The sequence below is a fragment of the Serinus canaria genome, chromosome 4 (assembly GCF_022539315.1).
Source record: "Serinus canaria isolate serCan28SL12 chromosome 4, serCan2020, whole genome shotgun sequence".
NCBI classification, from domain to species: domain Eukaryota; kingdom Metazoa; phylum Chordata; class Aves; order Passeriformes; family Fringillidae; genus Serinus; species Serinus canaria.
The window spans coordinates 62152862-62261178 of record NC_066317.1 but is presented as its reverse complement, the minus strand read 5'-3'; the positions used below and the strand labels follow the sequence as shown (position 1 = coordinate 62261178).

At 38.9% G+C, this 108317-nt stretch overlaps 4 protein-coding genes across 24 annotated transcripts in view; 2 read left to right on the top strand and 2 right to left on the bottom strand.

Moving 5' to 3' along the window:
* The window catches only part of ADD1 (adducin 1), a 62613-nt gene extending 45254 nt beyond the window's left edge, over positions 1-17359 (top strand). For 5 of the 18 annotated variants that reach the window (XM_050973243.1, XM_050973238.1, XM_050973241.1 and 2 more), the window contains 7 exons: positions 1-34; positions 1858-1947; positions 2719-2811; positions 8540-8696; positions 9555-9929; positions 10693-10788; positions 14884-17359. The exon at positions 1-34 is cut by the window's left edge and continues 68 nt beyond it. In XM_050973243.1, the coding sequence (XP_050829200.1) occupies positions 1-34; positions 1858-1947; positions 2719-2811; positions 8540-8696; positions 9555-9929; positions 10693-10788; positions 14884-15236 (1198 nt within the window). In that variant the 3' untranslated portion in view covers positions 15237-17359. The other 13 variants (XM_050973244.1, XM_050973242.1, XM_050973249.1 and 10 more) reach the window with 9 other exon arrangements.
* Positions 17360-17693: 334 nt separating this feature from the next.
* Positions 17694-39606, bottom strand: MFSD10 (major facilitator superfamily domain containing 10). Of its 3 annotated transcripts, none has more exons than XM_050973256.1 (13): positions 39522-39606; positions 36935-37123; positions 35697-35793; positions 32226-32329; positions 31283-31441; positions 29967-30155; positions 25426-25534; positions 24713-24824; positions 23375-23483; positions 21309-21399; positions 19761-19808; positions 18760-18849; positions 17694-18408 (listed from the first exon to the last, which is right to left on the bottom strand). In XM_050973256.1, the coding sequence occupies exons 2-13, from the start codon at positions 37103-37105 to the stop codon at positions 18302-18304; spliced, it is 1386 nt and encodes a 461-aa protein (XP_050829213.1). In that variant the 5' UTR covers positions 37106-37123; positions 39522-39606; the 3' UTR covers positions 17694-18301. The 3 variants fall into 3 exon arrangements, with proteins under 3 accessions (XP_050829213.1, XP_009097318.2, XP_018780017.2); XM_009099070.3 differs by lacking the exon at positions 39522-39606 and adding an exon at positions 39238-39381; XM_018924472.2 differs by lacking the exon at positions 39522-39606 and adding an exon at positions 39243-39379.
* Positions 39607-45141: 5535 nt separating this feature from the next.
* Positions 45142-68335, bottom strand: NOP14 (NOP14 nucleolar protein). Its single transcript, XM_009099080.4, has 18 exons — positions 67843-68335; positions 65507-65641; positions 64582-64723; positions 63889-64034; positions 63335-63472; positions 62036-62158; positions 60778-60909; positions 59342-59639; positions 57938-58068; positions 57647-57732; positions 55908-56043; positions 53964-54065; positions 53026-53179; positions 48426-48585; positions 47942-48089; positions 46891-47009; positions 45790-45945; positions 45142-45439 (listed from the first exon to the last, which is right to left on the bottom strand). The coding sequence occupies exons 1-18, from the start codon at positions 68038-68040 to the stop codon at positions 45340-45342; spliced, it is 2604 nt and encodes an 867-aa protein (XP_009097328.1). The 5' UTR covers positions 68041-68335; the 3' UTR covers positions 45142-45339.
* Positions 68336-68563: 228 nt separating this feature from the next.
* GRK4 (G protein-coupled receptor kinase 4) lies at positions 68564-107368 on the top strand. Of its 2 annotated transcripts, XM_009099093.4 has the most exons (16): positions 68564-68833; positions 79108-79194; positions 79892-80004; positions 84322-84399; positions 85439-85539; positions 86887-86979; positions 88330-88393; positions 89129-89269; positions 91516-91706; positions 94203-94240; positions 96764-96853; positions 97405-97613; positions 98417-98554; positions 99154-99291; positions 101448-101570; positions 102994-107368. In XM_009099093.4, the coding sequence occupies exons 1-16, from the start codon at positions 68782-68784 to the stop codon at positions 103045-103047; spliced, it is 1710 nt and encodes a 569-aa protein (XP_009097341.2). In that variant the 5' UTR covers positions 68564-68781; the 3' UTR covers positions 103048-107368. The 2 variants fall into 2 exon arrangements, 1 of the variants encoding a protein (XP_009097341.2); XR_007777395.1 differs by lacking the exon at positions 102994-107368 and having other exon boundaries at positions 68565-68833; positions 98417-98562.
* The last annotated feature ends 949 nt before the right edge of the window (positions 107369-108317 follow it).

The following is a 108317-nucleotide window of genomic DNA, read 5'->3' as shown; positions in this document are numbered from 1 at the left end:
CAATCCAAAGGAGGTCCAAGAAATGAGGAACAAGGTTTGTAATAGCAGTAAAATAACTTTGTTTTTTTGGTCATCACTACAATTAAGTTGTGTACTTGTAATGAACTAACTTACTTCGCTATGATTTTGGGGGCTCAGTAACACAGTTCTGGTGTTGTCCTTTCCCTTTTTAACTGAATAATGAAACAATTCCTAAGTGTCCTGAACTCCTCTTGGAAAAAGTTGGTATTTCTGTTCACCATGTGAAGACTCTTTTCTATTTTTTCTTAGACCAGTTGCTGGGTACCTCTGAAACAGCCAGTCCTGAATTTATGGTAGTAATTCTGTACCCTAAGATCATAGTTTTATATTGGTGACCTGTTTTCCTGTTTTGGTAATACCAGTTGAACTTTTGTGGCCTAGACAAAGTAGCCTATAAATCTCTCTCCATATTTCAATGTACTGTATTATAATATACTGTGATTGTTGCAGACTTCTTTTTTTTTTGTCTTTGGAACTGCAAGTTAATCTTTTTGAAATAAGCTTGCAGGTAATTTTCCTGGTTTTGAGTTTCAGATCTTCTTGTCCAGTCTACCAATAAGAAAGCACTGAATTGATTGGGGTTTTTTCACTTTATTTCTTTTATAGTATAAAATATGCTCAGGTATCTTGTTAATATTGAACTTGTTCTGGATTGTTTTGATACCTCTAACTGATGGCCACATTGTGCATGAGAATTAGCATTCTGTCAAAGAAAGGCTGTGTGCAGGGACACCAGCAGGAATCTAAAATAATTTGTATATGGCTGACAGAACTTATGCTTGGCACTGTAAAATGATAATCACCTGAAATTGGAATTACCATGAAATTTCCAAGCAGTTACTTTGTGTTTCAAACACAAATATTGCTTTATTAAAAATTTGAATGAAGTGACCGAGAAAATAAGTCTTCAAATTTTATACTTTCACAATGATGAGAAGGGTAGTAAATTAGAAAGAAGTGAAAAACGTGAGGGAGCCTTGTGCTTTCTGAGATACCAAGTATTAATAATACTTCTTGTTTGTGTATTTGAATACATATATTTTTTATAGAGTCAGTGTCCTTTTTATTTGTAAAATAGAGGTCTTTTAAGATGCATGCTTTTTCTTAATTTATCTTGGAACAAGAACCAGAATATTTTAGAAATAAGTTTTGAGTCAGTTGTTATGAATTCTTTACCACTGAAGGATATCTAATTTTAATAGATAATACCTACGTTTAGAGATCTGATTTCTGTCCCCATCTTCTGTATTGAAATAACTGGGAGGTATTTAGGATGCAGCAAAAGGGGTGTCCTTGAGAACTCCAGAGTGTCAGTTTATCCACAGAGAAATTATTTTTATGTCCTTTTGAGGATATTATCCTGACTAGATGCAAAAATGGGAAGTTGTGAAGTGTTTTACAGTAAGTTCCATAAGAAGATGATATTGTGGTGCAATATCAGTAACTAATGGCTAATGACAGAATCCTGCAACTGACTGGTCAGGTAGAACAGACAGGAAAGTACAGACGTAATATTTCTATTTCTCTTCACTTTTCCAAACTGGAGTTATCTGTTACCTGTTTTGCCATGACCTAGTACTAAAAAGCAAAGGACAACACTTTCTGTGGTACTAAAAGACTAAATTCGGAGAAATGTGAGGAAACAGGCAGGAACCTGAACATTTATGTTCAAGTGGTGTTTATAAGCTCAGCTTCATTTGACAGCCCTGTGGCCACAGCAGTTAGCACTGGTTGTTGCCTTTTGGCAAGTTCACTCACCCCTTTTTCAAACACAAAAATGTGTTCAGTTTTTCTCTGTTGTTCATGTGATGTTCATTCTGCTGCTTTCCTTTACAGATCCGAGAGCAAAATTTGCAGGATATTAAAACAGCAGGCCCGCAGTCACAGGTTCTTTCTGGGGTAGTTGTGGACAGGAGCCTTGTACAGGTGAGAGTATGCAATTCCTAAAACTATTAGCTTAATCTGTAATATCCTCTGCTTTCACCTAATATATCACTATGAAATTATTCTTTAATTGGCAGAGAGTAACTGTTTATAAGGTAAGTCTTAGAGGTAACACCATTGTCTTTGCAAGAGTGCTCAGGGTCAGAAATCTAGAGGCTTCAGCCATGTAGCCCAAGCATGTCTGTGGAGGATGCTTCTTGGTTTTTTTTGCTGAATGTAATGCATGGAATTCAGAAGGCTTATTTATATGGGTTACATTCTTGTTCAAAACTAGTTGGGCTTTGTGACAGCTTTTTGGTTGTTTGATTTCTGAGTTGATGTATCTTGAAGGATTAATACTGGGCACACCAGGCTCACTGTGGGGGCAGTAGTGTTTCATGTTAAATATGGGATTTCATGCTTCATAATATTTTATTTGAAGCGCAGTTTGGGAAAAAAGCTATTACATCAATGAAGCTTAAAAGCAGTTTATCTGGCTATACAAAAAACTATAAATCATAGCTTCAAGTAAAGTAAGAATTAGAGCTGAGATAAGTATTTTCTGATAATACTTTTTAGATTGGCAAGTCTTATCATGACCACAGCATTATTCATGTTGGGTGTCATATTGTGTGCATGTCAATTCATTGTCATATGCAGTTTCATCTAGCAGTTACTATTTCTCTGCATGTTTTTAGCAAGCACCACAATGCTTTGGTTGATGTTGTACAGCCTGGGCTTGGTTTGCTCTGTTTACTCAATTTACTGTTGCAGGATGCTCCCCTCTCAGACTGTACGGAATCTATTGAAGGGCTCGATCTCACAGAGCAGGCCTTTAGTCCCGCTAAATCTCTGTCTTTTAGAAAGGTACTGCCCTGTCATACTGCTCTAAATACTGTTGTTCACCCCTCATTTAACCTCTCCTTACCCTGACCTTTTTCCTCTGTAAGAAATTATTTGGCTAGAAAACTTTAAAAAATGAAAGTAGATGGATCTTCAAATTATGTATATGCAGTGATGCAAACAGTTACTTTACTCTGTTAAGACTGTCTTAAAGGTCTTGATCTTTGTCTGTAGAAGCTGGTGAGGAAACACTTTTGATGTTAAGGTTCTGATTAGGTCCTACATATAGAGGATTGCTTTATGCATGCTGTTAGTGTTGAATTGTTCTAATTTGAGATCAATTTAGAGTTAGCTTAATCACAGCCTGATTACATCAGTGTAATTCTGTGGATACTCTGTGTGTTATGTGACAAACATTGTCAACTCTTGATCCCAGAGCACTGGATGCCTGGCTTCCTTCATATTTCCTGCAGTTACCTACAAGAGTTGCTAAGTAATGCCCCACATGTGCAAAATCGATTGGCTTTCACACTTGTTGTCATGTTTGCTTGCATAATATCCATTAAATACAGAATAAGTTCAAGAGGTGTGGCCATGTTGGGGTGTCCAAGGGCAGTCCTTTGGGCTGCATGCTGCAAATAACGTTTCTTAGAGCACATCTAGTGTGGAAGCTCAGTGTGTAAATAAGTATCAGTGCCTCCTCTGGGTTTAGGTCATGCCTAAACACCTAATTTCAGAATAGCTTCTGCATGAAAAAAGATACAGAATACTTCAAATTACACCATTGTTTGGAAACCTTGTGGTTTTATAACTCTTTCTAAATTGTAATGAGCCAGTTTGTGTTATGGATACTTGGATCTTACTGAGAATATGATGGTCATGTTTTTCACATTGCAGTTTGTTTTGCCCATATTCTGAAAGGAAAAATAATAAAACACCATTCCTGTGTTTAAGACAAAAAGTAAAATAAAGCCCAGTTCTTTCAGGCAGTGCATGGCTTTTATTTTCCACTCAATAATACCTTCAAAGTGAAAAACTATTTTTATGATAATTATCACAGCACAGGTCTTTTTTTAATGGCAATATATTTCAAGTATAATGTTCAAACAATGACACAGCTTTTCTATAAAAGTAGTCAGATAGTTTACATGCATTTTCACAGATGGCATAGAACCAACAAAGTCATTGGTTATGTGATTTTGTCTAGCAGTGTCCTGTTAGGGTTTAGATGTCCAAATTGTTTCATTTTTTTGTGGTGTCATGAAAGTGCTTTCTGGCTGAAATAGTGTGTAAAATAAGATCACAGTGTAAATTATGGAAGTAATTATGAAATAGAAGTGGCCTATTTCGTAATCTTTATTTTAACATGGTGGATTGTGTCCCAAATGCTTAATAATTTCCTGTTTGGGAAAAAAAATAACAACCCAAGAAAAAAAAAACAAAACAAACAAAAAAACCCCAAACCAAACAACCTCCTTCTGAAAAATGTCACCTGACAGAAAATCCAATGAATCCAAAAATAACAGCAACAAAAGACAACCACCAGAGAAATTTCCTTGAAAGATTCTGCCATAAAACAATTGTGTTTTGTGGGACCAAGGAAGTGTAAGCAATCTTATGATGCCCACACAAACTTTATCTGAAAATTTCAATGAAACTGAAGAATCCTGTACATCAAGGTCTTAGGGACTTTTAAGTACCAGACAATTAGAAGTTCTCAGTTGACAAATTCTTTGACACTCAATGACAGTTCATGTACAAAGTTTCATGTAATTGCAGTAACACAATGTATTTTATTTTCAGTTAACATTGAGATTTATATCAAATACTAACGCACACTATTTTGGATTAAGAAATGCCTCCTTGTGTACAGTATGCATGTACTGCTTTGAGCTCCTGTGCCTATGGCTGCAGCAGTGAATACTCCATCTTGCCTTATTGCTTGCTTTATCCATGTTCTGAGAAGTCCTGGCCATGTTGCAACACAACCTCCTTGTGCATCATGTAATTTTATTCCTGGTCAGACTTGGTTAACCAAGCTTCTGCTGCAGTCTTGGCTGATTGACAGGGAATGTTGGTTATTCTTACCAACAACCATTCTGCAGTCTCATAAGAAAATAAATTCACGTGAATTTTCAGTAATTTTAAATGGAAGGGGAGTCACCCATTTTGGGTCTCTTCCTTTAGAATGGAAATTCTATGGCTTTGTTCTTAAAGCAGACCCTCTCAGTGCTGCCCCAGAGGTGGCACTGGGTTTCAGTGGTGACTTCTACATGAACAGTACCTCAGGAATCTTGGTGTTTTGGATAAAGGCACTGCATTATTGTCAGATTGTGTTAGGAGCAATTGTTAACTTAGACCATTATTATGAACCTCCTGTCTGATTGAAAGAATTGGCATATATAAAGTGCCAGGTTTGGTTATATATATCCCTGAGAACAAGGTGAAGTGCTTGCCTGCTAAATAATGGTCAGTTATGAATTCTTCTCTAAAAGCAGGTTACAAAATTTAGAAGTTACAAAATTACTTGATTATCTAAATTTTCATGTAGGAAGTATGAAGTCCATGTTTAATATGAAGATATGTTGCATATCTTTAGCTATAAATGGCTCTCCCTTTGTGTCTCTGGGAGTGTCTGCCCTTACAGAGTGAAAATGCATTCTCTTCATTAACATAATCTATCCAGTGTTTCTTACAGTGGTGAAAATGCTTTTGATATTTGAGTGCATAAACATGTGATCAAATTTCAGATAGTCATCTAAATACTTCTGGAATTATCATCAAAGTAATACTAGGATCAACCTAATCCCAATGAGATCACTAGAACATTAATTTTTTCATATCATCTTATGTTGACACAGAGTGTGAGTCTATGGGAATTTATTCCCTCTCTACAGGTTCTTTAATACTGGAAGTAGCTCCACTCCAGACCAGTTTTCTTGTTCAGTTCTTCTGAACATTCTTCGGAATCTCTGAATGGCATGGTCAGGTTGATAGCACTGCAAAGTCTTGTTTATTTTAGTGTCACATTTAACAACTGGAAATATATTCTGTACTGTCTTTTTAGTCCTTTATACTTATTTTCTTTCTGTCCCATGTTTCATTTTGTGTTGTGTATTTTTATTTGAATTCTTAGAAGGCTGCTCTGTGGCCTATTCTGTCAAGTAAAACATATCTGCTTGTTGATTTAGAAGTAAAGATGGTTTAGAGTAATCATACTGGTGTACAGTAACCATAATGCAGAACTTATTAACATATTGCTGTAATTTATTTCCCACATAGACACAGTACCTCTACCAGTATCACTTTCATTGGTGGCCTTTGAACAGTTTCCATATTATTGATACTGAATAAAACTGGACAAAAAAGTTTTTAAAAATAAAAGTTTTCCTTTCTGTTCTCTTGTATAATTTTTCTTCTTTTATGATCCAATGTTGTTGCCTTTGATCTTTTCAGTACTGCTTCTCTTGGGTCAAAGCTACTTAACAAGTACAAATATCGTTTGCATTGATTGTGGGTGTTTTTTGTGAAGGTTTAATTTTGATTTCTTTTTTACAGTCTAGTAAATGTGGTAGGCTTGATTTGCTGCTTTCATTCCCAGTATTTAACAAAGATAAAGTGTAGGAGACACTGAGTAGGAGAACATGGCATGCCAGTGCACCAGGCATCTGCAAACTGCCTGTCTTGCTGTTTGGCACCATTAAATCTAATGGCATTCAGTAACATTCTGTTTCATTAGAAATTGTTCTACCCAGTGATTCTGGATTTAAGTTGCAACATTCAAAGAGATTCTTAGAAATTCCAGAGATACTAATGGGTACTGTGTCTTGTTTCTCTCTTGTTCCCAGAAAACTCTAGGAGCTCTGCCTGAAATCAGTCCTTTACAAGGTCTTGCTACTTATGCTGAGTTTCAGTTAAAACTGTGGATTTACTTTGAAGTGTGGGCAAAGACAGAAAGGGAAATAAAAAATTTCCATGGGCATCAGTTTTCTGCCATCATTAAAAGCTAAGACCTGTAGTTTTAGGGCTGTTTTGAATTTTCTACAAAACAATTAGAGTTTGTACAAAGGTTGATATTTCTCTGACCCTTTCATGCATTATCTTCTGAAAAAAGCTGTTGCCTTCAAATCAATGCTTCATAGATATAGTTGAGAAAAGGCTTCTGACTGTCTACTGACATTCTGCATGTAGAATGAATTTTCCTCTTATTTTATGAAGAAATGGAAATGATCTGTAATGTTTTAGAGATATTTCTCTCCTGCAGTTCCTTTCAGGAACATTCCTTTCTTGCAGTGGAGATTTATTGTTACACTGTTTGTTCTCTGGTGTTTGTTTCCTGAAGAGCAGCATAGATTCTAACATCCATCTTACCTCCCTGGATTGCTGTAGACCAGGTTTCTGGAGATCTCTCATCAGGCTTTCAGAACTGCTCTTGTCCTCCTTCCATCCAGACATTCTTGTCTGTCACCACTTTGGTGCTGACAACGTGTCCAAAGCAGCTCTTGCCATCCAGAACAGCATTCTGTCTGTTTGCATCATCAGTTTTACTGTGGCTGTCCTGTGTTTGTCCATGAAGTGTGGACATGGGAGGGATGGAATGTTTGTCTCTCTTTAGGCACTGCATTGTTTTGAACTGTGCTTTCTAATGCTTTCTTCTAAATATTGGTACAGGCAACATTGAATATGGCAACGACTTGGGTCAATCAGTAGCCCATACCTTTTGGGTAATGGAGTTCAAATATCTTTTTTTTTCATAATGAAGACAGTTTGGGTGTCACCATGATGTGGGGCACAGGTCACACATCAGTCATTAACAAATTAGTGTCAGAGTTCTGTATATCCACTGTTAAAAACCAAATGCTTAGACTAGTTATTTGAGAGATAGAGCAGCTATTTATCTCCAGGCAAGCATTTTCTGTACCTGAGACAATGAAAATCCAGCCTTTACCAAAGGATTAGAGAAGAAAAATGAAAAACTTTAACATTTGAGAATCTCTGATGCAGCTGCTTTTGTCCACCAGAACTTACTGTACTTAGAATTGCTCGTTATATTTTTATTTGTATTACTTTTTATCTGTTTATATGACAAATGTTATAGATGTAAATATGCTAACTTGTATCTGATTACAGTTAACCTTAATTACTTTAAAATGGCTTATAATAAGCTGTTAATCTGGTATATACAGAACATATACAAGATGGCTTTTTACTATAACATCTGTTTGGCGTAATGTGGTAGCTGCAAGAAATAGCTTTTCTGTTATTAAAAAACTATAAAGCAAAACAAAAACCCAAAGCAAAATAATAATAATAATAAAAAAACCCCAAAACACAACAGAAACAAAAATACCCATGAGCTTAGTCTTGACCCTTTACGAGTATTTTGTGCCCACACTGCCATGCAGGTGGGCCTGGTATCATGTTTCTTTTGTGGTGAGAAAAAGAAACTTGATAAACTTTTGCGACTTCAAATATAATTCAGCTAGACTGTTTGGCTGCTGTTTGATTTACTGCTTAATGGTGGATATTCCCTGGTGGAGACCTGTTTTCTCCTTTATATTAACCTCCTGTGAATCACATTTTAAAAAAAAAATCTGCAATAGATTTTTTTTTTTTAATCTAAAAGAGGAAAATGTAGCATTTTCCAGATTATGTTTTTGTTTTGTTTTTGGTTGCTTCATAGCCTTTATACCTCTAAAGGTTCTGCAAGTTACTACTTGATTGCAGATGTATCTTAATTTTCTTTTGCCAGGGAGAACTGGTGACTGCATCAAAGGCAATAATTGAGAAAGAATATCAACCAAAAGTCATAGTGAGCACAACAGGACCAAATCCCTTCAATAAACTCACTGATCGAGAACTGGAAGAATATCGCAAAGAAGTAGAAAGAAAGCAGAAGGGACCAGAAGGTTGGTTTCTCTGTGTGTGTTATTTCTGCAGTAGACTGTAATACCAGCAAATTTCTTAGTAATTGGAAGGTGGGTTACCTGCAAAGGCCATGGATAAATTACCCAGCTTTTGTATGTTTGAGTTTTTCCAGTATGAATTAGAAATTTGAAAAGTATATTAGAGATAAAATGTGTGATCTAAGTGTTTTAAGTGTGTTCTGTAAAATGCATAGATCTCACTCTAAAATTGTCTTTATAAACAAACTGGGCAGTAGGGCCAGTTATTCCTGCTGGTAGGAAGTTGAAAGCTTCCATCAAAAAGGTGTTTTGGTAGTGGTTTTGTTCTGCTTTGTTTCCCTTGGCCCTAGAGCCTAGGCTAAGGTCAGGGAACGGTGGTGCTTTGTAGCAGCAAGACTGCAGGTTTTTAAGTCCTTGAAATTTGTGGATTTGAGAAATACATTGAATGAAGAAGATACAGAATAACATTGATTGTTGCTTGGAAATGTGACATCTTGTGGGGACTTCTACCAAAATGGACCTTTTCAATTATCCTAGAATTATGACAGATTTGTGCTATAAAAAGAGGCCATTGCTGCATCTGAAGTGGTTCTCCTGCTTTACTTTTGAACAATTTTAAGGGATGATACTTAGAATGCTCATCTGTTGTGAGGTTTTGAATTTGAGTGATGCAAGAATCCAAAGTGCTGTTTCTTTCACAGTATATGTTCCCTGCAGCTGCTTTTTGGGACCACAATATAGGAACACTTGTGTTTGGTTTATGAAGTACTGAGTGGGGTGGGGTGGGGGGGATGCTGTGCTGTCATGCCTGTTTAACTGCATACCTTTATTCTCTCAGTAACAATGCCACATCCTTCTTAGTTAAGGTATCAAAATATGGAGAGACTGTGTTACTGAGACAGACACCAGCTGGGGAACAGAGTGCAGTGCTTAGAAATCAGACCATCAGTGAGCAAAACACGTCAGATAAAAAATCTCTGGATTTGAAAGGGAGATCAAACACCTTTCAAGGAGCAGATCCGAAGACTTTACAGGATTGTGACGTATCATCACTGTCTAAGTCTTTAGATAACGTTCAGTTTGCTGCTGCATGGGTTTCTTGTCAGACCATGCAGCAAAGCATCCCACATCTAAATGGAGAAGAGCCAGATGGGAAGAAGTCCTCCCATAAGGAATTTCATACTGCAGTGATCAAAGCATTAAGGTCTGATCCTGACCTTTTGGCTGAGGCCTCAGGTATTACTAACATGGTACAGCTGCGCTTGCAATCCAAGGAACCACCCCTTTATCTACACCATGTGGAGATTCTGTCAGTTGACTCTCATCTGTGGGACTGATTTCACTTTAATTGTGTAGGTGAACTGGATGGAACAATGCTTTAGTGTTGTTCCTGATATATGCTGTACTCTATTAATGTTTTCCTTTGGATCTAGGGCTATTTAAAGCTGGAAGCAAGGGGAACCCTCCTTACTAATAACAAATAACTCAAACCACTGTGAAATCTGTTTGGAATCATATAATTACTGCATGTTTTTCTGATTACCTGTGCAGTCTTCTTTTCTTTCGGGATGCAATTTTGTTTACTCCAGATTTCAGCAATACAAAGCAAGCAAAAGAATGTTATCTTGTGTAGGCCTGGTAGTATATCCCCTCCTCCATATTTGCTTATATATTCCTTGTGGCTTTTCCTCACAAGTTTTCTTTATATCAGCAGCATGAACCAATTCCTAAATTATTTCATTATTCATGCCTGCTTAAAGAAAAAAAAAAAAAAGCCTCCCAAAAGAGCCACTGATCACAACAGTGACTTGAACAGTTTTGTTAATATCAAACTGTCACCTAATTTTCTTTTGCTTGTTTTGGTATTAATATCTGGGCAGAATTTTGATTCAGAAAAATGTATTGGTATCTTTTGTGCATGGAGCAAAAGGATGCTTATTTTCTTACATGCAGAGAGGTTTTATTTGCGTTTTTGATTTCCCTTTGCCTACCCCTGCAGAGCCTTCAGAAGATGGCAGGCCACAGAAAGAGAAAAGCCCCCCTGACCCCAGTTCAGCTCGCACTCCTCCCAGCACGCCGATTAAGATAGAGGAAGGTACGTTCTGCTCCCTGGGGCTGGGGGAGCCAGTAACTGCATCCTTAGTGACTGATGCATGGAGTACATGAACTAGAGCTAATACCAGTCAATGACTTCTTGTACTTCATTGTTGTACTACCTACGAGGTACTCCACTGAACTGTGAGTCTAACAGGTTTGTTTACAATAATAAAGAAGTGTGCATTAATATAAAGACAAATTTTCATCTCTTCAGATTTGCCTTGTCATCTCTTGATGTTTCTCAACTGGTTTATCTTTTTGTACATTTTCTGCGAGGTAATTGCTCTTACTAAATGAAATAGTGTCTGATGGTGAACCAGACACATATCTAGATACTTTGGTAAATCTTCTTCACTGATTGCACATTTCTTAAACATTATTGTACTTGGATTACACCTCAATAAATATTTTTCCTACTCAATTTGAATGTAAATTTGCTTATTTGCTCACCTTCTGTTATAGTTTTAACTAAAATGAGAGCAGGGCTGCTGAAGTTGATAATTCCCTAAAAAAAGGATTAAATTATAATCTTGATCAGGTGTAATCCAATTATTGTCTTGTTTCCCTTACCTTGTACATTGGATATATCACTTGTCTGTTAGTCTGCCATTCACTACTTCATCTCATTCTGTTTTCTACAAGAATGGTTGCAACCATTCTTCTAACGTAACACAATGGCTGTGATGAATGCATAGATTCTCTACTTGTGCTTTTTTCTTCTTGTGGCTGCGTTACAAACAGGAGATGGATATGCTAAAGAATACCTGTTACCATAGTAAGTATCATTCCATACTCTGACCTGCTTTTGTGCTTTGCTTCACTCTTGCATCTTTGTTTACTAAGGTTTTTTGTTTGTTTGTTTTGCTTTTTTTTAAAAAAAGCAGGTTTTTCAGTTGAGATGTTGAGTTCTTTAGTTCTCAATTCCATATAATTCCAGGCAGTTGAAGATCTCATGTTAAAGCACCCTCCCCCTTTGAGAGAGACTGAAAGTCACCTTCTGTGTTTCCATATCTGTGTGTCCGATTCCTGAGTTTAAAAAGGAATAGTCTGAAGTTGCCTGGCAGATATAGCTGAAACAGCCCTGGGAGTTTCTGCCCCAATAGTTTGCTGCTGCCCACACAGCTTGGGCCTAGTAACAAAATGGAAGAGTTCCTAATCTATTCCAGAGCAAAATCCACTGACATGGATTTAAATTTACCCAACAGACTTCTGCATGGAAATGGATATGGGACTACTCCTATGTTTTGTGTTAACTGTAGGGAATTCAAATTCCAACCAAGGAATAACAGCAAGTACTTTGTGGCAGCAACTTCTGCAGCTGTTTTGGCTAGCTCTGCAGGGCTCCTTCAGATTATACTTTAAAGGAATAAGGATGTTTGTATGTCCTGTTATATCCAAAAGTCAGTGTGTTTGTCATAGGTGTGAAAGTCAAACTATATTGTAGACACCTGTGATGTTACTGGTAAAGTTCTAAAGCATGAAAGTTCTTTTAAACAGGGAATTGTTTGACAAACTCTTCTAAATGTAAAAGTTTTCCAGGACAAACATACAAAGCTTATTTTAGAGAATAACTGGAAATTTGTATCATGACAACTTTGGTTGGGGGAGGTTCTATTGAATGACAGTGTTGTCAGTATACAACCTCTTTTCAACTTTCATTCATTATATTCTTTCTATTTAAGTATAGCTGAAGTCAGTTAAGTGTTTTTAACTCAGTTATAGACTAGTTTGTATGTTTGTCCACATTGTGAATTGTAAACACACACCAGTATTGATGTTATGCTTTAAACTCGTAAGCCACAGTGTGTGTATATATATATATGTATATAAAAATAAACGGAGAGCATAGATGTAAACGTGATTATTTTAAAAAAACTTTTAAGATGTTGAGGTGCTGCTGAATTCTTAAACTGTAAATAGGTTTTGCAGCAAGAAATATATTTTAAAGCCTTCTAGTTGTGTTATTGAAATCCATCCAGTAGAGTAGCAGGGCATTTACATGTTGTGTGCTGGCTTAATTAAATGTGGAATTTGTAAATCATCTGAATTCTGGTAAAATATTGCCCTGAGCAAACTAGATAAACGGATGTTTGCTTGATTCCAGCATCACGTTAATCTATTTTTTAGGATGATGGGATCTTGACAAATAGAGAAGGATTGCAGTCCTGGCTTAATGAGTTACAAACCCATTTATATTTATTCAATGCTCAGGCCAGCTGGCAAATGCTGTTTGAATGTCTGTAGCTTCCTATTCTTTAATTTCAAGAATCTCTAAACCCTTTTTTAAGACTTCAAAACTATCTTTTAAACTTAATTTAAAAAGTATAGAATAAACCTGACAGTCCAATATGGTGCCTATTCTAAAAACTGGGCCAACTAATGGATAGAATATTTACTTGGAAGGGACCTACAGTGACCATCTAGCCCAACTGCCTGACCCAATTCATGGCTGACCACCAGTTAAAGCTAATTGTCCTAATGCCTCTTGAACACTGACAGGCCTGGGGCCTTGACCAGCTCTCAGTAAGAAGGAAGCCTGTTTCAATGTCTGACCACCCTCTCGGTGAAGAAATGCTTCCCAAAGTCCAGTCTGAACCTCCTCTGGTGCAGCTTTGAGCTATTCCCACACATCCTGCCACTGGATCCGAGGGAGAAGAGCTCAGCAATGTTTTCAGTTAATTCCTGAAAAATCAAATCCAAAAGTAGGGTAGTGGTAGTGAAGAACTGTAACTTGTACTGTACATAACTGCTTTCTCTTTTTGCTCTGATTTAAATCTTGCCTGCATTATAACTTTTAAACTGCTAACTTGTGCATTCTGAGTGGATACTAGTGTGTGGTGCTTATTTAACCTATTAGAAGTTCATGGTGCTCTAGGCAAAACATGTTTGTTTCCTAGCAGGTATTCACAGAACAGAGCCCTCTAAAATATATCAGAGAATTATTTATCCCATCTGGCAGAAGTAAAAAGAACACTGTCATTTTTATAGGAAAAATGTTAAAGTATCAAGTATTTTCTGTAAATTCTTGTGAAAGCCTTCAGTCATTTCAAATTAAAATAAACAAGATCTTGAAAGGAGGAAAAAATAGTTGCCTTTCATTTGTGCCTCACAATGAGCACGGCCTGGATTTTGCTCTAAATTCCTCCTTATGTAACATCAGTGGGGATGGATGTGGCACAGCTCACAGGACCCTGCTGGCTGCAGTGCACGGACAGCAGTGCAGGGAACCCCACAGAGTGCTCCTTGTTCAGCCCATGCAGAGAGGAGCCCTAAACAGAACATCCTAAAGCACAGCGGTGAGTGGGGACAGTGTTGCAGTTGAGGGAGGAGTGGTTCAGTTCCCCTTTGGACATACAGCTACCACTGGACTCTCCATGCTCCCTTTTACAGGGTGAGTTTGGCTCTTGACATCACATACAGTAAGCAAAACAAGCTGTATTGCATAACCTGCTGAGCTCATTTAATTTGATAAACTACATGGATTTTACTTATAGGAATCCATAATATGTACTCATATCTTGCCAAAAAAAAGTGAAGCCTTTGTGATAGGAAATTGTATTTTGAAGCAATATTGGTTAGATCTCATGGAAGAATATTAAGAAAATCTCTTCATTGGGATTGTAAATTGGCAAACCAACAATTTAGAAATTAATAGTTTTGCATGTATAGGATCACTGCAAATCAGCAATTAGTTTTATCTCTCCAAAAGAAATAAGAACTAAAGTACTGAATTGCAAAACACTCTACTCGATGCCAGTGAAAACTGTAGGTTTAATTCCTGCTTTATTGTACAAAAATATTGTGTTGCCTGCAAATATCATAAGTAAAACGTGAGTGAGATCTGAACAGTTACTTTCTTGCTGATGCAATTCAGCTTTATCTGTTCTGTGTGAAAAAGCTTAAAAACAAACAGAACGTTGGAATATCTTATTTCTTCTGTGCCCAGAGCTGGAGAACAGCCCTATTACAAAGGCTCTCATGCAAAGTAAATATATTAGTTTCTTATAGAGCGTGCTCACCATCCACTTGCCTCGCTTGCCCTGCTCCAGGGACACTTTTGTAAACTGACTGTCACTGTCTGTCCGTCCACCAGAGACACGGCAGGACCAGACCTACAGAGATGACAGTGATGCTGCAACCTTCAAGCAAACCCTCCCAGATCTCACCCCCGATGAGCCTTCGGAAGCACTCGGCTTCCCTCCCTTAGGGAAGGAGGAAGGGAGATGTGATCATGATGTGCCCAAAAGCCAAACGGAACCACCTGCAGTGGAAAATAAAGAACCCCAGTCCCAACCCACTGAAGAGCCAGCAACACCAACAGCTGAGGAGGGGACAGCAGCTGATGCAGGTAGTGATGAATCTCCAGGGAAGTCCCCATCGAAAAAGAAAAAGAAGTTCCGCACTCCTTCCTTCCTGAAGAAGAGCAAAAAGAAGAGTGACTCCTAAAGGCCAACCCACTGCAGAAACACTGTCATATTTTAAAATCCATTAACCACTAGGATGTACCAGATTGTACTGAGTGTTTTGTCTTACTATGTAAATGAATGCCACAATTAATCCAACCAGCCCCTCAAGTTATGGCTTGATTGTTTAGGGTTATAACCAGAAACTCGTGTCCAAAAAGGTGCTAATCCTGTGTGTTCAGCAGCTGCCACAGATCTGATCCCTAGTTTGTAATCAAATGTAAATGACTTCCATGTGGAAGGCATTGATTCACTGTTTTTAATTTAAAGCCTGCACTGCTTTGCAAAAGAATATAAAAAATTCACAATTAAAAATAAAACACCCATTGCTTACCACAAGAAGTGTTCTTTCCAATATTCTGTTCCAAGTCACAGGTAAATTTCTTAAATTTTGACTTTTAGAGAGGATGCTTTTGCAGTGGTGTTCTCAAGGGGGGTGAATTCTTGAACTGACATGTAAACTTCTGCAAGCTTGTGAGTACAGGTTGTGGTTTGGCCAAGCTTTGAGGCTCTCCATTGTTTCCTCTCTTTCTCCCCTCTCACTGTTGTTACAAAATGAAGGTGTTTTTCACTTTGTTTTATTTTAGAACTGGCTGGTGAAATCAGTCTTTGTCTAGGACTGAAATGTCCGTGGTGTGTTCTGCTCATGTTGTGTGTTCAAAGAGCCCAATCTTGGCCTGTTTTTTTTTCTTTCTAGTGAATTACAGTGTAAGGGAAATCTGGCTTTGCTCGTGCCTCACTGAGTCATGTGGTGATTTGGCTGTTAGAAAAGGTTAAAAAGTAACTGAAGTAAAAGCTGCTGGTGTGGAGCATGGGCAGGTGTGTTTTGGGCCTTAGCACAGTTTTCTTCATCCTCTTAAAAATCTCTTTGTTGCACATGCAGCCTTGCTGTGCACGAACCCCATGTGCAGCCTTTTGTGTTTGTTCCTTCCCACTGACAAAAATGTAAATGCATTACACTGAGTATTTCACCTTGTTTTATAGTAATTATATTTTCACTTACAAAAGCTGGCGTTTTTTAAAATCTTTTTGTTGTTGCCAGCAGTCAAGTGCAGAAATCCCGTGTAACCTTAAAGGTGTATTTTCACCGTTTGCTATAAATGTTTGTTTAATGTGCAGCATGGCAAATCACTCTCGCCACTGAGTTCACTATTACCCAGTTATTGCCATGCTTGTGTCTCTCACTAATTATAAAAGTAGTTTAAGATCAGGCAGGTCAAGCTTGTGGAATTCTCTGGAAAGCGGGTGCCGTTCCCCGGCCCAGGGCCGGCGGGGCAGTGACCAGTTCTGGTTTTTAGAATTTGCAATTTGGGTTTAACAGCAGCAAACCCCAACACCCCGTGGGGGTGAGGGCAACACACTGACTCACAGTAAGTGTCTGTAACACAACAGAACATGGATGTAACCTTTTAGGACAATATTAAATGTTGCAATTGGTAAAACAGCAGAGAACTAATGCCTTACTACATTCATGCAGCAGAAAGCACGGAGGGCCGGGTGGGTGGAGCGGCTGGAGGCAGCTCTGGGCGGGCAGAGCAGAGCCCGCGCCGGGCTGGGAGGTGCCGATGCCTCGGGCTGGTTTCGAGCGGCGAAGGGGAACAGCTGGAAGTGGAATTGAGCTGTCAGTGTTCAAGTGAGAACAGAGGGTTCGAGGTGGCCACTGGGGCCGTGGGAAAGGTGACAGGGCCGGTGTGGGCCAGAGCAGGCGGGCACTGGGCCGGAGCCCCGGGACAGCAGCACTCAGGCAGGACTGCATGGCACGAATGGCTTTCAGCTTCTGCTCTAACATTGTATGTCCTTGTACACTAGGAAGCAAACAACACTTATTTTGCTAAATTGTGTTTTATTGCAGGGTCGTAACTAAATGACTAATTGCTGTATGTTTCAGTTCTTTACTGAAGTCCCTCCATTTATCTTGACCACATATGCAATGACTCTTAATTTCTAATTTTGTAGTTTGTTCTTTTAGTTCTTTGTATTACAATATGAAATGTAGTCATGTATGGTATGGTTACACACTTTGGGGCAGAATAAAGTCCTGTATTTTTCTTTCTTTCTTGTATCATTAAGTTCTACTCACAAATAAAACTCTTGAAAAAAAAATCATGCTCTGCTTTCAAAACTTGTACACTTTTATTCTACAGCCTCATTTGCTTAGTTTTCTTTCAGTGGTTAAAGTGTTGATTTATGATGGCTTTCCTTCTCAGACAATACTCCCAATTGGCTATGGCAGGGCTCCCGTCCCCCTTCCCAGAGATTCCCAGCCTCAGCAGTGGGCAGAGCCTGCTGGTGGTTCCTTCCCCCACCCATTAGCTGGGTCAGCGTGGCGCTGTCATCCATGGCTGCCTCTCTCAAGAATTCTGGCCCCTTTCTGCCACAGCCAGACAGGGATGTTCAGTTCAGAGGGGGTAACAACTGTAAAGAACTGATCACAGGAGTGTTCAATGTAACCCTTTATTGTAATGCAAAAAGAACAGGGCTTGGTCATCAAAAACATCCCCCAGTACTAGAAATATAAAACATGTCTCCAAATTTAATTGTATATTAAAAATAGTCCATCTGCCAAAGTACCAGTGGGGTACCAGGCAGCCTGTAGTGTGCTTCTGCTTTGGTTTGACCATCACCTTGGCAGGTGTGGATGCAGCATTTGCAGAGCTCTGGTACCACTTGTACAAAACCCCATCAGAATGGTCCTGAGGGTTTGTTCTGTGCCAGCCCAGCCCCTGAGGAGCCCTGTGTGCAACAGCACCTGGTGAGTAGGGAGGGCTCCAGGCCTGCTGCTGTTGTGCTGTCTCTGCTTCTCTGCTGCTCTTGATGCCTTTCTCAACTCTCGGTGAGGGTGTGTGTGGCTGTTTCTGTTTGGTGTTTTTCTATTTGCAAAGCTAACCCAGCTGGCTGGGAAGCCACCTTAAACATAACTGCTGTGTGTTGTTGCTGCAAATGGCCATCATGTATCTCCTTCCAGAAGATCAAAATCTTCCTGTTTGTGCAGCTGAGTCAGGTCTTGCAGAGGTCCTTGGAAGCTGGTGATGGTTTTGTGGTTCCTTCCTACTCCTCCTTTGTCTGCTGTTTTATAGACCTTAGTAGAGCCAAGGGGACAAGGAAAAAAGCTCCACAGATAGTGAAGCAAATCTCTGCCCCAGCCAGCCAGTAAACTGCAAAAGAAAGGGAATTCATCTTGTTAGTGTGCTTGTCCTTGCAAATGTGTGAATGCCCTCAAAGCTTTGTGCTCACAGAGTACCTGCACAGCTGAACAGAACTACTGACCCCTTGGTTGAGTCAGAGCTTGGAGCCAGGAGCTTGGCACATGGCTGCACTCAGGAAACAGCTTAGTATTAACATTAGCTCAAGTTCAAGCTCTGAGGCTGCTTCCCCTTTCTCTGTCCCTTTACCCTAAAATGCTCAGGGGCTCTGACCCGAAGCAAGGGGTACCTCTGCCCCTTCTGCCCCACCTGGGCTGTCAGGTGCCAAGAGGAGGAGAGGAAGGAGCACGAGGCCACACTCACCTGCAGCTGCCAGGATGGGTCCCAGGGCTCTGGCCAGGGCGCCCAGGCTCCTCAGGATGCCCATGACTCGTCCCTTCTGGCCAGCAGTGCCTGTGCAAGCAGAGCGTGACACTGTGGGTTTGGGCACGGCTGCAGCTCTGGGAGCTTTGTTCTTTGGGGCATTTCCCACTTGCATCTTCCCCTCCCCTCATTTCTCACCCAGGCCCCAGCCTGCCCTTGCCCTCCACCAAGGCCTCACAACTGCATTAACACCAGGGCCTGGCACGAGTGCTTGACCGGGACAATTTGCTGTGCATGTCCCAAAACCCCCCAAGCCTAGCCAAAACAAAAGATTCACATTGTACACAAGATTTTCTGAGAAGGCCCAGGGGTACAATAAACACAGAACTGTGGACGCAAGTTAAATAAGAGCAACATAAACATGACCTTAATGAGCAAAACCTTACTTTTCCACCTCAGCAAAGCACTGCAGTCCTGGCACCCAGCTGACCCAAAGCCATGTTATCCACAGATGGCACCAAAGCTATATCTGCTTTACAAGGTAACAGAGCAACCACTGCCAGAAGGTTCCTCAGAAGGTCTCTTCTAAGGAATCAGCAAGAAATTATTTCACTGCTGGCATGGATGGCCTTTTCAGAGAGCCCACACTGTTCCCTCCTCAGTGCTGCCTGTGACCTTTGCCCACTTCATCACCACCAGCAACGAGGTCGCTGCAGTTTCCCCACCACACTGGACTGAGCTGTGTTACACAGCACAAAATTTCAGCGTGATATTGATGGTCACTGAGCAGATCATCGCTGTTAGTGCTGAAATTACCAGCTATGAACAGGAATAAGCCATGGGCTGGCTCCCTGTGCTCCCCTGCAGAAGGGCCTGAAATGGATCCTTGTTGAGTTGAGTAAAGCATCAACTGTTCTTGTTGATGCTTTACTCAACTCAAGGTCAGTTCTGTGCAATTTGAGCCAAGTCAATACAAAGGTCAGAGCAGGAAGGACACTCACCATAGCCTGACACCACTGCTGACAAACACGGGATGACAATGGCTGCAGCTGGAAAAATCCACAGAAGAGAATGTCAGTGAACAGCAGAGCTCAGAACAGACAAGAACAGTGACAAACATGTGGCCCAAACTCTTTAGTGCTGCAGAGAAATATGCTGAGCTCTGGGCACTCAACCACCACTGAGTCACCAGGTTTAATCCAGGTCAGTGACGGGAACACCCCCCCCTCCAAGGCAACCTGCAGGAAGAGCCCAGAGCTGTGAGTGCTCCAAGCAGATGTTTCACATTAGCATCCCTCATTCTGTGAGCCCTAGGGACAGGGATGGACAGGGCAGATCAGCCAGCTGGCAGCTTTCCAAATCACTGTGCTCTTATCAGGTGGAGCAGGGAATTGCTGGTGTTCTAAACAGACAATGAGGTGACTGTACCGAGTGACACTGTCCCTGTGCAGGCAGGGCACTGGACTCAGGGAGGAGAGGCAGCTACAGCTTCTCTTGGGAAAAAAGACAGTCACATCCAAGAGGAAAAGGTTACAAAATTTTTTGGAAACAAAAGCCAAGAGCTATCTTACCTCAGTAAGAGGGCAGCTAATCACTGCCCTCTTACTGAAATAGGGGCCTTTTCTGCCAAGAAAGAAGTGCCTCAAACATATAGAGCAGCAGAAGGGAAGGGGAAGGGCAGAGCAGGAATGATCAAGGTTGCTTTCACTGCAGATGTCCCAACTGCTGGGCAGAGGGAGAGAGAAGGGGAAGAGAACTCTTCCCCCCCTCAGAGGCATTTCTAGCTGGCTTAACTGGGAAGAGATGGAGTCTGCACAGGAAGGGGCCAGGGAAGACTCAAATATGGTTAAACATAATGAACTCTCACGCCCCACCTGTAAGACACACAGCTGGCCCCAGACAAATAACAGGCTCAATAGGTACATTTTGTGGTTTACAGTTTACTCCTAAATCAAGATGTACCGTGCAAAGGAGAAGTCCACTTTTGTAGTATGGAGCTGCTTAACAATAGTTAGCAGCATTGGTAATACCTGAAATCTCTTTTTAGACATCCAATAGATGGATCCAACTTCATTCATGACTGTTTCCCTGAACAACAGCTTAGGCTGGCAGAACAAAACTTTGCAAACACTGAAAACATCTGACCCTCTTTCTGAACACCCTCAGAGTGTGCAGGTCTCCAGCCTCAGAAATAATGCAGCACCACAAAGGTCCCATGTCTCACTTTTTTTCCTGAGCTGAGCTAGTTAGTGAATACTTTGCTTTTAGGTCTGCTAAGAGGGGTTAAAAAAACCATCCTCAAGAGCTCCACAGTGAGACAGGACAACAGGAGCACTGGGGATGCTTCCAAATACCACCATGACAACTTCCTGTGATACAACCAGCATCAGAAAAAAACCCAGACACCGTTTCATCCATATTTCATAAACCCAGGTGTCAACTTTCTGTTACTTGTAGTTTGAAATTCGAAGTGCATCTTTAACAGTGTGAATAAATACATGAAGAAAAATCATTTGTGCTTAGCTTGCAGTGCCTTTTGAACAGCTCACCGAAGGAGTAGAGCAACAGTCCAGCACTCAGCATGGTCACATTTGCAGCCCATCCAATTAACAAGAACGCTGGAATCAGCAGCATTATAGCCTGCAAAAAGAATGAGTCACACGGTTAGGTTACAGCTGAGCCGCGCTTGTTAAAGCCCCACTCGAGGTGTCCTGCCAGCTCCCCTCCGGGGATGGGACAGCACACAAGTCACAAGCAGAAAGCCCTTTCTTCCCAAGTAGACACTTCAAAGTCACCTGGATGGCCACACACCAGCACAATGAACTTTTCTGCTCCCTCCCACTATCACATGATTGCACACTGCATGCAAGTTCTCTCTACACACATCTGCCCTTCTGGGGGGGGATTTCTCCTCTTGTTCTGTGTTGACCTGGACAGAAATCTGGCTTTAACTCTTCATCTCCTGAGCTGGCACAAGAGAAGAAAAAGCCTGTGTGCAGCAGGACTACAGCTCCTCTGCTTTTTCTCAGCGTTATTGGCTGATTTTACCTTCAGCTTTCAGATTTCTGTAGCCAAGAGGAAAAAAGGGGGGAGAGGGTGCATCTAAAATTCAAACCCCCAAAATAAAAAGCATTCTTCGTCTCCTCCAAGAGCTGGACTTCCATTCCCCTGTGATGTCTCCCTTACTTAGAGCTCCTGCAGAAAAGACAGATCAGATCTGCTTTGTGTGTGATAAAGGAGGGTATTCACGGCCACTGAGTGCCTCATTTTGAAGATTCAGTGATAAATGAGCTACTGTAACCACTGTGCTAAGAGAGGCCACTTTTGCCATATGGTGCAGATTCAGAGACTGCCAGAATAACTTCAGCAAAAGGGGGAATTCCCACAAAACCCACGGGCATCCCTGGAGAAGAGTGCCCCAGGGCTGGGGGTCTCTGCAGAGCAGGCACTGGTGTTCCTGAGGAGCCATCAGCCCAGCAAATGAGTGCTGAGTGACTGCAGTCCTGGTGCAGGGCTGAGGTAGGAGTATAAAAGTGAGAGGTGCAAAGGGCAGTGCAGTGCCAGCAAACACAGCAGGTTGACAGAGCACAGGGGGGAAGCTGATGTGGAGGATGAAGCAGCACAGCTGATGTTCATCCACAGGGAAACGTGACACCGGCAGCCTGACATCAATGTTTGCCTGCCAAGGACCAGGGTGGAGATTGTTTCACCAGCAGAAATCACTTTAAGAGAAGCTGAGTCAATTCACTGGAATGCAGTGGTTTGGAAATCTACCCTGCCACCACTGAAATCACACTGGCCTCAAAATAATGTAAAATACATTAATCAAGGTTCTAACAGTCCAAGCAAACCTATTGCCAAGGAGCCAAGGCAGTGCTTTGTTTGGTTCCACACACAAATGTAAAGGACACATCTACTGTCCCCACAGCTGTATAAACTGCAGGGAGCTGCTCCCTGGCATCCCAGCACAGCAGCTGCAGTATCTCTGTGAGGAAAGAGCCAAGCAAAACAAAGGAATGTACACTTCTGTCAGTGAAACCTCAGTCTGAACATTGATACATGCTTTTGTTACGTGTAATACTGATGATCACAAACCAAAGATTGGAAAGAGAATCTATTTCTCCCTGCCCAGCAGTGAAATATACTCTAGGGAAAACTTGTCAAGCACAAAGACAGCCAGACTGAAAATAATTTCCCAGAAAGAAAGTCAGAGATCAGCCCTGAAGCAGCTTTAGTAGTTTCTACTCTGCAAGAGAAATCACTGAAATAAAGCATACTCTTCACAATATTCTACCTAACTTGCACAGATGGACAATCTGTTCTCATTTCTTACTGCAATTAAATATGAAGAACACAAAGTTTCAGTAGTACTGTTGCTCATATCATAAGAAAGAGCTCTCATGTTCCAAAGTTTATTTAGACAGGTAAGTGCCCAACAACCAGTTTTGAGAAGTCATTTAGCTGGATAGATGAGACAGAAATTTCTTTTGATTGGACAAATACAGTTATAACCTCCAACTACCCTTCACTGCACTTCAGACTGAAAATTAACATATCAGATTTGTGGGGAGAGAAAGAAAAAGAAATATTGATTTTTTTTTTTTTTTTTTTTTACCCTTTTTACAGCTCTGATTTCATTTCCTGGCTTGATTCGGCGAGCATAGCCTCCCTGGATCACAGCCATTGTTATTCCAATAAAGAAAAACATCTTGCCCTGCTGCATGCTGGAAGGGAGGCAAAAGCACAGAGCACAGAGTCAGGCACGGTCAGGCACGGAGTGTCCCGCCCAGGATTCACCGCTCCCGGGCAACCCCCCCTGAGCAAGGGACACAAAAAGCCCTCGGGGCTCTCACAGCGCTGCCAGCAGCTGCCACGGCAAGCAGAGAGCAACAAGGGAAAACTCCCAGGTCTCATTGTAGAGGTGGGACAATGTTGGCAAGTGCTGCAGCCACCTCTGGACTGCTCTGGGGTAGGTGAGGGTTTCTGGGGTGGCCCACAAAGACTCAGCACATCAATGAGTGTGAATTGTGCTGTGAACATCTGTGTCATGTGCATGGGAGCTGTTTCCAAGGTGCAGCTCACGGAGGGTTTGATGGAGGTCAGCAAGGCACAGCGTGGTGGTGATCTGGTGTCACAGTGGGAAGTCTGAGACATCACTCCCTCCACCCTTCAATTTTCTTCAACTTTCCCTTTCCCCTCTCTCATTGAGTGAATTATGTGGAATTCTGCAGCTCACCGAGGGCTGCCTTGAATGCACAGGACACAGCAGAGCTCAGAGCACTACAAAACCTCTCCTTGACACACATGGATTAGTTAGACCCCAAACTGTAATGAAAGACAGACAGGGAAAGATGAGACAGCCCCCTGAGAATTACTCAAAGGGAAGGACATGCACAGGAATCAAATTGCAAGTTCACATTCCTGGCTGGAATTTTTCCTATGAGCTGGCAGAAAAAGTATTTCAAGCTGAGTTGTTGGAGGATTCTGTTCTTTCTTCTCTGGTGCTTGACTACAGGAAATCAGGCTCTGTGACATGACTGCACACCATATGCCATGCAGAATTTGCTGATGAGCAAATATCAGCACACAGATATGCCCACATCCTTCCCCCGTTTGAGCTTCAAGTTTTGTCCTGATACCCAAAAACTCTTTGAGCAAGAAAAGGTTTTACTATAGTCAATACAACTAGCACAACTATATCCATTTCAGGAGCTTAAATTTAATCTTGGGTATTTATATTCCCTAGTTTTTAGAAGCTGTACATGGGAGTATTTTCTCTCATGACAAACATTGTGCCCATATTTCATCAATTCTTCTTACAAAGCCCAAATACCATCGAACACAGGGGTGGCTTTACTAATGTCAGAAAGCCTCTCTTGAAAATACATGAAGACCTTAAATTAAAAGATTTTGGAAAATATCCTAGTCAAACATACACCATTTATTGCAATACCTGCTGAAGTGGAATCTCTGGTGAGTGAGAAAACTCAGTGTGTACTCCAAGCCAGAAAACAGAAAGAGGTACAGAAAGTAGGCCAGGCCCAAAATTTTGAGATTCTGAAGATCTGAAAAAACAAAAAAACCCAAATGAACATCAAGGGGGTGGGAGGTGGGGAGAAAAACATGGTGGTGTTTTGCAAGCAAAGGTTGACAATAAAACCACAATTGAAGAGCAGCATTTATCAACTGTACAGTGAAATGTTCTTACCTCAGATGCTCATTTTAAATATCCATACAAGATACGCCACAAAAGGAGTCCTACAGAGATGTAGAGAATCCTACATCTCCAAGTTGTGAATTGAGAAACAAAATTCTAGTCTGAAGTTCCTGGTCTGCAGCTTGAATAAGCAAACTCAAACTCACATCTCCCTTGCTCATGCCTTGCTCTATCTTTAAATCACTTCACTTACTGCAGCCAGTGGCTGAGGAAAACACAAATATCAAGTCAGAAATCTTTCAAAACACTCGCATTCAAAACCTTCTTTTGGGAATTAAAGGACCAAGGTCCAGTGGAACTTCTGATTGCCTGTTCATAAGTTATTGAGGTGGGTTTTAAAGAGTAAACAGAGTCCTACTTCTGGAATGGTTTGAGTACAGTTTTCACTTAGAGGCCAATGCCACACACAAAAGACAGAGTATTACTGTAAAAAGCCATCTGACACTTACTCTGCTCTGAAGGGGATTCCTTTCCTCGGGTGACTGCAGAGAACTGAAATAAAGCCAAAGGACTGAGCAAGTCAACTGCTGCCTGAAATCCAGATGTCACAGAAGGGACCTGATCAAAGACAGAAAGAGGTTTATTTAAAACCCTAATGCAATAACCACTGCTAAGAACTGACAGTAACCACCAAATGTGCCTCTACACCTACACAAATCATCTGAGATTAAACAAGGCACCTGGCACTGGGATTTGAGTGGGCTTCAATAACAACCCAGACTTTGTGAACTCAGAACTGGCGCCAGTGACTGAATTGAAAGGTAGAGCACTGACAGCACCTTCCACTGAGGACAGAAATTCTTCTTTGGGTTCTTACAAAGCAGAAGTGGCTCGTTCTCCAGAGCCTTCAAGGTGGCTTTATTTGGTTCACCTTTTGCAACATCACTCATGTCCAAAGAACATCTGCTGGGAGAATAATGGCACATCTGCCTGCAAGCTCACAGGCAGCTGAGGATTTGCTCTTGTGCTACAAATCTGAGACCAGTATGTGCAGCACATCAAATACTGGTCTCTTTTGGTACTGGTTGCTATTTTAGCCAGCCAGTGACACCTCCTGGGGAAGAGAAGGAAAATATAATTTTTACAGAGATTCTTTGAAAATATTTTAGAAGAATTTCCAAAGAGATTCTGCCCAGCCACAATGGGTGACTTTTTAAAGAGGAAGATTTATTTTGTAACACTTCTGGGCCTTGTACTGTGTACATCTCAACCTAATTATGTACCTAGTGGCACCCTCCCTGCTCCTTACCCACAGGCACTTATTCTTCCATCAAATGCTTATTCTTTCATCTATAGATAATTTACATTTTTATTCTGTTTTTTTTTTAATTCTAAAATACAGAAAATTAAAGAAAACACTAAAAGAAGTAATGTCTGAATGATTAGAAATCAAATTAGATTAGAATGATCAATGATTAGAAATCAAATGACTAGAAATCCTGCATTCTTAGGAAAACAATTTTTTTGAGTAGAATTTAGCATTGTCACTTTACACAACAGTCACAGGGACACTCAAGAATCCTGAATAATCACACGTAGTATTTCACACCTTCAAAGCACTGCACAGGCTTTATTTCATGAGTTTTCTTCTCTTCCCAGATAGGGAGGGAGGAAGCTGCTGTCCTTTTGAGGGCAGAGATTAAAAGTCAGATTATCAATGGAATTTAATCTCAGTGCATGACCTGAGGACTTACTACGGGCTGGATTTAATGAAGCTGTAAACAAATCAATCTTCAATATGATATTAAGGTGAGCCCTCTCTTGTTTTGATAGTCAGAGCTTCTGAGTACCCAACAGCAGAGTCTGGAGCTCATTAGTCTCACAAGAGCAACCAGTTCAATAGGCTGGGCTGGCCTGGAGCCATGAAGCTGCTGATTCACACAGAAAATACTGGGATATTTATTCTCCCTCCCACTGCATGTATTGCACACAGTACAGACACACCCAAGAAGTTTGCTCACCCTGTTGAGAAGTCTAAAAGGATTTCCTGAAGCTGGCCTGTGGCAATCCCCAGCTCCTGCATGTGTTGGTAGGATGGGGTTTGCACTCCAGCACAGAGAATCTGGGCACAAGCAAGTCCCTGCAAACATCTTTGCCAGTAACAAAAACACCCTGTAGCTTGTACCTCTTTTGAATTATTATCCATGTCAGACAGGATGCCAAGCAGCTTTGCACAAGGCTGATTTAAGTTTTGTCCAATTACAATACATTGTAATTGCACATGTTTAAAATCATAAGTGTTTTATGAAATATATACACCTATTCGATTTTTTAATGTAGGTGTGTTTGTGTGTGCACACATTTTTTCAATTTCTCCTATCTTTGCCATAGAAACAGTGGTCTAGAAATTATTTCATCTACTGATCCATAATGAAAACACTGTCCTAAACTGGCTAAAGAGTTTCACCATCCCCAAAAAAGTATACACTGCCAATTTCAGTCAGTGTCAGCAGCTGACTGAATGAAGTTGAATTTCTTCACAGGATCAAACTCTGCAACATCTAACTTGTATTTAATTTCTATGCTTATGATTCATTTTTTCATAATTGCTCAATTTTACTTCATGATCATCCCCAAAGTCACCATGAATTGCGTGCACTTTTTATAGTGTCTCTGTTCATTCTATTTTCCTCTAACAGGTCTGGAAGGCAAAGTCAGTCTATATCAGGAATGCAGCCTGGGCCTGCCAAGCTGCAGCCTCACCTTCCAAACCAGATGTGTTCAGTATGCACAGAGCACAGCTTTGTCTTTCCACAAGTCTGCTACTGATAGTGCACTGCCCTATACGCAGTCCAGAAAAAAAAGAGTTGTAAGACTCTCTCTCCACCTAGGCAGCCTTGCTTGTGGCTAGCTTAGCTAAAAACTAATTCAAAAGCTCTCAAAGGGGACAGATTCCACTAGAGACCTTCCTATTCCCTTCTCCCAGTCAGGTCACAGCAGGAGCTCTTTGGCTACCATAAGGCCAGTATGACTCTCTTGACCTGATCAACTCGTGGAACAGTTGACAAAAAGAGGAAGGAAGAGAGTAAAAATGCCGTTCTCTTTGGATGAAAACACATCCCTGTTTCCCATCCCCCTCCATTTTCCCTTCCTACTAGCTAATTTCAACATGAATCAATACTAAACACTCTGTCCTGTGAAAAGCAGACTGATAGAGAAACAAAGGTGTAATGAGAACACAGCAAACTTCAAGGAAACAGATGTCTGATCCCACTGGCACATCCTCCTGCCATTTATCATGATGATTTCCCCTCTTTTTACAGCTTTGTCCTTCCAACATATTCCACTCCTATACCTGTGGGAGCACCGGCTCCAGCTCAGCCCAGCCAAGTTCCAGAAAGGCAGCCAACATACCTGCCTTTCCTCTGTCATCCACAGGCCAAGAAAACTACTCAGAAAGTGGGAGGAATTACCAAAGAAGAGAGCAGAGGAGCCTAAGAACCGAAATTACAAATATGATGGAACACATGGATCCCATGCCCAGATGGAGGCTGACAGCACACAGGCACAAGAAGCCCCAAACCACCCCATCATGAGCAGCAAACTCTCTGTGCACTTTGTGTACTGGGACCTGGCCCTGAGCAGCACCTCATTGCAGCATCCACTGCTGTACAGGGACAGAGCCCCAAAAAGCAGTGACAGAGAGGTCCTTTCCTTTCCAAAATTCAGTGGTGTTGGCTAATACAGGACAGCTGATCAGAACTTTCAAGAGGATAATAAAAGAAGAAGGGATCTATTCAGTCATCACATGATCCCAAAAGGCACTGAAGCCATTTAATCACTCTACAGCAAAGGAGAAATTGTTTATAGAACACAGATTTGCTCTGCAGCACTTCCCTCCATCACCACATTGCCACCTTCCTGGAGTGTGCAGCTCTAACTAAGAGCAGGATTTTATCTGGAAGGTTTAGGAACAGCCAAATAGGAAAGAGGAACAGATGACACAAGGAAGTGCTGTTAACAACAAATAACATAGCTGTAGTGCTTAGGAACATAGTGTGAGCAACAGATTTCACATGGGACACAACCTGCTGGGAAACACTCAGGGAAGGTGCAAAGTTTTGCCCTGGGAGGATCATTGCAGATAAAAGTTTCCTGAACAATTCACTGTGTCAAATGGGTTTGACTATCCAGAGACCAAGCACCCTCCAAAAACTGAGTGCTGCCTAGAAACCAGGGATCACAGCAAAGACCCAATCCAGTGAAAGCCTCAAATCAAGTGCAGATACCCAGGGCTGAATTCCACCTCTCTCACTCTACAAAGGAGACTAAGAGACTAATCAGACAGTGTCCAACCACACAATATTAAATACTAATATTAATAAATGTTTGGCCCCACAAATCAAATCAGTCACTGAATTTTAGCACATGTAGGTATTTTCTATCTGTAGAAGACAGAACAGCTCAGAAAAAAGTTCAAAATATTCAAGCAAATACAATATAATAGAAAGAAAACTTTTAACATATACTGGATGAATAAAAGAAAATCCAGTCTCTGATGCATTTCCTTTTATGATTTGCTGAAATTCTTTCCCAAGGAATCCTTGTGGTCATAGTTTAAATTTCATAGTCTTCCTCCCAGGTTCACATTAGGTTTTGAGAACTTTCAACATAACAAACCAAAACCAGCAATGAATTCATGTTAATTATAAAGATCTTATATTACACTGAGCTAGGAGACCATCCCTCGAAGTGTTCAAGGTCAAGGTCGATGAGGTTTTGATCAATCTGGTCTAATGGAAGGTGTCCCGGCCTGTAGCAGGGGGGTTGGATAGGTGATCTTTAACCACCTTCCAACCCCAAATATTCTATGATTTGATGATCATACAACTGCTTTGACACCAGCATTAATAATAACCCTAATCCCAGGAATGAGCTAAATTTCTGAGACACTGGCTAAGCCTGTTCTTCACTGTTTCCAGTATTTTCAACCATTTTCAAATCCTATTTTTACAGAAAAACCAGATCTTGAGACTGATGGTCCATTTACCCGTTTTTCCTTGGGAAGTGTCTCTGGAAGAAGGAGGAAGATGAAAATGAAATCAGCCACAGCAAACACGAGTGCTGACAGTGCTGAGCGAAGGTAGAAGACTTCTCCTTTCTCTGTCTGCATGGCAAGGTAAGCACCCATCATGGGGCCCAGGGTGAAGCCCAGGGAGAAAGCAACACCAATCATGGCCTGCAGGGATAAAGTGAACACACAGAGAGAATTTTAGACACCAGTTTTTTCAGGTTCTGAAACTATTTGGATAAACCAGGTGCAGAACTCAATCGTCCTGAGGATGAAGGGAGCATGAAGCCTGCTGTTTCCAAATAACCAATTTTGTTTTCTGTCCAGTCAGGAACAGGCAATGGCCCATGGCCCATCACTGTTTGGGAATAGCTTCAGTCAGATGTTGTTTGCCTCCCAGAAAGCAGAATGAACATGCCTACTTTGCTTTGGAATAGAAAAGAATACAAGCCATCTGGATGTGAGCCATGCTGCACTAACTTACTCTCAGGGCCTAAAAATAGGCCCTGACCCATTTTATTTACTAGTGCTGTAAGGCTACCTCTCTCCACAAATAAAAATGTATTTTGGCTCCGAGGATTATGATAATTTGCTTGGAAGATTCATTAGCTATCACTGTCAAATCTAAAGCCTTCCCCTCCCAAGAAGCAGCTGTCCTCTGTAATGGCTTACAACAATCTGTTAAGAGAAGTCCGTAAGGTTTTTATAGGATAAAAGATATAACTGGTAATTCACAGGCCAGGTTCAGCCTGCAGGATGTTTCCATCTGGCCCACTCTCTTCTGGAAGTGGATATGGCAGCTGCTCATACTTCTCAGTCAGCCAAATGTCACATCCTTTACCCACTGAGCTCAGATCCTGAAGCCAGTGCAGTGTGCAAGAAGTCAGGAGCACACTGTGCTGTGCTGCTGTGCTTCCACAGCTTGGGAAGGTGAGGAAAAGGGGCTGCCCTGTATCTGGCTTCCAGCTGCCAAAATTGAGCCATAAGACCTTTTGATTTCTAAGCTATTATAATCAGAATTAAAGTTACCAGCAGGAGAAACAGTTCTAACACTGAAACAAGACAGTTTTCCCATCTCTAGAGCATCTGTGTTTCACTTGTAGATGAAAGTCACTGGAAAAAGTCCAAGAGCTCCCAGGAATATGATCTGGCACCTTTCCAGAAGCAAGGTAGAATGTAAAGTCATGTTTTCACTTGATCAGTGAATACACACCTGACGAAGACATACTGAGCACCACAAACCAATTAAAAGTTGCCTATTAACACTAAACATGTTCCCCACAAGTGCAACTCACCATGCCCTTGCTCCGTGCTTTTGGAGAGTGCAAGTCAGCAATGATGGCTGTGGAGAGGCTGACATTCCCTTTGCTTATCCCCCCTATCATCCTGGAGAGAAGAAAAACGCCAAAAGTCCGAGAGGCAGCCCAGAGTGAGTATGAGGCTATCAAACCCATCTGCAGAAGCAAGAAAGGATCCTTTATAAAACAATGCAAAGTTGATGTCATTTCTGCCCACTTCCCAGCCAAACATTTGCTTTTTTTGTTTGTTTTCAATGGCTGCTATAAACCCCATGTAACAGAATTGGATGAATAAACTGACACTGCACTATGTCTTGAACAGCAATATAAAAGAAGCAGAAACAAGTTCATACAAACTACATATAATTGGAATATTTCTAACAAAATTAGAAGAGCAAAATTCTTTGGAAGTTAAACACGTCCCGGGCACAAAACATTTATGTACATCCCACTCCATTTGTTTCCAAAGTCAAAAAAAATTCGAGTTCGAAATAAGGAGAATGTTCACATTCATAAGAAATGTATCTTGCAGTGCTATATAGAACTTCCTAACCAGCAATTCCCAGGATCTGTGGAACAGGTCATGAAGTGATCAGCCCTCATTAATCACTTAATGAACTAAAATACACAGGACAGAGCATCTGAAGTCATTCTCCCATACACAGGGGAAAAGGAGTTTTGGAAAATGACAGAAACAGATAAATATTTTGGTGTCTTCTCTGAACAGTTCTGGTTCTGGGAAGCTCAGTTTAAGCACTCACACTTGGAAGTGTCGCCAAGTGATTTGGCAAGAAAGAGTCAACAACCAGCAGATCTTGAAAATTCAATTCTAGACCTGAACTGAGAGTGTTACAATTCAGTTCCTGTGCTAAGCACGAGACCATGGTGCCTTCCACTGTGTGTTGAGATGCCATGACTAAGATCAGCATGTGACACTCACCACTGTCACCAGGATGACAGGCCTTCTGCCCCAGTGGTCTGACACTGCACCGGTGAGGGGAGAGGAGAAAAACTGCAGGAGGGAAAAGATTGAGCCAATCAGACCTAAAAAAAAAAGATAAAAAGATATGAATCATTAGGTTTGCTGCCTTCATCTTAAATACAAAGACAGCCAAGCTGCTTGAGATCTATTACACTATGTGTGATAAAAACTTGAAATTAAATGTAAAACAGCAACTATGAAGACCAGCATTGTCTCTCAGAACACCAAAATTGCATTGTTCCTTAACTGAGGCAACAAATACAGACAGACCAGATGCACAGCTTGACCAGAATAACAGGCATAAACTGGATTAATTTCTGGTTACTTCACGGGTGAGAAAGGGTTTGAAACTCACTGGTTATTATGGAATGATGATTCTCCAATGTTTCCCTGCTGACTACATACATTTTTTTGTTCTTAAAGCAGAAATAACACAGTCTTTAACAGTCGCAGTTCTTTTAAGACTTTTTTGACTGTTTGAACCTGATTCTGTCACACTTAATTAGTTTTTCTTTCCTTTTTATCATGGAAAGAAGGATTTAAGCACTGCTGTTAGTGAGGCACCCTAAGAGGTAGGAGTAATTCCAAGAGACTCCAAGAGTCCTTTGAAATCTGCCTCTAGCTTCTGTGATCTTTAATTCCTCTTTTCTCTTGCCATTTCTAACTTCATAGACTTATTAATTTATACTACACTCTCAACAAGCAGGCAAAAGTAGCTTTGCTGTCACAGCTTTTCTCTAAAGGAGAAACTGGGTTATATGTTTCAGATCATTCAGCTATCAAAGCTTTAAAAGGCAGAGGAGGGACAGACCAGAAGTTCTGCTCCCATGAACTCTGAGGGAGGCAGAATTTTGATACTGAACACCTTGTTGGGAAGAGCCGCCTGTGATAACTCACAGCTCAAAAAAACTGTGTAAAAAATCTTACAGAAGTTTACACGGGCAGTTTATGACACACTGTTCCCTTCATTGTGTTTCTAGCACTGTAAAAACATCCTTTCATGCTTAATATTTCCAAGCCAGCATGCAGCAAAACCAGGGCTGTTCCACAGGGAGGAAGGAGCTGGGAGCTGAGGGTGGCCACAGCATTGGCAGTGCCCTCACCAGCCTGGCTGCCCTACAGTCTGATGGGCTGGGCAGAGCAGGTGCTGCCAACAGGACCCACTGACAGTCCCACACAAGGTAAGGGTTCAACACATCCTTCCAGGGAGTCCAGTCTGGACCAGCAGGAGTCAGGAGCAGAGAAAGGACTGGAAACAACACTATGATGTTGGCTGGGAGACAAGACACCTCCAGTGTAAGTCTGAGGTCCATCCAAGAGATGGGGACAGAGACAGCCCTGGAGACAAAGTCTGAAATACAGGTCCAGAATCACTGGGCAGAAAATGCGTGGGTGATGACTGGTCACAGCAAAGAAGTATTGGTGCCCTCAGGGCCCTGACATGGGCAGAGAAGTTTCTGCCTTGAAGAGCCTGCAGTCTAATGAAAAATGAAAAATATGGCTGGCACTGGCAGATGATCTTGCAAGCACCTTCCCAATCCTATGCTCCTTGTGGCAGACAAGGGCAGTGAAGGAACACAGGCTGCAGGAAGGCTGCAGCAGACAGATGTGCTAACATCACAACTATAATGAAACTTTCCACACAGCACACCCAGGAGTGCAGGACACGGCAGGTAAAAGGAAAAGCAACAAGTTGGACTTGTTGCTTGGAGCTCCCACCCCTTGTCCAAACAATCTGAGATGCTGAGAAGTTGAAAGTAAGAAACTGCTGGTCAAGCCTTAGAGGAGACAGAAAGAAGATTCTGAGAGATTAAAGAAACTGTTTCCTAGCATTTAAAGCCAGTAATTTGATGAAAAAATGAGCAGAGACAGAAAAACATGCCTGCAAGGATATGGTGGGAAAGAGGAAAATGGCTTATTAACTTCCTAATGCCTGTTATACCAAATTAAACTACTTTAAATAGTAACAATACATTCACACATATTCTAATTAAGTTTTGTCTTTCATTTAGTTTATTTTAAAAGCCTTTTGCTTATCTTGGGGGAGGCCTCAGCCCACTAAAAAGAAAGGGTAGACACGTTCTAACTAAAATTATCCCAAACACCTTCCAATCGCCACAGTCTGAAATCACAGTTTTGTCTCAACTGTCTAGATGGCAAGAAGCCAGAAGAGTCTCTGATGTGTACCATGACATATTTCCCTCACTGTTCCTGTTGGAGCTCATCCACAGCAGTGTCCTAGTGAGAGGAAATGCTTATGGGTCCTGCAATCCAGTGGCTCTACTGCTTTTAACAGTCAGGGATTTAGAAGCAGCGCTGCAATACACCCGCCCAAGGGGCAAGCGAGGCTGGAACACACAAGTTTCTATTTTCTTCCTATTGATTGATCTCTGATCATATGCAGATCCATTGGGAAGGGAAAGTCACTTCTGTGACTGCCAGGGCCCAGCACAGCAGGCTCCTGACCCTCAGCTGGCAGTGTGACAACAAGGAACAGCAGGCCTGTATTTCTGTAACAATCTGTAGAATGAATTGAGTAAGAACATAGCATAATTTGGGTTAAAAAGGAGCTCTGGAGGTCCCAAACACCTGCTCATAGGGTCAGAGCAGATTGTTCAGGGCCTTACCCAATCAGGGTTTGACAATTTCTGAGGATGGACACTGCTCTGGGCAGCCTGTTCCACTGACCATCTGCACTGGATAAATGTTCCCCCCTATTTCCCACCTGAACCTCCCCTGCTTCTACTTAGACCTATTGCCTCTCCTTCTCCCACACACCTCAGTGAAGATCCTGGCTCTTCATAACCTCCCCACAGGTGTTGGAAAGCTGCCACTCACTGCAGACCAGCCAAGGACCCCAGACTCTCCACTGAACTCACCATGGTGTATGGACACTCTTCCCTGTACTGGGGATCAAAACTGAAAGCAACAATTCAGATATGGTCTATCCAGTGCAGAGTAGAGCAAGATGATCACTTCCCTTAATCCACTGATTCTGATTCTGTTCACACATCCCAGGAGCTGTTGGCACCTTTGCTGCCAGGGCTGGCTCATGCTCAGCTTGCTCACCAGGACCCCCAGGGCCACCAGTGAGTGTCCAGTCTGCAGCATTGCAAGGACTACTCTTTCCCACAGAAAGGACCTAAAATCTGTCCTTACTGAATTCCACAAGGTCCCTGTTATCCCATTCCTTCTGTCTAGGTGTCTCCAAATGACAGAGATGGGGCTGTCCAACTCTTCACTGCTGTGAGTGTGTTGAAAACAAAATCATTTATAGTCTACTCTATGTTTTCTGTGTTACTTAAACCTAGAACTAATAACAGGCAAGCATGCTTTTTGTATTTCTTGTCATTCTTCACATCAACATTGCAAATAACTTGGAAAGAACACTGATTTTTGGCTGTTAGCTTGTCTGTTCAGTTTCCCTACCTCCAAACAACACACTGTTGTATTTCCGCTCTGAAGGTATCCCAGCCATCACTGCAAACCAGTCTACCCCACGTTGCAATGACAAATAGAATCCATCCTGAAAAACAGAAACAGGAAGACAATTTATTTTCAAAGACTGCATCAGAAACTAGACACAATGTGAACTAGAGACAATGTTAGATGATTCCTTCCCTCCTCCTCCCCACGAAGGAAAATTTTCTCACTGGTCAAAAATAGCTTTAATTGTGAATTTTAACAGACAGCAGAGAGTATATGTTTGGGTGGGGGAATGTCTGAATTTGAACTTTTTCAAGCCTTCAGGCCCATTACTTGCTAAATCCTGAATTAAACAGGCATGCCCCTGAATCTTTCAATTAAAAAGGCAACATGAGACACACTCTGTCCTGCTGCACATGTTTAGCCTGGGAGAACCAGAAGCTTGCAGAAGGAAAAGGTGATGCAAAACATTCTGAGTCCCAAAAAGAGGAGGATGACTTGAAAAGAAGAGGGTCTGGAAAAGAAGGTCGAGATCTTGGCTATTGAAATACACTGGAAGTGGGAGAAGACCTTGGAGATCAGAGCCCATGGTTTGGGTTAGAGAGATGGTTGTAAGAAGGACAAAGCCTACAGCTGCAGCTGGAGTAGGGTTAGAAAGGGTCTGAGAGACAGAGGTATGGGCTACAAAAACAATTCTCCCACAACAACATGTTCCTCTTGACCAGTAATGCCACTAACACCTGAGAAAGGTAACAATGAGCACTTGCACAGCCAGGATCCAACAGGAGATTCTGCTCTGTTCCAGGAGCAGCAGCCAGCTCCCTCCTAGGAATGGAAGTTGAGATGGAACTCCACACTGGGGGAGGGAGAAAGTGACCTTGTGAAATACTCTGGTGGGGTAAAAGCTCTCATCTCTTTGATTCTTCAATAAACCCCAGCCTGCAGATCTATTCTGAACTGCCTCACCAGTGACATCAGTGTAAGACACAAAAGCATTGGTAACCACAAGGACTAGTCCTTAAGAAATACTTGCATTTTTATCAAAACAAATCTCCCATTTTAATGAAAAAATAAGGGTGAAGAGTTTTATGCAGGCTGACTAATAAATTCAATCCATGCACCATTTATATGTGCCAGGTAATTATTAATCTTCCTACAGCTGTTTGCTTTGCCCCAAGGCAGGTGATTTTCTTCCATTGCTCCCTCAACACTTTCTGTGGGCTGACTTTGTTGTTACTTACCTCAGTCTGGCTGTAATAATCAAGGATGGAAGGAAAGAGTGGCAAGATGAGAGCAAATCCCAACAAGTCGATGAAGAGGGCCAGGAAGACAATTGTAATAACACGATTATGGTTCTGCTCCTGCCTGTCATTGCTGGAGCTGCTGCTGGTTCCTCTCTCTCGCAGGGCCATGTTCCTAGTGCTCTGCTCCTAAAAAAAATTGCATTTATATCCAGTCAACAGGAAGCTTTTTGCAGACCTTTCGTAAGAGTATCTTGCTGATTCATTCCTACTTTCTACAGACTTCACAAAAATAAGTTCTGGCTATATTAAGCTACCTGGGAACAAGGCAACAAGAGCCTCAACCCTCTGGTCTTGATTATTAGTTCAGCACGAAATTTTCTCCCATCGAGAACAGGCTACAAAGGCAAAACAACAAACTCTATTATAGGAGCACTTCAAGTAGAACAGAACTAAGGAGCATTTGAAGTTTGTCAACACGTGAGTGACAATAATATGACTTCTCTACATGTTTTCAACTCAGCATTACAGTAAAATAGGTATGAAAGGGCACTCTATTGCAAATATTTACATCCAAGTAAGAGTTTATTTATGCCTTCAGTGTATATTAGAAATGACCAAAACAACAATTAAAAAAAAAAAAAAAGAGGCAAACTTCCTAACTATTGCAGGAATGCTAGGAATGCTGTCTCCAAGATAAACCCCACAGATCAACACAAGAAACAACTGAAGAAAATTTTCAAAACTTCACCTTTTATTTGTTTCTCCAGATAATAGCTGCTGACCTGGGGCATCAAATGACTAAGGCAGCATTTTTGTCAGAAATACCAGAACTATCAACTCTCTTTGATAATACTCCAAAACTCTCTTAAAGCCCTAAACAAGGATACAAGATCATATATAATTCAGTCTTTAACCAATAAAGGAGTTGGTCTCAATCCCAAAAATTAACTCATTTGCAACACAAATCAGAATCAAGGTATATGAACCATGGAACTGCAGACTTCAGAATTACAAAACATACATGGTATCTCAGTCATAAAAGAATCAAATTTACAGTCCCCTCTACTGCAAAAGTCCCTGAAAGTTTGTTGGACTGAGAATAAAAAAGGAGAATTTCATCCGAAGCCAATTAATACAAAAACATTCATTGACCTTGATGAGTCAGCACTGAAAACAGTGAGCAATTCTTAATATAAACTGAATTCCAGACCAGATATACCGTATTATATACACAAGGCACTTGCACATAGAAAATGACACTACACTAATTGAATACTTTGTCATGCTCAGCAATAAATATTATTGTAACATTTCCTTACCTATGAAGTCAGTTTAGTGGCACTGAAGCATTATTGAAGCTCAATTGCCAGGAGGTAAATAAACATGGAATAGGGGCCACCTGCAATCCATTTACTAAACTCTTGGCATAACGCTCTTAACCAAACTGGTCTGATTTAGCAGATTTATGTTCAAGATCCTTTTATTTAAAATGGCAAATCATCACCACTACAAATTATTTGCTTATCCAAATGACAAAATAGCATATGGAGCCAAAATCACCATTCCTTTAAACAAATACTCTCTGGGCCTAGGTCTATCCAGCCAACAGCTGAGGGATGGGTTCGATGGGTTCACTGAGGCAGTCTGTATCTTGTTTTTCCTCACAATTTGTTTAGTCATCCACTAAATTGTACGACCAAGCTGAACTTTATTCCAGGGTTATTTATAAAGGTAACATCCTTCACACCTTTCCCTCAGGACCATTTCTGCCGGCGTGCAGCTCGAACCCACCGATGCTTGCCCTGACCTTTCCCTCTGCTCCAGTTTTGGCGGCGTGGTTGCAATTTCCCTTACGCAATATCCCAAGGTACTGCACATTTCTGCCTTTGTGCTCCATCGGTTTGGTTGTTCAAACTTCTCCATAATTTTTTGCTAGGCAGGAAACCACAACATTTTACAGGCCCTTGGCATCCTGACAGCAAAAACAGAGCACTTCACCTCCACGGCGACATCTGCCTTGTGTGAGGCGCGCTGGGAGAGGGAGGGCTCTGCCTTTGGGGAAGTTGTTCCTCAGCACACGTGAATCCCTCACAGCCGCTGGCTCTGCCCGGCTCTCCCCAGCCCTGCCCTCGGCATTCCCTGCCTGTGGCTCTCCGCTTCTGTCTCCGTCCTCCGTCCGCACGGCCGGGGCTTGGTGCCGTGGATCCCAGGAAGGGCTCAGCAGCAAAGCCGGCCCTGCCCGAACTGAGATTTTTTTATCTGCCAGCAGACAGACTTTCACCTTTCGGGGGTTTTCTTACCTCACCTTATCGCCTTATAAAATTTCCCGGGCCCGGCTTTACCCGCTGAGCCCCGGGAGGGCTCCTCAGCCTCCCTCCCACAGCCCTGGCTCAGGTCAGGGCAGGCGCTCGCCCGGGCACGGAGACAAGCCGCAGTTCCTCAGGGCAGGGAAGGGGCGGCCCGGCAGAGATGAGGCGGAGGACGCGGGGTCGCTCCCGCCAGGCGCCCGGAGTCCCTCCCGCCGGGGGAGCCGCGCCCGGCCCTGCCCCGCCGCTCCCACCGCCCGTCCGCCCCGGGCACCTACCGCTGCTCCGGGCTGTGCGGGGGGCCCCCGCCCGCCAAAAGCCTCCCCGGGGATGCTGCGGGCGGCGGCTCCTCCCCGGCCCTCCGCGGCGCCCCGGCCGCCTTCCTGTTCCGGCGGGGATGGAGCCGCTCCCGGCGCCGCCGAGGACGGACCCGGCCCGCTCGAGCGGCTCCGCGGAGCGCTGCGGGGCTTGAGCCCGCACCCAAAGCAGCTCCGCTGTACCGAAATGAACCGCGAACCTCGCACCGCAGCCCTTCCTTCGCCCTTAAAGACAGGTCTTGAAACACTCGTTCCAAGGGGAGAGCGGCGTTCTGTTTGTTGCTACAGCAGCAAACTGCGGCGTTGATAAGGGCTGTCTGACAAAGAGAAAAAGGTAGTTGCAAAAGATGTAACTGTTCCCAAGCCAAACTTCTCCCTCAACACTAAGTTTTTTATCCCGGAGAACATGAATAGCTGTGGTATTGTAAGCGCCACCGAGCACTCTTCCCTTATCCAGGCGTCTGGTGTCCAGCTTGCAAATTAAAATGGGAGGATGTGGTTACAAGTAGATTTATGCAGATCCATCACCACAGTCCTAAACAGCTAAGAATCTGCCAGCAAAATGTATACAGCAAATTAATACGGGTATTAAAAAGACTTCTGATTCCCTCAAAGGCAATGTAGTTATCAGCACTTGGACACAGACCTTCTACTCTGTGACATCTCTCTGATGGATTGCCAGCTGATTAGACTTGGAGGAGCTTATGTAAGCATAACATCAGGATTAACATGCCAGTTAGATCAAATAGTTATCTAACTGGCTAACTCAAACAGTGAGCTGCTAATCTCATGTATACCTGAGAATTTTATGTACTTGGTTTGGTGTGAGAAATATGGTAGATCCATAGTAAGAAACCTGAATAATCACACAATTGCAGTCCATTCCAAGGCAAAATTCTTTTCTGAGGTGCTCTGGACTAAGTATGAATAATCCTTTAATATCTGAAATAAATATACATATTCTTTTCCTTGCTTATCACTGTATATAACTGATCAGGCACCATCTGAATTCAGATATATTAAAAAAAAAAACTATTGAGACATCAAATAAAACAGCTCTTCCTGCTTTTGAATCTACTGGCCTAAAGCTTTTGCAGATCACTGAGCCCAGTTGTGTTACTGCAGTCAACCATGTCATACAATCCTGCATGTAAATACATTACACTGTTTCTAGAACTAGATTGGTCATTACTCATTCCTTTCCAGTCTAAAGTCTTGCACATCTGACAGATAATAACTTAAATTTCGTTCCTAGAATACATTTATTAACATTGGCCTTTTTCTTATATCAGTCTTGTTTTTTTACTGAAGTAACGCCTCATTTACTCTTTTACTTCCCTGCTGTATTGCCAAAAAGCAGTGTTAGCCCTTATGTCAATATTTTGAAGTATTTAATGCCATACAGCATCTTCATAATTTTTTAGACTCAGTGTTCAGACTGCATGAAAGAGTTTTCTACTCCAGACCTAATTTACTGAAGGAAAAAAAACAACCAACCCCAACCTTCCCCCAAACCAAACCCTTACAAAAACCAGTCTTTTAAATAAGTAAGACTGCACAGCCAATATATTTAGGACTGAAATATACCTGTTTAGCTTAGGAGACACACCAGGAAGACCACAAGGAGCACATTCATAGAATGCTTTTGACCCCCTGAATACGCAACACCTCACAGTCTCAGAATGATGATAAAGCTGCCAAATGTTTTGTCAGAGCTTCTGTTTGACTTTTCCAAATGCCCAGAAAGCCCATGAAGAGGAAAGAAGTCCCACAATTCCTGTGGCTGACACCAACCTCAGCTCAGCAACCAAAGTGCTCCTGTCAAGCTCGGGAGCAGCCTCAGGGCCCCGCTCAGCAGAAATCTGGTGGTCAGAGAGGAAGCCTTACACAGAGCAGGGACACACCATGGTAGATGGTGACTTCTGCAAGGCACAACTGAGAATATCAAGCTGCTTACCAGCTTCAGCTGACAACCAAAAGACCAAAGTACTGAGGAAGCTTTTCATGCTGTCATAAAAAAAGGTAATTTATGCAGTTTTTAGCTGAACAGTTTTGTTCTCACTCTATTCTTTACAATATTGATATTCAAGGTAGCTATTGTCTGGGACAGCTGATGTTGATAGATAAGCTACCTGAAACTAAAGGCAAAATGGTAATTTCCTTTTTTGTGTGTGATGACTTGATTCTAGTCACAGAATAGTTTCTTTTTTTGGCTAATTAGATACAGATTTACAATTGATAATTGATGTGTCAAAAGGCCTGTTATGGCAAGTCCTGGGTTAAAAGAAACAGAGAGACAAGACAGTGCCTAGTAAGTGTGATGGTGTTCAAGAAGCTCTATGAGAATGGGTCTGCCAGCACTCAAACATGTTCAAGCCCTTTGTGGTCCAAATGACCAGACCTTCTATCACATCAGAGCAGCAACACTGGCCAGTTGCTGCTGCAATGGCAAAAGTGTCAAACCAGACTGACTATAAAGCTGAGGCAGGATTATGTAGTCTTCCTCTCCTACTCATGTAAAATACTTTGTGTTAAGCATCACAGTTAGTCCCAGGTTTGCAATATTAAATCTGACTTTAAAAATTGACAATATGATTTTGTAAAAGTGCATACAGTGGTTCTCATTCAACAAGATTTCAAACAGAATTACTTTCAGTCTGACATTCCAAAACAGTTGAGGAAGTCTATCAGCTGAGGTTTCCTCATCCTTCATTTCTGTTCATCAGCATCACAAAATATTCCTGTTCATTCTCGTGTCTCAGAAAATGTCCTGTCCCAGAAACATTACTGCTGTGTCTCTACCCTCCCTCTTTCTTTACTTCCCTTACTGAGGAACAAAAAGCAGCTGCAAATGGTATCAAAAATCAGGATCAAAGTGCCTCTGTCAGCTCCTCTGTGATTCTAATACCCTGCTGGACAAAACCTCTGAAGCTACTGCTAAAGTCAGATAAACAAATAATAGTACTTTTTAACAGTTTATTTGTGCTGCATAGACTGTGACTAAAATTCCAAGCTGAAGGTACTGATTTATAGCATAAAATAGGAAGTTAGCTCCTTCTTCATTACTTCCCTCTCAAGTCCTTCACATAAAAACATTTTGTTTTAAAGAAAAAAATTCCTACTGTGCCAAATGGAAATAAACCAGGAGGTATACTAATCTTCTGAGATTCCTTTGAGGTTTCAGAAGATAACTTTTCCAAAATCAGCAAGGCTAACTGAAAATTATTTTTTTTTTAAGTGTGAGTGGATTTCAAACATAGGAATCTTACTAATTTTTGCATGAGCCAAGTATCTTCCCCACAAGTACTTAGCATCTTGCCTATTTTAACACTTAATAGAAGTGCTTTTGCAAACCAAAAAAAGCTGCTGATAATTACATATTACTTGCATTACCATTTACACTGACCGTTAATAAAAGCCTTTTCCTTCAATGAAGTGCTTTTCTCTTTTAAGGATCAAGACTTGCCCAACTAAGACTGTATTGTCATTAGAGACTAAATGTAAAGGCTGTGTTTCAACTCACCCCTTCCTAGTTTTAGTTCTGCTTCCATTAAAAGTTTAATTAAAATACCCCTCAAACCAACCAACCAGCCAACCAACAACAACAAAAAAAAAAAACAACAAAAAAAAACCAAAAAAAACCAAAAAAACACCACCACCAAAAAACCCATATCCCAAAAAAACCCCAGAAAGCAAAGCAAACATCAAACCAAAAACCCCAGAAAACAGAACAAAGTAAACATTCTAAGCCAGTCCAAAACCACCAAACCTCAACATTAAATCAGATTAGCTGACAGCATGTAAGTTTTTCTTCATGAACAGTAGGTAGAGCATTACAATATCTCAGGTACCCATTGGCCAAAACACAGATCAGATCTAGGAACAGCATTTGAAAACTGAGGGAGCTTTGGGGGTTTGTTTTTAAAAAGAACCACGGCCCTTAGTTCATTCTTAATACAGGTCTTATTGTATGGTTTATATGTAAGTCTCTCAGATTGAAATTGAAAAGTTAATATAAAAGGGAATTTTATTTTCCTAACAGTTTTCCATGGAAACATTACAAAATTGTTCAATGCATAACAATTATCACTGAATTTACCAAATATTAAGTGAATACCTGACCAGTGAACCTAGTTCAGATTAGCACCCATCAGTAATTGTGATGCTCTTTGTCCCATTGCAATGGTTCTTTGCAAATACAGTATAAAAAGAAAGTGTTAGAAGCGTTTGCTGGCTCTTTTTGAAAAGCAGATGTTTTTCACAGTCACGTTGGGCAGTTATCAGTGATTAGACATACATGATAAATTAAGTGGAAGAAAGTTAAGGATATCACTGTTCCCTTAAGTCAGACAGTTTTGAATACAATGAGGAATTCTAATTAATCACCCTAGATTATTAAGAACTTCAGAGCTGTGCTCAATTCAAAACTTACTGAAAAGATGAATGGATGTACAGCTTTAACAAAGGACTTCTACTTAAGAGTTGATACCATTACTCAATACACAATTTAGGATGTCCTGATGCTACAGACTAATTAAAATGTTACTGTTTAAATTATATTATCATTATGAGAGCTGCCTGCAACTATTCAATGTTAAAAAAATATAATAAAATGTCCTACCAGGACCATCCTCAAGAGTCATACCACGTGCCCGAGAATTTCTTGAACTCTGTCAGGCTTTGTGCTGTGACCACTTCCTAGGGGAGATGTTTCAGATGAACTTTTTCCTAATATTCAAACTACCCCTGACACAACTTCAGGCTATTCCCTGAGTCCTGTCACTGTCAACAGGGGGGAGAGTGGTGTCTGAAGAGAAGTGCCTGCCCCTCCCCTTCCCCTCACAAGGAAGGTGTAACTGCAGTGGGGTCACTCCTTGTTCTCCTCTTCTCCAGGCTGAACAGACCAAGTGCCCTCAGCCACTCCTCACATGACATCCCCTCAAGGCCCTTCATCACCTTTGTTGCACTCCTTCGGGCACTCTCCTGTAGCTTTTATATCCTGCACTCGAGGTGAGGCTGCCCCAGCCCCGAGCAGAGCGGGACAATCCCTCCCTTGCCTGGCTGGCCATGCTGGGCCTGATGTCCCCAGAACAGGGATGTCCCTCCTGGCTGCCAGGGCACTGCTGGCTCATGTTCCACTCTCCACTGACCAGGACACCCATGGCACTGTTCTCCAGCCCCTCATTCCCCCGTCTGTCTGTACGCCCAGGATTGCTCCATCCCAGGTGCAGAATCCAGCACTTGCCCCTGTTGAACTTCACATGGTTGGTGACTGTCAAAATCTCCCTGCAGGGCCCTTCTGCCTCTGAGGGAGTCAGCAGCTCCTCCCAGTTCAGTGTCTTCAGCAAAACTACTCAGTGTAGCTTCGAGTCCTGTGTCCAAGTCCTTGATGAAGCTGTTGAAGAGAACTGGCCATGAAATGGTACCTCACTACTGACCTGTCACCAGCTTGAAGTAACAGAAGGTTTCTGATGTAGAATTTGTGTGTGTGTGTGTAGTTCAAGTTAGGGGTGTGTGATCAGGTTTTAGATTTCGAATTCTGATTATTCCTCCAAATGTTCTCATTAAAATACAACAGAAGCATGCCAAAAGTGTTATTTTTATTTTCCTTATGAAAAGTTGTGGATTTTCCTAATAAGCAGGTTCATTTTTTCAAATAGATCCAATGATGTTTTCTCCTCAAAAGGAATGCATCCAAAAAATGCAATTAAAATCTGTTGAAAAGCCATGATTGGGGTGTTTTATATGGCAGTAAGCTTCCCGCTGTAGATAGTCCCAGTTAATTCTTCCATTTTTTCCTTTTCATTGCTTTCCATTCACCTTCCTGTGTAGCAAGGCTACCAAGAAGCTCTTTTACTTTTCTTTTTCTGGCTGCATCTCTGTAAAACAAACAATCAACATATAAAATATTTCAGAAAGATTATATTAGGGAAAATAAGTATACATAGAGAATAATTATTAATTCATAAAAAGTCCCACAATTCTTTAATTTCACCAACACACCATTTAAATGAAAACATTCTGCATCCTCTTAAACTAGAGAAATGAAAGCACAAAGTTGAAAACACTTTAAATTATTCCTATTGAAAATGTTTGCTTTTCCTCAAATTGTCCCATTTTATTTAAGTTTAGTATGGTTGATGATTAATGTCAGTCTTGGCACACAGCAAAGAAATGAACACATGGCAGGACAAGCCCCAAAGTGGTGCTAAAACAAAGGCTACTTTACCTCTCCATGATTTCTGACAGCTGCATTCTAGCCAGGTATTGGTTATCTTTCCGAATCTCACGAATGGCTCCTTTAAGTTCACGTTTATGCCTCTGGATCAACTGCTTCCTTTCTTGCTCCTTCTTGCTGCCTGCCTGTTTCCTTCCAAACTCTAAGCTGAAATAAGAATGTATGTGTGAGCACAGAACACCTCAAACCCACAACTTTTTCATAGTTACGGAGAGGTTTTGTATGAAAACTAACTAAGTATTTTAATTCCTGCATATTATATGGATAAGTTGCAAAATAAGAAGTTGCCCAATGAACATACTGGAGAAACACTCACCAGACCTTCTAACTGCACTTCATTGTCATGCCAGTGACCACACTTCAGTTCCCCATATGCAGCCTGCGCTTGGAACAGACTAAAAAAATCTAGACTAGAAGAATGGAAGACATATGGAGAAAGATGGAACCTCCCCACACATCTTAAATTTTTGCAGACCTTCTCAGCAGATACATTTTACAGAAGTCAGATCAATTACCTGGGGATAAGTGTGTATGGCAGAGCAAAGCTGCCCTCTTTAATTATTAGAATAAATAAAAGTAGACACTTTGTGCCCCTGTAGATAACCAATATGGCTAAACAAATCTGCAGCCAATATAAAGCAGATTTCCTAAATCAGAACACTGTTCTATTATATAAAAAACTGAATTAGTGTTTTTCACCATCCGTATTTTACCATCATATATTTCATATACATTATGAACTACTCACTGTTATTCTTCTGACTTGAGTGCCTGACAGAGCATTCAGTAAAGCACCTGACCAGATAATAACAATCTAATCATTTTGAAATTTGTTAATTTACAATTCATTATATGGGCAAGAGTTGACTTTCAGTGCCATTTTTCCTACAAGATAATATTTGTTCTTAAAATTCCTTCCCTTTTTTTTTCTTTCCCTCCCTACCACACAAGTAGATGTCTCCTTGTGAATTATACACAAAATCTAGCAGAAAAACAGTTGTTTTGTGTCCTGCTTTCCAAATCTATTCTAGCTTGCTACAAATCTTAAGGTTTAAATGCACCTTTCCTTTGCATGCAGTGTTCTTTACTTACACTTTGACAATTTTAGGAGTATACTGTTTCAATGGCACTGGCTTCTTTTTCTCACATATCAGTGGGGTATAGTGTTTTACTTTGTTCTCCAGCTCTTTCAGAGCACTGTGATACCATTCCTGAAAATGCAGAACAAATTGTAAAAGCATATCAAAGCCACCATAAATCAAAAGCTATTGTAAACTGAATCGACAGTAATGCTCTCCCCATATATTCTTTTTCCTGGGTTAAGTCAGAGCTACTCATCAGGACACTGCTAACACTGATGTGCTGTAATCCAAGTTGGATAACTCTTAAAAGCCTTTGGAAGTCTATTGAAATGGTATCCTGAACAATAAGAAAGGTGAAACTACCAGTAGGCAGACCTAACAGAGGAAGAAGCAAGACTAAAGGCAATTTAACTCAGACTCTTCCTTTCATGGTAATTTTAACAATGACAATGACCAGTTTTTTTTTTTTTTTTTTTTTTAATTTTGATGGCAAAAAAAGGCCATTTGACTTCATCTGAGTAATAAAACTTTGTTCTCTAAGGACATTTTACGATGCTTCTTTGAGGAAAAGATAATTTTGCTACATTCAGAAGAAACAGATTAAAAATCTGAAACTCATTTCTAGAAAATCAGCAACTGTCCTAGGTAAGGTACTGACGAGGCATATTTATGTTTATTTTACCTACACAGTTATAAGTTTTACCTCCCCAGTTTGGTACATGTATTTATTTTACCAAGGTCTTACAGATTCACTACAAAAGTACAAGAGCAACTAGATATCCCTATTACTCTTACAAATTATGTCACTCACGGAATGCTACATTATTACAAGCCAAGTGCTGTTCTCTTCATTTAGATAGGCAAGACAAGATATACAAGGGAAAAATACCTTTTCTAAATAGTCTCTGTTCTTTTGTTTTTTCCACAGGAATATCAAAATGCCTGAACCTCGAAACAATTAATGCTCATACTTGTTTTTTTCTGTTTATGCACAGATGAAGATCACAGAATTTATTAATAAATCAAACATATATATTATTTAAATCCCGAGGAATACATACCTGCATTTTTTCAGGATATTCATTAACTGGTATATGTTGTGTAAGGAGTATTCTGACAGGATGCATTATTTCATGGAATGATGGTAAAGATTCATAGAGAACTGCACATTTTTTAATAAGGTCAAAACACAGGGCTAGACATGATAACCTGTTAATGCACAAAAAAATAACAATTTCAGATTCAAAACCTGCAATGGATTTTCAAGTAAAATCAACTTAATTAATTAAATTTGGACTGTTAGCAGAATCCATTAAGATTGCTTGGCAGAACCAGATACAATTGGAAATAGTTGTTAATTCAGACTAAAAATTTCTCTCTCCTAAGCAAACACCAAAAGAATACCATCAGTAACAAATCTTTATGTCAGTGCACTGAACACACCAGAACTATCCACTAGTCTTGTTTTTACTTCTAAAGAGCACTGTCACTGACATAAGACAACAGATGATCTGGTATTTTTTCTGTTCTGCACTTCTTACATACCTGGTATGATTTATCTCTGTTTTGCTGGTTTCCTTTAATCTAGTCACAATACTCAATGGCACATTTTGCTTCTCCCAACTTTTCAGATCCTCCTTATCACACACCAATAGCAATTCTAGATTTTTCCCCACTGGTGTAAATGGATGCACTACAGTATAGCCTAAAAAACCAAGAACAACAGTCATTAAACAAGATCACTTCTATGCATTCTTTCTGAAGAAAAACAGCCAACTCATTTTACATTTTTAATTGTGCTACCTTTAAAAACACTTCTGTCTGTATTAAATTTTTCTAAAACCATGGAAAACACTGGAACACAGGGACATAGGTCAGTGCTCTAATCACACTGCCCAAGTCACAGAATCCAAAGGCAGGGACTGGGACAACCAAGTACTGTCCACTGCAGAAGGTCAGGCTTGAGACTAAGGAACCTGAATGTGCTCAGCTCCCTGGGACCTTAGGCATCTGAAGGTCCTGAGTGAACTGGCAAGATTCATATTTGAAAAACTGTAGTTCCCAGTGACTGGAAAAAGGGGAAAACAATCCTTATTTTTAAAACAGGAAAGAGAAGAGAATCAGTAAACTACAAGCTGATCAGCCTTACTTCCGTGCCTAGCAAGATTGTGGATCAGATCCTCCTGGAAACCACAACAAAACACATCCAAAATACAGAGGTGCTCAGTGACAGGCAACATGGCTTCATTAAGGGCAAATTGTGACTGACAGGTTTGGTGGCCTTCTATGACAGAATTACAGTGTTGATGGGTAAGGAAAGAGCAACTGATAGCATATACCTGGATTGGTACAAAACATTTGAGACTGAGCAACATCCTTGTCTCTAAACTGGAGAGGCATGAATTTGACTCAGTAGATAAGCCATTATCTGGATGGTCACAGCCACAATTGTGGCCAATGGCTCCATGTCTGGATGGAGTTATGAGTAGGGTCCATCAGGGGTCTGTCCTAGGACCAGTGTTACTGAACATCTTGGCTGGGGACACAGACGGTGGGACTGAGTGCACCCTCAGCAAGCCTGCAGGTGACACCAGGGTGAGTGGTGTGCTTGATACTCTACAGGAAGGGGATGCAACCCAGACCTGTGAACCTCATGAAGTTCAATAAGACAAACTGGGAGGTCCTGCATGTGAGTTGGGGCAATCCCAATATGGGCAATATGAGTGGATTAGGAGCAGCTTTGTAGAGAACTCGGGGTATTGGTGGATGAGAACCTGAATTCTGAGCTGACAATGTGCCCTTACAGCCTAGAAAGCCAATGCATCCTGGGCTGCAACAAAAGCTCAGCAGGCTGAGGGAGGGGAATCTTCTCTACTTCACTGGCATGAGAACCCACTTGAAGGAATGTGTTCAGCTCTGAGGTCCCCAGAGAAGGACACAGACCTGGCTCAAGAGCATCCAGAGGAGGGTCATGAAGATGACCAGAGCACTTCCCATTTGAGGGGCTGGGGTTGTTCAGCCTAGAGAAAAGAAGGCCTTGAGGAGACCTTACAGCAACTTTCCAGTATTTAAACGAGGCCTACAGGAAAGATGGAGAGGAACTCTTATCAGGAAGAGTATTGATAAGATGAGGGGTAACAGTTTTCAACTGACACAGGGTAGATTTACACTAGATAAAAAGAAGAAACTGTTCACTATGAGAGAGGTGAGACACTGGACTACAGGCTACCTAGAGAAGTTGTGGGTACACCCCAGCCCTGGAAGTGTTCAAGACCAGATTGGATACAGCTTTGAGCAACCTGGTCTAGTGAAGGTATGTATCCCTGCCTAAGGGGTGGTTAGTATTAGATGGTCTTTGAGGTCCCTTTCAACTCAAACCCTTCTGTGATTCTTTGATTTATTCTGTGGATGGGCCAAGTTCAGACATGTAGGTACACATTTGCCCTGTGGGAAACAGGATGCACAGTTAAACTGCAGGTTTGGTCCAGGATGGAGCACTGAATATGCTTAAGAGGACAGGGCAGGTACAGGATTTCCCATGGGGTCACAAGCAGGAGGCTTTGGCCATGAGGCATGGTGGTCATGAGGCACAGTGACCTGGAGCAGGGAGAGCTGCTCCACAGCTGCAGCCACGGAGCCTCTCCTGTGAGCCCACAGCAGGGGCCCTCAGACACACTGTAAGGTCCTCTCCCACTCCAGCTGAGGGGTTTTAAAACAGGAGGAGCATGGAACACAGAATATATACTGAAGCAGGGCATATGGAAAACACTATAGAATCCCTATGCACACATCACAAGCTGATCTGTGAAACTACTTATACAGCAACATGAAAGAAGCATCTGAAGAATTTCTTGGCTAAGGGACAAAATAATTTGCATTCTCTGTGCTGGACCTTGGGGGTCTTTTTCCCATTTGTTTTCCTTATGTCCTGCAAGCTTGCAGAGGAATTGACTTCAAAACTTTTTCAAACTTAAAGTTCAGATTATTTACATACTTTACAACCTGTACATGGCTCTTCAAAGACAGGCCAGAAGACAGTATATTTAAATAAAGGTTTTCAAGGTTTAAGACCCAAAGTTGTAAGAGATCATGACACACACAGGCTTATGCAAGATCAGGAACTAAGATATGTGAGTTTTATTATCTGCTTTACTTGTGAGAGGATAGCAGATCTCATTAACAATTCAATTAGCTAAAGCTATCAACCATGACAACTACTTCCCACTCTCTCCACCTACAGCTTTTCTTTTTTAAGGTATAGTTTTTACTGTAAATCAGACTGTATTTCAGTCTCTTATGAAGCTGCATTCCATAGATATTTCTCATGTGAGAAATTTATGGATCAAGAGAATAAAACTAAAATATTAAGAGTTTACTTGCTGACTCTACTTAATGTTAAAATTGAACCCTGAGAATTTTTTTTTGTGTGACAGTGCATCAACATTCCAGAGCTCCATGTCTACTTATTTTAAAATATTCTCTGTTGATAGCTTAACCATCACAACTACCAGAAAAACTTCCATCATGAACATTTAAAAACACAATTGGATACCTTGGGAACTTCAAAACATCAACACTGACTGGAAAGTTCTCAAAGAGAAAACTGGGCCTCTTATGTTTCTTTTACTGGGGTTTTCCTCACTGCTAACAGAAATCAACACCATGCAAATTTAAGTAGTACAAAACCATTAACAGAAATACAAAGAAATATTTTAAGGTAACAATTGATCAATGATTACCACTAAAAGTTTTTCAAGTATCTTATCTAATTTTGCAGAGCCCTGTATTTTAACTTTACCAAAACTCTCTGCAGATCAAATATTCCTAATATACACAAAGGAGAGAATACTTTTAGTACTACATAACCCACCCACTCCATAACCTCTTCCCCACCTCCTTCTAAGGGTTCAGCTGTTGGTGCTCTGAGAATCCAGGGCTTAGCTCTGATGCAGCACAGCTGTGTAACCTTGGCTCACACTTCAGAGGAAACTGCTAAGCTGTGAGAAATAGCTAGGGAAAGGTCTGTGGAGTACAGCCATGCCATATAATAAGGGTGAAACTGCAGCGATAGGTTTCTTGAGAAAAGGTATCAGTAGTAGCTCAAAAATTCAAAACAGAAGGAAAAAAAAAAAAAAAAAGGCAGCATGGAAAGGCAAAAAAGTCCTGAAGGGAAAGGAAGGGAGCTGCCTACTAAAGTACTGAAACACTGACAGAATCTAAACCTTCCTCACCAGACTGATGACTATTTAGAGAACAGACTCTTAAGGATCTTATCAAGAGGTATAAGCATACTAATACATAGGGTGTAGTTCATTAAATCCCAGATCTCTTTTGAGTTTATCAAATAATTCCAATTTTCACTTGGTAAAATCCTGCCTGCAGAGTCTCCTGCTGCATTCTGTGCCCAGACAGAAATATTAACATATGAATTAGTTACTATGCTCTGACCAAACTCCTCAAAAGCAAATTATCGTCACTGAACTGAGTGACAATAAAAAGAGCTCCAGAACTAGAACAACTTTAAAGACAGAAACTAATAAAAGAAAAAAAAAAAAACTGAAGAGAGACTGGCAAAATAAAAAAAAAAATTGTTAACATAGGGATCACACTGAAAAGAAAATTTTGTTATCCCTGTTGTCTGTGCAAATTGCTAAGTTTACACACTTATTTTACTAATCCTGCTTGTGGGGAGAGCTGCCCTCTATTACAGTACTACAAATCCATGTCAAATAAGGAAAAACACCAGCTTTGTGATATACATCTCTCATTTAGGTGATATGGCTACTACCTGAAGATTAAGGGTATCTGCAGCATGATCTGCTGTCTCACTATGAGGGTACTCATCAGGAATCCATTAGGAATTCTGAATTTCAGAACAGTCCAATCACACAGTCTGTTTAGAATGACAACACTGCAAAAATACTGCACTGTGGCCAACATGAGTTCCTTTCCTTCCTGCCAACAACACGAGAGGATCTAGTTCATAGCAAGATGCCCAAGAATCAAGGTTGTGTTTAGCTGAACTTGCAGATGATTTTGGCAGTGAAATCAGTGTGAAATATTTATATTAAAAAAATTTAAAATATGAACCCCAATACTAAAATGGACTCTAAATGAAATACTCATTTACTCTAAACAAACTCACCCTGGGCCTGGCTTTTGGGTAGAGAGATGTGAAGTACTCCAAGAAGGAAATTTATGAGTTCTGGTACAAATCTTCTGGAGAGAGATATATATTCCAGGAACAAGCAGCATATAAACAACCCTTTAATAACATCTTGCAATGTTGTAATGCGACACTAAAAGAAATAAAAAGAACAAAATATTCCTAATTAAAAGTCTATACATCACAAATACAGAATCTCCCAAAAAGAGGAATTATTAACTACACTGTAAGCGTTTGAAGTCTATAAAATTACAGCCTTTGAACTTTGATGAGAACCACACTGGCTTTCCCTGGTCCTCAACTGAAGAGTATCTGCAGAACTAACAGGTTTATCAGAACTCATTTAGCCACTAGAAGGTGCTAAACCACAAACAATAAATCCTTCAGAAATGAATCAGTGAAATAGAAGGCTCTGAACAACTTGGCAGCAATTGAGCAATTAGCTCAAGACTTTTGAAACATATAAACAGGATATTAAGATAGAAAAATAAGGACATATTTTAACTCAATGTACTGCATTAGGTACATTTTCAAGGAAAACAAATAGTGCCAATTTTTAAGTAAATAACCTCTCAAGTATGAAGAAATGCAATATATGGAAAAGAAACCACTAATGAATGACTTCAGATTGTATTCAGTCTGTTCCATTAGTCCCATGTAATTTACCATAGAAGGAATTACTTTGTGACAGCTTGAAAAATTAAAGAGATATGGTTTTGTGAGTTGGACTATAGCCTGCAAGGGTGTTTTCCTCTTCACCCTTTCTTCCAATTACTATGTGTGGCTATACCAAACACAAAGCTGCCTTTGCAAATACATTTCCACTATATACATTAATAGTAACATACATATTGGAAGTCTGAGGAAGAAATAATATATGTATAATATAATCCTGAGGTACAACATCACAGACATACCTTAGTAAGTAGCTGACTCATGTACATAAAAGCAGGTGTTACAACTGGGTGCCAGAAGTCAGAAGTTGGAAACAGTAGAGATACAATTTTCAAATAAATAAGCTGATTGCACATAAAACAGAATAAGCAAAATATAGTTAAGACATTATTCCCAGGATCTTGACTTCATACATCTGTAACTTTTGAATGAATAACTGCTACACAGTAGTCAAAAATACTACAATATATATAATTTTGAGAAATCTGGTATGATATACACAACTCATTTATTGAGACAACTGTTGAAGCTAGCTGCAAAAAAGGAATATCAATTATGAGACATCCATTATAGATCTAATATTGGATTGAGGCAGCTGAAAGAAAACTAAGAAGGAACTCTGTCTCCCAACCCCCTTTACTCCATAAGAACCCCATCTGATCCCCTTCAGCTCACCACAGTCACATACTCTCACAACACAAACTCAGGAACAAGTAACCACACAGGATCTGTGACACCTTTCAACCAGTCCTCAACACAGACAATGAAGTGACCAGAGTCCTCACCAACAAACAGTTGCAGCCAAAAGAACTAAGCAGTGATTAGGTACACTTTTATTGAAGGGGACTTGAGTGACCTGCCAAGATCATATGGAAATTAAACATCAGCGGCAAGGCAATGATGAGAATTATTTAAGTGGATATTTGCACAGTACAGGAGATGGAAGTAGAGTTTCATTGCTTCTTCTCTGTTCCTTCTCAACTCTGAACAAGTACTCTCCTGAAGTGTTTTGATTACTAAATACTTTGAATTGCAGGCTAAGATAACAGAAGGCATATGAAAAGCCAATTAAGATAGATGATCTATGAAATATCCATTCAAACAAGTGCTTTGAGAATACAAAGTGATGTAATTCTACTTTAAAAGATAATGATGGCCTGCAACCTGGAAAAGTCCAGTGAAGGCAATAAAAGCCAGAACTGAGACTGGTGTTCTAAGTGTGACAGTGAAAAATTAAAAATAAAGTTAAAAGCTCTCGACAATACATTTCCTGCAAAACCCAAATATCCTGAATAAAGACTCTTCAAAACAACTCAATATATCTTAAAGCTGTAAGAACCAAGGCTTCAGTCCATTTTCCTTCAATAGTCTAATTATTCCATTAGGCAGTAGCAATTCATCAAGCCAATAGAGAACAAGTAGCTCCCTCTGAATTAGATTTACCATTTGTCTTTGAAACTTTACTACAATTTAGAAATACTCATTTTCCTATGCTCCCTTCTTGAATTCTCCAACAGCTATTTACTTAGACACTGTAAAAGGAATCTGTTCACATTTAACATGGCAAGTGAAAAGGGGCTATAACCAATAAAACAAGGAAAGAAATTCTTTCCAAGTCACTAATTTGGCCATTATCATATATAAAGTACTAGGAAATGTTGTAATTTTAGATCCATAATAATAGTCTCTTAGTTCGTTTTTTGTTTGGGTTTTGTTTTGATTGGGTGTTTTTTGTTTTTGCTTTTTTAACCCAAAAAATATTGCAGAGATATCACACTACTATGGAGCACATTTTTTAAACATTAGGACTTAACACAATTAAAGAATTCACAATGTAACTGATAGCATCACTTCTTCCTAAAACTACCAATTTAAGTTTCATCAGGAAAACAAACAGTGTTCTGCAATGAAGACTGGAGAGATAATTTTAAGATCTTTCCCCTTATTAATTCCATAGCCATACTTCTATTCTGAACAATGTGTGTATGTATTGTTTGTTTCTTAGGGGTGGGGTGTTTTTGTTGTTGTGGGGGTTTTTGTTACAACTTATCTCCAGAAAGGCAATTTAAAATATCAAAAAGCCTAGAAAGGCATAGATGCTGATAATTCACTACATAATGTCATTTTGCGCTTATTACCATTCCTACTAATGCAAAGAGATTATCCCAGCAATGTGGATTTGTTACCGTGTCTAAGCCTGGAAATGTTGCACGGCCTTTGACTTCAATTACTTCTTCCAGATCGTGTGCAGCGTCTCGAAGGATAAACCTGATACTGTCACTGGCTGCCTCAGGAAACATCTGGCAAAGATTGTACAATGGCCTATTAAGAAGAAATTTAAGTCATAATCAAGTTATGCCACTGATGTTGATAAAAAATTGATTTTTAAGCACCCATAGGAAGATTTCTTGTGTCTGTATTGTAACAATAGCAAATTGCCTGCAACAAATGTTCCCTTTTTAGAGTATAAATTATTATTGTAATACTTTAGCTTACAGAGACATGTATTTTTCATTTGGCCTTCTGAGAATCCCTGAGTTGTAGGTTCCTAAATCTTAGATGAAAATTAATTTTAGACTTGAAAATACACTCCTAAATAATTTGCTATGGTTATGATGTATCCTTCTGAATCTCCTAACTTTAGATATTACTTCAGTGAAGTATGCTGGCTTACACTAGACAGCCCACTATTCTAAACACTCTTAAGCAATATTAAACAACATGTAAGGCAGCAATGTGGTTAGCAAAATTATTACTGCAAACAAGGAAAAAAAACCCCAAACACAAAGTTAGATCAGCTCCTGGCCTATGCTTAGTGCCTACAGGCATATGCCGTCTGGAGCCTGAATCTGTTTGGTCTCCCAGCATTTTTCAGTGAAATTTGTCTGCAGAGATATTAATATATCTCAGTTCTAAAAGACAATCAAAACATATTTACCCTTTGGTATAAACCATGTGTGACAGAATCAATGGGTAAGAGCTCTTCCGAATGAATTCAACAGAGCAATGAATGCTAATACTGCACAGAACAGATTTTGGAAAACTTACTGACTTTAGAAGGAAATAAAAAAAAAAATTGCTGAAAACTACATAAAAGTAACTTGAAAGAAACCAGCCTATCCTGGAAAGTCAAGATAAGAACCACAGACCAATTTTGTTTGGAAAGGACCATTGGAGATCATCTGATGCAGCCCCCTGGTCAAAGCACAGCAAACTTCAAAGCTGGGTCAGGTTGCTCATAGCTTTGGTAAGTTTTCTCCATCTTCACAGCTTCTCTGGGAAACTAATTTTAATGTTCAGTACCTTTTCTCAGAAGATTTTTTTTCTTTAAATCTAATTGCAATTTCCCTTGTTGCAGCCCTTGCTCATTGACTCTTGTCCTTTGCTATATACCTCTGAGACAAACTTGGCTCTCTCCTCACAGCCTAACTGCCTGTCAGGTACTTGAAAACAATAATGCCAAACTGACAACTTCCTGGAAACTGTTTAGCTGGAACCTTCCATATGAGCTTACTGTAGCACTTTAATTCCATTTTCATCTAGCTCTCTGAGTGAATTTACAGAACTAAAGCCCATGGAAAAAACAGAGGTTGCAACAGAAACTGTACAGTGTCAGTGCAAAGCTTAAAATCCTTTAACAGCTGTCTAAATAACCTCCTAGAAAGGAGTTTCATGCATATATGGTATTACTTATCCACTACCCATAAAAAGCATCTTGCAGATCAAAAAATACATTCTGAGGTTTTGAAAATCTCTTGGTACAGTTAATACAGCAAGTAACACGTGAAACAAAACGTCTTGAATTACCAGCTGCCAACAAGTTCAGCAGGATATCTGAACCAAGCAACAAGCTAAATGCTTTACTCTAGGTAGCTTTTCTCTTTAAACCCTGAGGGAGCAAAAGTCCATACGATTTAATACTTACAAGACCAGTTTGTCAATTGTTCTGAGCTCTGGTAAATGTAGAGTTGCTAACTCTCCAATATATTCCAAGAGGAAGCCAAACAATTTCTGCAAGAAATATGTTAAAATTATTAAGTTTTTCTTCATTGTACATATTCTTGAACAGTGGTACAGACTTAGAAAATTAAGATGATAACGTTAATTCTACTGTTACTCACAACACAGAAGTATGTATATTTTATACTGCTCCCTAAATACTTACTAAAACTTACTCTGGAATTAGAAGTTATTTTAAACATGAAACAAAACATACTTCCAACTTTGCTTTGTTTCCCACTGCAAGGCTTGGATGATTGCATTTCTGAATCCTCTCCAGTATAATAAGCTGTTGTTCTATTGTTCTTCCAGCCAATAAAGACTTAAATGTCTCGTAGGACTCAGGAACTAGAAAATAAAAACAAAAATTGACCACACAAAAATCCCAAACTTTACATCTTTAATTCAAGTGAATGTGCAACAAATTTCCAATCTGAAAATTATATTGTTCAGAAAAAAAACCACCAGAAATGCTTTAAATAATTAACTTTTAAACACAAATAATCTATTAGCATATAGGCAACATTATTCCTATGAACATAAGTCAGAAAATAACATGTTTTTCAATGCTTAAAACTCAAGTCATCCTCTATTTACCATGTATGCTGAGCAGCACAACTATGCTGACACAAAGCAGAATTAAACCTAAACACACACTCAACCAAAAATTTACCATAATACATTTACCTTTATGTTTAATTTACACCAAATTAGCTTTTGTGTGAAGAACATTAAGAAAAGTAACAATATGGCCACAAATAGAAAATTATTTTAAAAAACCAAAAACCCAACAACCCTGGCATATATTTAGTTTTTTACAGAATTCAACATGCTAGAAGACATCCTAACTAGTTGTGGTTTTTTGTTATTTTAATATGACTGCTTTCTGGTTAAAGCAAATCCTGAATGCAATTCAAAAGGCTTTGTGTATTAAGTCATCTTCTTTGGATGGAAAAACACAAGCACTTAAGGAAGTTGTTTGAAAGGTTGTTTAATCTTGCAACAGATACTTTTGTTCGAGAAATCTACACTAGGACAATAGTTAGATGATTATGTACTTAATATGAATGGATGTTTTGTGTACTACTTGAAACATGTCTCCTCCTTCCTGCTAGGCATTGACCCAAGACCAGTAAAAATCTGAGTGTCTCTACAATAACTCAATGTCACATCACAGGGATTAAACTTCAGAATCTTGTCTCTCCAAGCATCTTCTGACAAAAATGTCAGTCCAAACACCAGAGAAACTGTAAGTATAGATCACAGAACACTGTTTTGGCTTCTCTTTGGTAAAACAGTAGCACTTTGGATTGGATAAGCTGGTTGCCTTAAGAAAGGAGCACAGGTATTTTTATTTTATTCTCCTGTTTTTATCTTCCAATTCTGATACTGCTCAGAGGCACAGAAACTGCTCTGGGACGAAACAGATCTGGTTCCTACTTCTCCAAGCACGATTAGGTTTGCTCACTAAGAAGAGCAGTTACTAGCTGCTCTTTGAATAATAGAAGGCAACTATGAAGCAAAATTTCATGAATGAATGTAAAACCTACAGGGCAGAGAAAGTGACTGGCTGTTACAAACCCCTGACAACTAAGGATCTCTGCATCAGTCCTTTGCTTACCAGCAAATGTATAGGGAAGCTCTGATTTGGCAGCTTCTCTCTTTGGATCTAATTTCTCCGCATTCTGTGATTCATTTTCATTTGCCTTGTGTTTCTTCTCTTCTTTATTCTCTGCAGCTTCTCCTTCACTCTCATGATCAGATTCAAGATCAGAATGGCCATCTGCAGCATCATCCTCCTCATCTTCACTTGCAGATTCTTCCTGACTTTCTTCTTCATTCTCATTATCTTCTTCCTCTCCTTCCTCCTCTTCTTCTTCCTCTTTCTCCTCCTCATTTTCAATATTAATTTTTCCATCCTGCCCATAGAGAAAACAAGTCAATTAAAACACTGATGAAGTGGCAGCACCTCAACACAATCACCATGCAAAGCTATCTTAAATATGCATCAAGAGAATTTGAGCCTTTCTACCCTGATCAGGCAATGAATGCCAGCAGTGCCAGACAATACAGGATATTAGGGAGAGAACATACATATAGATATTAAAAAAAGTAGGGTATTTTCAAGGGGCTGTAAGAAACTGGAAGAAGAAGAAATAGTATATGAGGAATAAAAGAAACCACACAGAAGGAAAACTAAAAGATAATACAAAAAAAGACTTCAACATCACTTACAGGAGCATTCTTCGTATAAAAATATGTTCCCTCTATGTGTTAAAACAGCATATCGGATACATATTTGGTCCGAACATGATTTTATTAATCATCAGTTTAAATTGACATGCCCAATTGGTATTTTCCCCTTCAGGGAGAACTGCAATTCCCTTGTCACTTGGGTATGAGAAGGCAGAATCAGCACACATGTGCACCACAGTCAGGTATCAGCTTTAAGGTTATGTTGCTCTGCCATCTCAATCAAAGACATGTCAGAAATCTACTCATCTTCAGACTGAAATTCAGTGGAAGCTCAATCAATACAGAGAAAATAAAAAAAAAAAACCCACAACCAAACAATAAAACCAGAAATGCCAAAGAGCATCCTCTTCAACCCAGCAGGCCAGTGGCAGATAGGACTACTTTACAGCAAGAATAAAGTTAGGAGACTTGACACTTGTAAGACCACACAGAACTCAGGATTCAGTTTTGTGCCTTCAAATACAATAAAGGTATTGATAAACCGCAGCAAATTCAGTAGAAAGTCACCAAGACTACCAGGGGCTGGGGTACCTTCTCTGTGAGGAGAGGCAGACCTGGGCTTATTTAGCCTGGATATTAAAAAAAATCTTCCTCACAGTAAGGGCAGCCAGTGCACATCTATGAGCAGCCTCCATTCTTAGAGATTTTCCAAGAACAGACTGGATCTGAGTAAACTGGTGATTTCATAGTTGACCCTGCTCTGAGCAGGAGGTTGAACTAAATGTCTCCAGAGTTCCCTTGCCAACTGTTTTCCTAATCTTCTTTACAGAGCTCTGAAAATTGATAAATTTTAAACTTTACCTTGTAAGACAATAAAAGTCTGTCATCTTTATCCAGGATAAAGCCATCAGCTAGATCATCAGCTGACATGTGGTTGGGCCTCTTTTTATTTGCCTCTTCATCTATTCCACGCATGCGACGTAATCGATCTGCCTGCGTTTCACAAGAAACACCACACACAGATGTGAGACATTTACATCAATCAGGTAACCACACCAAAAGAGATCTCTCAAATACTACAGCTAGGAAAACATAAGGAAAAAACAGTTAATTTGGATTACTCAAGAAGTTGGTGTAAAGAAAAAACCCAGCCACTTGAGAAATTATGGGCAAAAGCTGAGAATACCTTTTTTTTTTTGTAGGGAGTACAGTCTGGCAAGAGCACACAGTCAATTGGATTAGCTTATTTAAAAGGCTTTAAAACTGAGTTAACCAGAAACATTGTGTCCTCTTATTTTAAAATTTATCTCTTCAGCTAATGAGACATCATTACTAGAAAATAAAAGCTTCTAAAGTGTTTCAGGATTGTGCAGTGTTTATCTGTTTCATGTGTGTGTAACAAGCTTGTAGTGAACACAACCACATCCTAAGATTTTTGGGACACGGACTGAGCATCAAAGTCTAAGATGGTAACAGTAGAAAATAAAGAAGTATCTCTCTGTTCCGCTACTAGATACCAAGCTGCTCTGATGTAATCTGAAGGTACTGAATTCCCTACAGTCTTAAATGTGTTCTTAGTATAGCAAAAAAAAAGAAAAACAAGAGTGAAACATTTACCAAATTATTCCATCTTCCCATAAGTCTCAGTGCTCCAGGTAACAGAAATAGCATGCAACATTTCCAAGACATTCATATCCCTCTGCAAAGCAAAGCTATGCACATGCTACTACTGAAAGACTCTTGCAACAACAGAAGAGAGCAATAAACGACTTGCCCAGCGTATTCATTTAACTGCTGTGCAACATGATACTCCACTAACTTAGGAGCACCTCAACTCTGAATAATTTAAAACATTTAAAGGCAAATCAAAGTAACATTACATTTTTATTGAAGGAAGATTGACTCATTTCATAAACCTCCACAGTCACATCCTAGGCATATGGGGATTTTTTGGGTTGTTTTAATATCAGACTACAAACACAAACAGAAGATTTCCTGAATTCACCCTCTGACGAATTGCAGTTTAGTACAGCCACTTAAAATCTAAGGTCAAGGAATGAATTTAAGCAGTCACTCCCAAAAGACAGGCCCCAAACAATCTCAGCCATAAATGGTATACCTCGAGCTTCTGGAGTCGGGCCTGCTCCTCTTTGGCCAATTCTTCTTCTGTCTTCAGCCTTTCTGAAGGTTTTGCTTTCATCTCAAATCCAAGTTCTCGAACAATCATATCATATTCATCAGGCTAAAGAAATATTTATGTAATTGTTTATTATCTTAAGTTTCATTATTCTGCTTTGCAGCCATCCCTCTGCCAGACTAACAGCTAAGAAATCAGACTGTTAAGATAAAAGGAAAAGACTGCTTCCAAAGCAAGCTGCAAAAACACTCAGCTCAGAATTAAGATAAGGAATGGTAAGAATAATTGAAGAGAAATTCTCCTGGAATTTCCCCCTTCCTTACTTTAGTTATTCACAACTGAAAAACTTAAAAAGAGTATCTTAAAAAATAACTGGATTACATATTACTTTAAAAACCCTCAAAACACAGCCAGAATTAATAAATTAATAATTTACATTTCACTTTACACTGTCACATGAGATAAGCCTTTGCTAGTTCCACTACACAGAAATCTAGCTTAAAGAAAATAAAAAGGGATGCTGCTATTCAATGATCTTCAACATGCCATGGAGCAACTTAATCCCAAAAATCAATACACCAAAATATGAACTTTTGGTCCAGTATCTTCTGTTGTACTTTGAGATCAGTTTTAATGTAAGACTGAACTAGTTAACTGATGTTATAAAATCTGTATTCTACTGCAAAACAATAAATGGAAATTCATAATGTTCTGCAAGAAAATATACATTTCTAGAAGAAAAATAAAAAAGCCCATCAGAATGCCTATTCTTACATTTAAAAGTTTATTTCCCTTAGTACAGAATACAAATGATAGAAAAAGCATGAGACCATATGATATCTATTCAAAAGTAAATTACTTTCATTCCTTTTTTGAAAGGGACAGAGCCCAATTTCAACAAGGATATGTCTATTGTCAAGTACTTGTTGTTTCATCAAAGGAACACTCCAAAGGCACTCAAAATAAGTCAGTGTTCCCAACAATTGTAATTCTTCAAGAAAATTTATTTGTCCTACAAATAAGCTGTAGCCAAGAGTATTGTTCAGTCTGCAATCTGTCTCTCACTTGATAATTAAAGCAAACTAATTAAAATCAGAAATCACACAAATCCCTATATTCCTCCAACTAATCAGATTGTTCTAGAACTGTAGCACTCCTTCAACGTGAATAGCAGCAAACATTTTGTTTTATGAAGTGATAACTTGGCCTTATAATTCAGCCACTACAAGTCAAAACTACAAGTTACTAGAACCAAAGAAATCAGTCTAGTCAAAACCTCACCTTGGGTTTTTCTACTTCTTTGTCCTTCCTCTCTGACTTTGGGGTTTTGCGGGCAATAAGGGTTTGGATTTCCTTCCAGTCTTTGTCAAGTTTTTCTGTGAGTTCTAAAGCATTTTCTCTCCGGGTTTGCCTCTCTTGCTAGAAAAATAAAACAAAACCAAATGCAGCTGCTTTGTTCAGATAGATATGATGTACCATTTACAATTTAACATGAAAACACATTTAACATTCATTTAACAAATGAGTTATTTCAAATATTCAACATTTTGAAGCTGCAAACATTCGTTGTGGAAGAAGTACTATGCTGAATGGTGCAAGGGTTGCATTCAGAAAGCAGGTTGAACAGAAGGGGAGATCTGGGGATACAAAACAATGGCAGATATACAAGTTATATCTAAAATACCTACAAGGTCAGACTTTATTCAAGGAGCTTGGACTCCTCTCAGACAGCTTTCTCCTTTGTTTGCTATGCCACTGTTATTCTATTCTACAAATACAGGGACCGTAACAGCTTCTTAATCATGCTCATTTACACTTTAGGGCTAAAAACTCACCTTTTCTTGTTTAGATTTGGCTATCATCTCTTCAATGAGTTCTTTCCTAGACTTAGGTTTTTCCTCTTCTTCATCTTGCTGCTCACTTGATACTTTTTTACGAAGGAGGCCTCCACCCCCTCCAAAGTGAGCAGCAGTTAACTCAGCTAGGGGAAAAAAAAGTAGGATGTGAATCTTTCAAATCCACACATGACTGCAAGAGTGCTGCTGCTGGGACAGTATCTCCCTGTTCTTTGAGAATGGGAGCAATTTTGACTATTGAACCAATCATGCATTAGTCGCGTCCCCTTAGAAGGGCCATACCAAAAGAGATTATGTCAGACACATAATTTACACTGACAGGAGGTAGAATCATGTTTTTTCCCTGTATTTATCCAACAGGTAGGTCCAAAGATGTAAAAAAGCAACCAGAAAACTCACACTTTCGATTCAGGCCAAAGGGCTCAAAATCCAAGCACCTGTTTATGCTGAAAAGCTCACAGAGTAAAGAAGCTTGCCAGTAGTGTGTCCCAGTTAACCCCTGCTAAAAACCAGAGAGCTGGTCTGTGTGTGACTAAGAAGTAATCAAATCTGGTTGAAACATTCCAACCAAGAACATGATATTCTCTTTCACTGAGAGACAATACTGAACAAATGATGTACACATTTACCAGTAATAAAATTACCAGTGAAACACCAGATGGCACTTCTTACCTGAAAGTGTTCCTTTTTCTTCTGTGTCACTGTCACTATCAACAATATCATTTAGTTTTTCAATTTCTGCCAAAGATTGGCCATAGTGAGTCAATTCCTCATCTTCGTTAAGATTGTAGATATTCTTCTTTCCATAATTTTGCTAAGAACAGTAAAAAAACCCAATGAAATATCAAAAGATCTTTAGTTCCCAGGCAACAAAATAACACAGCTTTAGTTTCAGTGCTAGCTGAGATTCTTATTCCAGTGCTTTGCTGGAACTTAACTGGAATAAGAGCACTGTCATACCAATATTTTCATTCAAATACATTTTAAGTGAGAGAGTGTCATGTCTCTTACACTATGTACAAATGGACTAACCCAGGAAACCTAGGGAAGCTGAAGATTTATCTATGTAACGTAACATAAATTTTTAACGACTGCATTTCAGACCTAATGAAACATATTTCAACCTATAAAAATTACTCTGCTTAATTCTGGAGACTGAGTATGATGAGGCAGAAAGGATAGTACTGTACATGCAATTCATATTACAGAATGACAGCAAGTTACAGAGTTCTACTCAGCTACTGAATATATTAGATGGTGACCACCTTTTCCTAATTTAACTCCTAAAACAAAGCAGTCAAAAAAACCAACTAATCAATGAATCTGCTTATAACTAGCTTTCTTGCATGTCACTGCTCAAAGAAACCTCTCCTTCAAACAGCTGTCTGGCAAAACCAAAAAGATTTAATGAAAAAAATTCTACTTCCACAAAAATTTCCTTTTTTGTAAGTTCCAAACCTATAAAATCAAAAATAAGGCACTGTCCTGCAAAACCCTCAATTAAGGGGGCACTCCCAACCTAAAAATTCAAGTGTGCCTTGTGGGTTTGTATTTGGCTTTCTTTTGTTTGTTTTTTTCCTTTTTTTTAATCATTTACCTGTCTTTCCAGAGTGAATCGTCTGATCATCTTTTCCTCAGGAGTGATTTTGGTGTTATATTCACCAAAACGTTTATCTTTAAACACATTTGTCTTTTCTCTTTCTTTATATTCTTTCAGTAATGTTTGATTGCGCTAGAAGGAAAAAGACAAAAGGAGATAAAATTGAAAGAACAGAGAGTAACTACTTCCAAAGCCAATGTAAAAAACACTCCACAGTATCCTAGGAACATAATAATCTTTATATTGCCATCATATCATAAATAGTAATTTATCAGAATTCAATGAAAGAGAAGGAAAAATTAACACAAAGAAAAGATGGGAACCTCATAAAACACATTCAGATTAAGTTCTCTTATAAGCAGCCAAGTGAAGATAAAGTATTACACCATATCTCACCTTTATTTTATCACATACAGAACCTGTGCATTTACACTGAAGAATTCTGACGCGTCTCAAGCTTAGTAAACTAAGAATAACATATAAAGAAAGCAAAAAAAGCTAGCAGAAGTCAGCTGAACTTTTTTTGGTCATTTCATCTAAGACATAAAAGCCTCAAGTAGATCCACACATCCCTGTGTCACTATTGAGTGTGGGGAAGTCAAGCATCAGGACAGTAAAAAGAAACTTACCACATCTATACAAGATACTTACTAAGTGCTCTACTTTTGGGACAGGTAAGGAGACAGGCTAACTTTCCAATGCATAATTAATGACAAATATCTGATTTATCTTATTATGAAAGAAAACCCCAAATCCTAAAATTATGTACAACATTCTTGAAGTTTTCTAAAATCTTGACTATTAGCAACAAAATCCAAAAGCTAATTTATAATTTCATGCTGAAGATATTATATCGTTTCTAAAGCAAAAAAAAAAAAATGTTGGCTGTGATTAGGTTGAAGAAATATCCATTTTTATTTAAACCACATTAACAGATTCTTACAGAAAGATACTGTGCCATTCATATTACCAAAACCTCACAAAGTGCTGCACTAAAGGAAAAGGCTGGGTTTCCTACTCCTACTCCTTCCTACTCTGCAGCCTCACTGAGCATTCACAATTTTCATATGCTGCTGTAAATGACAATAAAACTCAGGTTTCATCTAATATTGTGCCAGTTCTACCATCTATTTACTTCTTACAGTGACCACTATACATATTTCAATGTATAATATGTACATATTTATAATGTACAATATATACACATTTATAATGTATAATATATACATGTTCATATACACTGTCTCCATAGGTGAGACACTGTATATGAACATTAATATCTCTTAATACACTGGGTATCAAAAAGCATTTCTGTGCTTTTTTTTTGTACTCAGTTATTTGATTACTTCTCCTATTGATAAACAGAAAAAATGCTTAATGCATCACCTTTCACAATACACGTAACATGATAAAATATCTCTTTGTTTTCACTACATTTGTCCTTCCAGTAAGTGCTTTAAATTCTGTTCAACAACAGCATGTATGTAACATGGCAGAGAATCTCAGGGACATACTTTCAAATTGCCCTTTTTTCAGCTTTAACTCAACCTACACAGGTTTAAACTTCTTTGCTGGTTTGTGTGAAGTGACAGACCACTAAAAACTCCTGTGTTTCACCCAAAAATAAGGTAGGCTGCTGGAATCCCAGATGCAATTTATGACACGCTCTCTCTTATGCATCACAGATTTTGGTCAGGTAGTTCCCGACGGCAAGAGAGAAAGAAAAAGAGGCATTTTGAAATTGGTACAAGGGTTGAAGATAAAAAATTTACTCTTCTTAAGTTGTATGGTCATTCTTATGACAGCAGGGAACAGATCATTACATCCCAACATACTTCTACAACACGACTATTCCACCTGTGCAAAAAGAATTACCCATTTGTTTTCCATATCAACAGTAGTTTCTTTGTCGCTACACATTTCTCACGCTATCCCGACCTTGGGGCCCTTTCAGTCTTTCACTTTTATATCAACGTTACAACATTATCAAGAAGCTGAACGTCCTGGGATGACCAGAACCTACCAACGTAATGAACACTAGTCCAGTACTTACTCGCCGACAACACGTGCCACAGTATTGTGGACCTGGGTAACTTGAGAAGAGAACCATTCCCCCCAAGCAATAAGGAAGAGCTGTACTACTGAGCCCTGGGGGTTGCACGGGCCGGAGCCATTCCCCGAGCTCTGCATCACCCCCTGAGCACTCAGAGGGGACCGGCCACTCCTGCTGTGACAACAGAGCTGGGCGCTTATTCCACCTGAGAGGGCTCCAGCCTTATCATCTCCCCACATCAAGATACCATTCTTCCTCCCTACTTCGGATGTACTCTTACCTTCTTGATGGCCTTGGACCGTGAGACACCCGGCAGCCCCACATCATTTTTAGTCTTCCTGCCCAGAATGTCAAACTTCTGCCTGTTGACTTTCACCTCAAAGGGGTTGCTCTTGACCACGGCCATCGCCGACTTCACGGAGCCCCTTGCAGTGGAGGGCACTGACACCTTTTTCTTCCGCTTCGCCGCCTTCCCCATCTCCGCTCCGGCTGCCCGTGGGGACGCGGGGGGGAGACAGCGGCTCGGCCCTCAGTGTGCGGGGCCAAGAATGGAGGTGCGGACGGGGCGAGCAAAACGGCGATGAGGGGGCGCAAAATCCCCCGAATTCCCCCTTGGCCTGACCCCTGCCTTCAGCCACAGCTCCGTGAGACCCGGAGCGGAGGAGAGAAAGGAGAAGACAGAGCAGGGCGGTCCAAGCGCACCCTTCAACCCGCCGGGCCCAGCACTACCACATGCGCACCGGCAGCTGGACACCTCTCGCGAGAACCCACCCCTAGTACCGCGATATTTACCGCTCTACTCCCCGCCTGCTTTGGGACGACACTGGGGAATGTCACGCACTACATATCCCAGCAGGCCCACAAGATATCGCGCGCGCGTATCCCCAGCGCACACCGCGCTATGCCTGCTGGGACTTGCAGTCCAGGTAACTGTGAGTGGGTGGAAGCGTAGGGGCGGTGCTGCCTGCGGCGGGCGGAGGAGCCATGGCCGGGGCGGGAGGGCGCTGCCTGCTCTCCGTCTCCGCCCTCGGGGAGGGGGAGCGCGGTGCCGGGGCGAGCAGCGGGTGATGGGGAAGAGGCGAGCGCAGTGCTGAGGTCCTCTGGGGCCGGATGAGCCGAGGCTTGGCGCCGCGGCGGTGGCGGGGCTGGAGGAGGGGGCGAAGGAGGTTGTAGGGGCGGCCCCCGCTCCGGCTGCCCTGAGGGGAAGGAGCCCCCGACCATGGAAATCGAGAACATCGTGGCCAACACGGTGCTGCTGAAAGCCCGGGAGGGTGAGAACCGCGGGGCGAGGCGAAGAAGGAGGAGAAGCGGGAGTTCGAGGCGGGGCGGGCTGAGGACGTATGTTGGGGGAGGAAAAGGGTCTGAGGTGAGGGGTAAAGGGGCCCGCGAGGAGGGGGAGAGGAAGTGATGGAGGAGAAGAGGCTGGGAGGGAGGAGAGGCTGCCGGGCAGGGGGTCTGGGCGGGGGGGGGACCCCTCGAGGTGGCGGCGGGAGCCCTCCCGGGGCGGGCAGTGAGTCCCGGGCAGTGCCCTGAGGCACCTGCCCTGCTCCTCCCGCGGGATCTGTTTGGAGTTACCGGCTTGTGGCTTTGCTTCTGAAAAAACACCCCTTCCTCCTTCCCCCTTGATTCTAATAGTGTTTTTGCCGGATGTTTTAAAAAGGTCGTTAATCTGTAAGTTCTCAGTTTGTTTATAAATATAAATGCTTATGGACATAAACGATAAAGTGACATAAATCTTCTCTGAAAAAAACTTGCACTCCATCTTGCTGAAATTCCTGCCTGTGAAAAACGTAGCTGTTGAATGTAACCTGTACTTTGCAGTCGACTATTTTGTATTATCCTAACACAAAAGTGTTTCCCATTAGATTAACACTTACGGTTTGACTCCCCAGGACACCTTGAGCTGCAGATTCCTCCCCCCAGCTAACAAACGTTTTGGGTAGACAATTAGTTTTAGTACAGCACGTGGCTGCTGTTTAAAAAAAACATCCTGAACTAAGATTGTCCTGCTGCTTTTTCTTGTATATAACTGTCCATTAAATGGCCACTCGAATGTCTCCCTAGATTACCAGTGCACTTTCTGCAGATTATATTTTTCAACTTTGAAATGTGCATATTCTTTTTGGAATGGCTCCTGCTTGTCTTAATTGTGTTGAGAAGTCCCATTAGTTAAGCTGGAGCTGTTTAAAGTGAGTAAGAGCAGCAGAATCTGCCTCTGTATGTTTTGCAAGTTTCTCCAACTCTAAATGGGTTTGGCACTTACGCCATATGTGTATCCAGTTAAATTTGCCTTAAGCAGCAAGAGAGGAAAATCAGCTTTTTGACTTTGAAGTGGGGTTTAAAAAACAGAACAGTGATCACAATTTTGGGCCATTTTCCAACCTTAGCTGAAGAGACCACCTCAAACTAGAGGACATGTTTTGGCTGGTTTCACTGATGGTAACATGTCTGTGGTGGTGCTGTCTGAATTTGGAATTTGCATTGAAGTGATCTGAGAAATGAAGGGAAAGTGGAATCTGGCTCAAAACTTTACTGTGCCCAAACCCTCACCACAAAGAGCGGAGTGGTAATCTGCAGAGGCTTTTAAGTGGATGCTTAATGTCAGGCTGCCTCTTTAGTTAAGGTTTCACTATGTTTAAAATAAATTATAGTGGTAGAACTGACCAAACAAGGTATTTTAATGAACTAAATGAAAGTCTGAGAGCTGCTGATGTGAAGATCAGTTCTACCTGATGTGAAACTCAAAAAAGTAATGGCAATAATCTGTTGCTCTCTTTGTGCCTTCAATTGGCCTGGGCTCTGTTGTGTAAGCATGCACAATAAAGGTGAATTCTGGCTTTGAAACTGTAGAACTCCATTGATCAATTGGTAGAAGGTATTTTACCTTTTCAGGTCTCAACCCCTGTGCATGGGGTACTTTTTATGTCACATTTTTCAAAACCCTCCTTGAAATGAAAGTATTTTCTATCTGTTGGATACTCTGGCTGGTCTGGGAATGTCTGGTTTACTCCATCTGTCAAGACCATTCCATAAAATCCCTGTCCCAGCTCTGTTCTTATGTGCTTTCCTTCCATTGCAAGGCTATGGGATTTGTGAAGTTAGTGTGTGAGGTAGATGTTTTAATACATTCTTTGCTAAAAGGGGCCTCACAACTGGGACAGAAGAGCAGACTTTCAAATTACTTTCCTTCCCACATTTGTATTATCACACTCTATAGTATATGGAGAGGTGGGATAGCATGGAAAAGTGCAGAATTATTTCTTGTGGAAGAAAGTAAAATCCAAAGCTAATGTACAATAGCAGCTTCACTTATTTTCATGGATAGGCTTTAGCCATGTCAGTAATCCTTCTCCTCAGTGTAGGTGAGAGAAGGTGTTCACCTGGATAACAAATCAGTTGTACAAGCAAATAAAACAACATGTAAATTACTGTGCTCTTATTCTTTGTTTGTGGTACATGTCAAAAGAAATCAGTGAGGCTTAATTATGGCATGGGTGAATCTAACTTGAGACTGTTTTCTGATGAAGATGAGAGTAGTAAAAGGTTGGACCCTTGAATACATCTTACAAAGTCTTTTAACCCCAAAGATATGTCATTTTCATTTTGTAAATATAGAAACAATAAAAGATGTGTACCTGTCCACTTCTGATGAAAGAGTTTGACAGGTGCCTAATGGGAATTTAGAAATTCCCAATAAATAACACCAAATCTTACCTGAGCACATAAACTGGATTTGTACACATAATTTCCTCTAATTTTAGGCACTCTAATACTTCTGGTTGTGAATGCTGATAGGATGTGAATATCATTTGGGTTTTATATTTGTAGGTGTGCAGAATCAACACACCTTGAAGAGCAAGGTTCATGTCTTAAATCTGATTTGATACATCGAAAGTAAATTTGATCTATGTTATTAGAGAGCAAGGAACTCAGATAAATTGAATCTCTTCTTGTTACTTTCTTCTCTTATACAATAAAAAGTAAAGTGCTCTTGCTCTCTGTTTCTAGGCTATCTACCTGCTCACTCAGTCTTACTGTTGGCTTATTTCATTAGAGGTGTGAATCTTCTAATTCAATTTGTGTGAGGGCAACATCTGTTTATAGGAGTTTACTAATTCCATTTTGCAGGTCATACAAAACCCCAGCTTCCCCCCAGCCTCAAAAGTTTAAATTTTGTCTCTAAGAGGATGTTCATAGCTTTTAATAAAACACCATTTAATAGAAGCCTGTCTCTTTTCATTAAGGACTTGTAATGTGTCTGTAGCAACTGCAACATTTCTTTATGATAAAAAGGGAAGCCATCAGGATTCCTTAGCCTCTTTTAAAGCCATTTGATAAATAATCAAATGCCAGTTCTTTGTACATGTGGGTGTTACTGATAACATAATATATGATTCTTAAATGTACCTAAAACTAGAAGATGCTGTGATGGCACAAAGTATCCTTTGGTACTCCATGGATGAAAGATTTAGGTGTTGGGAGCTGTACTGCAAGTTTTTCTTTCCTTGTCCAATTTCAGTTGACCTGCTTCTGCCAAAAGCTGGCCTGTCTCTGGAGGGGTTTACCTTCAGACAAAAACTGCAGTGCAAAATGTTTTGGGATTCCCTGTACCAGTTGCCTGAGGGTTAAGTGGCCCTCTGTGTCAATCCTGCTCTTTCCTCTTGTTATACATTTCTCTTTGAGAGAAGCATGTATGTGGGAAAAAAAAGGGGAAAACTTCCTCTTAAGGTGAACCCAATGGTGGAACAAGCACAGGTGACTCAGTAGAAAAACAAGAGATTATAAAGCAAACTCAAAGTTGAGCTTATGAGTGCTGAAGTGCAGGAACTGAGGTACAAAACCACATAAATATAAAGTGATAGTGATGTATGAACTGAGATTGCAAGTTTTCACACCAGGTAGTCCATGTTCTCCTTTCTCAGATTTGTGTGAAAGAGTAGTGTACAACAATATGTTTTCTAGTTATGTACAAGAACAGAGAAATTAACACATTCATTTTTTCCCAGCAGAAAAATACTTGAAATTAGTTTCACTTGAAGGACATTGAAGAATTTGTCCCATAAATGGAGAGAAATAATAAATATAAACAAGGTTATTCTGAAAAACAAGAGTTCCACCCCCAATTTTTATTTTATGTTCACGTTTCTCTTTATATTTTCTGTTTTTATTTCAGTCATGCTCAGTAAATCCTTTGAGTATATATAAGCCCCGAATTCATTTCAGCATCCCACACGTAGTCTGTGATGTTGGGAAGGAAAGAAATGAATCCCTGTATGTTTTGAACTGCTTAGGAGTCTTTCTTTTTTCATTGCCTAAAGTAATAGTCTTGAAAAAATAGACCCAAAGGGTAGATGCATCATTCCTTTGAAGTCAGTTGCAGTTTACCCCAGGTGAGGATTTATGCCAAGAGTATATTTTAAACATACCTGGTCCATTTGCATCCACTTTAAAATTCATTTATATTGCTGTGGCAGGAGCAGTTTGGGAATAAGAATTGGGTCTGTGTTAGGCATAGAATATCCTCTGATACTATAATTGATTTTGGCTAAATTAAGGTCATGCCTCAAATAACTTTCCCCCCAGCTCTTGGTTGTATGGTTCTAGCCTGTGGTTGCAGAATGGGTGAGGCAGTTGCCAGCTGGATCCATGAACCAGTCTAGGGTATGTGGGTTTTTGAGGTGGTTTCTTTCCTTATGTTGCTGGGTGTTTTGGGTTTGGGGTTTTCTTCCCAAAGTTGGTTTTCATATGAATCAGTAAGCTCCTGCAGATTTGATAATTGCTAGGTGCAGTCCAAGGATGGATTTAGAAGGAAGGAACCTTTCAGAAGCAGAATGTGATCACAGTGTGGCTTGTATGAATCCTGTAAGATACTTGTTTCAGAATAATTACCTTAATGATGTATTCTTCACAGAAAATGAGCAGTCCACTCAAGTAGTGAGTTTTATCTGTCTGGGCTTGAAAGCAATTGAAATAATTCTGGAAGCAAAATAAATCCTACTTTTGCTTGCAATATAAGGTAATATTTCAGTATAGTGTTGATGATACAAGGAAGATGTCCTATTTTGTGTGTGTTAGGAACATAATTCTATGGAGATTGCTCAGATCAGTTGGCTATTGAACTGAACTACATTCTTTAATTATTTTGGGGGTCGGACAAGTGGGAAAGCAAGGCACACTCATACCCAGAAAGTCCACCAGCAGCAAATACAAATTTTAACATGAGAGTGCTGAGAGTTTTTGTAGTTGCCTTCAATTGTTGTCAGTTCTTCCCTCGTTTGCCTCCTGTGTTCTATTGCACTCTTATTGCATTGTGCTTTAAATTGCTGTAAACTCATTGTGGCAGGAAACATGTCTTCCTGTGTTTGTACAGAATTATGCACAGTGCCTGCCTTTTTGTCCTTTATTTAATGAACTGTAAGGAGAATGCATGTGGGCAAGTTGGAATCTTAAATAATTACATTTACTAAATAAACACAACACGAGAGGTCTAGTAATTGATACATGCTGCTGCTTTGCTTACTTCAAATGTGGCAATTACAATAGAGGTTTCGCAATCACCTTAAAGGAATTTAATTTCTGTAATATCTGTTGCACTCTTAGTGTACTATCATGCTAAAAAATTCCTTGTTTGTTGACTGTAAAATTGCAGTGTTCGGGTGTTTTTTTCCCCTTGTAAACCCTGTTCATTGGCTGGTTAGAGACATCTCGAAATGTATACAGAGATGTTACAATGTTTCACTGCAAGAACAGATGAATAAATGTTAAGATCAGTTACATTTACTTGAGTTGATCCCAGCTTTCCATTGCACACCTAATTGGTGAAGTGCAGAGGCTGTGCAGAGGGTGTGCTCTGGCATTCCTACATGTGCACATGATCACTGGAGCTGCATAGAGAGCCCATGTGAAGAACCAGTTGTTCGAGTGGTGTTAGCTGTGGGAACAATAAATGATTGTGCACATAAACAAACGGCACAAATGTTCACGGAGAGAACTGGGCTTTTGACTGCCTGCTGTGTTACTGCCTTGACAGTCAGATGAGCCAGAGCACTCGAGTATTACCTTGCTGGAGTCCAGCTCCATGTACTTGAGTCCAGGAATGTGAGGACTATTATCTTATAAATGCTGTAACGATCTGTAATCTATAGATATCTTTTGTTTATTTATTGTACTACTTGCATTCTTGCTTCTGTTGGTGTTTAGAAGTACCTTGGCCTTTCTAATGCTGGTGAGTTAGGTGCTAACCTTCTGCCAAAACCTGAATTTTCAGCCAGGTGATTCTGAGACATTTACTGAGAACCGGCCAGATTATATTTATCTTATGTCTGGGGGGGAAACAAAAACAACAACAAAAAAACCCAACAAAAACCCTCTTTGTCCATAGAAAAACATTGCCACTCTCTTTAATGTAGTTGTTAAGCTGTGACCCTGTGACCAGGCTTGATTTGATACAAGCTTGTATTTTGTCATAATACAACTTGATAGAAGTTGTATTCTGACCTGCAGAATGGAGAAGGCTGTTGTGAACCCCCACAGCAGTATCTTATGAGCTGTCTCTAGAAGTGGAAGCATGACAGCCTTCCTCAGGTGATGGTGATGGTATGTGTGAGCTTGTCTTCTAGTTTGAACTTGGTGCTGTTCTAGTGTTATGGTCTGATCTGAGGAGCTGAGGTATTAATTCCACACTGGTTTTTGTCTTGAAGGTGGATCTTGCCCAATAAGGGCATAAAAGCAAAATTTGTTACTCAATGAGTAGTGTTTATAAATGCCTGTATAGCATAAGGTCATAGTTAAACAGGAATGTTTTGCTTTATTTTTTTTTTAGCGAAAGGTTTTAATCCATATTGTGAGTGGTTTGAAGAAAACTGTGTCTGGAACTAGGAGAAGATTTGAATTCATGTGAGTTTTAAATCTATTAGGAAACTTGCCTCTGCTGTGGGAAAGACATATTTTAAGGCAGTGTATGTACCCAGCTTATTTTCATGTGTCTCAGTGTAGATGATGTAGAGTTCCTGCATCAGTTGTTTTGTATTTTTCCTTGAACCGATTGATTTGATTTATATACTAAAGGCGTGCTGTAGGTTGTCATCTTGTTGCAGTCTTAGGCTTTTAGAGTTTATCTGGGTGTGGTCTAGTATGAATTTCTCAGCTGGTATCTGACAATCTGGTTTGTGGAATCAGTTTTGCAAGAATGAAGTTGTAGCAATCGTGCACCCCAGTGCTACAGAGCTGTGTGTGTCTCAGCCTCAGATACATGGTGCTTGCCCTGCACAGGCAGGAGAGCTGGGGCACAAAAAAATCTGTGCCAGAATCTCAGTGCCAGTGAAGAAGGATTCTGCATGACAGAATCCAAATTCATTGTCTCAAGAAAAACTGATTTAGTGATGTTCAGTGAACACTGTGCTCACTGAAATGAGAGTCAGTCTGCAGATTAGGTCTGCAAGGAACATCTCTGTGGCTCTGAGAAGTGCATCTGAGGACTCGAAACATATTCTTATTTCTTGACATAGGTTGTGGCCACAGTAGTTTCATATTTTGCAACTAGTTCTGGTTTTAGTGATGAATAAGCCAACTGCATTGCCTTACATACATTTTTAAATATTTCTCTGAAGATTAAAAAAAAAGTTCAAATAAAACATCTAAACATTTTGCCCATACCATATTCTAGTGCATTGATCTAACTGAATTAAGTATGTATGTTTTTAAGAAGCAAAAATGGGTAAAGAGTTAAGTGTTGAAATAGTAACTCTGAAAAGTAATTTGGGGAGAAGGAAAAGGTAAGGTTCTTGTGTACCTGAAAATGTAATTGAAGTCTCTCCTCACTGTAATGGTGTATTGCTGCACCCACCCTGCTCTTTGTACAAGATGAGTTTGCTTCAAGCTGGACATTGCTTTTATTCCTTCTGAAAGAGGCAAAAATCAGTAGTTCATCTGAGACACAGAGGTCAACCAGAAAGCACCTTAACTTAATGGCTTTCTGGCTCTTCTGTTGGAAAGTGAGCTCCTGGTCATTCTGGAAGAATTTTATCTGAAGTGTTTTAGAATGAGATTCAGAATAGAAGCTCTGAAATCAATATTAAGACACTTTCAAACCACAAGTGTTATAATTTGATTTGATTCTTCGTTTAAGCTGCCTCAGAAATGGAAAAGGATTTTGCAATTAGGGAATAACGTGACAAACAAATTGGCCTCCTGCCATAACTTTTACCAGAAATGGCTCTTTACATTACTGGGACCTACAGACTTTTACAGTTGCATTTGCTGTAAATAAAAGAACATTCAGTTCAGAGAAAAGTGAGAGCACATTGATTTATTTGATACTGCTAAGTCCTTGATTCTTGTGTATCATTAATAAATTATATGTAGCCTTTATTGACTTCTGTAGGATGGTGAATTCAATTGCATTCTAGCACGTGTTCTCTTTTTGTAAAATGAAGTTCATAATGGTCACATCGTAAATAACTGGCCAAATATTTGGGCAAAATACAGCCCTTTTTGTGTTGGACTTGAAGTAAAATGCACTAGCCATCCTCTCCTTTTTTGGGTTGGGATGGGTTGAGTTTTTTCTTTGACAGTGCTTCAGAACGTGGTATTCTTGATATATATCACAGTTCATTTTACAAACAGCAGTGTGATGTGAATTTGGGTTCAGTTTATCATTCTCGATCAGTACTGATTGTGTGGTGTCATGCACAATTGAGTCTTTCTGAGCAGTTTCTAACAGAAACAGTTTAACTTCTGCGGACCTTGCAGGTTAGTATTACATGGCTGAACCTGACACTTCTATCCATTGTTTTCACGATCACATAATCTATACCCAGGCCTTGTTATTCAATGTATGTGTATAGGCAATCTATGTTAATATTCCTTGATCTTCTTTGTGTTCACTTCTGTTAGAAGGGTGTTATGTTTTGTGTGATTTGATTTTCTTCAATCAAATATTCAACTTCTTTTTAAAATCAAAAATATTTTGTTGGAATAGTCACAGTTTGTTTTAATGATGCTGGTAATTACAGCCTCATTATTAGTTCTGGTACTGCTTGAAATATAAGATGAGAAGTAAATTCCGTATTTTGTGTTCTAAAACTTTATGAAAGGCAAATGACCTGCAAAGTGATTATTAGAAAATGAAGTGCAGAAGAAGTTTGCATTACTTTAGAGAGAGGATGTCAGTTCAAAGAATGTCCATAAGCCAACATTTATAGGCATTTTATTCTTTATTTTTTTATCTTTCTAGAGATTCTAGAGTTGAGAATGTTTTGTGGCAGCAGCACAGTAAGATGTCAGTATTCCTGTTAGCAAGGATAAATTTGGTATGAAACAAAAAAATTTGGTGTGAATTTGCTATGAACCAAGGTACACCAAGCTGGGACTGGTCTAACTGCATTGGTGGAATGGTTTGAGAAGCTGTATGTTTGAGCAAAGAGGGGCTTTAAAAAATACACGTTTTGTTATTGTGAAGATTTTAGTTCCTTTCACCCTAACACTTTACTTCTGAAAGAGTTTGGTACCCTTTGCTGCTTAGTTTCTATTCAGGTTACATTGGGTAACTCCCTTCCTTTTTCTCCCATTGTGGTTAACAGTGTGTATTGCTTTTGTAGGGTGAGATAGCTTCTGTGCAGATTTGCTGCTGCTCTGTCATGTGGAAATGCATCTGATCATATAGCCTAGTAACATCTTTTTAAGTCCTTTGCAGCACTAAATTACTCTTCCACAGAAATGTTTTGGATCTGAAAGTGTGTATGTGCTCCTGTCTATCTCTGCTTTTTTGATAAGTATGCATATCTTCTGTAAATTAAATTGGCCAAGGTAATGTGCTGAAACACAAATGTGTTTTCAATGTAACATGGAAAATGTAGCACAGATATATTTTTTTACAAACTGAGAAAAACATTGTGGTAGTTTTTAAAAATCAATACTAATTCAACACCAGTGCTGTGAAATCTGAAGCATTGAAAATATCTAAATTTTACAACAGCTAAGTTCTTCCTGGTATCCTTGTATGGTCTAGAGTAAATAGTGTGTATTTGAGCTATGCCCTCACTTTTATTAGTGGGATCTACTCTTACTGTTATTACTGCCCTTAAAGAGAGAATATTTATGTACAACTTTATTATTTAAAATTGTGTTTAAGGACTTTGTTCTTGGTATTTTGTTACTCAACTTTATTTTCTTCCATTCTTTACCACTGTTGAGAGATAATTCTCAAAATTTTTTTTGTTCCATCTTCGATGTTTCAGGTTTTTTTGTGATTTTCAAAATACCTAGCTATTTGTCTTTTCTCTGCACAGATGTTCTACATACACAGACAAAATGTGAAGGATTTCTCCTGGAAAAGACTTTACATGAAACATGAAAAAATGCATTAAATTTCTTCTGTATCACATTTGTTATTGGTTTGGATATCCTGATAGATGGATTTCTTTCTAGGCATGAAAAGTAGTCCGAAACATCTGTGTAGAACTGACCTAATTTTATGCTGTTAATGGTATGTTCAATTTTACTCTGACACAGTACTGTGTTTTATATTATTCGTATTTTCTTCTAGGCAAACGGAGTGGGCGTAGTAAAAAATGGAAAGAGATGCTGAAGTTGCCCCCTGTCAGTCACTGTGAGGGTATTCGGTGCTCCATCGGTGAGTGTCCCCTAGAATAAAGCCTCTCCTTGGAGAGAGAAAGATAAGAGTTTCGTGTTGGTAATGGAAAGGATTCTGTCTTGCTTCTAAATGCTAAATAGCAAAAAAAAAAAAAAAAAAAAAAAAAAAGCTTTTAAACTTGCAAAATGATGGAGAACTTATGAGAAAATAAAATTTATGAGAAGATAAAAGCGTATCACAGCTTTTTTTTTTTTTTTTTTTTTTTTTTGTTAAGGGAAACTTAAGAATAGATTTACAAAACCTTGAATTAGAAAAAAAGGATCACATTATAAATTGGTGGTAGTATATTTTACCCTTTCCTTAATGTCTTGTAATAGTTTTTTTAACCTTTTCTGTTATTATCTTGTATTCCCTCTTTCCAAGAAATCTTGTTTGCTTTGTTATTGCTGTTTCACAGTATGGTTGCTTTTTTGCATCCTAACCTAAATTAACCTCAAGCATATAATTCAGTGTGTTTTTAGTAAATGGGATAGTCAGTAGAATACAGATGTGACTGAAGAGTGTTTCACTATTCTTTGGAATCATTGTATATTTATGGTATCTTTGATAAATATGTTAAAGTAAAATCTTCATGTTTGAGTGATGTTTTTCTGAGTTCAAATGGGAGTAATGTCCCATTTGTTCTACTACAAAAATAAAAATAAATAAAGATATTTATATATTATTTTTTTCCCAGAAAGAGACTATAACCAGCTTTGTGACAAACAGCCAATAGGAAGACTTCTCTTCAGACAGTTCTGTGATTCTAGACCAGATTTAAAAAGATGCATTGAATTTCTGGATGCAGTGGTAAGTAGTGAGAAATAGATGATGGCTATCAGTAGGCAGTGCCTTATATATTCTTTTATGTAAATATTGGATTTTTGTGATGGTTCTGCTGGGATATAGTTAATTTTCTTCACTGTAGCTCATTTAGTGCTATATTTTGGATTTCAGACCAAGATAATGTTGGTAACAAAGATGTTTTAGTTCTTGCTGAACAGGGAATACACAGTGTCAAAGCCTTTGTTTTCCTCATGCTGCTCTAAAAGTGAGGAGGCTGATGGTGCAAGAAGTTGAAAGTGGACACTGCCAGGACAGCTGAGCCCAAAGAATATCCCATACCATATGGTGCTGTGCTCAGCAATAAAAGGTTGGGGAAAGAAAGAGGAAGGGGGGAAGTTACAATTTATACATGAGAATGAAGCCCTGCTTTCCTGGGAATGGCCAAATATCTCCCTACCAATGGGAAGAAATGAATTAATTTCTTACTCTGCTTTGCTTGTACCTGCAGCTTTGCTTTATCAAACTGTCTTCATTTCAAACTGCAAGATTTCTCTCTTCTGACCTTCTCGTTATTAGTGGGGGGAAGTGAGTGGGCACCCGTGTAGGGTTTAGCTGCCTGCTTGTTTAAGACACAACCATTTTATTAATTTTCTCTATACACCTCTGTTTCCTAATGCTGTGTACTTGAAAACAGTGTGAAAACATAATCTTTGCTGAATGTAAAGCTGTAACTTCTGATGTCAAAAAACCATCTCTGTTACTTAAAGGAAAATGTTTAGTGTTTTCTACGAAGTCTCTGCTATTTTGGTATGGTCTGAGCTACAGAAATGGGCATGATGAGAAAGAGAGAAACAGTTTTAGGAAGACTTTCTGCTTGGTTTCTAGAGCCTGAAAGAATGTCTGTATTATGAATATTACTTGCTATACTCAGGCTTCAAAATGTTATAAACATAGACTTAAAAATGTTGTAACTTGCATGGAAGCCCTAGGCTACATAGCATGTGCTAATTAAAATCTATGTAATGGAGATGGAAATTTAGAGAACCATCTATGGAAGGAGAAAAAACAATTTTTTTGAGACTAAGGGAAAAGGTCTTGATATATTTACATCTTGATATCTAATGCTGAAGAACAAGGGAGGAAGGAAGTGTGCCCACAGCTATATTTTGCAAAAAATCCTCAGCCCAAAACCCTCTTGGGGAGGGGGAAAGTAATGAGGAGATTAGGCAGGCACAAAACAGCCCTAAGAGGAGAGAAGAACAGCTCAGAGCTTTTGATTCTTTGTCCCTCACAGTTAATCCAAGAGCAATAAAATACAGTCTCATACTGAGATTGCTGACAAAAGAACAGGTTTTCTCAGTCCAGCCATTTTTGCTCTTGCATGCAGAGAACAAATGGCTAAAGAAGACGGAAGCACGGTAGTGCTGCTGTTTGCATGCATCCCAAACTACAATATTGGAATGCAGGATAGCTCTGGAAGAGGCAGGGTGTAAGGAACGTACATGGGATTATTGCTGTGCCTCCTATTTCACAGTATCTTCCTTCCCCCTTGGTAGTAAAAACTGAGGCACTAGATCAGCTAAAAAACACTTTGAGTGTCAAAGAGGTGGAATTGTTTATATTTGTCAAAGAATCCCTGTGCAATTGGGCTTACTCCCCAGGTGTGTTTCACTTTTGTGACTCCCAGGAGCTGTTTGAGCACCAGATTGCCGAGACTAGAATGACAGCTGGGGACTGAATGGGTTGAATGGAAATCCAGAACAGTGGAGCTTTCATTCCTGAAGTGAATATAAACCAGAGCCCTTAATAAGTGCCATGCACTGACAACTGTGGATTTGCCCTTAATGGTTACAACTTCTGTTCACATTTTAATCCTTATATCTCAGATAAGGAGTAGCAAAATCTTTGGCAGCACAAAAGAGAATGTATCTTAGGCTCTAAGGCAGGTGTCCTTGCTCTACAGATGTAATTTTCAGGTAAAACTGTCTCTAAGAAGTAACTGTTTTTCAGTAACTGAAAAATTTGAACTGTTTTGAAATATGCAACCTAAAATGTTGTGTGGATTGCAACACTTCTGTGAATTAACAAAGTATAGCATAGCTCAGATAATCTGATGTAAGGGATGGTTTCACAATTTACTTTTTCATATTTGTTAACTTCCATTTGAAAAATCAGGAGGAAGAATTATTCTTGGGAATCATTGAAACGAGATAACCTTTGGTGACTCTCATGATCTGAAACTTGCATCCTGTCTTGATCAAGGATGTGAGATATAATACCTGCTATCTCTTACAGATGGTTCCTGAGTTAACCAGATTCCCTTTTGTGGACTTCAGCACCAGATTTCAGCAAGCTTGATCTTTTAGGTGTTGGGGGGGTTTTATGGTTGGTATTCTTTGTAAGGTAACACAAGAAGCAAAAGCTGGGGCTGTGTGCTTTTTACCTTGGCTTTTGCTAAGTTTAGCTTTTTAAAATGTTAAAGAAATTCTAGACTTATTCTTTTGCAAAAAAAAATTCCCAAAATGAAATGTCATAGCCTTAAAAACCTTGCATCTTAGTTACTACAGTTTCCCAACTCCTTTACATGAACCAATGTAATTTCAGCAGTGTGATTATTTCAGGAGTCCAAAATCAAGGTAGTATCAATGCTGTGTTGTCTACCTGTACTGAATACTGAGTCTGGTAAGGTCCAGTTCTTGGGAAGGCGTGACCTAAAAGTCTGGAGTCAGCTTGGCTTTACAGAAAGAAGAGTTGTGAAATAATTGAATGTAAGTGACACAACTTAAAGAGAGGAATGAGTTATCCAATCTAGTGACTCATTTCACTAGCTAGGGACAGGGTTACTGAGATATGAAGAGGAATCAGTGACAGTTCAAACTTCCCTGTAAGTAACAGAATTATTTGGAAAGGCCACCTTTCAAACTTCCTTTTAAATTACACCATACACTTAAAACAGTATGCCTAACTGATTGTATTAAATTAGTGTTAAAGGTGCTAAGCAGACTGCTGAACTTAAGGTTGATAAACTTTTCTGACTTGCTCAGGTTGATTAGCAGTTGCAGAAGAATTCCGTATCATTTCCTTTCCACTTTTTGTTGTGGAATTGAACAGCAAAAATTATGGCTTGCATTTGGATTGGTGGATTTTAGTAGTGTGCTGAAGTGGGTGATACCATAGCGTCTCAGTAGAAAAAGATGTTGATGACTTGAGTCAGTGTTGATTAGTGGTCATTAATGGCAGAACTGGAAATCAGGAATTCCATTATTTCCAGTATTGTGTGTATGTTTGATTCTTGGACTGTCATTTTTAGTGTTCTGGTTTTCTTTATAAAGGTAAATAACTTCTGATTACATCAATTACTTGTAATCTCCAATGAGGTTTGTAATGACTGTTGTCCCAATAAGCCCAACTGTTGTTTTGTTTGATACAGTTCTCCATTCTGGAAGTCTGCCTTATATTCTTTGTTCCTAGGTGCATGCATTTACATCCTGAAATAGGACATAAGCTTTGATTGAGTTGGCCCAGCTAACAAACCTAATGTGGGTTGCTGTTTGAGATTGCTTTTTTCTGATTCATCTTTCCCCAGATTTTGGGTTGTCTTTAAATCTTTTAACTTCTGATGTCTGCTTCTAGATTATTCCATAAAATTATTAATAGTAAGTAGTTCTTGGAGTTTTTCAGTAGTAGTATCTGTGTGGTGATTTGTTGGTTGTGGGTTTTTCCATAAGTAACTACTTCTGGAGCTCTGTTCAGCTGCCAGTTGTTTATCTGCAAAATGCATGGTGTTACACAATTCTCTTTTTCTTCATCTCAATACCAGATGTTACTAAGTAAAAAACTTTCAAAATTTGTATCTAGTCAGTTTTATTTTTTCAAAGAATGATGTAGGGTTTGGTTTAGATCTCGTTTATAAGCTTGCAGAAAGTAGTTTTATCCTGGCTTTACCCAAAACTGAAGCAAAGAAGGAAGGAAAAAATGAAGGAAATGAAGGAAAAAAAGTACAGTGAAGAGAAAGCTGATTATTGTACTCTTGATTATTTTCCATCTAGATCATTCTGTCCTACAATACTACATAAATACTATTTCATTGAAATTGATCGAGTTTAACCTCTAGGATGCAGTTTCTGATTGCATTTAGACTAATTTTTAGGTTTTATATGTTTTTCAAAGATTAAATTCAATATGCTTTGTTTTTTCCTTAAGACTGTTCTTCATGCTTATAGCCTTCTGTTCCTTTTACATTAGGAGCATTGTGTTGTTCATGATAAAATTTGCCTATCATCATGTAAAGGATGCCAAGTGACTCTGAACATAATAAAATTTTCAATGTCTTTCCCCTAGGCAGAATATGAGGTATCTTCAGATGAAAAGCGCATAGACTGTGGCCTCAAAGTTTTAGAGACGTACTTCACTAATGGGGTAAATGTATTGCAAAAATTTCCTCATGTGCTTTATAAGTGTCAGATAAATAGAGAGATCTAAGTGGCTGCATTGTTTTTAGTCAATTGACTTTTCAAACTTCACTGATCCCATTTTTGTCTTTCTGAGAGGTGTTCTGCCTTCTAAAATTCTGCTCAATCAACTTGAGCAGAAACCTTGACTGATTTCTGCTTTCATATAACTACTACAATTACAATTTATTCTCCATTTAACACCTACGGAAAATTTAAAAACAAATTAACTCAGGATATTGTCATCTGAAGTCTTTTAGACTCCTGTGTGGCCTTGGTTTGTTTGCTGTAAATTTTCAGAATTGCTGCAGGTTTTCACAAAGTGAAATGGTGTTTTCTTCTGAAGCATTCTGTTACTTTCAGTTTTCTGCAGTAATCATTAATAGCTGATTTTTTACATTTATCAAGTATCTCTTTTTTGGTATCCAGTGGAAGCTTTTCTGTGGGTATATAATTAGATATTTCCTTTTTATGAATAGATGCTCCTTCTGCTTCTCTTGCTTTGGTCATCTTATACAAAAGGCCTCGAAGATGCCTTAAAAACAGATAGAATCTTAATTTGCACATCTTTTTGAGAACTTCTTTGGGACTACCTTAATTCATGTACATTTTTCAAGAAAACCCAGATTTCTTTGATATGGTTTGAAATAGTTTCCCAGCCTGTGCTTGTTTTTCCTTTTCTTTCTTTCCATCCTGCCAAGCCAAAGAGAGGACTTGCTTTTTTGATGGTAGAATTATGGAAAGAAAAAGAAATTTGACTTATTGCCAAGTTTATTCCCCCAGCTACTGAAATAGTAAATAACTGAAATAATTTTCAATGCATTGCTCTGTAACAGGAAATAAATAAAAATTTTGCTTAAATACCACTTTCTTGATTTTCTCTTTAGTCAAACTGTTCCTTTCCTTTAACTATATTAAAAATTTTAATTTATCTTTGAATACAAAACTTTGAGTTTTTCTATTGATTTTCATGCTTTCATTGTTGCTTTCCTTTCTTTTTATTAAAGTCTGCAGCGCACTTGCCAGAAATACCTCAGGAAACAGTAAATGAATGTAAAGCAAGACTGGAAAAGAGCCCTTCTAAGGATCTTTTCATGGACTGTACTAGGTAAGTTAAAAATGCCTAGTGCTTAATTTGAGAATTACAAGAGAAATTTATGAGTTTCTAAGGAAAGTGAAATATGAAGTTGTTATACCCAGAAGTACTGAGTCCCTGAAATGAGTAAGTGAAGTAAGAACCTTGGAACAGATTTATTAGAGGACTAGGTTTCCTTCAGATGTGATTTAGATGTTTGACTTTTGCAGAGCTTTTTCTTTATTGCTGCTTTTGCATAAAATCACACTGTTGTCTGACACCAAGAATTCTGTAAGATAAATGGTATTTCTCTTTACTGTATTCTTACTTTTTTGAGAGACTCTCTTTCATTATGAAGGTACTCAGGACAATATGAAGTTATAAGTTGAAGCTTCAAAGGTTTCTGAACAACTTTAGACATTTAAGGTTCTTGAAAACAGGTTTAACTGAAGCCAATACTTATGTGCCATTAAGATGGCTGATTAGAGGATTACTTGTGATAGTTAACACAAAACAGTGCAACTTGGTTTTGTTCTGCAGTCATGAAGTGATATTTCACACAGTAGTAGCAGGGGAGGCTTGTCTTGGAGGGATGGTACATGTTTCTGAGTGTTACATGTCTTTCTAAAGCCTTTATGTTTCTAATATTTCTGGTTCTTCAAGGCATGCTTGATCATGTCTGAAGGATGACTACAGGTTTTGTCACTGCTTGGGTCATCTCCCTGGCAACAGAAATAAGCATGCTTTGTAACAAGCTGAGATTATAAGATTGAAAGAGCTGTGTGAGAACACCTCATAAAACATGTCTCAAATGGAGTGTCTCATGTAGGTCATCCCGTTTCCCCTGTCCAATAAATACCTGACTACAGTTTGAATGACTTCTTTCCCTCCCCACCTCCATCTTGGTGTGTTTCTTTTAAGGTACTTGGTGTTCAAGGTTTGAATATGGCATTTAGTACTTCCATTTCAAACCCTAGAAAAAAAAAATATTTACCAGTCTCCGAGGAATGCATGAAGCCTTGTAGATACTTTCAGAGTTCATTTATGCAGGGTCATACATGCATAAAAAGCTGCTGAGAAGCTGATGTTTAAGTGGGTTTGAAGACAGTGAAAATGCAGAAGTCAAAGTGTCTGGTTCCTATAAGTAGCAGTAGTTTGGCCTTCACAAGTGTTTTGATAGGAGCAGCTTTCTGTGACTGATACTCACTTTGTGAGACATTTAGGTTAAAACCATTGTAGAGCACACTGGCTCTGATGTTTTTCTGCCTACAGCTTCATTGATATGTTTAAATATATGTCTGTAGATTGATAAGACCTCTTGCTTCAACAGCCTTTTATAGAATAAGATGGATTTTATTTCTCTGTTTATTTTCCTGCTAGAATTGTCCATGAATACTTAAGCAAAAGACCTTTTGAAGCTTACCAGGAGAGTGTGTATTTTTCCCGTTTCTTACAGTGGAAATGGCTGGAAAAGTAAGTTTATTTATAATGTTTGTGTTATAATTTTAGCTTTGCTTTGTGGCAAATTTTGATTTTTATGCTGGAAATGCTGTAGAGCTGAATGCTAAATGAGACTGCCTGTTGAAGAAATTAGGATCTGAAAGCCAGGTTGTAAAGGTTGATGTTGATGGGCTGCAGGAGAACCAATACTCCAATGGAACTGTCTGTCTGTAGCCTTTAAGTGATAAATCTTAAGTCTTTAGGTGGTATTGGGTAAATGCAAATTCAGAAATATTTGGCTGTCAAGTGTGCAGTGGAATACCAGTCTTTCTTGGGAATACTATCATCCTTTAGTTTCAAACTTGGTCTAATGAGTGGTTAATAAACAGATTAAACTAGTGTTATAACCCACTGGGTAATTGGATAACTACTAGGTTTTTTAGGGTGATACAGATACAGATCTAGTAATTACGAGCTCGCAAGATTAACAAATATGTATCAGAATGTAGTACATTCTAATCAATTCTAGGTGAATGTCCAGACTCTTTCAGAAGGTTGAAATTGTTACAAATTAATTCAAATTCAGCCTCCTATGATCGCACATTTAAACAGTAAGGTGCTTGAGCACTGATTTTGTTGTAAATTCCAATTATCCGATGTCTTTATTTTTCTGAATTCGTTGCAAAAGCCAGTAAGAGAACAAGGGATGCCACTCAAATTTTCTACTAAATGAACCTCCACTGTTGTCCTGAGAACAGAGCTTCAGTAACAGTGAGTGATCATTTAAAGCAAACACAGGAAAACCCAGTACCTTGTAATAGCCCTGCTCAGACGCAATTAGGAGAGTTTTAGCATAGAGGGATCAACAGCTCTACTGCCTCCAGTTATCTGTTCCTTCTCTGCATCAGTACCCTAACAATTTGGCTCTTGAACTGCCCTTGCATACCACAACTCTTTCTTTAGTAAAAAGCAAAGTGGAATCAGCAATGGTTTACCTTTTAAATGCCACATTGTAAGCATGATCCCATTGAAATGCAGTCTGCATGTCAGAGAGTCAATAAAGGGAGGCAGCAGGAGGTGATAATGGCCTGTGCTGAGAGCATGTAGGCTCTGACTGTGGGCAGCACAGGGCCGACCTGCCCAGCCTTTCTTCCTGCTATCGGCAGTGCCTGGTGACCAGATGAGGGAGCCCACGTTTCTTAGCAGAGCACCCCTTTCATTTGAAATTCAGCTTATTATAGTACTTCTACATGAGGTTAAGGCAACATCTGTTCAGAAATATGTCAGAACAGAGAGGAGAAAATGAAGACAGGCCTCGGGGTGGGGAGGAATTGCTAACATTTGTAATTCCTGTTGCAGTAATTGTTTCTTTCTGTTAATCAGGCAGCCAGTAACCAAACACACGTTTAGGCATTATCGAGTACTAGGCAAAGGTGGATTTGGAGAGGTGAGTACAGAAGTATCTTTCTGCAAGGCAGTTCTTAAGGAATCAGAAAAAAAGGGGAGTCTGTTTAACTCTTGTCTCTATCAATCTACATTTGACTCATCATCTGGCAAGCTGTTGTCAATACAAACTGTTTTAATGTGTTAAAGCACTGTAGGTCATGCACAAAGCTGCAGAAAACTTGGAGTGACTGATAACAGTCTCTTCTATTTAGAAATTTCATTTGGAAATGAGAATTTAGTTGCAATTTGCTAATTATGTAGAATATTCATGAACCTAATTTAAAATCTCTAGATTTTAATAATTCTGTTTATAATTTATTGATATGCCTCTGTACATATTTTAACCAGAGCCCTATATGGAAGGAGAGTGCAACTAAATTACCATTTTCTTTCTCCTCTTTGATTGTGATGTGAATATTTGCCCTCAACACATACTAGGACACTTTGCACTGTTACTGTAGTCACTTGTTTCACTAACACAGGATCCACAGTTTTGCTAAACTATTCAATCCGGAAAGAAATGTGTTTGCCTCTGTATAATCACTTTTTCTACTTCTCTTACAGTTTTTTGAACCTTTAAAGTTGTTTCATGAGCAAAGGCTCAGTATTGATGCCTACAGACCATAATTTTTGGCCGCATTAAAGAGTTTGAAAAGAAAATTAAATTTAATCTTCTTTAAAATAAAAATTCTGAAAAGCCTCAAGCATCTCTGACATACCATCCTTCTTTTTGTAGGTGTGTGCCTGTCAAGTACGGGCAACAGGAAAAATGTATGCTTGCAAAAAGCTAGAAAAAAAGAGAATAAAGAAGAGGAAAGGCGAATCAATGGCTCTAAATGAAAAAAGGATTCTAGAAAAAGTGAATAGTAGGTTTGTAGTAAGTATCTACTTTGAATCTATTTTCAGAAATTTATCTCGTTTTGCTTACTTCATTTCAGTCTCTTTCTGGAGCTTGTGGGCACAAATCTCTTTTTAAAATTGATTTAAGGAGTGCATGAGAGGAATGATTGATACACTAGTAAATATGTTTAGTGTGTGATTGGGAATAGTTCAATGCACAAGGATTATTTTTGGTCCACCTGCTTTATTTCTGACAGCCAGAACATTGTTTCAGCATGCTGATGCCACCGAATCTTTGTCCTCTGCTTAATAGTTGAGTTTTATATCCTGAGGTATTTTCATAGCAGTTGTTACTCTGTTGCTGATATATTTTAAGAAAAACATGACATTTTAATAGTTTATTGATTCAGGTTATATTGCTTTGCTGTGTACCAGGGCTTAAAGTGGTATCTTGAATATCAAACAATTAACTTTTTAATGGAACTTCCATGTAATGGAAATCTTAGTTTTAACTCCTAAACAGGATACTATTATGTAAATTATGCTCTGTTAGTAGCTCAAGTTACTAAGCAGTGAAAGAAGTTAAAATGTTCAAAGATACACCAAGTAAAACTTTCCCCAGGTAATGTCTACTTTTTAATTGAAAAGTCATTTAAATGTTAATTTCAAATACATTTTGCTTTGGTTTGAAATCTGTTTACTTATAAATTTTGTATTGTGTTCAGAGGATTTTAAAGTACCTGTTTTAGAGGATAGTGAAAGTTATTTATAAATATATGTGTATAAAATATGTATGTATGTATTTTCTGATAAGTTTTATGTATTTAAAAACCCACTGTAGAATACTGCCAGCTACAAGAAAAATTAAGAACTTGCTGGCCAGACGCATTAATATTTAAACTATGCTAATGTGATTTTTGCACAAGGCTTCTGGGCTTAAATTGATTGAAACTAAATCCAGAGAGTACCTGAATTTATCCATAAATTACTAAAACAGTTAAATTTCTATTTTTGAGTAACTTTTTTTTCAGCATATGTAAACACTGTAAATCAATAATTGATCCAAGTTGAATTTGAAATTGCTTTATAAAATTGAGCATGAGTTATTTTCCTCTTGCTATCCAATGGTGGTTTTTATGCAACAGAGAAGATCTAGGTCTAGCATTTGCAGTAATACTGGTTTTGAAGTGGGCAGATAAATTGTCATGCCTCTGTCACAAGTACAGTCATAAATAGCTGGACACATCAGTTAAAACCACCAAATGGGAATCTATGCCTTGAGTAGCTGATTTCTGTATTTATTTAGTTTTATTATTTACTATTGTATTTACACTTCTGAAGGAAGAGTTTGGATCTATTACTGAATTAAAACAATTATTTACTTGTATTGCATTTAAAATAAATTTTTTGAGTTTAAAAAAAAAACCACCCTACTGATTTTTTTTACCTCACTAGTTTACCTAATGTAAGCTAAGTATATGTTTAAATTCCATTGCTCTTAGTACAAGTTAGGTAATTTTGAAGATCCTACCAGATGATCATCTGTATAGCATAACTTTTCCTATTGAAAATGAATTTGTAACTTAAGCAGTTAAATTTTGTGTTATATTACATTGTGTTAAATGGGGAGGGTTTTAATTCACAAGTCTACTTAAAAAAATTACATGCACTTTAAAAACTTTTACCTGAAACCTGAAAAAAATGTGGTGCTTTGTCCTTGCCTACCAACTCCACATTTCAAGTACAGTGAGAAGAAAGATTGTGAGGGGTTGTACTGCGTCTTTACTGTTGGCAAGTTCTAAATGAGGGAAATATGCAGTTACTTGTGTGGGAGGCAGGGGTAGGAATAGAAACCACACATTTGATTTAAAATAATTTGAGTTCCTCTAGGGCAGTTTTGAGTCTCGTAGCTCAGGAAGATGGTTTGGCAGTGCATAATTCATGAGATATTAATGAAATAAGGAATATGCTCATGCTATCTGGACAAAGAGTAATACAGGTAACATGCAGCAGAGGGGCATCTTCAAGAACTGTATTTTCTAGGTATCTGATAGATCTGCCACTAAGCTTTTGTGTTGTGTGTCTGGTTTGTGTACACAGCAAATTAGTCTGAATTCCTTTGTGTCTTCCAGTACTCTGCAAGAGTGATTTTCCACTTGTGTGTTTTGTTCTTTTTGCCTTGAAAAAGGATTCATAAGTTGATTGTATTGGAAAAGAGATCTGTGAATTGTTCTGGGGTTTATGAATTTTTAATGGTTGTGTTCTCACCCTGCCCATTTTTAGGTTAGTTTATCCTATACATATGAGACAAAAGATGCCCTGTGTTTAGTGTTAACCATAATGAATGGAGGGGATCTGAAGTTTCACATCTATAACATGGGAAATCCTGGCTTTGATGAAGAAAGGGCTATTTTCTATGCTGCAGAACTGTGCTGTGGTCTGGAGGATTTGCAAAGGGAGAGAATTGTTTACAGGTGAGTGTCATCTACAGCTGCTTGTACATTTCCACGTCTCTTCAGCATTGATCATATTAATTGTTTCCTACTAAAACAAATTTGTTTTATAATTTTGTAGGAAAAGAATAAAAAATTTTGTTTAGTTGTCCTTTTCATGGCATATCCCTAGAAATATATCTCTTATGACCTCTTGCTGTCTATTTAGGTCTTGATGCTTGATATATTTTAAAACAGTGTAAAGTTTATTCAAGGTTTGCTTGTGAAATGAAATTAAACTATGATTTACAAAAAAAATAAATTTATAATTTTAATACATCAGTTTTAGAAGTATGGCATTGTATTCCTGCCCACTCTAAAGTAATTCACAGAGGGCTCTTGAAGTCCCTGGCTGCATTGCATGTTACACTCACAAAGGTAACAGGATAGTCATAGCCCATGTGCAAAGCTTCTTCTTCTGTTTTAATTTCAGATTCCTCCAATAAATTTATTATTGCCTTTGAATTAATGAAACCATCAGAAGCTTTATGCATTGCAATTGAGATTGTATGATTTTAATGCTCTGTTTTGTCTTTGTATATCCATCATTTAACCCCTGGTATGCATTAATGTTACAGAACAAGCAAAACAAACTTAGTTGTGGACCAAGAATGCTTTCTTTATACTTCTGCTCTGTAACACCAAGAATCACACACACAGACACACACAGAGGGAAGTGGCAGAACCAGAGGGAATTGGGCTTATGCTGGTGGTTGGATGTGGTTCCCTAGAGAATTTGGCCAATCTTGCAATATTACACAGTGTGTTTTGGCATACACATAGGAGGGAAGCAGGGGTGAGACATTTCATCAGCTACAAGTACATAATTTTACACTGTTCAAATGAAAACAAAATGGATTGTTTAAAATACAAAATAATAATAACAAAAAAAAAAAAACCCAAACAAAACAAAAGACCCCAAACCACAGCCCTGTGTTTAGGCCCAACTTGTTAGCTGTTTGCCCACAAGACAACCTTCAAACACTTATGTCAAATGCTAGTGTTCTTCAGTTTTTTTACCTCTGATCTCTCCTGATTTCTCTGCTATTGTAATCTTATATTTAATGTGCATTCATTAACACTATGGGGATTGTTGAGACTTAAAAAGTATGAGAAGCAGAGCATCTTTAGGACTTTTGTATACAGTCAATCTCATAAGATAATGAAACTTTACCGTGAATACACATATTGCAGAACATCAATTAACCAATATCTGGGGGAAAAAACCCTACTTAGATTTCCTGGTGAACAGTTGTCTCTCATTTAGAATGTCAACTCTAGAGTCATTCTTCCTAAAATTTTTCTTTTATGTTATTCAGATTCTTCTTTTGTCACAACTGTATGTATATATGTATACATACATATTGTTTTTAAGAATCTATTCCAATAACTGATTCTTTAGCCAGCTGCTGGGTTTTATGTGTCTATTTCTGGCTTATGTTTATGGTGGAATAAATCTTAGAGACCATCTCAGTCCACATGCTTACTGATGCATACCACAAACATACACATATAACAATAACCATTAAAAAATTAAAAATTAACAATATATATTTTAACTATCTATAATGCAGCATTATAAATAATAATGTACATTATAAATTTTATACAAATTTTCATGCCTATAAATATGTATGTATATCCTCAGGAGAATCTGCTAGGGGATAAATCCTAGAACAACTTCTGAGTCAGCTTCAATTACTCCCGAGATTTTCCTTGAGCAGGGGAAAATTCAAACATTCCATTCAATATTTTATTTTGTTCTCAAAGTAAAAATGCACAAGGTGCAAAATTGCAATACTGAATTTATTGCCCTTTTAGTATTTCCTGAGTCTTGCTATCATTTAATAGTTAAAAATTGTTGTTTGTGAAACTTTGATGTTTACAGAAAGGTAATAGGAAACTTGTAGAAAGTGATTGCAAAGAATCTTAACTAGGTGAAGTGTCTTGGAAGCTTTAGAAGTTGCATCACCAAGTTAAAGAAATTGAGTTTGAATGAATCATATTAAGCCTGTGCTTAGTCTTGGGATTACTCTTTGTTGATATTCTGATGCCCAGAGGTGAAATATAGCAAGGGGTCAGCATCAAACTGCAGCAAACACTTCTGTTTTTTCACTGGGGAGTTGTAAAGCTGATACTCCTCGGGAGAAATGTTTTTCACTTATGAGCACAGATTTGGGTGTAAATGCTGGTTCTTTATATCAGGTTTTTAGTGTTGTGTTGCCTTTGTTAATGTAAATTAAGTAGTTATGTTAATGGAAATTAAAGAGGATTAAAGAGGTCAGGGACAGTGGATCTAGTTCTCTGGTTAAACTATTTGTATTATAGGCCATCAACTTCACAGCTTTTTTTTGTTTATAGGTGGAACTGGAAAAATTGCTTCAGTCAGAACCAGGAAGTCTTCTGTTGAATGTGTTGCACTTGAGGGCTAATAGTTTTGTCTTTGTTTAATTCACTTTTCTGTTGCTTAATTTGTAGAGACTTGAAGCCTGAGAATATACTTCTTGATGACTGTGGTAAGTAAAAATTAAAACAACCATTTTGAAATCAGGAATTATATCTCATATACCAAGCCAGAAATGTAAGGGATTTCTTTATAGTAAAAGAGACCTCATTGATGAATCTTAATTTAGCAAAAAAAATACTGCCTTGCTTTTTACAAAGCAGGGGAAAACTTTGGGGGTCAACCATGATTATGTAAAAAGGGTCAATTTTCTACCTTCAAATGGCTACTTTTTCCCTTTTGCTCCTCATTTTCCCCCTCCTCTTGATTTAATATCAATAAAATTTCTATATGGATTTGTTTTGTTTGTCTTTTCTTCAGCTGTGGAAACATGATTTGTTAGATATGGTGGGGGGGGGGTAAAATTTTACTTAGTAAACCAGAATGTTTAGATAGTTGGAAGAAATCTGAAGTATTTCTGTGATAACATTTTGACTTAAAAGAGGTCTGATGGTCTCTGATGCATATGTGGCTGGAAGGAATCAAGGAAGTACAAACAATATGAAGAAATGTTTGTAGTCTTTTGTTTGTCAAAAGCCAGATTAATTCTCTTTAATGACTTTGTGTGCAAGTCATTACCAGAATCTTTTGAATTGACTGTGGAACATATGCAGGAATTCTCTTCTAAGCTGTGGATTAATATTGCAAGTTTGTTCTTGTAACTGCTGAGCATTTTAGTTGAGGAAAAACTGTTTTTGAAGTCATTAGCACAATATTTTTTTTAAAGTCAGCATGTTATGACTGATAAATTTCAAAAAAGATGATGCTTGAGAGAATCACTTTCCAAGAGCTAAAGCTTTGCTAGACATCAAATGCATTCTTTAATTTTTCTCTCCAGCAATGTCTTAGAAAAGCTGAAGGCTTCTTTGAGGAAAAATGTAGCCTTGCAGGACTGCACTAGAATGCTTCCTCTCTGCCTGGGATATTTTGATCTAGTTCCAGAGAGCACTGGAGACTAATTAGAAAATTGCATCAGGAGCTCAGATCTTGCATTTAAAAAGGGGTTCATCAGATGTCAGGGAGTAGAAGAGCATCTGAATGTATTTAAAATAGCATTTGCTGCTCCAGAGCATTACCTTTTTTCCAACCAGTATATAAAATGGAACTTGACTTTCCCTATCTCTGTCTCTCTCTCTCTCTCTCCCCTGATTATCTAACACATGTACATAAAAAATTAATATGCTGTAAACTAATATTGATGCTTTAGAGGTTTTTGAATGCCACAGCATATATGCACAAAGGTTGATTGGGCATTAGAAAGGGCTACCCAGAGAGGTGATGCAGTGTCCATGCTTGGAGGCTTTCTAAATGAGTATTTAAAAAACCTGAGACACCCTGGGCTGCGTGCTTGCTCAGAAGGTTTTTCTAGAGACCTTCTGAAGTCCCTTCCAGCCTGAATCATTCTGTGATTCTGTGGTGTTTCTGTAAACAGCAGTATCCCTCTCCTTGTAACCAGTATTAGAAATAAGTGTGGGGTTTGCTTTTTTTTTTCTTTTTGGCAATGAATCAATCTACAAAATTGTTTTAAAATTGAATTGAAAATGTGATTGTCCTTTCTTCTGTCTAGACTTTTACATTTTTATTGAGAAAGTACCTTATGTGTTTTTACATTAAAATGTCAATACAATTCTTGCCTTGAAATGTCTTGAATGTGCTTGAAACAGTTCAGGAGTCTATCCAACAAAGAATGGGAATATCCATGAGAATGTAAGGGCGAGTGGGGTGGATTCATTCCCATTGTCCTGCTTGGACTGGTTCCTCACTGAGCAGAGCATGACAAACCAGTCTATTGCCAGATGCTTTCTGTTAGAGGTACAGCTCTAAAGGCCATGTGTGATAGGGGAAGGTCAGCTTGAGACATTTGGCTGATAAAATGCAGTAGAAACTGTTATCCACTTAGGAGTGATTCATGAGAAGAGGAAATCCCAGAATTGAACTGACATGTTACCATATGAATAATTCTGAGTAGGTTATTAACTGGGCTGCTCTTGGTTTGGAGTGGGAGTGGAGATATCAATTCCAAGTACTAATGTTTGGCATTATTGGGGTACTTCATTACTGGAAAACAAGCACTCTCAGTACAGGCTACAGTTTTGTCACATTTGGAATAAATTAAGTTAATTTTGAAGTTTTACTAAGGAGTCAGAAAGCTAAGTGCTTGTGGTGGGTATGCAGAATGGAAAACCACAAGTGTCTGATGCATAGATGCAGAATCTGAAATGAGCATTTCTGTTTGTCCAAGAATAGTAGCCTATGCCAAAGCCAGGAATTAGAGTTCTTAAGAGCAAATTATTTTTGTATGACCTTCAGAAAATCAGTTATATCTGTGCCTCTCTTTCTACACATTTTTAAGGAGGAGCTGAATAAAACACTCTTTCCAAGTTAAGTGAAATAAACTTAAGGCTATATGAATCTTTTGATACTTTGCAGTGGGGTTTTTTATGAGGTATGCAATAGAATTTTTTTTTTTAAGTGATAATACTTAATTATTTTGCTTCAATTATTAGCTGACTGTCATTTATTTTAACATAAATAGGACATATCAGGATTTCAGATCTTGGATTAGCTGTGCAGATTCCAGAAGGTGAAACTGTCCGAGGACGTGTTGGGACTGTTGGTTACATGGGTATGTAAAGCATCCTTTGCTAATTACATTTTACCAGAAAATTTGCTTCTGTGAATTTAAGAACCGTATTGGACCTGGATTAGTTACTAGACATGTTATGGGAAGAAGAAAGGTTATAATATGCATTTGTAGATGTTATTAATTATAAGCCTACTGATAAACTTGAAAAATTAACTGAAAATTCCAGCTTTAGGCAGAACTTTAAGGAAGCACCTAATTTTTTTCTGAGATTCAAAGAGATTTATGGTCACAGGTAAACAGAGAAATTACTGTGACAATACATTTCTTTCCATGCTTTGGAAAACTTAATTCTCAAGTTGTTTTTTTTTTTTCATTCTCTAAAGAATACTGAGCATTCAAGAAATTAAGTTTTTGTCTTGAATATAAACAGAGTTCTCACTGTAGAAATTAAAGTTTCTTTAAAGTACAGAGGAGTCACACAAACATGCCTGCACAGGGCCCAAAGAGAATATCTAAGAGTTTTTCCAATACACACAATTAGTCAATTTAAAGTGAAATGATGTGGGTGTGTGTTTGTTTTTGTTTTGTAGCTCCAGAAGTGCTCAAAAATGAGAAGTATACATTCAGTCCGGATTGGTGGGGCCTTGGCTGTTTGATTTATGAGATGATTGAAGGACAGTCTCCATTCAGGAAGCATAAGGAAAGAGTTAAACGTGATGAGATTGACCGGAGAGTAAAGGAAGACCAGGAAACATACTCAGACAAGTTTTCAGAGGAGGCAAAATCCATCTGCAGGATGGTGGGTGAAGAGACATAGAGGTTTGAAAATTAAATTTCTAATCCTTTTAAAGAGACCAACTACTTTATTTTAAAATCTTAAAAAACTTTCAGAACTGGATTTCCTAAACCTTTCTTTAGTTCACATGAAAGTTTGTGATTGTTCATGAGCTGTTCAGTTATCAAACTTGAAGAATTCAGAACTTTTCTCAAGATGAAGGAAAGCTGCATAAATTGATTATTCATCCCATGAATGAAATGGTCAAGTACTGCTTGGACCACTTGTTATTATAGATGGAGTGCAATAGCATGCTCAACTTGGATACTGCATGGGAACAAGTGGCTGAGTAGTACATCAGTTTCTTTGCCTAAAACATTATCTACAAGACAATTTTTTTTTCTATCTTGCCTGTTCTTAAATTTATACAGAAAGCTTCACAAGTTTTCTATACTAGTTAATGCAAGATATGTGCATTACTTTAGCCCATAGGAAAAAAATATAAGTCTGTATTTCCTGAAAGGAAAGCCTACTGCAAAGTCTGTACTGTAAAGTCTTCTCAATATGGCATCAATTAAAATATTTTCATATAACTTTGGGCATAATCTTCAAATCACGTGCTTTCAGGAGTTCTTTTGTTTGTTGAAAATACTTTGTTCCCAGAATGTTGTTGTTTGGGTTTCCAGTTAATTTTAAATTTTCCATTATAAATTTAGTTAATAAGAGGCCAAGTAGCAAAATAAACTGATTGGAAGACATTATATGTAGATATTTTTTTAGTTGTGGGATTGTATAATGGATCAGCTTTTTTTTCCATGTATCTGCAGTTACTTGCTAAAAATCCAGGGGAACGACTGGGTTGCACCGAAGGAGGAGCTGCTGCTGTAAAGCAACATCCTATTTTCAAGAACATCAACTTCAAGAGGCTGGAAGCTAACATGTTAGAACCTCCATTCTTGCCAGATGTAAGTAGGTGAGACAGATTTGATTAGTATCTAAAAAGGCAAGAACTGTCATAATTCTGTTAGCAGTCATGTGAACTCCAGAGAAACCTTTAAAGTTGGTTACATTGGTAGGAGAATGCCATTGTAGCTATTGATGATAACTAATTGTTTTGTGGTGTTTCATCTGAGATCCCAAAACAATTTACAATAGTGGTATTTCCCTAGGGAGCTTTGTAGCTGATTTCTTACCCCATAAAAGTCCCCTTCCATTGCTCAGATGCTGAAGAAATGAGGAATAGCTTTGAAGAAAATACTCCAGAGTTGAAAGGAAGGTGACAGAAGATGACTGAATTATGACAGCCACTAAGAGATTCAGACAAGCTGTTTCTGGCTTTGATATTTCTTTTCTGTTACTTGCAGGATAGATAGAATTGCTCAGGTGACTTATGAAGAGCATCTTTGTATTTCTGTTCCATAGAATAATGTAATTTGGTGATCAGCAGTATGAAATGTAAAATTGCAGACATATTGCTCCCTTTTGCTCATCTAGAGAAAATAAAACCAAACTAAAAGTCCCCAGATCCAAAACTTCAATGAAGTAATCTTGTTTTGTACTGCAGCCACGTGCCGTTTATTGTAAAGATGTCCTGGACATTGAGCAGTTCTCAACAGTAAAAGGAGTGAACCTGGATACCACAGATGATGACTTCTATTCCAAATTTGTGACGGGTTGTGTCTCAATCCCTTGGCAAAATGAGGTAATGCACATTTCATAGAAGATTATTTTCTTTAGTACAGCAGTATAGAATATTTAATAAAATATTTCATTATAATGATTTTCTCTAGGAGATGTAAAGAGCTTTCTGTTTTAGACTTCTTTGCTGAGAGGCTTAAAAAAATTTTTTTCCAAAAACATAAGGAACTTGCTAAAAACTGAGATTTATCGTAAATTTGCACAAATAATGTCTGGCATCTTGTCATCATAGGCACAGCTTACAGAACAGTATTAGTATCTGTAAGACGACTCTTTTCTTGTACTTCAGTCCCATGTTATTCAGTATTGCTGTTCACAGGAGAGGGATGGAATGTTATTCCAAGTGTTCAAAAACAAATAGTTGCAGTGCAAGCTGTTTGTGTATAGCCTGTGTATCAATAGAGTATCCAAGTGACAGCAATACAGAATTGCAGACTCACCTTTTTCAAGGTTTCAAAACAAACAGTTCAATATCAGTTGAATCAGACTTTCCCTTAAGAGTTTGTTTTGTGTGCCTAGTGAATGAATATTCTAGTAGTCTGCACAGAGTACTAGAATTTTGCTGCCTCTGCATGCAATTCAAATCCTCTTTACTGTTTCAGCAAGGGCACTCAGTAACAATTACTTCAAATTGTAGTTCTTGTTATGAATGCCTTGTCCTCATTATAATTTATTTGTGACTTTCTGAAATTACTATTGTCTTGAATTCTGCTAGTGTCATTTCTCTCCCAGTATGATTGCATTTTATTTAAAGCTTGAACACAAAAGATGAGCAATTTCTGAACAATTTGGAGGAAAAAGTACATTCCCCTCTGTTTTCCTTTTGTTTTTTTTGTATTACATTAAGGATATTTGAAAAGGTGTCATTTGACATAGAGAGCTTTCACTGAGAAACAGTGAACCTTGGAGAAAGAAGTATTTCCTATACTATGTTGTAATTCTAAACTGCAGAATATGATCTAGTCATTAAAAAATGCACTGCAGCTTCATAACTAACCCTGCAGAGAGGGATAAAGTTGGAAGTAGTTGTGGAATTCTTGTGACGGCAATTCCTTTTCTTCAAGGAAGAAGTGCAGATTTCATTGTACATTTGTGCTTATTTTTTTATTTTTAATTCATGTTACTGAGGTTTCCCTCAAATTTTTGCCTTTCAAGACTTTCTCTCACCATTCCATAATTTACCCAATGTCCTGGTTTACAACAAAAGCAGGCTGCATTTCTTCTTACTCCACTTTATGCCCTCTCTCCCTCTACAAGGTATATTCACAGTCTTAAGCTGTGCCAAGGGAAATATAGGTTGGATATTAGGAAAAAAGATTTTTACACAAAGAGTGATAAAGTTCTGGAATGATCTGCCTGAGGAGGTGGTGGAGTCACCATCCCTGGATGTGCTTAATAAAAGACTGGATGTGGCCCTGGGTGCCATGGTTTGGTTGAGGCGTTAGGGCTGGGTTGGACTCGATGATCTTGAAGGTGTCTTCCAACCTTGTGATTCTGTGGTTCCTTTGCCTGCCTGCTGCTGTGACAGATGTGTACCAGTGGCACTTACTGGTAAATGCCAGCTGAATTTGGGCATTAGCCATTACCCCCTTCTGACTCTGCCTGTTGGTTACATTTTAGCACTCTTCCTGCTGTCCTTTCTGTACCCAGTAATTGTGGTTTTATTTCTTTTGTTTCTGTGTACACAGACAAAGATTATTTCAAAATCCCTTGCTTCTCTCCAGAGACCCATCTTCATTATATCTTTTTTTTTTCCTCCCATGTCATGTTTATTAAAATTAAGTTCAGTTCAGGGCATAGAGATATTAGATTTTTTTGGCTGGCCTGCTCTAAAATGAACAGAATACCTGAAAGGAAAATCTGTTTCTGGTTCTAAAAGCTTCTCTTTATTGCATCATGAGCATAAGAAAGGCAAGAATGCAATAAAAGCAAGAGAGTACCTGACACCTGTGTGAAACTGCTCTCATTGCTATTCTTTAGTTGGTTGAGTGCACAAGGAGAGTCAATGTCAGCTTTGTGCTTCCTTTTGGAGACAGTGGTGTAGTTTGGCTGATGAATTTTTAAGTGTTAGGAGTACCCAGACAGAGTAAATAGATAATACCTGGAACTTGTTTGAGAGGCTTTTATGGATATTTCATTTATATTTCATGTATTTCAAAGATGATTGAAACGGGATGCTTTGAAGATATCAATGCATATGAAACTGATGGTACTGTGTCACCAGACAGAGAGAAGTCTCCTAAGCCAAAGAGAGGCTTCTTTCACAGACTTTTTAGTGGAGAGGTAAGGGCATTTATTTTCTTTCATAAGAAAATTAACTTCCATTCTTTTTTTAATTATTATTAAATTGTGATAGGAAAACCAAGTTGCTCACTGCATAGTGAAACTAATGAAATCTGTTTTGTTATGGCGTTGCCCCTCCACCACATTTCAGAAAGTATGGCAATCCCTATAACTACAGGAAGCTTTCCTGCCTCAGCATTCTATCCTCCTCTAGTTACCTTGGTTCTGCTAAAAGCTGTGCTCTAGAGCTTCCTTTGCTAAAGAGGTTAATTTGGGTCTTGCTTCTTATATATTTTACCATTATTTAATGAAACCTGTCTACATGTCTTCAGAGATAATTAAAGCCCTGCATAAAAACTAGGAATAAGTAGTAAGTTTATGAGCAAAAATAAGTATCTATCCAATAAATATGTAAATAAGTAGAAATATCCCAAAATAAATGAGAAGCACAATGAAACTAATGTTAAAATATCTTAGGCCTCACCAAAACAATGACGTAATAGATCTTTACTAGCTGATAATGCACAGCCTTTTCTTACACACAGACTTCTGCTCTTAAGTAGAAGAATTTCCTGTTCAGAGAATTGAGTATTTACCACCTAGAAGACACATCATGTATTGTAATTGTCTACAGGATGTAAGAAATAGACTATTTGTAAAGGTTTGCAGTTGAAGATGTTATATACAATTGTGCTTGCTCAGTGTGCCTGCACTTAGAGAGGAAATATCTTGAGAAGCTTGAGTATATTCCAATAGTGAACACTTGGGTAGAAATTACTTTTGCTTTCAAGCAGAAATGGAATTTTAAAATGGCTAGGTGCATATTGTTAAGTAGCCACAGCAAGGCTGTGTATTAAAATTGCATGAAGAAATTTTTTGTCTTCAGCTGGCAATTCACCTTTCTAAAATGGTACAATGCTAATGGAATGTATAATAGTACTGTCATTGTACTGTCATTTTTAGTTCATCTATTCTAATATACTTTTCCCCCACTTTGAGTAATGGAATAGAAGGGAGGTTGAGTGTACTAATATTCTTACATAGCTAAAGCTTGTGTCTTACTGTAGTCTTTTCCAACCAAAAATCAGCAGGATTTGTACTGTCCCAAGATATTGTTCTATGTATTGAGAAGAAGTCCTAAAAAATGAATATGATTTGACAGTTTTTAGTTGGTTTTGAACTCATAGTTAATTGTCTTTTGAAGCTAAAAGAAGGAAAGAACTTTAATTAAATTTTAACAACTTCAGATTTGGGCTCGAGGTTGGGAATTACTTTTGAGTTTCCCAAAGCATTTGCTTAGGATGGAGTAAAATGTGCTGGAAAAACACCCCTCCCTGCCCCAGCCTTTCTGTGCCCCATAAATGAACAAATGAACAACAGTGTTCGTTTTGCAGCTGAGTTGTCTGTTTGTCTTCTCTTGCAGGTCTGCTTTAAGTCTGATTGCAGTGATGATGAGCAGGAGTCCTCCAGACTTTAAATCATTTTAGGCTCATCAGAAAGGATGAGCAAATGTTAAATGTTTTATATCTCTGTAGCAAATTGTATTATATATATTTTTTATCTGAGTTCAAGGATTTTTGTACATTTGTACTTCATTTGTTTTAAGATGTATATTTTCACTAAAGCTTAATTGTACAAAAAGCAATGAGTGCCATTTGAGTGAGTGTGTTTCTGTATGTATTTGATTTATCTTGATTATTTTTTCCCAGTGGAATGAATCTAGAAATACTAAAAGAATTTTAAAGCACAGAGATAGTATCTATGGCATCACTGTAACTTGACTTTGTATGCTCCTGGTAAAACTCTTCTTGATCATTAGGATCTTTATTAGCAGTTTTCTTACAGTAAAAGTGATGTACTGATAAATTTAATAATTCTGGTATTATCCAGCAGCATGGCAGTGCTATTACCTAATGTATCTCTCAAGCAACTGCTAAGAGAAAAAAGGAATTCAGTGCACTGTGGCCAGCTATTAGGAATTGCTCTTTATTATCAGGCTCTGTAGAATCTCTTTCTGTATTTCTGTATAAAGAGAACTTTGAACATTTACCTTAATCCTCAAGCTGAAGTATTCCATTCCTCTCTTTCCTACCCATCTTACACATCCTCTCCATAGAGTTTCTTGGCATGAACCATCCAAGTCGACCTATGCTAAAATTTTATAACTATATTTTAAAAACTTTGTTGTCTTTACTGAAACGATTTCTTTTTACCTTGGGGACACAGTTTTATTTTATTTTCTGTAAATGAAATTGTTTTTAACTCCATGTAGGATGTTATGATTTTATAAAGGGGTAAAAAAAAAGCATGGGCTTTTCTTACTAATGTCCTCTCTGCTTATGTTGTAATATGCAATGTTCTAGGGTTGACAGTGATCACTGCCACTGGGGGAAGGGCAAGGTAGCATTAAGTATTGAATTTAATTATGTAAGTATTTTTTATAGCCTTTCAAAACGGAAACATTAAAATATGTCTTTAATGACTGCTTAATACAGATGTGGAGCTGGTATTGAAGTTTGTTATGATTACCTGATGTCCATTAGTCAAACTGACAAAAGCTGCTTGAAAGCTAGGCAAACTTCCATTCTTCTGCACTCACTGTAGGTCAGACCCTTTGTTTTGTAAATTTATAGTAAAACTATTCATCTGGATATGAGACTCAAGAGCACATTTCATTAAGAGCCTCTTCTGTTTTTAAAATTGAGTTGGGTACTTGAAATATAATGGAGTTGGAGACATGATTTTAATTTCATATTTTGTTCTGTATTCTGAAGATTTGTCTCAACTGTGCTTGCATTCAAATGTCTGGGGCACCAACTGGACCACACATGTATTGTACACACAGAGCAACTGAATAGCCCCCCCCCACCTCAAAAAGGTCTCTCTTGTGATCTGCAGACCCACTGGAAGGAACTTCAGCTGCTTCTGAGAAACTCACAAGATATATTTGATATTCAAGCCTATCATCAGGTTTTAATTAATGGTATTTGGTCTCTAAAGACAAAGTTTTAATGGATTAGAATTTGAAAAAATTGGAAAACCAGTGTGTTGCAGAACCCTGCTGGGGCTCATCTGGTGTCTCTCTGAAATTGTTCCTCTTGGCTACCATGCCACAGAAATGAGGAGTGAGACTATTTTCCTGTGTTTTCAGTGCATTTTTCCTCCAGTCTAAAACAGCACACAAGACAGCAAAATTACTCTTTTAGAGAGTACAAAGGGAGACATTGGCAGAGAGAGAGAGAGAGTTTGAATGAATTACTGGAAGACGGTCTGATGTAATAGTGAAGGGATGGGAGACTTGACAAATATCTGAACTAAGGGTGTTGGCTAGAACCATTATGTGTGAGACAATGAGCTGGCAGTCTGACCTGACCCTCTTTATTTTGTACCACAGCAATAGAAGAACTCTAAAAAGAGGGGAATGGAAAAATGGGGAAGTAACAAAAGGGTTTTATAGATACCTACATGGTTGGAGAAGCCATCGTTTCCCTGATTAAGGGTTTTGAAATTTTATAGGCTTGCTGTTCTGAGGCAAAGGTGACTGAATAAACACCAGACATGGAGGGTGACAGTTTGGATTTAATGTCTGTATAGAGTAACTTGAAATTTGGGCAAGAATACCAAGGACAAAAGCTGAATAATTTTTATGAAGAAAATTGGTTCTAACAGATTAAAAAAAAATCTGGAAGTCTATTTATCATGTATTTAAAGTTTTCTTTATGGGATGGAGAAGAATCTTAACTTTAAAAAATCATTTCTCTATTTTGGAGTGTTGAGGCTTAACATTTATTTTCCAGGAATCTGTGAAGAAAGAGGGCTAAATGAAAAGAAAAGGGAAATTGTTCCTAAGAAGTGGTTATTTACATGTCTGCTTCTTTGGATAAAGGAATTCCTGGTAAAAAAGTGAGAATTTGTTTGTTTTTATGAAGTTTTACTTAGTTTAATTTCACAAGTTTTTTCTTAAGTTCAGAATAGTACTTACTGATTTGTTTTGAGTGAGTACATGTTTGCAGGATTATGACCTAATTCCATTGGGTTTGGGCTTTGTTTTTTCTTTTGGTTAGTTGATTGGTTCTTCCCCAATAGGCTCAAGATGGCATTATTGTACTATAAATTTGTCCCTTTTGGCTAGAAATACAAGCATGTAATAATGACTGCATCTTATCTGCTGTGAATCCCCTGGAAAATTAGAAAAAACAAGGAACTGGAAGGATCAGCAATCAGCATAAGTCTCCTTAGTACATGGAGGGGAAGATGTTATGCTTTTTAGTCTAAGGTGATTATATTGGTTAAAGGCCTGTACTGGAGTAGAAGAAGCTTGGAGGTGCAACCTGAAAGCAGGGAAGGGCTAAGGAGAGGGGAAAACACCTGAAAGCAAAATATCACAGTGTGAGAAATTTAATATGAACTTGGCTCTTGATTTTTTTAGGACAAAACTGGGACAACGAAGGGGGAAAACAGCAGGTTGTGTTTGCTGATTTTGTAGCCTTTTACTTCCATGAAACTGTTGGGGTGAGATGGGGGAAGCCAACATAACTTCTTGTAATTCAGCATGACTTCACTCTCTAGACCAATGTATTAGAAGGCTTTAATAGCAGTGAGACAATCCAGTGTTCTACTGGTGCAAGATTTGGAAAGACCTATGGTATTCCATGGAGTTATTTCCATGAGATCAACCCTCCTTTCCTGTGTGTTTCCAAGCATTTGTGTATGTAAATCTTCATGTTTGCTTGTGAGTACCTGAAACCTCTCTATTTAGCTCAAAATTCAGAAACTGTGAAACAATGTACCAGTGTCTTATTGGTTTTCTTAATGTTTTTCAATGTTGTGACCAGAAGAATAGAATCTTCATGCCTCAGGGTTGTTTTTTCTATTAAGAAAGCTGTCAGCTTCTCCCTGCCCATTGAGGTGTGTTCAAAATAGAGATGGTGTTGTTTCTGGATTATAAAAATAACAGAACAGTCTCAGCTGAAAAAAGGAGCACTTAAAACTAATAGGAAGTAGGAAAAAAAACTGTGGTTTGTCTGTACCAACAAGAGTGTTATTGACAAACCTTAGCCTTTAATATCTCGTCTCTTTTTTTTTCCCCTAATCATTCTTGAAACAGTAATCCTGGTTTTGAGTATGAAAGAGAATTATCTCCAAATCAAAATAAAATCATCTGGTTTTTAAATCAATGATAAAGGCAATTAAAACCAACTAACAATCCATTCTTAGAATGCACTTCAATTATTTTTCAAACTACACTGATGTAAGAATTTCCTCATTGCCATTTGTATGAACGGAGAATACTTGTTTACAAGTTACTAAAATATGACAACAAAAGTAATATTTTTCTATAGTTTACAGTTTAGCATTATATTAATTTAACATTGGAATTATCATCTTTATTTTAGTATAGGTTTTCAGAAAACGCTTCTCTTTAGGAAGTCTAATTCAAATTACTGGAAAGCATTTTTAAGCTGAAGTCATATTTACTTTGATTTTAATTACTCACTTGGCTTATTTGGTGATGATGATGTATTTTCAGTTGAATGAAACATTCTTTTTTATTTCATAATTGTTCTTGTGGTGTAACTTAAGTTTTGTACGTGAGATGTAGGTAACTTTTTCCCATGATCCAGTTGTGTCCAAAACACCAGAATTCTTTCCAGGCATAGAAAGCTGACTGTTAAGTGTGATGTGTTACTTCCAGCATATCCAACCACTGACTGTTCCTGTGTGAGCTGTTTTCCTGGACCTTCTAGCATTGTAATTCCTGAAATAAAAGCAAAACACTGCCACATATCTCAACCACATGTATTACTGTCTAATGTGATTTTTTTACCATGTCTATCATGGTAGCTGAGACACAAAAAGAAAAAAAAAAAAAAGGAAAATTGTAATTAAAATAAATTTCCAATTTCCTGAAGCAGAAAATGTCTCCTGCATAGTGTAAGCTTTTTACCAATGTAAGATAGTCGAATCCAGGAAAAAATGCCCTAGTTCTGCTGTACTGACTCAACTGATACCTTATCTCATAGTCTGGATCTAGATTTCTGCATAAATTTCCATGTGAAAAGACAGAATTATCGGCATGGGCTGTTTTTCATTAGCACATTTATTGTAATTTTATAACATGAGTTGAAGGACAAAGCCCCCAAATGCTCTCCAAAAGGGCTTCAAATTAAATGACCTTAAAATGACACAACCAGGCTGTGACATATTGCAGATTATCCGTGCATATGCCAAACCAGTGGGCCAGCAGTCTCATGGAGTAGGACCAATTACCTGCTGAATTGTTCATGAAAATGCAGAAAGGCTGGCCAAAGTGGGACTTCAGGATAGGGTGAAAAATACTCTTGACATGCTCATCTTAAAAACATGAAATCAAGAGGTAACTTAAGAGACAAGATAAAAGCATGTTTCTTTTCTTTTTCTCCTGGAGGCTAAGATTAATTAGTTGTCATCCCCTAAATTTCAGATAATCTTTTAGGTATGCACTGTTAATTGGAACTTCATTTTTCTTTGAGGTAATGCCGACTTTACAAAAACGCTTCTTCTCTAATCCTGCCTTGCTTTTTCTTGCCCCTTGCCTGGTTTACATTGCTTTATTTTTGCCAGTGCAGGTGTTGTGGGGCAGATCATTGACATGATACACGCAAAACCACGGATCAGTTTGGTCCGGGAGAACCTACTGATAAGGTACTCACCAAAGAAAAACCTGATACCCTGAGTTACCTTCACAGCTAAAGAACCGCTCAGCCG

Bases quoted from the DNA above. Each gene is read 5' to 3' on its own strand.
- MFSD10 (XM_050973256.1), bottom strand. From the start codon at position 37,105: ATGGCCCTGCGAGAGAGAGGAACCAGCAGCAGCTCCAGCAATGACAGG. The intron at 32,330-35,696 runs GTAGGGAAACTG...TTTTTTTTTTAG, and splicing joins CAACAGTGTGTTGTTTGGAG to GTCTGATTGGCTCAATCTTT. The intron at 21,400-23,374 runs GTAAAAAAAAAA...TTCTTTTTGCAG, and splicing joins AAATCAGAGCTGTAAAAAGG to GCTATAATGCTGCTGATTCC.
- NOP14 (XM_009099080.4), bottom strand. From the start codon at position 68,040: ATGGGGAAGGCGGCGAAGCGGAAGAAAAAGGTGTCAGTGCCCTCCACT. The intron at 63,473-63,888 runs GTGAGTTTTTAG...TTATTTTTCTAG, and splicing joins CCAAATCTAAACAAGAAAAG to CAAGAGAGGCAAACCCGGAG. The intron at 45,946-46,890 runs GTAAGTAAAGAA...TTCTTATTTCAG, and splicing joins ACTCCTAAAATTGTCAAAGT to CTTAGAGTTTGGAAGGAAAC.
- GRK4 (XM_009099093.4), top strand. From the start codon at position 68,782: ATGGAAATCGAGAACATCGTGGCCAACACGGTGCTGCTGAAAGCCCGG. The intron at 96,854-97,404 runs GTATGTAAAGCA...TTTGTTTTGTAG, and splicing joins TGGGACTGTTGGTTACATGG to CTCCAGAAGTGCTCAAAAAT. The intron at 101,571-102,993 runs GTAAGGGCATTT...CTTCTCTTGCAG, and splicing joins ACAGACTTTTTAGTGGAGAG to GTCTGCTTTAAGTCTGATTG.